General features: G+C 34.7%; 1 protein-coding gene, 1 non-coding gene and 1 pseudogene across 8 annotated transcripts; 2 read left to right on the top strand and 1 right to left on the bottom strand.

Annotated features, from left to right (window-relative positions):
- The first annotated feature begins 7631 nt into the window (after positions 1-7631).
- LOC132430533 (developmentally-regulated GTP-binding protein 1 pseudogene) lies at positions 7632-10320 on the top strand (annotated as a pseudogene).
- Positions 10321-47886: 37566 nt separating this feature from the next.
- POT1 (protection of telomeres 1) lies at positions 47887-132304 on the top strand. Of its 7 annotated transcripts, none has more exons than XM_060020822.2 (21): positions 47887-47960; positions 48646-48933; positions 50794-50866; positions 53957-54048; positions 66093-66206; positions 66987-67034; positions 68996-69110; positions 90747-90877; positions 93394-93684; positions 98571-98726; positions 103449-103618; positions 104950-105038; positions 109426-109482; positions 111319-111475; positions 113233-113438; positions 116561-116696; positions 120251-120339; positions 122144-122235; positions 123788-123893; positions 125653-125788; positions 129366-132304. In XM_060020822.2, the coding sequence occupies exons 2-20, from the start codon at positions 48811-48813 to the stop codon at positions 125763-125765; spliced, it is 2358 nt and encodes a 785-aa protein (XP_059876805.1). In that variant the 5' UTR covers positions 47887-47960; positions 48646-48810; the 3' UTR covers positions 125766-125788; positions 129366-132304. The 7 variants fall into 7 exon arrangements, with proteins under 7 accessions (XP_059876805.1, XP_059876806.1, XP_069397121.1 ...); XM_060020823.2 differs by lacking the exon at positions 129366-132304 and adding an exon at positions 127665-129355; XM_069541020.1 differs by lacking the exon at positions 129366-132304 and adding an exon at positions 126295-126818.
- Positions 93797-93903, bottom strand: LOC132431416 (U6 spliceosomal RNA). The gene has a single exon (XR_009520723.1). It is a non-coding gene; the product is annotated as a U6 spliceosomal RNA (small nuclear RNA).
- Positions 132305-144179: the final 11875 nt, after the last annotated feature.

The following is a 144179-nucleotide window of genomic DNA, read 5'->3' as shown; positions in this document are numbered from 1 at the left end:
AGCTTTAGTCCTCTTCTGGTGTACTCATTCCCTCCTGCCTAGGTGCAAGATCTCCACTAGTCCACACTGCAACCAGACCCCCACCCCCTCCTACATCAAGTGAACTCCCAGTGGACCAAGATTTTACATAAGTCTTTATTTTAAAAAGCTTCCCAGAGTATCTTGATGAGCTGCCAGGTTTGGGAACCACTGATGTTATCAACAAGTTTATAGCTGAACCTAGATTGTCACTTAATCTTGCTCAAATGATATCTGTGTTTTCTTGGAACTAAAGAAATCATAACTTAGAAAACTTAGAAAATCACTATTTTCTAAGAAGAGACAAAATATTATTTCAATTTCTTTGAAATAATTTACTAGAAAATTTTGCATCACTAAATAAAGAAATCTTTCTTAAGGGCACTATATCTCAAATTGCAGACACCTGGTTCCTGTAAATTAGAACGCTTTCTTAGGGATATGGCTGGCAGATGCTACTTTTATGAGTGAATTTTCAAGACTGGTACATTATTCTCCTGAAAAAATTTCTGAAATGCATAAAAATGAACAACAGCAACTACAGAGCACATAGAAAATTCTGCTCAATCACACCTAAACTAATGGAGAGCAAAGAGCAAGGTTTGTTATTTCTTCCCTTTGTGTACACCAAACATTGTTAAAGTAATAATAGTAATAATGGCTATAATCATTGAGTCCTACACTACAGCCTCCACAATGCTTTTCACTAAGCACTGTACTTGCATTAGTCTATTTAATCTTCACAAAATCATGAGGTAGGAGTATTATCACTCTTTTAAAGATAAAGAATCTAGAACGTAAGAATGTTAAGTAACTTGTCCAAGTCACACAGCTGGTGATAGAGCTGGGATGGAACCAAGGTCATCATATTCCAAAGCCCAAAAATTCAGCCGTTACTACAACCTGCCATAGAGTAAGACAAAGGGGTAGAGCAAAGGCAGAGACGGTAATAAGAAAGCTGAAAACATGGTCATGATTTCTCAATATGTGCTGAGCAATAACTACAAATTTGACTTCCAAACTTGAGATTCTCCCAATCCACAATTTAGGTAAATATATAACTACTCCCAGGGGAAAATGAACAGAGCATTATGTTCTATTACTATGTTCATCTTCTAGTCCTTTGCTCTTAAGAGAACATTACTAAACTAAAATGTGGGTTTTTTTTCTTTTTTAGGGGGAGTACTGTTTGTTTTTGTTTCTATATCACATTCATAATTGTCAGTGAGATGAAAGTTTATTTTGTGCTTAATCAATAAAAAATAATAGCATTCAAGGGCTGCCCGCCAAGAGAACAAAAGCCACTGGTGGAAATTAAGTGGTAAGTCCAACTGAATGGGTCCCATACAAAGGGGCAAATAGGAAGCAACGCAAGTCCTCTCCCATATACCATTATACGTATCTTCCTACAAGAAAAAGGACATTTCGGGCTTCCCTAGTGGCGCAGTGGTTGGGAGTCTGCCTGCTAATGCAGGGGACACGGGTCCGAGCCCTGGTCTGGGAGGATCCCACATGCCGTGGAGCAACTGGGCCCGTGAGCCACAACTGCTGAGCCTGCGTGTCTGGAGCCTGTGCTCTGCAACAAGAGAGGCCGCGATAGTGAAAGGCCCACGCACTGCGATGAAGAGTGGCCCCCGCTTGCCGCAACTAGAGAAAGCCCTCACACAGAAACGAAGAGCCAACATAGCAAAAAAAGTAATTAATTAATTAAAAAAAAAAAAAAAGAAAAAGGGCATTTCACCAATTTGCCAAGTAGGTCAGGAATTTTCACAACTACTAAAGTAAAAGTTACCCATATATGGATTATTCCTAGGAATAATTTTGCTTGAAAGGGATTTATGTCTCAACTAGTAGCAAATAGTCAGTGCAGATCATTTGAACATAGTTTGCACTGTAAATTTTTGCTGAAAAGGCTTTCCAAATGATTAGTGAAGACTTTTAAATATATCATACATTCATATATATCTTTACTTCTTTTTTCTTGTTATTATTTATCTTCTAAGTGAGAATTTGTCTTTCTAAATTTGCACAGCAAATACTTTGTTTTATTAGATATATTCCAAAAAGACACTGTTTCCAGTAAATGGAATATTTAGTATTATATTTATCTATCATGTATCTTTGTTTTCTCCTGAATGTTATACAGTTTCTCTGCTATTATTATTGTGTAATATTTTGATTGAATTACATTATTAAGAACTACCTAAATTCATTTTACAGTTTAACAAATCAAATTTAAATGTTTTGTAGATACCATAAAATTCCCCTATGAGTCAGTGCTGCATGTTGGGTTCAATTATTGAACTGTAGCTAGATGTGTCAAGAGAAGAGAACCATATATTTTCCGAGAGTATGCTCTCAATTTTATAACCCCTCCAATCTCCTTCTATTTTCAGGACCAAAGGAGAGGTGTGAAGGGAGGTGTAAGAGCATTTGACCCAAATATTAGGTGAGAGAGAGAGAGACCTATGCCTATGTCTTAGCAAAGTAAGGAAGGGTGACATTTTACCATAAACAAAGAACTCCTGAAATTCATCAATGCTGCGAAATCTGAGAGTGAGATGGCAGGGCCAGAGGTGATAGGAAAACTACACGGGTCTTAACAAAACTTATAAGAGGACATTATCTTTCTTTCCAAATGCTCAGTTTAAATTAGTTCCCCATAATTGGTGTAGAAAATAAAGAGAAATATATCTTTACCCTTCAAACAGCTTGATAAAATCTTACATCTGTAGCTAACCAGAGTGTGCAGGTATGTCAGGAACCCCACTTAAAAGAAGTAAATAAGAAGCGTATCTACACAGCCCATCTAAACAAAATCCTAAAAATTTGCTTTGTGGAGCTGAATGGCTAAGATGAGCTGTTATAGTAATCAAATTACATAAGAAATGGCCAAATGTCTATTTTGTGCTGTGTGGAGACAGACACTAGCAATCCAAGCTAGGGAGTTTTAATGAGGAGACTTAATTAAGGCACACATCTTCAGAAACATGAGTCTCTGCGAAAAATCACTGCCAAACTCAGTGCTAATTAGCAAAGACTGGGAATTCAGAAAATCCGGCTGTTAGAAAAAAGTATGCTAAAGAGTAACTATAGAGTACTGCCCACAGAGTATATTGTTGGGGTTTTGATCCTGTGACAGAAACTTGTAGATCTGGACAGCAACAGGTCTTTGAATGATGCCCAGCCAGTCTTCCCCACTAAGAGCAGAGTTCTTCCAAAAACATCCTGACACCTGGGAACCTCAAAACCAGAGACCAAGGACTCATTACATTCTTTGGCTATCCTTTCAATTTTTGAATAGCTCAATTTAATTGTAAGTATTGTCTTCAACTGAGCCAAATCTGTCTCTTCGAGGTTTTCATTTATTAATTCTGGCTCTGTGAAATTATCCAGATGAAGTCTAACCCCACTTCTCCATACCTCTATCTGTTATGTTTTCTCTTTTGTAGCACAACAGGATTCCCTGTTGTTTCTACCGTCCCTCATGTAACCCTGCTTCAGACCTTACCACCATCTGGGTCAGTATCTTCTGAAAAAGATCCAGTTGCTGTTTTTCTTAAAGCTGTGGTGCCTCAAAATGTAATCTATTCAGTGTGTCTCCAGTCCTCTGGACTCTAGAATTTTGTAATTGCTACCTAAGTTTGTATTAACATTTTGGCAGTTACAACACACTGTTGGCTGATTTTGAACTTGTAATCAACTAAAACACCTGTCTTTTACCTATGAACAGCTATTGAGCCAGGTTCCTCTACATTTTGTACTCCACCAGTTGATTTTTAAGTCCAAATTTGTTTCATTCTTATTGAACAAATGATCAATGTCCACTTGTAGAAAAATTAGAAAACGCAGCAAGATAACCAAGATAAGCAAGAATATAAATTAAGTATAAATCATCCCTTTATTCCAAACATTTGAAGACAATTGCTATCTACATTTTGATAAACACTTTCCCAACTGCCTTTTCTATGCATATATATGCTGATTGTTGGATATTTATGTGAATTTTTGTCTACACACACAAAATATAATTACATATACTCTTATGATCTACCCTTTTTCTAAGTTGCACTTTGTAAATACCTTTAAAATTTTAAGATACATATTTATTCATCTATATTTTCCTTTCAAATAGCTTCACAATACTCCAGTTTTAGACGTAACATTGTTCCAGGTACTATGGCTGTGTAACAAACCACTTCAAACTGTAGTGACTTAAAACAACATTTATTTTGCTCACAAATCTGCAATTTGGAAGCGCTCAACAACTTGTCTGCTCTAGTTAGAATCAGCTGTAGTGGCTGAAAGGCTGGAGGCTGGAATCATCTGAAATCTCATTCACTTATATGACTAGTAGACGCTGGCTGTCAGCAACAATCTTAACTGGGGCTTTCTGCTAGGACACCTAAAGATGACCTTGCCATGCGGTCTGGGCTTCCTTACAAGCTGGGTTTCAAGGAAGAAAAGCCCCAAAGGAGAGAGAATCAGGTGGAAAGTCGTATTGCCTTTAAAAGTCATCCAATTTCACTTTCATCATATGTTATTCAGTGAGGGAGCCACAAAGTCCTGCCTAGGTTCAGGGGAGGGGAAAATGTAAATGGGGGAGTGACAAAGTTAAGGAAGAGCACGTGGGACTGGAAATACTGTTATGGCTATCTTTGGAAATCACTATCGCCACAGTCATAATTCATTTCACCTACTTAATACTGTTTAAAATGTCCACCATTATAAAAAATGCTTCAACACAATTCTCAAATAGACATTTGTATTTACACAATTATTTCTGTAGGATATTCTGAGAACAGTGATTACAAAGTTTAAGCACATTTTTAAGGCTTTTGATAGATATTGGCAAATTGCCATTCAGGCACATGAATGGCAATTGAGACCCCAATCATCAGTGTACGAATGGAAAAGCCCATTTCTTAACTCTAGCTTAAACACTGCATATTATCAGACTTCTTAGTATTAGCCAGTGCTATAGTATTGTTATTTAAATTTGAGTTTGTTTGATTACTAGTACATCTGAACATTTTATACGTCTACTGATTATTTGTATTTCTTCTTAGAAATTGCTTTTTTCTTGGCCTTTGATCACTTTCCTTTTGATCTCTCTCTGAAGTATTTTTTAGAGAATTTTATGTATTAACATTAAACCTTGTCAAATATATTGGAATGCTTTTCCTGATTTCTTATTTGCCTATTATACTCTATGTAAAGTTCTGATGTTTTCCTGTTTTCAAAAGAATATTCATTTCTTAATAATGGTTTATTTGAGGTCTTCTTCAAGACCCACACTTACACAAAAATTCACCTATATTTTCTCCTAATACATTTTTTAAGACTTAATTTTTATATAAAATCCTTAATAAATCTGAAATTTGGGTGTATGGGAAGAAGTAGAAAACTACATTTTTTTTCTAAATATCTCTTTTCTTGAAAACCATTTAATCATTTCTCCTATTCTTTACTTATTTATTATTTACCATACACCAAATACATAAACATACTAGTTCCTAGTTTTTTTATTTTCTTCATGATTCCATTTATCTGTCTATTACAACTTGTCTATCAAGCTATTCTACCTATTTATCAATGTATTCTTATGACGCTATTCTAGATACTGCTGCTTTATGGGCAATGATATGTAAACTTTTTTATTTCTTAAAGCCATTTGAGAATCTGATGGATTGTTTGGATTCTATACCTAGAAAAATGCACGTATGGGCATACACAAAACTGTTTTCAGGGGCTTCCCTGGTGGCGCAGTGGTTGAGAGTCCGCCTGCCGATGCAGGGGACATGGTTTCGTGCCCCGGACCGGGAGGATCCCACATGTCGCAGAGCGGCTGGGCCCGTGAGCCATGGCCGCTGAGCCTGCGCGTCTGGAGCCTGTGCTCCGCAGCGGGAGAGGCCACAGCAGTGAGAGGCCCGCGTACCGCAAAAAAAAAAAAAAACTGCTTTCATTCAGTTTCCTACGATTATCCATCTCTGAGACCCATATAAGGGGACTTCATCTTTGCATATATCTCATGAATTTAACTCTGAGTATTTTATTCTTTAGACTGTTATTGTGAATGAGTTCTTTTTTCCATTTCATTTTGTTATATTTGTTTGTTGATAGCATATAGGAAAGCTGTGGATTTTGTTAAACAATTCTTTTTGTCCAGCCACCTTTTTGAATTCTTTCAAATCTAACTGTTTTCATTTCAAATCCTTTGTGTGTTCTATATAGACAATCAAACCATCTGCACTGAATATAATTGGGTCTTCTCTTTCCCAGCATTTAAATATGTTAGAATATTTAAAACATATATCTTAGCTAGAATATCTAAAACAAGGCTTAATAATAATGGAGATAAAATACTTCTATTTTTATTCATTTTTTGATGCATGAGTTAATGAGAATGCAACTAAAGTTTCACCTGGTTACATGTGCAAGATAAAAATTTTTCATTGTGTTCAATTTCCTTCTGTTTTTCATAAGTTTTTCTTCTATTCCCAGTTTGTTAAACATAAATGCCTCTTAAAGTTTTTATTTAGATATAATTCACTTACCAAAAAATTCATCCTTTTAAAGTGTACAATTTAGTGGGTTTTAGCACAGCCACAAAATTATGCAACCATTACCATTATCTAATTCCAAAACATCTTGTCACTCCAAAAGGAAATCATTCCTTAGTAGTCACTCCCCATTCCCACTTACCCCAGGCCCTGGTAACCACTAACCTATCTTCCATCTCTGTGAATCTGCCTATTCTGGACATCTCATATAAATACTTTCTTAGTGAATTCAGCCCATTATTTCAAGTCTAATGATATTTCTGAATTCTGATTCTACTCCAGATCATATTAGCTATTAATTCTTTAATGCTAGATGAATGTTGATCAATTTCCTAAGTATGCCTCTGCATCTTAAGTCATTAAAAAATGTCACAGAAATGTTCCAATCATTTGTGCAATTTCTATGTAGGAATCTCCTGTTACATTGGTGTAACAAGCTAAAAATTTACTCATCTTTAGAATCATCTTGTCTGCATGCCTGTATTTTGCCTAAAAAAACTGTTAAGTGATTAGCTAAAAATACAACATATTGTTTCTGCTGTAGCAGCCAAACTCTGCCAAATGCTGAAATTAGAGTTTTGGGGGCAAAGTTTACTCTAAGTCACTACGTATTAGTTCTAATCAATGCACCTTGTTCTGTATGTGAATAAACTATCTCTTTCATAACAAAGGCCAAACTCTTTTCTAGTATTAACTACAAACCTAATGACCCACAGTTTTTAAAACAAAACTTTAAAAAAATATATCAAATTGTTACAGTTTTTCCATACTCTAAATTCTGTAAGTTTTCCCTTTTCCATAATACCTAAAAATCATAGACAATGGGCCAATTGCTGAATATCCACTTTAGTGTCTGCTTTGTAAACACCACAGCCTAGATGGATAAATGGTGAAAGGGAAAACAGTATAATTCACATCAATCTGCCAAGTTGCTAGTGGTTCTTGACCCACAGTTTATGAAACCTTCCATATTGAATTTTATTATATTCAGAATATCATTCCTCCCTCAAACATTTGATCACTATAAATTATTATGAAAGATGAAGAGTCATGGACTCTGACATGCATGGCATGAGCATAGGGAAGGGCCAAGGAATGGTCCCAAGTAGCACTTCGGCTCTTCAGGCCCCCTACCCTCAGATGGGGCCCAATGTCTGCTTCTGGGGCAGGGCTGGACCTGCCACCAGTCCCGGAGCGGGTATGGAGGCTCCTCTGTCCACTCAAGCTCCTCTCACAGCCCAGTCCTTCAGGCCCCCAGTGCTGTCAGCTGCAACCTGGCATTTGGACAGAACTGGCTTCCCACCAGGGTGAGGCCTCAGACTCAGAAGCTATCCATCCTCTGGAATCGGTCTCTTTCTAATTCCTTCTTGTAAAAGAGCTTGACCTCCCAGCTCACCAGGCCTTTGGTCTTGTGTGGATGTGTGTATACATACATGTGTACCATAGAACCAAAACAAAAATGGAATCACTTTTGTTGGGGACAAAATGGAGTTGGCTAATGCAGGCACATTAACGAAAAAAATGAAGCTTAACCTTACCTAACATTAGCTACAGGAATTTACAGCTCTTCTCAGAAATTAGCAGAGGACGCCAGCCAATCCGCAGATGCCAAATCTGTTCACACCATCTTTGGCACTCCTTGTTCCTGACTCAGCTACTCTGAGCCAAACAAGGAAGAAGGCCACCAGGCTTCAGCTGAAAAAGACAAATTCCGCATTTACCCCTTTAGTCCTTACTAGTCCCTTGTGTTATTTCACTTTCTTCTTTTTTTTTTTCATTTTCTTTGTAATATCAATGCCTTTGTTACTGGTTTCTAAGAACTCATTTATGACTAAGGATGTTAACTATTTGTCATGCAATGCAAATGAAATGCTGTGTTTTATTGCCATCAATTTACTACAGTGCGGCTTCCCTGGTGGCACAGTGGTTGAGAGTCCGCCTGCCGATGCAGGGAACACGGGTTCGTGCCCCGGTCCGGGAGGATCCCACATGCCGCGGAGCGGCTGGGCCCCTGAGCCATGGCCGCTGAGCCTGCGCGTCCGGAGCCTGTGCTCCGCAACGGGAGAGGCCGCAACAGTGAGAGGCCCGCGTACCACAAAAAAAAAAAAAAAAAAAAAAAAAGTACTGCGGTGTTCTGTATTTTGGTTATGTATTAAAATATAATCATGTAGTGTTTAAAAACAAACAAACAAAACACCTTTAGTCAATAACTAGCAGGGAACTTATTGCTCCCGCAGCCTTGGGTTTCCCGGTTTTGCAGGTCGTAAGCCTTGCAAACAAACTCATCTTTCTGCTTTGTTTTACTGTGTGTTTTTGACAATACATACCTGTGTGCATATAGGGGCCAGAACAGAGGTCCAAACTCACTGACGCAGTCCAGGACCCAAAAAAGAAATGACAGAAAACCTTCCTCCAAAAACGGCGGAATTGGAAGGGTGTCGGCGAGAGTCCTTTCCGCGCGCGCTGTATCGTCGCGCTGAATAGAAGACACACACCCTGAACTTTCGCGAGAAGTAGGAAGTATCGCGCCGGCGCAATGCAGTAGCTCCTGCTGGCTTTGGCAGGGTCGCTGGCGGGTATGTGACAGAAGCACTCAGTGTGGAGTCCACTGCACCCCCGGGGACTCGCCATTAGGAGCAGCACCTTAGCCAACACCTCGGAGATCGAAGCCGAGATGGCTTAGACTAAAAGAACAAGACCACAGCACACCACTTAGGGCTGCTTAAGGCTCGCTCTGGTAAGCTTCGCGGAGAACTCATTACTCGAACAGGTGGTGGTGCTGGTGAGCCGGAAGGTTTTGTTGTACCCAAGACAGGTGGTGCTCGAATTGGGTTTGTGGGCTTTCTAACTATGAGGAAGTCAGCCCAGCTCAGTAACTTGGCAGGGGTATATTCTGAGGTGGCAGCCTGAATTCACTACTCTAACCACTGTGCCCCGTGTCATCAGATACAGAGGGGCCAAGATCCAGCTCCTGGATCTCCCAGGTATCATTGAGGGTGCCAAGGATGGGAGAGGCAGAGGCCATCAAGTCGTTGCAGTGGCCCGAACATGTAACTTGATCCTGGTTGTTCTGGATGTCCTGAACTGTTGAGACATAAGAAGATAATTGAAAACGAGCTGGAAGGCTTTGGCATTCACTTGAGCAACAAACCCTCTAATATCGGTTTTTAGAAGAAGATAAGGGACGCATTCATCTGAAAGCCTCTTGCCCTCAGGGTGAGCTGGATGCTGAAACTGTGAAGAGCTTTCTGGCTGAGTACAAAATTCGTAATGCCGATGTGACCGTCGCGATACCACAGCTAGTGACTTCATTGAAGTGGTGGAAGGAAACAGAATTTATATCCCCTGATATCTATGTGTTAGTTAAATAAGATTGATCAGATCTACACTGAGAAATTGCATATCGTCTATAAGATGCCTCATTGCACCCATCTCTGCCCATCACTGCTGGAATTTTGATGACTTGTTGGAAAATATCTGGGAGTATCTGAAACTAGTGAGGACTTAGACCAGACGCAAAGGCCAGTTCCCAGATTACACATCCCCAGTGGTGTTCTGCCTTACCCCAGAACCACAGTGGAGGATTTCTGCTGAAAATTCACGAAAATCTTATCAAAGAATTTAAATACGTTCCAGCCTGTGGTTTCTCTGTGAAACACAAAAAAATGGTTAAAGCCATATGTTGGGGGATGAGGATGTCATTCAGACACGGAAAACTTCCCCTTTCTCCATCTGCTAGGCCAACCCCTGCAGCTTTCCAAATGACCAAGCATCCTACCCCAAACCCCTTCTGGCTTTGGATCAAGATTCAGGAGGGAGATGGAGGCACCCAAACTGGCCCTGCACTTATCTTCATGTCACCTTGTACTTCGAACTGCATAAAGGACCAGGTAGGAAAAAAAAATGACCACATCCATTAGGATTTGTTTATTTATTTATTTATTCTTTATCTATTTGGGAATTCATAATTAAGGTGGTCATAGGATCATAAACATTTTTGAAATCTTGTTCAGGGCATGAGTATGCAAAAATGTAAATAAGGACACCTTTACCTGAGGTGAGGCTAATGAATGTTTAATGAATGCTTGAGTGACATAACCTTTCAGTGACAGTGCTCGCTCTGCTTTTCATGCTTGCATATAGGACACATCAGTAATTATTTAAACTTTTACCTTTCATCATTTAATTAATGGAAATAAAGAAAACCTGAATATATTCTATTATTGAAGAAAATGACAAAATATTATAACTACCGAAGAGAAAAAAAATTTGTGAAAGCTCATTTGAGACCAATTTTGTTGTATTTTAAAATATCTGTATTTATAGAAATACATTAAGATAAATATAAGCTTTATAGTAACCCAAATATTTCCTCTTCGTTTATGAGTATGATCAATAGGAGCTGCTACAAAACAGAAGAAAAGGTAAATCCTTAAAATATTCAGTTCTAGAATGTGTCCATGACCTTTTGTGCCTTGTGCCACGTGATGAATTATTCATAGAACATTGATAACAGTGTGACATACAGTCTTATACACAGGGGATCAAATCATTGAGCTGGGAGAGGAAGATTGTAATTCTTCTTTTGGCTCTGCCATTAACCTGTTTGACCCTGGCCAGTTTATTCATTCATTCATTCGTTCATTTATTCAACTCAACAAAATTTTAGGGAACTTCTCCCAAGTGCTTTGCACTCTACCAAGCAATGGGATATAGCAATTACCAAAATGTCCCCAGCTTCATAAAGCTTACAGTACAGTCATTTAACCTCCATTCAAGTCATTTACTTTCTAGTCAAGACACATAATTTTTTTGGTCTCAAGTGTTCTTATTTAGGAAATGAAAGAATTGGGTATTTGTAATACCCTATCAAAGACTCCTGAGTCTTCATCAATAAAACATGCTTTCAGTCATGTTCTCCATAATAATTGTAGGTTGTCCTCAGTTATGCATACCATGTTGCAAAATTCTTATGTGACCACTAGCAACTGTTCCTTGAGCCAATTGACACTTGCTGTATGGTACATCAAATACTACTACGATATTCACTGAACAACCCACGTGTCCATCCCATAATCATGACCTCTTTAAGTTCCACTCCTAACTCAGAGCATTCCAACCAGTGTGAAGGGGCTATGGGAGTGTGAGATGATAGCAATTCCCTCCAGCTATAGAGGAGTATGATAAGGATGTGGTAGGCTAGAGCACCTGGCTTGTGGGCTTCTAAGGCAAACAACCCGATCTACTGCCTTTTATGTATTGTATATGTATATCATTTTCTAGGTATACCATGATGTAAAAGAAATTGGGAATTATTACTCTAACCAATCAAGTTATAAAGTAAAAAATGCAAATATTACAATGTAGGTAAAGAAAAAAGTAAATTATAAGAGCAGAAGAAAATTAGGAAATAGTCACTGTCAAGCTCTAAAAAGTCTTTTAGAGCACCAAAACTAATTTAATATTGTCTGTATAAAATTGGAACCAACAGATTTTAGGCTATTTCAGAGAATATAATACTGTACAGGAATATGACATCGAATCTAAAGTAAAGGAGTAAGCAGCGTCTTTGGTCAAAAGTCTCAAGGTATAAATTAATCATTTCAGTTTATGAGGCTGTGTCCCCTTCCCCTTTATTTAATATGTTTATAAATAATCATTCTCTAAAGGGACTATAAATAACCTCTATGTTTGTAAAGTTAAATAATATATACTACCAAATCTAAATTCCTGTGATTATGTCCCTGGAACCCTAAGGGATAATTATTTTTAAAGCTTTCTTATTCTGACTTAAATATAAGTAAATAAATTAGATCAAAGCCCTGATTTCTACAAGAACTCCTGTTGGTTCTTACAGAAATACCATCCCTCAAGGTTCTCAAATCTGTCAACCTCCCCATTCACACAGCCACTGCCTTAAGTCTAGCTTTCATGTCTATCATCCAGTCCCCCTCCCCATTGTTTCCAGAATGCTTCTCTGTCCTCTGCAAGATGTTTTGAAGAATCCACTTCATCTATAGAATTGGTTTCCACAGAAGGAGGAATACACAACCCACTATAATCTCAAATTGTTTCAGGAGGGATTTGTATGTTTTTCAAGTGGATTTTCTTTAAAGGTAAATAACACTGGTCAGCTGAGTAAAGTCAGAGTTCCCTGATATGGCACCCAAGGTCCTTCTTGATATGCCTTCAGCATTTCTCTTTAGTCTTGTCTCCTACCGTCCGTATTGCAAATAATTCTAAACTGTCTACGGTTTCCCCCAAATATTGGTGCATCAAATACTGGTGTATTTAAACATGCCTTTCTTTTACCTGTGATACCCTCCATCTCCACTTCTCCCATCCTTCAATTACACTTCTCTGATCTTCACAGATAAAGTTTATCACTCCTCACTCCGTCCATGTTTTAACATCTGCTGCTCTTACAACACAGAGATAAAAGTATGCTTATGTCCATCTTATCTGCTAGATAGGATCTTTTTTGAGTATAGACATTGTGGATTGTATCTTATTCAACCAGCATAAGGCCAAGCATATTAAGTACACAATAAATATTTATTAACTTCAAGGAAAACCTTTCCCATAAAGTTTGTCATGATATTCTCTGAAGCTTTAGAAGTCAAATTATAATTGAGGGTCCTTTAAAGATAATGTGATATCAACCGTGAAAAAATATTTTCAACTCCTTACAAAATTTATAACATATAAATTCAGTGTAGTGAAGAAGAGATTTGAGGTTATAATGCCTATATTCAAAATTCCTTATTCATGTCAGCAACGACTATGAAACAGGCAGTGTGCTAGGTACTGAGATTGAAAGATGAATAAGAAAGGGTCACTAGAACCTTCAGTTCAAAAATATATCTGATTATCTATATTCATGAAGCCTACTCAGACTCTTCTCAAATACTCATGAAAATAAAGGGAAAAAATAATGGCTTGACATCATCAATTACTAAGATTAATAACAATCAATACCAGTTTCTGGAAGGAAATGAATGTGAACTGGTAATTTTCAAGGTTTTAGTTAATATTATACCGTGCCTTTGTTTCATAGTATACACTCAACCTGCAGTAACATAGCATATGACTCAAGATTCTGAGAAATATTATTTTAGATCCAAATTCTATACCTAGCCATAACAGGGAAGCCATGTCCAAAGGGAATTCCTGGCAGTGCTAGCTTATATCATCTTTTAAAAAAGAAAACAGTGTAAAGAGAGATTCTTGTTCCCAATATTTTCCAGGAAAAACAAGTGTCAGTATTTCTTCGGAATGCACTAACATGGGTCATATGCCAATTTCAGAATCAGTCACTGTGGCCAAGAGAATAAATGAGGTAATTGGCCAGACTTAGGTTATATCTGTGTGCCTGGAGGGAGAGCAGTAAGGGCCAGAGTTCATCCACACCTAAACCACACAGATTGAGAGTGGGCTCAAGTCAATGGTATAAAAAGAAAGAGACAAAGTTGCTGAAAATCGAAACAACGCAAGCCCCTTCTAGAATAAGAAGAGAGAAAACCTCCACGTCAGTATTAATCTATGTTCTCCTTTCAGCACTATTCCTCCCTAAGAATGTGCAAACTATTGTAGTACCAGGTACAGTAGATAGTTATAATAGTTATAAAAACAGGTTTAACTTCACAGACGCCATGGAAAAGCCTAGGAAACTCCCAGGGATCCATGAACCACATTTTGAGAGCCACTGCTATGGATAATGCTTCTCAAATTTTGATGTCTATATTAATCTCTTGCGAATTCTGATGAACTGTAGATTGTGATTTAGTTGGTCTGGGATGAGGCCTAAGACTCTTCATTTCTAACAAGCTTCCAGGCAATATTAATATGCTGCTGGTCCACGAATCACTCTGAGTAGCAAAACTTAAACAGTAAGGACATAATTCACATGAAATCCAGACAGAGAATTCATGATTGGTTTACCCTGTTGTTGTTTTCTCTATATATATCTTTCTCTTTCTCTACACTACCATCCACAATGTCAGTTTTGTTCTAAGACTGATTTCACCCTTAATCATGGGGTGTCTTGTAAGAAGCATTTGAGCTTTATCCTTCCTCATTTATGTCCACCTGGTGAGAGCACTTCCCACCCTCAATGAATCAAAGACTTGAGCTCATGTTCCTGACCTCTTAAAGCAGTTCCTGCAGCCAGAGGAAATGCCATGTGTGATTGGTTCAGAGCTGGGATACATGAGTCCTTCACTGTTTTGGGAGGAGATGATTTATCCTAATTAAGTGAAAAGTGAAATGCTGAGGTATAACATTGAGCCAACAAATTCTACTTCAATTTAGCATAAAAAATAAAGGAATGAATTGTATGATGTAAACATTAGGGAAAATGAAAAATAAATATGGAAATTACAACACCAAAAAAGAAGGAATAGGAAGGATGAAGAAATGAGTGTTGAAGAAATAGATAATAATTAATTCCTATTAATAAAGTGTTGGAAAATGAAGAAGCAATGATTAATATAATAGAATTGGAACCTTTTTAATATTTAAGAAAAATGGGGTATAAAAATGCTCCAGTCAAAAAATCAGGAAAAGAGGGGAAATCACAGAAAATAAAAAATAAAAAGAGATGAGTGAGATTTATCTATTATAAACACAGACTTTCACATTACATTAAGATATTTTGCATAACAGAAACTTTGTAAATAAAGCAACACAAAGAGGGAACATGAAAAGAATAAAATGAAAATGTATGGCCAGTGTCACTGTCATAAACATATGTATGTAAACATATACCTATAGTCATGAACATGTATATATGTAAGTATATATAGTCATAAAAATGTATATGTGTACAATGTTTCAGAAATGAAACATAAACACAAAGTAATGAGTGGGTTGAAGCTGCAGTGATGCTGGGTATACAAGCTAAAGCAGAAGGTGAGAGTAGGAAACATAATTCCTGTGGGATATGGGAAAATTAAAATTTTCCACAATATATCTAGTAGCTAGAGTTAACAGAAAGGAAGATGAGAGGAAAGACTGCTGGAACTTGAGTCTGGACCTTTAAAAAATGTCCAGAAAAGTTTGTGATTTTTTTACAAAGAGCCAAACAGTAAATATCTTAGGCTTTGTGGGTCTCTGTCACAAATTCTTTCTTCTGTTTTTGAACAACCCTTTAAAAACATAAAAATCATCCTTAGTTCAAAGGCCATGCAAAACAGCCTGAAATTGGCCTGCCATCAGTAGTTTCTGAACCTGCTTTATAAGAAGCTGTCAGCCTAGAAGAGGTGAGAGGATGGAGAAGCAGCCATGTGACCAGATGCTAAGCCAAGTTGCCCCCATCCTGGAGGATGAATCTGCACTAACTCCAGTGTCTCTTGTCACATCACTTCTAGTTTCCCATACAGCATCCCCACTCCCCTTTTTTCTTACTAAGATGTCCCCAGTTTTCCTCAGCTAAAAAATATCCAATTAAAATAACTTGCCTTCTAAAATATAATATTAAACAAAAAATAAAATAAAATTACTTGCCTTCTCAGACTCCCTTGGAGGTAAAATAGTCACATACATATCACCGGCCGAGAAGATATATGCAAAGGGCTTAGTGGAATTTCCAGCAATTTTTAGACAGGTGTAAGTATAGCAGACATGCTCCACTGACCTTCGCTCTTCTCACTTCCCTTTCATCCTCAATATCAAAAATGCATGTAGGTACAAGAGCTCTCTGGAGTCTATGAGGATGAAAATCACATGGTACAATGGGGAAACTGAGGACTGGAGGAAGCTTGGACATATATGATATCAGGGATAGCCTACATCCAGAATTTCTCTTTTGTGAGAAAAAAAAATGATCTTTATTTGACGAAACCATTGCAGTTGGCATGATCCATTGACCTTTTCTCTTTCCACTGATTCTGTTACAAAAGCCAAAAGCAATAATAACTGATGCATCATTGCAATGCAGGTAGGGTGGGTTGAAACATTGTCATGAGACATTAGTAGGCTCTGGTCTGAAGCAAAGATCCAGGCAAAAGTAATAACAGTCTTCTGAATCCTCCAAAAGGAAAAGTGCAATTAAAAGAGGGGGAAGGGGATGAGAGGGACATATAGGTAGGGAAAGGGAGGAAAGGAGAGAAAAGGTTCAAAATGCAATAAAACTAGTCAGCATACAAAACTTAGAATGCTCATGAAGGAAGCCAGCCATCAGAATAAAAATCAGAACATGGATTTACTATATATTTTATTAGAAAAATCAGATAATAACTTTAAAACTAACAGTGTTTAGCTATTCACAGACATAAATGAAGACATAATATCCTTGGAGAAATGTCTATTTAGGTCTTCTGCCCATTTTTGGATTGGGTTGTTTGTTTTTTTGATATTGAGCTGCATGAGCCGCTTGAAAACTTTGGAGATTAATCCTTTGTCAGTTGCTTCCTTTGCAAATATTTTCTCCCATTCTGAGGGTTGTCTTTTCCTCTTGTTTATGGTTTCCTTTGCTGTGCAAAAGCTTTTAAGTTTCATTAGGTCCCATTTGTTTATTTTTGGTTTTATTTCCATTTCTCTAGGAGGTGGGTCAAAAAGGATCTTGCTGTGATTTATGCCATAGAGTGGTGTTCTGCCTATGTTTTCCCCTAAGAGATTTATAGTGTCTGGCCTTACATTTAGGTCTTTAATCCATTTTGAGTTTATTTTTGTGTATGGTGTTAGGGAGTATTCTAATTTCATTCTTTTACATGTAGCTGTTCAGTTTTCCCAGCACAACTTGTTGAAGAGGCAGTCTTTTCTCCATTGTATATTTTTGCCTCCTTTATCAAAAATAGGTGACCATATGATCGTGGGTTTATCTCTGTGCTTTCTATCCTGTTCCACTGATCTATATTACATGAATTATCTTTTTTTTACATGAATTATCTTTTATGAGTAAGTTTCATGCTCTGACCCAGCAATTTCCACTTTGAGAAGCTTTTCCTAAAGAAATAATTAGATGTATATGCCAAGATTTATATGTAATGATTTTCATAGAAATTAATTAGAACAAAGATATTGTTAGTAACCTAAATATTAAACAAATGGGAAATGGTTAAATCAATCATGATTTATGTATAAAATGAAACACCATGCAGTTATTTTAAATGATGTTGAAGAATAATATTGGAAAACAGGGTACTTTATTTTATAATGTATTATTAAATGGTAAAATTTGCACAATGGGATTATTTAGCTATGTTTTAAATATATATATATATATGAATATTTACCTCATCTCACTTATATTTTAAAATTATATACAACTTCCATACACGCATATATAATGAAAAATATATACCTAAAATTAACAACTGTATCTGGGTGGTGATTATTTGTGTCTTTTATTGTTTTATTTTTATTTTTTTCTGTATGTTTGCAATTTTCCTTGTGACTGCTTTATTTTTATAATGTTAATATCCATTGAATAATCAGTCCTAGACACTGATAGAACTAAAAAAGGTATTTAGTGAGTACATTGATTCGATTTGATTTGAAAATTAAGGTTCTAAGATCCCAAGAATCATAAATCAAAGTTATAGCCAATGCTGGAATGAATGCTAGAATGAATGACTCTGGGAATCCATAGGGTCAACTTTAAGTGTTCGTGAAAGCTGCAATCTAAGAATAACCTGGAGTCCTCAAGTAGCTTAAGATACTAGTACCCTAGATCAAGCAGGCGCTTCTTTGACAAGTTCATTATGAGGTGATCACAGTGACTGCTAATGCCTGAAAATCCATAATTAGAGAATGTGGCTCTTCCTTCACATCCTGAATGACTGAGGGAAAAGCTAAGAGGTGAGCTAGTGGATGTGAGAATCCAACCAGCAGATGGCTCTGGTGGTGTTCAGCAGGTGCTCATTTACATATTTTGGCCATAACCTCCCTTGTCTTTCCTCCAGCCCGGCAAGATGCTCTGGCTTGAATGCACATTTAGACCAAAAGCTGTGTGATCTAGTGAAATGTACTAAATATAGAGTCTTAGGTTTGACTTGTGATCCTGGCACTTATGCTAAGTATATGCACAGTCTTAAACATGTCCCTTAAACTTTGGGAGTGACTTTTATCTCAACCAAATTTCCTGCTTTTAATATTCGTACAGAGATTGAAGGGAACTAATGGAAAATTCTGCTTGTGAGGGCTTGAGTTTCACCATAAGTCACTGATATTTTAAAAGCCCAAATTTGGGGAAGAAACAGAATGGTGCAGTGGGCAAAGCAACAAAAATTGGAGGTCAGGAGATTTTGGTCCTCTCCCTGTCAATAGTCATAATATGACCTTCAACACATATAATTTCATCCCTCCTCAGTTTATCAATGTGCAAAATGTGGATAAGAAAAATGCGAAAAAGAAGATAGGAGTTACGCTACACTGTCTTTAAGATCTTATTAAAGTATAAAAGGCTTTGATCATGTTCCATGCAGTGAGTGATCTGATAGCTTTTTTTGAGAAAAGTAAAGTTATTCTGAAATTTTAAATGACTACCATATGTTATTTGGAATATATTACATCATTGAAATAAAGGGTATGGATAAAAGAACATCACTGAAACAAAATGATATATAATGAGACATAGTATTGAAGAAATACTTTGCCAACACATTTTATCTGTGAATAGAAAATAATTGGTATATCCCTTAGGTATATGTTATTTTTCTTTTCTAATACTAGTTAAATATTAGAGTTCCTTCTTACATATAATATTTTTCTAAATTATTAGTATCATATGTACATGAATATCATAATATTATATTAGTATCATACATAATCTATTATTAGTACCATAAACTTTTGTCATTATGATCCTTTCAGATAGCAGAAATATTGTCTAATTCAATTCAGTCTTTAGAGTACCAATAAAACTTTTGAAATAGTAGATTTAAATAAATATTAAAACTTAAAGAAACTGTTTCGACTAGTTTAAAACATGTTTTGTGGAAAGTAACAGCTTTTTTTCTATTCATTCCTATTTATTTAATACCTTCCAAGTGTAGTCATGTCATAAGCTGTGTATTATAAAATCAAATTAATTATGAAAAAATTCTCCTTGGCAAAGTACTAAAATCTTCTAGACATTTGATAATGTAGTAAAATGTGTTAATATCACATTAAATAAACTAAAGTTTAAAAAATTAAATGCAAAGTTCATTCATTTATTGAACAAGGTTTAATCAAGTGATATGTGTGCAGCCCTGCAGTAAGCATTAAAGTCTTTAGATAACATTAAGTAAATATTTGAAAGGAAAATCATTATAATCTCAGTTTCTTTGTATTGTTCTTTAGTCTTTGTGATATGCTGATCTTTGTACTTATAATAGCATCCTCTTATCCCTTGAGAATTTTCAGTTATTTGGAACTTTAGAAAAATGTAGAAAAATTTCATGTGTAAAGACCAGCTTAAATGAACAGTATTAGAGATCACAAAGAATCCCACCAACCTAATTATTTTTATTCTAGGATGGAGAAAAATAAACAGGTTTCAGATACAATACAGGTGAATCATTTTGAGCATGAATTATGACATGTAAAAAGATAATACCTTTCATGTTGAATTTTCTTATATTTTAGAGAGATGACAATGAATCATATTCAAAGGTGACAAACCTTTTGCTATAGATTTTTTATTTGCTGATAGAAATGCATTTCAATCCCAGAAAGAAAATGTGATGAGATTCTGAAATCTGAGCAAGTTATCACGTTTTCAAGTAAGCATAATACAATACAATAAAAATAATTTCAGGAAAAGACGTGCTCAAAAATCTTGTGAACAATTCACCTCTTTTGCAGTAGTTGCTTCAAATACAAAGAAAATCAAGAGCTTCCCTGTTACTGAGCCTGAAATATTTTTTGAAGAACTGAAAAGTGTCTAAACTTTCCTGAAACCCACTCTCCAGACAGAAATTGAATTAGTTTTTGACATTGAGAAAGGCCAAAGCTGTCAGAAGTGGAAGCATTTTTAAATAGTGATGTAAAAGTCTTAACTTTTAAGATAAATAGACTTAACATGTTTATGCATAAGTGCATGAAAGAAATCATTTGATTATTACAGAAATGGAAAATGTTTGCCATTAGCTCTCTTAAAAGACTAGGATGGAACTAATGCATAAATAATTACATCAGAGGTTACAAATTACATTCCAGTGGTCACCCACTATTCAGTTAAGAGGACTAAATGGCCACTTCTGAGCACCTTTTACTCTTGTTGGCATTTTATATTTTCTCACTTATTTTTTTCCTCCTGGTTTTTAAATTAATCCTAACAAGTAGCAAGTTTTAAAACTTACTTCTTTCTCTAATGGAAAAACTTGCAACAGAATTATTTAAAATAATTATAGTAATAATAAAAATTTGCATGACATCATGTAATTGAAAAACAATTTTACACTGATCATTTGAAGTTCAGATATCCCTTTAAAGACCTTATTGATATACTACAAGCCATTTTGTTTCTTAAAGATAGGTTGCTATGCATGTAGAACTTGAAATTGTTTCTGTGGCAGTAAGGTTTAAGTTGTTCAAATTTGTCACTGAATCTTCCACCTTTCATTCCTATTCAGAGAGTAAAATTGAATAGCTAAATAAGTCTATCAAAAAGAAAATTAAGATTTAAAATAAATAAATATATACATCTCAAAATTAGGTAGGGGTACTTCATGAAAGTAAACATTTTTATAATCATTCTCAAGAACAAAAGAGACAGAGTACCAGAGAGAGAGACTGAGAGAGAGAGACAGAGGAATCCTTTTTTTTTTTCGCTTTAGAAATAAATTTCATTTTTGTCCCATGGAAACGGAAGAGTAATATGGAACATTTGGCTTTAACAGACCTAACATCTTAAAAAGAAAGGCTAAATATGACAAGTGTTTTAACAAGAGTGAACAAGAACTCTGTTTAATTTGGAGCTACACAGTGAATCACGATGCAAGAACTTACAACTGGAGAAAAGGACAGATAGGGTCAATGTTTTCTCAATAAATATCTTCTCAAGAGCTTTTAGAAATAATGCTCTCCTCTATAGATTGCATGTTGTACATCAGCATTATCTTCTTAATGTCACATGGCAAATACCACAAGGAAAGTTTAGGAACTAGACAAGAGAAAATAGAATGAAGAAAAATCTTCCAAAGTCATATGACAAATATATGGGGGAAATAAACCCAAGATACAGATGCCAAAACTTTAAACTTTCCCTTTGTTGCTTGATAGATTAGACCATGTTACCTCTCAGGATATGCTGAGTTGAGCAATTCTTATTCACAGCACTAGAAGCCAATGGGGAAACACTGATTCTGTTTCAAGCCTGAATGGGTGTGAACCGACAGGTAGTCTGATGAAGGTAGTCATATGATTTCTTTATAAGAAAATGTTTGACAGGCTGTCAAAACTCTTTTGAAGAAAGAAATAGTGGATAGAGTTGCTCTAAGGAATACTTGTCAATTCAGTTATCTTATTCCTACATCATATTTTGATGCTAGGTGAGTAATCTCTGTGGGTCTCATGCTGAAAATCAAGTTAAAGTAACGTGAGTCAGATTGATTTTGAAGCATTTAGTTAATGTCATCAGAGCAGTGGTGACATTCATGCCAAAATTTTATCACAGAGTAAGCTTGTTTTTAACCAAGGTTTAAAACAAACATTGATAATATACAGATATAATTCTATGGCTTAATCAAATAATCCAATACCAACACTATAGTTCAGTGGCTTGTAGATCTTCAAAAGTTAGAATCTGAAGGGAAAAGCGGTCCAGGAATAGGGAAAAAAAAGTAATTCTCTGAAAGCAGACTAAAACCTGCAATCTGTCATCTGGGTAATGAAATCAAGAAACAGATGTATAGTAGACATGTTGAGTGGAACATGATTTTTTTTAAAACTCAACTGTGTCATCCACTAAAATATTTTTATGACTTGGCATTTCCTTTTTTTTCCCTCCATATAAAGTTTCTGCTTTACTAGTCCACTTTTTTGATGTCTACGTTTACTGCCTACCAGCCTTCACTGCTAGTCTCTTTGCCTGAACTCCTCTCTCTCTTCTGACTGCAGACATCTTACCTACTTTTTAACTCTCAGTTCAAATACTCAAATCCCATATCTTCCAAGAAAACACCCTGATTTCCTAGCAAGAATTATACTTTTTTTGCACATATAGATCTTGGGTTGACTCTCTAGTTGACTCATCACATTTTGCCATAAATTATAGTTAATTTTATATATCCGTCTCTTCCCTACTTATAGTCCTAAAAGTACAGGAGCTATATTTGTCACTTTGTATCCCATTTCTGTTTGAAAGGTTTGTGGAATTTAAATGAATTAATAAGCAGATTAGGAAATCAATGTTACACTTAAATATCTTTTATAAAACAATGAACAAAAACCTCTCAGAAGGTCCTTGCAGACTTGATTTCCCATTTTATGTAAATGGGGAAAAATATCCTCTGGGGTCTTCTGCCACATTTCTACTTTGCCATTTGAGCACCCAACTATTATTCTAGGGCAGTAACATATCTCTGAAAAATTCTGCTTAGACTTACCTGCATATTTGTCTCCTGGTGCTTGACCACAACTTCCTGTGTTCATTTCCAAAAGCACCACACATTTTCTTCTCATCTGGCATTTTAACAGCAGTCTCTTGACAAAACATCACACTGACTGCACTCTGAATGCTGAACATTAAAGTTGGAGGCATGAGATGTTGACAATAACTATTCTATACTTTTATATATGTGTGGAGTTTCAGATGCTAGACTAAAATGAGAAATGTTTCTTTGCTGTGCAATAACTGTAGGGTATTCCACAATAACATTCTGAATTTTCCTATGTGGTGAAAAGGAAAAGGATCTTTATGTTTACTGATTTAAAAGTATTATGTTGGAGTTATAGTCTGACATGAACTCAGATCTCACCAGAGGCTCTCAGCAGTTAACATCTCCTAACTAAGCCTTGTAATGTTAATATTTTATGAAGACACAGGCTTAAATGATCAATATAAGAACTGCCTCTGCCAGAAAATTGTGTCTTTCTGCTCTGGCAATCCCACAGAAGTCAGCTATTTGTTTTTAGATTCTAATACCTATAGGCATTCAGGGAAGAGTTACTCGGGACTGAAACTCATCTGTGTGAGACAAGAATAAAGGAAGTTGGGGTGTGGGGAGCAAACAGCCTCAGCTTCAGAATCATTCCTCTCCTTTCTCATTACTCTGGCTCTGTATCTCTGTTTTCAAGTCATATTGCCCTTGCTCCTTCAATTGGTGAAGATTTCTGATTCATCAATATTTTGACCAACCTATCTCCTACTGCTGCTTCAATTTCTCCAGATCTCTTTGTTGCCAATTACTTACACGAATCTTAGAAGTCCTGCTCTACTTTGTCTCTTTTATCTGCTTACCTGGCATTGGTTACTTCTCTTACCTGGACATACTATATTTGTCTGTGTTTGGCTTCATTCACTGCAGTTCTTTTGGGGCTTCTCTACCCACTGCCTGAAGGAGGCAATCACGAATAATAGTTTTCACCTTCTCAACTTTTCCCAAATACCAGTTGTCACTCAGCTTGTTAAAAGTATTTAATTTAAAATTTTTATTGTGAGAAATGGATGAGGGAGAAGAATGGTATATCAGTTTTCCAGGGCTGCATAACAAATTACCACAAACTGAGAGACCTCATAAAACAAATTTATTATCTCACAGTTCTGGAGGCTAGGTGTTTCCCTGGTGGTCTCACGGTTAGGATTTGGTGCTTTCACTGCCGTCGTCCAGGTTCAGTCCCTGGCCTGAGAATTGAGATCCTGCAAGCCACAAGGTGAGGCCAAAATTTTTTTTTAATTTTTAAAAATAGACTTTCCAAACCAAGGTGTTGACAGGAGGTGTTGGTTCCTACTGGAGACTCTGAGAGTGATACTCTGTTCCACGTTTCTCTCCTAGCTTCTGGTGGTTCCTGGAAATCCTTACTTTTCCTTGTCCTGTAGATGCATCACTCCATCATCACATAGTGTTCTCCCTGTGCTTCTCTGTCTCTATGTCTCCTCTCTTCTTCTGATAAGGACACTATTTATATTGGATTAGGAGGCCACCCTACTCTAGTATGACAGCATCTTAATTAACTAATTATATCTGCAATAACCCTCTATCCAAATAAAGTCACATTATGAGGTATGGGGATTAGGACTTCAATATATCTTTTTGGAGAACAACATTAAATCCGTAACAAATTTGTTAGCAGAAATTTATGACTATTCAAAACTATTAGAATTTATGAGTTGAAATAAATACACCCATGCTCCTGCGGTTATGGTTTCTCTGCTTTTGTTTTTCATCAAAGAAAACTTCTCGGTCTTAATGTCCTGTGAATATTAATGGAATTTAGTTATTTTGTTTATTTTATTGGCTATAACTACAAATAGTTTCACGTTTGTATCATAAACGGGCTTACATCTTATTCAATAAATGTTTACATTTCTATTCATAATAAGATACTGTTTTAGGAGCAACAGGGGTTTATAGAAAACATGTAAGGACAACTCATTCCTTCAGGGAACTTTTAATTTAGAATAAGACTACCTAAATTGTAAGGTACTTATCGTACTAAACTGCTAAAAAAGGTAAAAATGAAACATTATAGATTCCAATAGAGGCAAAAATGATGTCAGCTGAAGGAATGAGGAAAGGCTTCCCCAAAAATATAATTTTAAATTTAGTTCTCAAAGGATAAGTAAAGAGAAGAGTAGTGAACACTGGATTAGGTGGAAAGTTGTATATTTTGTCTCCCGAAATTCTGAAATTCTATGATTCCGTCATCTCACAGATGTGAAAATAGGTCGATGACAGACAACATTCCAGGCAGAAGAAAATCAAATTGTGACTAATTAAAGGAGGACAAGGAGAGTACACCTTGGTGGTGTTGGATTAAGGCTAAGGGAACAAACTGGGGATGAGATTGGTCATACACACCATGTACCACCCGGTATTGTTTCCAAGAGCAACAGCCCAACCTTCTGCTCTTAGGACCAATCTTTGTCAGAAATAGGAGATATATGGACTTTTCCCACCTGCCCAAACAACTAATCACACTTTTTTTTAATCCCCCATAACAATCAGAATGTATTGGAATAAGACATCATTCAAAGCTAAAACTCTGAAATTTATCTTTAAAGGTTATATTTTAGGATGGAATGTTATACTTTTTCTGGCAATAAGATCTAGAGTTTTCCCTATGAATATACTTTTACCATAATGAATACTGAGATATAGGAAATCTTGTCAACATTTGCGAAAGTTGAACAATAATTCTAAAAATAAAAATCTGCAGCAAATTTAATGTTCTCCATTCATGGTCAACATGCCTCCCCATCTTAGGTGCCCTGGGTACTCCTCACTTCCCACCCCCTCCATCCTGTCAATCCCATTATCATGGGCTTTGCCTTTATTCCCAAGGAGACACAAAGGACTATAAGTGTAGACCGGAGATAATATCTTGAAACCGTGCAGACTAGGGCGACTTCTACACTTCCCTTACATTAAGCCAGTCCTGGTGAGCATTTATATCAACCAAGGAGAGCCAAGAATTCTCCAAACACAGAGAAAACTTCTCAGTCTTAATGTCTTGTGAATATTAATAGGATTTAGTTGTTTTGTTTATTTTGTTCTCTATAACTACAAATAGTTTCACATTTGTAACATAAACAGGCTTACATCTTATTCAATAAATTTATATTTCTATCCATTAACAAACCTCATTCCTCTCTGGACCAAAAAATTAGCCATTTTAGGAGCCATGCCTGCTTATCTTCTTGGCAAATGTCTTTATCCAGATGCACTGAGAGAATTAGGACACATTTGGAAACAAATTCATACCAAATAGTGAAAAATTTGATAATATTTTAAAATATTAATCTCTTTTTACATAGACAGATACCTTAATAATTCTGCCAGCATTTGGAACTAAAATTGCATTCACAAAAATAACTTTATTCATCCTTAAAAACATCTTACACATAATTGCTCTGTACAGAATGTTTTTTCCATGCCTGCTTTTTTCACTTTTAAAAGAATACCGACTTTCAGAATTTAATTGGTTACTAAGCTGCTATGTCACAGATAATACATCCACATGTAATTTTTAAATATCATACAAAGAAATATTCAGGGCAAATATTTATAATGTTAAATGCTCAGTGAAAATGTAATAAAAAATAATTCGGGGTTTGTATTGAAAAAAATATCATGTGCCCTATGCTGTCCACCTTCATTTAGAAAGTCAAAACAAAATATCCCTAAAGATACTTAAAAAGGTATGTAATAAAAGCTCATTGTTTATGAAATAGTTCATTAGTAAGGTGAGTGCATTTTTTTTGGCTAGAATTTATCAGCAAACCGGTATTTACATGTCTGTGTACAGAATCTTTTATCTGCCAAGGTAAGGATCACTACCCCTGAATGTAGAGCATTCACCATGACAAATTATCAATGAAAACAAACAAGCCATTGTTCACTTTTATGGAAGGGTGTTGGGTGGAAATGAAATTAATTGAATTAAATATTATCTGATTGTTGGATGATCATGCTGAACTAATTAGTGTAACACTAAATAGAAGGAAAGGAGAATTGGGCATGAAGCCAAGATATCTCATTTTAAACAGACTCTTCTGCTCCCTTTTAAAGCATGTGAAGGAAATGACAATCTCCAAATAAATGTCTTACCCACCCCATAAATGAAACACTAACAGTGAAGAGGGTATAAAAGTATCACAAGCATCAGTGAGGTTGTAGATCATTTAGCACTTCTATTTAAGTAACCATTTTTTCCCTCATTTTAGGGACATTTTTTGTAGCAGTTAAGAGAGTAATACCTTGACACATAATAATTTTGTAATTATTGTTTTAACCTGCTACAGTCTTTCATCAAAGCAACTGTTATCAATGGAATTTGCTCAGTGTAACAAGGTAGAGCCCAAGCAGGGGATAGGAGGAAGACAGTCATTTTCTTCAGGTCTTGGTTCTAAAGCAGACAATTATGGCAGCAGGAATATAAGCCCTCATGTACTGTGCACTCTAACTCCTCATTTTTAGCTGTTGGAACAGATCATAAATGTGTTGGGCAGACTTCACAGAGGGCTGGGCTTAGCAGGAGGAAACACAGATCTACATTGATAGAGCATTCTAGGAGTAAATGTTGCTTAGGCTCATCTTTTCTACAACCCATATAGAGCCAGGAACTGGTACCCAAGTTTGTAACAGTATTGGTTGGTGCCAAAGGGTTGGTGGGTTTCTAAGAACCCTGGACTTATATCTGAGGCTGACCCTCTCCTATATTTGTATCCAATGAGGTAGAACTTTAGTTGTTTCATCTGTTAATGGTGAAATATTTGGACCTTCATTTCTTGCTCTGATCTTTTTTCTTTTTTCCTCTTCTACATCATTTCATCTCTGTCCAGCTCTATTCTTGATTTATTTACCCTGCTCCTATATGTATTATCCTGGAAGTTATATAGAAGATTTGGCTTTCTGGTTTGATATTAATCCCATTACTCTCCAGCTTTCTTTACCTTTGGCCATACCAGGGAATGAATAGGAATCAGAATGAAGGAAAGGTTGCAGGCAGGCAAATGTTATTAAATAAAACATCTGGGGCTTCCCTGGTGGCGCAGTGGTTGAGAGTCCACCTGCCGATGCAGGGGACACGGGTTCGTGTCCCGGTCCGGGAAGATCCCACATGCCGTGGAGCGGCTGGGCCCGTGAGCCATGGCCACTGAGCCTGCGCGTCCAGAGCCTGTGCTCCGCAACGGGAGGGGCCACAACAGTGAGAGGCCCGCGTACCGCAGGAAAAAAACAAAACAAACAAACAAAAAGAAAACATCTGGCAGGGCAATAAACAGGGGAAAAGGATGTGAAGTTAAAAGGGTGAACTATCAGAGACAAATTAAAATGTGGTGAATGTAATATTAGGATTTACTCTTGAAGACAGTTAAAAAGGAAAAAGGGTGTTGGTGACCATTATGTAAAGTGCCAACTGTGTGTTGCAGAGGTCAGACAGCTTAAGAGGACCTGTACTTGGGCTTCCCTGGTGGCGCAGTGGTTGAGAGTCCGCCTGCCGATGCAGGGGACACAGGTTCGTGCCCCGGTCCAGGAAGATCCCACATGCCGCGGAGCGCCTGGGCCCGTGAGCCATGGCCGCTGAGCCTGTGCGTCCGGAGCCTGTGCTCCGCAATGGGAGAGGCCACAACAGTGAGAGGCCTGCGTACCAAAAAAAAAAAAAAAAAACAGAAAAAGAGGACCTGTTCTCTTGGAATGCCCTTGTTCACCCCACCGCCATCTGCCTGAACAACTCCTGCTTGTTACTCAATTCCTTCCACTTGTTATGTTTGATAACATTTGACACCATCTGTAATGAATGTGTTTTATTTATTTGTGAACATGATTACTATCTCTCTTTCCTAATAGAGTATATGCTATGTGATGTTAGGAACTTCTCTTTCTCGTTTACAATTTATAACCAGCACTAAGCACAGTGCCTGACACAAGACTGATACTTAATAATTTTGATAAATACTTGCATGCTAGCATACATGAATGAATGAATGAATTCAAGAACCAATTCAAGCGTCATATCCTTTGTAAAGTTTTTGCTATGCACCTTAGTAACTTCTTATAATGATGGCACCTTCTATATACAGTTGTATTGTGTTCTACTTTAATAAATTCATGTGTTCAGTTTTTGTTTTTGTTTTTGTTTTGCGGTACGCGGGCCTCTCACTGCCGTGGCCTCTCCCGTTGCGTAGCACAGGCTCCGGACGCGCAAGCTCAGTGGCCATGGCTCACGGGCCCAGCCGCTCCGCGGCATGTGGGATCTTCCCGGACCGGGGAACGAACCCGTGTCCCCTGCGTCGGCAGGCGGACTCTCAACCACTGCGCCACCAGGGAAGCCCCATGTGTTCACTTTTGATTCTAACAGAATGAGTCCCTTAAAAGTTGGGTCATGTATTATTTCTCTTTGGAACTCCCACTTAGCCTAGAATTTTGTGAATAGATGAACAGTTTTGAGAAAATATTATTGGGTACCCAGAACCATTTTGACCACATGAGAAAATCTAAATTTCCCAAGTTATCAAATATGGAAAATATACTTCTTTATAATTCACATAGCAGAGAGTTGTATATTATTTGCTTATGAAAATGTCATAATTTAATTGCATATATTCTCTTTACCTATAAATTCCATACTCTATTTTAACCACTTCCTTAGCTAAAATATTAGCTGTCAGTATAGGAAAATAAAAGGCTATGAAACATTTCTGAAGTATTCTTTTTAAAAATTGGTAACTGGCTTCATAACTTCTTCACTTTCTTGAGCTTATCAGCTGCTATGATGCCTGAAAATAACTGTGAGTTTCTCTATAATGCTTAATAAAAACTCCAGGAGTACCAGAGACTTCTTGACAACACATATTAATTTAAAGGAAAAGTCATTTTCCACCATTTTGCAAATTTCCCAGTTAATAAAATGCTCAATACTTAGGCAAATTAGAAGGAGATACGTAGGCTACGAAAGTGTAGACATGATCTTTTTTTTAACAATAGAAATAGAGGACTTTGATTAAGGAAAATTGTTAATACTTTTCTCCATTATGGATATTAATTTTGGTCTTTGCCTAAACGTGTACTTAGATAAAAATTTAAATAAAAAGTATGAGATGTTTGTGCTTTAGATTATTTAAAAGAAGGCAACCAACTATCCCAGTTTTCCTGAGACTGAATTGCTTCCTGGGAAACAGGACTTTCACTGCTAAAATCAGACAAACCAAATGGTTGTTCACCCTAGACTGGTATAGCATTATTTTTCCTTTTCTAACTTAAACTTAAACTCTTAAAAGAGTTTCTAGAATTTTACAAGAATGCATCTCTAAGGCATTGTTAAAGAAAGGAAGGTAACTCATTTTGGTGTGAAAGGTTGACACTTTATGTTTTATTTTTATCCCAGGGTGGTGATTATTATTTATTTATAATAGTTGTAAGGGTACATGGCACTTACAAACACATAAAAGACAAAGCTCCTGTGAGATTTCCCATCTAACTCAATATACAACACACTATGTAAGAGCAAAGGGAGAGGTAGAAAAGCGTTAGAAAAAAATCAATACTGGAAGGCTTAGTGGGAGAAACGTGTTCTAAACTTTCAAGGAGACATGTCAAGGAATAAAAGGAAGTTTGTTCAAGTAGGACTAATCTAGTTTCAAACCTTTTGAGAATTATACATGCATAACTAACAGGAAAATGGATTTCTATATCTTTTTTCTCCTTACATCTTCCTAGTGAGTATCTTTAAAATCATTTTCCAGTGACCCTTTTTAACCTCATTTAATGTTTTCTGCCCTAAACTGTTTTCCCTGTGAGTTGTATGGCCACAGCAGCTTCTTGTAGTTAATAATTGTCAGATATATCCTTTTTTTTCCCCTTACTTTCAAATTTCCACTGTCACTACGTTTTAGATGTGCCTTTTAAATTAACGTATAGCCGGAAATGTGTGATCTAATCATAAAATTTCCATCTTTTAATTGTTAAGTTTTTTTACTTTTTCCTGTACTGTTTCTTAGTATTTTATTTCTGCCGCCTTACTCTGTGATTTTATGTTCTTTCTTCCTTCTTGACTGTTTTAAGTTAGAACGATCAAGTGTATTTATTCCATTTTTCTCCTCTAAATTATTGGAAGTTATACATTATTTTTCTCTTATTTTATGGGTTCCCCTTAAATTTCTAATATGTTGAGCCTAACCTGACAAAGTCTAAAATTAATCACTATCTTTGTACCACTCACTCATAATATAAGTAACTTATAACCCTCTTTCACATAATTCATGTCCAATAGTTTAGTTATGTTTTATTTTTGAACCATACACTATTAGTCATTATCTTTATAGTAATTTTAATTTAGGTTTACCACAAATTTATCAATATCCATTCCTATCATCCATTTATGAGTCCTGCTCCTACCTTGTGGGTGTAATTTTCTTCTTCCCGAAATAAATCATTGAATGGTAATTTAAGTGATGGAGGGTCTCCAGCAATTAAAAAATAAACTAACAAACAAAAATTCTCTCTAACTGAAAATCTCTTCCTCCTCCTGCCCGTGCCCCTGGCAACTCTTGAAAAATTATTTAGCAGGGTATAGAACTCTAGTATGATAGTTATTTTCTCTAAGCAATTTTGAAGATATTATTCTTCTTTATTTTCTGGACTTTGTTGCTGCAGAGTCCAGCAACAAAGTTGCTGTCCCTCTCCAACTGCCCCCACCATTTCTTTCCTAGTAATCTTATTTCACCTGGTTGTCTTTAAGATTTTTTCTTGTTGCCTCTGGTGTCCAGTGGTTTCAACTAGATATGATTAGTATAACTTTACTTTTATTTAGCCTGGTTGGAAATTATTTTGCTTCTGGACTGTAAAGATTCTTATTTTTCCTCAATCTGGAAAAAACTTTCACCATTATCATTTCAAATATTACTCCTTTCCTATTCTACTTCAATAACTCATATAAATATATATGTTGGATTTTCTCTTCAATCTTCTCTGTGTCTTAGTCTCTCTTTCATATGTTTAATCTTCATATCTCTCTGGGCTACATTCTGAGAAATTTCACCAGGTAACCAAGTCAACATTCTTATTTAATCTACTTTTCGACCTGCTCATTGATTGTTTTTATTTCAAGAATCATAAAAAAAATTTAATTTCTAGAAGTTTTAAGTGATGATTTTTCAAATCAGCTTGCTCTCTTTTTCATAGTCTTTAATTCTTTTCTTATGGTTTCTATTGGTATACAGTTTTAACTATATTAAATATACTTTTTATTTTCTGTTTCAAATTATTTCATTATTCTCTTATATATTTTAAATATGTTTCTTATATTTGCTGTATCTCAGGTGGATCATTTCCTTGTGAATTTTTTGATATTTAATTGTTATCTTCCAAAGCAACTATTTATTTCAAAGGTCTTTTGTGCAGCATAGATTATGGAAATATCTCTTCAGAGTAATTTTACACTTACTTTTTCCAGTGTGCCATAAGTAGCCCCAGGAACAATTTTTTAAACATCTTTATTGATACTATAAAATTTACTAAAGTTTATAATTCAATGGCCTTATTATATTCACAGAGTTCTGCAACTACCACCACAATCTAAGATTAGAAAAGTTTATCATCCCAAAAAGAAAGGGTGTATCCATTAGAAATTGCTTCTCAACCCATCCCCTTCCCCAAGAAACCACTAATATACTTTCTATCTCTGTGGATTTGTCTAGTCTAGATTTTAATACAGTATGTAGTCTTTTGGCTTTCTTCATTGAGCATAATGTTTTAAAAGTTCATCTATCTATGTTGTAACATGTATCAATTCTTTATTCCTTTTTATTTCCAAATAATATTCCATAGTATAGATATACTTATATATTCTTTCATCATGTTGTTTATTCTTTCATCAGTTGATGGACATTTGGGTGGTTTTTACTTTTTGACTTTTATGAATAGTGCTGTTATGAATATTCATATACAACTTTTTGTATGGAGGTATGTTTACATTTCTCTTTGAGTATATACCCAGGAGTGGAATTACTACACCATATGGTAGCTCTGTGTTTAGCATTTTAAGGAACTGCCTATTTTCTACATTGTTTGCAGCATTTTACATTCCTACCAGCAGTGTGAGGGTCCTAATTTTTCCACATCCTTATCAACATTTGTTTTTATTGTAGCCATTCTACTGAGTGTGAAGTGGTATCTCATTATAGTTTTGATTTGCATTTCCTTAATAGCTAATGATGTTGAGCTTCTTTTTATGGGCTTATTGGAATTTTGCATATCTTTTCTGGAGATATGTCTATTCAAATCCTTTCCACACTTTTAAATTGTGTTATTTGTATTTTTATTATTGAGTTATGTGTTTGTATTTCTGGTTACTGGTTTCTTATCATATAAGATATTGACAAATGTTTTCTCTCATTCAGTGAGTTATCCTTTCACTTTCTTGATGGTCTCAGGATTAAATGAGGTGGTCTGAGCAACGATATTAGTAATTAGAATAAGTTAGTAGCCACTCATGAAATTACGATGTTAATTTTATTATTATTCAGTTATACATTGGATTATGTGTGTATGATTTACCTTGAGAGTTACTTAAATACTTAATATTTCTTATTCCATAGGAAAAAAATGCATTCTGAGTTCCAAATAACTAATTTACAAGTGGCTTTTGAAATAAAAAGGAAGTGGTGTCTGTCATTGTATATTATACATAAGGCTCTATTTGCTTTAAGGCAAAAGCAGTTAGGCAAATATAAAGGCAGGTTATGTTGTAGTGAAGCATGCAATTTCTAAATGTTTTCCTGCTCTCATTGTGATGACTCATTCATGGAAATGCATGATTTGAATAAATGATTTTTAAAATCTCAGAAGAAAGGTTTCAGAGAAATTCTTTAACTATTTTATTGCAAAAATAATTAGCTATGGGAAACTCTCCAACTCCAATTATTAATGCACAGAAATGATGCAACAAACCACAATAATCTTGAGAACATTTATCTTTAATTCTTGAGACGGACCATTCTGCTTCCATTTCTAATGAAGGGGCAATAAGGTAAACACGTATTTCTAATATTTTTATTTTAAAGCTCTGATTTTATTCACACTGATGATAATGTTATTTTAAATGTTTATGAAATATATTTTTAAACTAAAATTTTAAACATTTAAACTTTTTCTTGTCAAAATATTTTTCTTTCTGGAACGCTTTTCCTGTTTTGTGTGTTGTCAAATACATTTTGAGAAGCAATAAATCAGTATTTTAACACCAAAACTTATTCTTCCAAATAAATATTGCAATAAAACATTTATTACAAATCAGAGGTTTTCTTACAAAACATGAGTGATTTCACATAGTCCCAAAATATCTTCTAGCCATACAGGTTTGATTACCTTCGTCTTACCTGGTGAGAGGGCTAACACGCTGGATATCTGTATTAAATATCTATGGGGTTTATTCAGGAAAGAAGACAAGCAAAAATCAAGGTATACAATGTGCTTAGTTTGTATGAATTTGTAGATATGTCTTACTCCATCAATTAGAACAGGTGCTAAGCCATACATCTCATAACTGTATGTACCACATTGTATAAACATAATTTTTCTTAGCTTCAACACAAACATTTTACAGAACATAAAACTTTGTTTTATATAACATGCTGAAATTATTTTATATATTTTTGAACTTGTGTTTTGGTTGAAAATTGATCCAATTTAAGCATACTTCCAACTTATTAAAATAGATATTTGGTTTTGCATAATTCTGTAGGTTTGATGCTGTAGGATGAAGCTTTAAGCATGCTGTTTCAAGAAGATGAACAGCTGATATAGTCTGCCTTAGCTGTGTGAGCTTATTTCATAAAGACTTGTTTTGCTATGTCGCATTTCCCAATAGATTTTAATCTTTTTATCATCATTTAATCTTTTAAAATTTTTACAAGTGATGTTTTCATTATTATGTTAATTACCTTCTAAATAACATATTTTTCCCCCCTGTAGAAATAATCTACTCATTTTTACATTTAGGTGAAAGTGTAAGATTTTTGTTTTAAGCATACCTGTTTTTGCAGCTCATTCACTTTTATATCATCCATTACTTAAAAGTTTCCTTTGAGTTGTTTTATGTCAAATGACAGTCGTATCACAAAATAAATATCAGGGTTTTTAATTAAAAATATGTAAGATTCAATAGTCTCTCAATTAGTTATTGAAAAATAAAAAATGCCATTCTCCCCAAAATGACAAGAAGAAAAACCTCACTGAATTTATCTCAGAAGTTTTCTGTTAAGGTAAAAGGAAAACGTATCACTGCCTGCATTCCTTCCATTACAGTGAAAATTTAATTTCTGACTCATCCCCATAGGGATTTTGAAAATGTTGACAATTTCCTAAACTCCAATAATTAAAAATTAGTCCTAAAAAAATCTTAAGTGTTTGTGATAAATTAGCAGAACTGCAAGAATAATGTCAAGCACAAATACAATATATAAGTTTTTGTCACTTGCTAAATTTTCTGGGAAGATTCTCATTGGTATTATAGTTTACCTATCAGTTTTTCTGTTATATGTGTTCACAGAAAAATTTTGAAATCAGTGTGAGGTAATGGTTGAACATAAGAATTGAGAGTAAATATGACTCTGTTTTCACTTTAAAATATCTTCATTCTTCAGATGATTTACTTTAAATTTTACACAAGCTCTGTATATGAACAACAGATTGTGAGGGCATACTCTTCTTAGTGTAGATTTTGCTGTGTTTTCACAATCTAAGATTCCAGTTATCAAGTAATAAAATAGCTAGCCTCTCTGGTTGCAGAGATAGCTTTATGCTGTAAATCAGTGCACTAGCTTCTTGTAAACTGCTATGAAGCCAGACAGCCTGGAACAATTCAACACCAAGAGAGCTGTGAATTTTCTCTATTTATCTTAATAAAGTGTTAACTTCAAAATATTTAAGTGCTTGCAGTTTTATTCCAAAATAAAAATGCTCAGATCCAGTTATGGAAACTTAATTAAACCACTTTTCATTTTTCAGTGTCTTTCTTAGGCTCTGCTATTTAACTACTACTGTAAAAAAAGGGTTCTCTAGAACTGATGACAATAACTGGTAAAATAAATTTCTGAGCATAAACACAAAAATGATTTTACTATACTTCCAAAGATTTTATCAATAATAACAACCTTGAATTTTTCTATCGTGTAATAAAACTGCAGTATTACTACAGAGTTAGACATTGGTATAGAACAAGAACTGAACTTGGTTATAAAGCACTGGGACTCGAGTGAGATTTTTCTGGGTTGTAAAGAATTAATAAACAGAAACTTTAATTTTAAAAAGTCAGGAGACCAGAAGAGGGAGCTCTCACACGGAGCCGCAATAGATAGTGAGGCTCAACAAGAACAAGATAGATTCCTCCTCCTTCAGCAAGGACTCAGCCAATGAGAACTGTCGCAAGTCAGCCAGTGAAAAGCCATGGACTCTTTGTTTACCATAGCCCTCCCAACTTCCTTTTCCCCTTCTTCTCTTCTCATTCCAGGAGGTAATTTTGCAACCCTCCCTCAAAAATGGGAAGACTGGATGCTATCTTCCTTGATGATTGCATTTCAAAGAGATGCCTTCCAGTTTCCTTGAGAGAGACATACTTGGGTCATAACGCTGGTAAGAGTCTTATTTAGCTTCTAAAAGATTTACATACTTTTCAAAGTAACAAAGAAAGAACTTACAATTACGGTTTTCCAAAGTAAGTTTTCTAAGAAAAGGGGTGAGGGAAGTCTCTTAAGTCTCTTATTTTTAATTTATTTTTGCACTTACAGTAGAAGTAAGAAATTGGAAATGGAAAGGGGAAAAGCAAAGAGAAAGTCTCTGCCATGTATCATCAGACTTAAGATGCAGAAAATATAAGTGGCTAAAGAGAGAAATCAAGGATATTTGGTTTTAAACTACTTATTAATAAGTAACATCAAGGCAGACAGTTTTCATTACGAAAGAAAATATATATCATAATGTAAAAAGTTTTAAATTTTAAGAAATATTTACCATTTATATCTAATGTAAGTTTAGCCTAATAAAATGATGCTTACATATGTGAAAAAAAAATAGAAGAAAACTTTCTTTACTTGTGTCCAGGCTCCAGTATTCATTGTTCCAAGAAGGTAACTGGAAGGTAAGCTAAAAAGAATTTCACTGGGAAGATCTGTACAAGCTTTACACAAACCCATTTCCTGGAACATACTCTGAGAAAAGAAGAATGCATGGAAGAATAAGAATGAGAAACATTTCATTTGCATCCCTGTGTAGGAGGTTCACAAACTACATTTTCATATTAAAGTCTCTGTGAAGTCCAGCTTTTGAGGAATCCTTTTAATTTTTTTTTTTTTTTGGAAATAACATAGACTATACAAATTAGAACAATCTAATTTTTTTTTCAGAGCTTGCTATAGCAAAAGAGTCATCTACTATCACTTGTCTGCTGCCTTTAGATAAACAAAAATTTAAAACAGTACAAAATATTTGAGTCACACTTCTCCTACTCGAGGACTTCCTAGAATTGCTTTATTTCTTTCTCACATTGAAAAATGCTGTAGCAAAGGTTAAAACCAATCTGACAAGTGGCTTAAAATGAGTTGATCTTTTATTTTATTGGATATTTTGGTTTGGTGGCTTGAATGCCATAGAAATCTTTCTGTTGTTTTAAATCCAGGAAATTTACATGAAAATGTCATAGTATTAACAAGTCAGAGCCAATTTTAATTAGAATACAATGTCCACCTTCAATTTATTGAATCAAAATTTTTTATCTCAGGAATTTTTCTTCATTTATATTTTTAACTCTATTTTCTGTTCAAATCGCTTTATTCTCCTCTACACGGACCCCAGGTATGTGTATAATAGGTCTACGTTGGCAAACTTCTACATCTATCTCTTTCTAATTGTTTAAATGTTTTTTTCTTTTCTATTACATTTAATTCAATATGCTGAAATTTGTCCTTCTTTTAGGTAGATTTGTTTTCAATTGTGTGGATGATTCAACTATTGCATCACTTATTGTGGTTTTATTTTTGTCTCCACTTCTTTTGTTGTATTATTATTTCTCCTCTGATTCCTATATTTCTGTCTTGAAATCTTCACACATGGAGGGCTTTAAACAATTAAAATTCTTTTTTTAATTTAAAAAGCTATTTGATTCTATAGGAAAATACTTAACCAAAGTTTTTATCTACTCCATGTTAAAATATTTTGTAGGCCATCTTAGTTTTCAGCGTTTTATATTCTTTTATGACTTTTTTCCTTACATGTGCCTTTTACATTTCTGCATACCTTTGAATGTGAGAAGTTCTTTCTGGCCCCAGTTGTTTACAGAATTTAATGTGGGAAGAGACCGGAAGATTACTTTAGGCTAACATGATGAAGGGTGTGGTAAACTTCTTTGCTGCAAAAATGGAATATATATATAGGGTTTTTTTCCTTCAACTCCAATTCCCTTGCCAATCCATGAGGGCTAAGACACTCAGGAAGGCTTCTTCAGCCCATGCACTTGGTCTTGATGTCTAACGCAAGAGTTAATTTTCCACTGAGTGGTACCAAGCACTATGGAAACCTGCTACTCTGACAGATTTGCTCATGATCAGAAGTAGTTGCTAATCTTTCCAAAGTTTCTCTCTTAATGTAATCGTTCTCAACATTTCATCTCCAATGTCCAATGCAGTTGGTATCCTTTATTAGTGTGCTTTAAAGTTGGGGGTTTTTAGTGCTAATATAATCTAAAATAAAATTACTATTTCTACTTCTCATTTTCTTTGTTAGAAGTGGGCAGAGATTTTGTTCCTACTCCAGATTAAAAGTGTCTTTGTTGTGCATTTTTTAAGAATAAATCTTTCATTTTTTTAAATTTTATCTATAATTGTTCATTGATTCATAGTCCATCACTCTAGAACCAATGTGAGCAATTTATACTTCCCTAGAAAATTATCGATTTATCTATTTCAATTAGCCTTTGAATTTTATTGGTGTAAATTTTTACAGAGCATTATTTTATACACATCTAATAATCTACATCTATGATAGGTAACGTTATTATTTCTGATATTTTTGTAACATCTTGACTCACTCTGAAGATGTTAACTCTGTGCCTTTTAAAGTCTTCTGTTTGGTGTCTAAAATATTGAGATTAATTTCTTCAAAAATTGGGTTTGGTGACATGTTAATAAAGCATATTTTCCTCAAACTTTTGGTGATGTTTTTGCTAGTTCCTTATAATTTTGTTTGCTAATTTCTGTTTGCCTGGCTGTGGATGTATGTTCTGATACCAGAGCAGGCCTCAGGAGACCGTGGGCATAAAGTGCTGGTAAACTCTGCTTGAAATTTCTGTCTAATTATGTCTGGTTTCCGTGATGCAGGCACTGACCCTCGCCACTTTGCTCTGAGGGCAAATGCAGCTGATGCCCAGAGAAGGAGAGGGCTCCATCCAGCTATTCCGCATGCATTCACTCAAATAATCGCTTCTCTGGGGGGCTCCCCAACTGTTCTAATGTGTTGCTCTGGACTTGAATCATCCTTTGGTAAACATTTCACATCTGCCCCTCAGTCCTCCTCCTAATGTCTTTTGAGCTGTAGTTTGCATGAGCCTCTTTTCTCTGTTTTATACACTTAACTAATTCTTCAAATTACATGGCTAATTAATAAAAGGTATTCTAGTTTTCCATCACCACTTTATATTTATCATTTTGTAAAATATATATGGCCATTTAAGGGTGATTTGGCTTGGAGAGGGTGCTTATATTTAGTCAGCCATCTTCATCCGATGTCCTTGTTCAGCACTTCCTGTGATTACTGATCTGAAGCCTGATTTTTTTCTCTGATCTGGGTTGAAGTTTTCTAAGAAAGTTATATAGTATCTGTGTGGATTTATTTCTTCTAGAAATTTGGCGGTTTGTTTGTTCTGGTGATATTTTTGGTGAGGGAATTTGTCACTTGCAGAATGTTTTTTCCTTATGTGTTTAAGAGATGAGTCAGCTTGGGCTTCCCTGGTGGTGCAGTGGTTGAGAGTCCGCCTGCCGATGCAGGGGACACGGGTTTGTGCCCCAGTCCGGGAAGATCCCACATGCCACATGCCGCGGAGCGGCTGGGCCCATCAGCCATGGCCGCTGAGCCTGCATGTCCGGAGCCTGTGCTCCGCAGCGGGAGAGGCCGCAACGGGAGAGGCCACAACAGTGAGAGGCCCACGTACCGCAAAAAAAAAAAAAAGAAAAAGAGATGAGTCAGCTTACAAAGCCCATAATGGGAGAAGGTTTACATAGTATAGCCAAGCTCAGTTTTTGACTCATGGAGAGTTAAAAACTTGTACTAATTATTTCGTTGCAAATGAAAAACAAAACAAAACAAAATTCATGTCAAGATGTCATAAGCAAAAATGGATTAGCTCTTACTACTGAAAAGTCTAAGAGTAGATGATCAGTTATCAACAGATCTGGAGATCAAACATTGTCATTTGGACTGATAACATATAGTCACCTATTTGCTTTAAAACTAACACAAGATAGTAAAAGACTAGTGAACAAATGGTTAGGAAAGCACTCTCTGGTAAGGTGACTTTTCAGCAGACACCTGAAGGAAGAGAGCGAGTTTCATGGATATTTGGAGAAGAGAATTTCAGTGTGTTTAGGATGTTTCAAACCCAGCAGAGGGTCAGTACATTTTAGCAGAGAGACAGGAGAATATTTGAATGTAAAGGTGGAGGTGGTGAGAGGCCAGATTATATTTTTCTGAGTGTGATGAAAAACCATTGAAAGATATTGCAAGGGGAAGTGACATTTTCTGAATATATTTTTTAAAGAATCACTCTGGATCTTATGTGGGTAATTGGATGTAAGAGGATAAGAATGATAGTTAGAAAGCTGTTGCTTTGTAACAATGAAAGATAATTGGCTTGATGGAGGTGGTGGCAAGTGCCTGGATTCAGGATAGGACATGATCTGAAGACAGAGGCAAAGGACTTACAGATTGGTTGTGGAGTGTTAGAAGAATAATTAAGGGCATCCTCAAGGTGGTTTAGCCTGAGTAATGAATTGCGTGAAGATGGTGTTGTTCACTGAGTTAGGGAATATTAAAAAGGAGCAATTTGGAGTTTCATAACATCCTGAGTTCTCTCTTGGGCCTGTTATGGTTTGAAAGTTGGAGATATCTTCTAGACATCTGAATGGAGATATCTAGCATGCATCTGAAAATATAAGTCTGGAATTCATGGGAAATAAGAATTTTGGAAATATAGCTCTTAGAGGCTGTTTTTTTAAAAATCCTCCCATCTCGTCTCAGATTTTGCTAAGTGAAGATTATTAGTGATGTTAGATGTCTTGTACCTATGAATTCCCTTCTGCTTGCCTGAAAGAAACCTTCTTTCAACTTCCAGTCATGTAAAACTGAAACGAGCTCATATAACTAGAAATTCAGAGGCATGTGAATTTCAGAATTAATTGATTCAAGGGCTTAAGGCTATCAAGTTTGCAGAATTTTTTTTTTTTAATCTGACATTCTGCTCAGTTACCACAGACTGGCTTCATCTTAAATCTGGTTCCTTTCTGGTGATGGAATGGCATCCAGGAGTAATTAGTCTACATGTTTCCTCACTTTGTATCAGGAAGATGGGAGGCTGATTTGTCATATTGTCACTACAGAGAGAGGAAAAATATCTCTCCCAGAAGTACCCATCAAATATCTTTTCATCTCTCCTTGGCTTGCATTGGGTCACATGCTCATTCCTGAATCTGTAATTGTGGCAAAGAGGATAGGATTTTTCTGAGGGAGGAATGAATGGTTTGATATAAAGGCTAATGGGCAGAGATAGAAAGAAAAGAATGTTTAATATAAGGAAAAGTTAAGGAGGAGATTTATCAAGATTAATGTTATTAGTATTTGTAAGTTTAATATGAATAGAATTGATTATCAGATTACTTGGAGTACATAAAAAATTCTTCATGGTCAGATATAAATGACAAGGCAAAAAGAATAAATTTCCCTTTCACCATTTCCTTACATTCTAATAGACTTACAAGACTCTGTTAAACAAACATGCCTCTAGACTTTGGACTCGTTTATACCACCTTAATATGAAAATAATTAGGAATGGTCAAGTGTTTGTTTTTCTCCATCTGTTCTATTCCTTTGACTGTGCCAGACTTTGACACTGCACTCTGGGTTGAATATACCCTAATTAAACTGAAGTTCTTCAAATGTGATTACATGGTAATCATTTGTATTCCACTCTAATCATAGGAAAGATACTTTGGACTAATGTTTTACTATTGAGGACTAGATAAAAGTAGGGCCAGGGCTTCCCTGGTGGCACGGTGGTTGAGAGTCCGCCTGCCGATGCAGCGGACGCGGGTTCGTGCCCTGGTCTGGGAAGATCTCACATGCCGCGGAGCGGCTGGGCCCGTTGAGCCATGGCCGCTGAGCCTGCGCGTCCGGAGCCTGTGCTCCGCAACGGGAGAGGCCACAACAGTGAGAGGCCCGCATATCGCAAAAAAAAAAAAAAAAAAAAAGTAGGGCCAACACAAATGATATTTTATTCTCTAATTAATACGGTAGCTATAATCTATCATTGTAGGGAGAAAAGAAAAACTGTCATTTAGCTATAGAAATTCTCGTTGTTGTACACAAGTGAAAAATGGATAAGATACCCTCAATTTTCATCAAGGGGGCTCTATGATGTTGAATTTTCCATTTCCTGAAAAAAAATGTATGAAGGTAATGAATAAATGCAGATTTTATTTAAACTAATAGAAGAAAGATCTGACAAAGGTACAAAATGTCTTTTTGTGTTAAAAATGCATTTTGAACCTAAAGCACATGGTTCTCAATTATTCCAAATAACCATGATGAATTTAAAAAAACATGCAACCTCCTAATCAATTTTCCATTATTCAAAACTATTCATTATAAAGGTTTTAAAAATGTGCCCATTTTTGATCACTCAAAAAAGATGGGAACAAAAGAGAAAAATATCAGATTACATACTGCTACCTGCTACCACACTCTCCAACTTTCAGAACTGGACCAGAGTCTTTCTAAAACGAGCCATCAACACAATTTTTTAGTCTAAGATTAAATAGATATAAAGTTCTATATGTGAGTAGTATTGCAGGATTTTCCAGGACATATCCACATGGTATAAAGCATAGGGCATTCAGAAAATGGGGACTCTAAACTCAAGGCATACAGTGTTAAGAAGTTACATTCGTCTACAGTGTTAAGAAGTTGAAAGTTCCCCTTTGACTAATCTATTCTTCATGTCTGTTCATTTCCAGCAGGTCTTTCCCTCTTATTTTTCTTTCTCTCTCTTCTGTGTGTGCTGCCTCAATTATACTTGTATCAATCTGAACATAGACCAAGTTCCTTACTTCCTGTGATCTCAATAACTTTACCTTATTAAAGATTTTTTTTTTGAATGGGTGAATGAAGGACAGCACAGGCATCAAAAAATGACATCTCTTCAGGGAATCATGCATACCCTCTGGCTTTTTGCTGGTTCCTTCTCAATTTCTCCCTCTTCCCCACCTCTACAGAGAAACTTGAAGAACCAACCATTTTCTTAGGCAACGTGGTTCTTCCCACACATTGGCACCTGGGGATCTTGGGGGGTTTTTGGTTTGTTTGTTTCTTTGTTTTGCTTTTTCTATAAACGGTTTTGTCAGAGAATCTTATTCTGAATTAACTCATGTTGATGTTGTGAATGCAGGCTTTTTTCATCTCAATATATATCTTTGGTGTAACTTAACTGAAGATTATCTCTGTTGAGACAGCCTGTCTCAATCAACCCTGTGCCTCTTAGACACTATGAGTTACTTACGTGCCTCATGGCATGGTCCAGCAGAGAATATCCCACTCTTCTTCATGATAAAATCATGGCCCTTCTTGCTTAGTGCAGCCTTGCTTCACACACGTGTATCCCTGTAATGTTAACTAGGCTTTTAGGCTGTTATTTTCTGTTTCCAGCCATTCACTTTTTCCTTAGTGTGTGGTTTGTCCCTTAGTATTCCTCTCAGACAGGGCTTTTCACTGAATTTCGTTCGAAGAAAACTGGAAGTCATATGTAAATTTTTAAAAATACTACTAAAATACATGTTATTGGGCAATCTCTTCAATAGACATTGATTTTTTCCCCCAATTTGTGATACTCAATATTATGTCTAAAAAGATCTCTGTTGTTTTCCTAATATGCACTGTGATTACATACCTATTACATATTTAAATTTATACTTGAAATATAAATTTGTTTGAGATATCTTGGTTCAACTGTATAACAATATAAAAATTTGATGCTTTAGAAATAGGATTTTATACATTTATTGAGATGTTCAATAGGATTGGACAGAAATGCTATTGAATTATGAGGAAATGAATGCTAAACAATGTAGCCTAGATATTACTGTTGGGAAATCTCAGGAATAAGTAGAACATGATATTGTCAAGCTGTTGGGATGCAACATGATAACAAATGCTTGCAGGAAGATAGTTGATTGCAATAGGAATGGGTTAATGGCCCCACAATTAATGAAATGCAAAGGAAATAAAATTGAAGTGTTGGGTGTCTAGAAAATTCAGTTCAAAATTTCAACATTAAAAAGTAAATATTAAAAAGCAGTTTAAAAATGCTAATAAGAGATAAAAAGTACCAGAAATTTGTAGATTAATTTCTTTCATTTTGGTCAATTACTGAGAATAACAGCACTGAATCCTTATATTTATGCTTTTCTCAATTAAAAAAATTCTTTTAGTGCTCATTATTTATTAGTGAGAATCTCATTTTAACTTTTCTTAAAAATTGAAAATTTTTACATTGTAGATTTTATACCAAAACTTTCTTCTCCGCATGTTTAAAAATTATAATTTGTAATAGCTATTACATTAATTATTAGTCTTGGAGTAGCTTTTTATGCTGCTTCAATGGATGTAGAAAAACAATAATGGATTGTTTTGGCATTATATGAGTTCAGTAACCTTGTCTAGTTGATTCAGTTTCTTTTTTTTCTCCTTTTATTGTCTTAAATTATGCTGTATTTCATGTTCAATTTTCTTCATTGGTAGGACAAACTAATTGCTAATGTCAGGGAAAGAAGTATAGGATCTGGAGCCAGATGCATCCCCAGCTCTGCCACTAATTGGGAGGTTGTGAAGAAGAAACAAGACTGGAAGTTACTTGGATATGTAGGGAACATCTGGGTTCTAGAGTAATTGAGAACAATCACAACAAAAAAAGCAGTTATGTACACTTCTGTTAGATATCTGCATCACAGTGGGATATGGACATTTACAGGCTAAATAGGAAAGAAAAAAGAAAACTTTGAAAGGTTCAGTTGATGGAGGATAAGAGAAAAACTAAGAACATGTGGTAGTGTTACCAAACTCAAACTTGGCTGCTCATTGCTCAAGAATCCAATACTGAGAGGCAAATATTGGGTAAAAGGAAAGATAGCATTATTGAGGAAGCTAGCAGTCCTGGGGAGAAGGTGGACTTATGGCCAAAGAACCAACTCCCAACTCCCTAGGTTTTGCTTGGAGATTATACAGGGTAAAGAGGAAAAGGGCTACATGCTGAGGAGAGGGTTTGGGGGCACATGATCAGTACATGGACATTCTTCCAATTGGTTGGTGGTGAGGTAACTGGGCATCAACATCATCAACCTTCTGGTTCCAACTGGTTTGGGGGTCTACATGCTTGTGGGCAGCATACAGTTAACATCTTCCACCTGGTGGGCGTTTCACTATCTGCAAGACAGCTCAAAGGATATGGCTCAGAATGTTTTCTATAGCCTTTAAGGAGGAGCCAAAGGTCCTTAACTTTGTTTAATGGCTAAACCATCATTATTTTGTCTTATTTGACTATTTTCCTTTGTTTCTGCATTTTCTCATTTCTCTGATTGAATTTATTGTTTGGCTAAAGGTTTTCTACAGACAAGAAGCAGGTGAAGGACATTGGCGGTGGGGGGTGGGGGGGTGGGTCCTGTCCCTGGAAGGCCTCATAGGGTCCTGCTCAGTTACAGTAGCAAAATGAAAATACTTTTTAAAAAGATGAGTAAGAAAGACTAAAAAGTATCCTTTTGGCTTAGCAACAAAGAGGTCTTCAGTTATCTTGGAAAGGCAATTTCAGTGTTAATAGGGTAGAATTGGGGGTGAAATGGAATGATGGAAGCTAGAGGTGAGGAAAGAGAAAATTTTTTCCTGAACATTCATTTATTCAACAAATATTTAGCACCTACAGAACTGCTCAAGTTTTATGCATACAATAGTAAACAATTCTCCTTGCCCTTAGTAAGCTTAGGCTGTGGAAGAATGTGTTTAAATGCCAACGGCAAATGTAAAAAATTAATAAACAGAAACCTCAATTAAATAGAGTTGGGAAACCAGAAGAGGGAGCTCTCACACCCTGCTGACCTCAACAGGAAGAAGAAAGACTTCTTTCCCGGCAAAGACTCAGCCAATGAAAAGCCATGGACTCTTTGTTTACTAAAACCCTCACAACTCCCTTTCCCCCTCTGTATCAGCTTTCTTCTTCCCTTGCCAGTCTGGGTCTTGCATGTCTCCCCCTGGCTGCAGACCCTGAGTTGCCATGCTCTGCTGATCCCAAATAAACCCATCTTTGCTGGAGAATTATCCGGTAGTTTCTTTGTTTCAGATCAACACAAAGAATAAGAAGGAAAAGTTGAAAATAGGTTGAGAGAAGATATGTAATTTATGACAGGTGAAATGAACATGGCAAGGATCCAGGGCCAAGGTGGAGGGCTTCACTTAGGCAAGAACAGTTTTTATGAGCTGGTAGAGACCAGGGTAGGAACAAGGAGAGGATCTAAGCCTTACTTAGGAAAGTTTTCCTCTAATGGCCAGCTGCTGAGCTCAGACTGTTACCACAACTGGTGATATATGAATCAGGGGAGGGAGAGAAAGGGAAGATGGACTAACACCAAGTGCTTCCTGCTGAAAAAAATACTTTCTTTAAATATAGTTAGCTATTTCTTCCTGCAAATATATATGTACGGCAGATATTTTAGTCCAAATAGGCTTGGAAATATTTATGTAATTCTTCATTTCATTATAGTTTTGGACTGAGGTGGTTTCGCTTAAATCAAATGACTGGAGGCATAAATCAGAAATTAGCAGAGGATTCACATTTAACAATGTCTCATTAATTATAGCACAAAATCATTGCCCTATAAACAAAGTGGTTAATCAAATCTGTCTGAAAAGTAGCATTACTCATTGGTGGAATTATTTCACTGTAAAAGCTGCATTTGAGCGCTGCCTTTTAGGCGGAGAGAAATGGAAGCTAAAATAAGGGCCCTGCCCACAGGAACTTCCAGCCTACCAAACGGAATCTTAAAACCCGCTCTGGTTTTGGAAAGGCTTTTCATTGGCTACAGGATTTAGGAACCACAGAGCATAGCGTTCCCGTCTCCCACCGCCCCGCACACCCCTCCCCCACACGGTTTGCACAAAATAGGCGGGGCGGGGCTAAGGGGAGCGGAGGCAATTCGGGGAGCGGGAGAAGTACAGCCGCCTCACGCTTCCCCAGGTACCGCACCCTCTAGGTGTTCCGTGAAACTTCCAGGGCATTTTAGGCCTGGAAACCGTCTCGCAACTCTTCCTTCCAAGCGCCCAGGAGCAAGGGGCAGATTACCCCCGCCTACCGACTGTGTACGCATGCGTAGGACTGGGTTGCTAGCGTGCGTGTGACGTCACGGGCGCGCCAGTCTGAACTCTTCCGGGTTTCTGTTTAGAGCGCTGGTCAATTTCCAAGTACGTTTGGAGTTCGTTGCTTGGGTACAAGGTGAGTCGGGACCTGAACCAGTATTATGAAGAGGCTGATTTAGTTTAGATAAAAATTTGGAGAAGTTATTGCAGAGAAACTGTTCGTACTTGTCTTTCTTGTGAGCTTGTTGTGTTGACCATCTTGCTTGGCGTTTTGTGAGCAGCTGACTTGAGTTAATGCAGGACCCCCCCCCCCCCCCCCCGCCCTCTAGACGGCCAGCTGGCTTGGAGAAGCTTGGTGGGCACACACTAAAATTAAATATCGACACTAGTTCGTGTCCCAGGCAAGAAGTTTGAGAAAAAAGATTGAATCTGCAATGCACAAGTTAACATCAGTTCAATAGTCGTTTCTTTCGATTGCATAGGGGCTGGAGGGGGGGAGGCAACTGATATATTTTGGAGTAATAAGCTTTTCGTGCACAATTTGCCCACACAATATTAAAACTGCCAAAGGGATTAAAAAACAAACCCAAAACTTTTCAACCTCCCTTCCCTTCCCCATAGTTTGTACATTTTAAAGCACAGTGGTAAAGGCAATTGTTAGTGCAGTGTGTACAGATCCTAAAACTGGCTTTTAGAAGTAGTTCTTTAAATATAAAACTAAATAAAAAAGGGTTAAGTTTCAATGCCTTAGGAGGATGCGTGTATTGATCCCTGTAATAAAATTATAGCATAATCCATCCTTCCTCCCTCTCCCCCAACAGTGATGACTAACTTAAAGGAAAGGAAAAGCAAAACTAAATCAAAGAAGCTTAAAGCAAATTATTGACTACATTTTGGATAAAACACTGGGCTTTGTGTTTTCAGCAGTAAGCTATCAACTTCCCTAACTGAATTTGCTTTCCACGGCACTGTGAAGCAGATCTGATATGCCACTTGAATTAATAAAAGAAGTCAAAGGACTGCCTGAAGTTGATCTGCTAAGTAAATTACACAAAGTAGATTTCAGATACCTACAGCCAGGTTGTGATTATAGCAGGAAATATATCGAGGTAAGAATTTTCATAACTCAGAATAGTTGTCTTTTGTTTTCAGCAGTTGGATTGTCAAGTGCCTAGGTGTGGTTTTTCTTTGAATTTCTCTTGCTTGTGGGTAACTGAGCTTCTTGGATCCACAAGTCAATGTTGTTCATCAAATTAGGGATATTATTGGCTAATGTTTCTTGGATTTTTTTTTTTTTTAGTATATTATTACTCATTTCTCCTTCTGGATGTCGGTTACATGTATGTTTGTATGTTGGACTGTTTGATACTGTACTTCTGGTCTCTGAGGTAGTTTGTTTTTCTTCAGTACTATTTTGTTTTTGTTTTCTTTTTTGGCTGAGGGATTTTCAGATTGTGGAATTTCTATTGTTCTGTCCTTAAGTTTACTGAACTTTTTTTGGGGTTATATCCAATATTGTATGCATATTTAGTGAATTTTTAATTTTAGTTATTGTATATTTAAGTTTTGGACAAAGTTAAGAATGCTGGGAAGGAGGTAAGGGACTTACTGATAAAATGGGTCTGATAGTAAAAGAAGGAGAAATAACGCCACACTTCAGTTTTGCCCTTCTAATCAATATTCTCCATGTAGACATTTATCTTTTATTCCTTTGTTTATTTTCCATTTTCCTTATATTTTGTTTCATATGAAATAGAGTATTACGTATTACAGTTGGTCTTCTCTACTTCATTGAATTTAAATTCCTAATCAAATGCTTGTTAGTATTTGTAAACTCATTTTGCATTTGGTTGATTCAGATGATGTTTCTTGCATACTTGTATTTATTAATAAAGTGCTGTGATTAGATTCCTTTTCTTTGTGACAAGTCATTAATACTAATTATTACTGAGCTGTATCTAACTTTATCATTCTTCTCTTATTTTGTGTGTTTGATATAGAAGCATTTAAATGAAATATTTTTTAAATTCTAGTACTTTTATTAGTGTTACTAAAATAAACCCTTTTATATATAAGTAAAATGTCAGTTTGAATTCTTAAATTCCTTTGTCTAACCTGCACGTGTCTGTAGATATCTCAAGAAACATATTTATGTTTCTTGAATTTTATTAAATACATTTTACTGTGAAATTCATTGTTTTTACTATACAGTTCTGTGAGTTTTGAGAGATATATAAAAACGTATAACTACAACCATAATCAAGCTATAGAACAGATGATCACCCTCCCCCAAAAAATTTTAGAGTCAGCTGCTACCCTAATTTCAATCCCTGGCAACCACTTTTGACCAGTTTTCTGAGAGTATACAGTATTCTTGCCTTTCAAGAATGCCATGTAAATTGAATCATACAGTATGTAGCCTTTTATTTTTTTAATTGAAATATAGTTGATGTACAGTATTATATGTTACAGGTATCAGTAGGTAGCCTTTCGATTCTGGCTTCTTTCACTCAAGACATTTGAGATTCTTCAGGTTGTTGAGTTTATCAATAGTATTACTTTTTTTTTTTTTTTTTGGCGGTATACGGGCCTCTCACTGTTATGGCCTCTCCCGTTGCGAAGCACAGGCTCCAGACGCACAGGCTCAGTGGCCATGGCTCACGGGCCCAGCCGCTCCGTGGCATGTGGGATCTTCCCGGACCGGGGCACGAACCCGTGTCCCCTGCATCGGCAGGTGGACTCTCAACCACTGCGCCACCAGGGAAGCCCAATAGTATTACTTTTTATTGGTTGCTAGAATTCCATCACAGTCTGTTTATCCATTCCCCAGTATAGCAGTACTTGGATTCTTTCCAGTATTTTGTAATGATGAATAAAGCAAATTAAAAAATTTATTCTAATTTTTACTTGTATCTTGGTATTATAATCTCTTTTGGCTTTTCTGTGTAACTGTTTTTCTCTCGTTTCAGGGAAAACTCTCACTTATCTCTTCTTTAACTTATGGTGGAAACAGAAGAGCTGTTTTGAAGATTGGACTACAAGGTATATAAGAAGACCATTTCTGCTTAACTTTTTGCTTGTAATCTGGAAATGGGTAACTTTGTGTATGTATACATACACACATAAGCACAAAAATCATTTCTAGTGTAAAAATCTATGGAATGAAAAGTTATTCTTTTCCTCTCTAAATTTTTTTCTCCGAAGTCTATCCTCTCCCCATTCTCCCATTGCTTCTGTTATACTTCAGATTCCTTTAACGTCCTATCTAGACTATTACAATAACCAACTCATCCCCCTACTTCTAGTTTCACTAATGTGACCCAAACAGCTTAGCAAATTTTAAGAAAATGCTACTTTCAGCATGTTATTTCTTACCCAAGTGTAGTTACATGAGGGAGAATTCTTCTTCCTAGTAACCCTTAAATAATCCTGGTAAGAGTTTAGAATACTTGGGGACCAAAGTAAATCTCATCTGAAGTCTGAAATTAGTTGAATGAATAAAGAATGGTCTACAGCAGTGAATGGGAAACAAACTTTGAACCACATTTCTACAACTATTGAAAACCAGATATATATCAGACACTGTTCTAAGTACAGGGAATATAGCAGTGACCGAAACAACGTTCTTGCATTCATGGAGTTTACATTGTAGGGGAATAAATAAATTCAACAAATAATTATATAAAGTAATAATTGATAGAAATGTGGTTTGTAGACAAATAGAGCAGGATAAGGTGGTATGCCTGATGTATTATCCTTTTATATATTCCTAGGTATGATTTGCTAATATTTTGTTAAATTTATGAAAAATATGATAGGAATCTGTCTTTTCCTGTAGTGATTGGTAATTTATGTTTCTAAGGGAATTTATCAGGTCATCTTGGTTGTCAGATATATTGGCATAAAGTCATTCATAATATACTTTTTATATGCTTTTAATGTTGGTAGGATCTGTAGTGGTGTCCCATTTCACTGATTTGATAATTTGAGACTATTTTCTCTCTCTCTCTCACTTTTTTTTCTGATCATTCTGGCTAGAGATTTATTTTACTGATCTTTAAAATCGGCCTTTCTTTTCATTAATTTTTCTCTATTTTCCAGTTTTCAGTAACATTTCTTGTCTGTTAATCTGCTGTTAACTCCAATCAGTGTACTATTAGCTTCTAATATTATATTTTTCAACTCTGGAAGTTCATCTTGAGTTTTTTCATATCTGCCAGTTCTCCTCATCTATTTTCTTCTACTTCCTTGAACATGTACTTTTAGTAACTGTTCCAAAATCTTCTCTGGCAATCCTGTCATCACTGTCATTTCTGAGTTTTTTTCTATTGATTCCCTGCCCCCCCCCCCAATCCTTACGTGTTTTTCCTTTCTGTATGGTTGGCAGTTTTTTAACTGGATCCTGGACATTTAGAATTTTATATTATCAAATATTGGATTTATTTGTAATCCTTTAAATATTATTTGTCTTTGTTTTGGAATACTGTAAATTCTCTTGGAATCAGTTTGGTTAGCTTTGGTAGGATGGATCTAGAGCAGCCTTTATTTGGGGGCTAATTTGCCCTTATCACTAAGGAAGTGCCCTTCTGACAAGTTTACTATGTGTTTTGTGTATGAGGATTCCACTCTGGCTGGTTGGAACCAGAACAGTTCACAGCCCTGTGTGAGTCTCAGAATTGTTCTGCCTGTTTCTTTCAAGTGGTTCTAATCCCTTTCCTCCCATGCTTTTGTAGATCAGTACTCAACCAAAGACCAGAAGGCACCCATCTCCAGAGCGCTCTTATCTATCTATGCTGCTGTCTTCCTTTCAGCACCATGTCATGCAGATTCTAGCTGCCTTGCTGTCCTCAAATCTGAACTCTTCTGAATTCAGTGAGGCTGTTGGGCTTTCTTTGGATTTTTACCTCCATTTTCTGCTGCCTGGAAACTCTTTCCAGGAAGTAAGCTGGGGCTATTGCTTTGTTTTCCATCTCAAAGAGATCACTTACCTGCACTTACTGTTGTCCAGTGTCTGAAAACTGTTGTTTTATATATATTTTCTTACTTCTCTAGTTGCTTTAAGGCCGGAGAGCAAATCCTGTCCCTGTTACTCTGTCATGGCCAGAAATAGACATTTGATAGGTCATTTAAGATATTAAAGAAGTAAATTATATCTTGATTAGAAGCCATTGTGTTTTTGTTTTTAAGGAACATTAGTGTTTCAGTTTATGTATATACTTGTTTTGAGGAGTTGGATGAAAGAGGTAAGTGAAAGGAGGCAATAGACAGATGTAGTTGTTTCATTGCTGGTGATAAAGTAGCAGATTCAGGAGTTTTAAGTAACACTGCAAATTTTAGAAAGATCTTTCATGTACTTCATAGATACATGAAAGTCTGATATAAAGGCAGTTTCTTCGAGTAGTTGAATGTTTGAAAGCTTATATTAATGCGACCTCCCTCCGATGACATAGTAATTGAATCTTAGTATTTGAACTTGCTTCAGTGGTTCTAGGAGGTGGCCTCTGAAGAATGAAGATTATGGAGATTCTTTATCAAAGCCTAGAATATACAAATGAGATTACTGGAAAATGTTTGTTTCTTCTTTTCCTAGTAATTTTCATTGTCAAAATCACAAATAGCTTGGTTTTTACACACACATGCTCGTTTATTCTTCAATATGCGGGTGCTGGGGGAGAAGAACACACTTCCCTAGATTAAAACTTCATGTTCTAATACTTATAGATTACCAGAAGATCAGTAAAAATGAAGTATTTGGGGAGTGATATGTTATACACTATAAAAATTGAATAATTGTAACTTATTCAGTTCTTTTGATCATAACCATGTGAAAATAAATTGAAAGTGGTCATTATATGATGTTAATGTAGTATTTACAGAAATTTGTAAAACATATTTTAGGTGCAACTAGTTATAATTTTGGTTTTAACACCTAGTAGCATTCTATACATTATTTTTATGATACTTAAGGTGTTAAGAGTAAACTACAAGTGAATTTTAAACGTTTTAATTACTCTTCTTCATAATTATATTTTGAATTATCTATAGTTTTTAGAATTTAGTTGTCATCAATTTTCTTGTCTAGAACACCTTTATATCTAAAGTGTTTTTCTGTGTGTCTGTGTTTCTCCACAGAACAAGAAAATTCAAATTCGGATATCAACACCCTCAGTGTATTATTTTTTGGAAAATTAGCAAAGGACTGTGCTAAAGTTTTCTATGAAGGGGTAAAGTATTTTTATATTACTTTATCTTTTTTGCAGTAGGCTTAGAATTATTGAAGATGCTGTATTTATCCCATAGGCCATATTTTAGTGATTCATTATATATTTGTAGGTATATAAAAAATTATACTTAAAAAAGCAACATCTTTAAAATTGAACACTTGTAAGAGGTTAGTAAAACTTATCATTGACATAAAAAGGGACAATTTTTCCTCTCACTTAAGTTTAATTTTTAGTGTTCAATAGAATAGCTTAAAGATATATACATTTTCTCTTCACTTAATTAAAAAATAATTCTCACTAAAAAATAATGAGCTATAACTCTGTATTTTTATAATATTTTCTATAATTGTTATAAAAAGAAATGCCTGCTAAATCCCCAACAAGATAATACCAAACCAAACACAACAGCATATTAAAAGGAGTAAACACAATGACCAAGGGGGATTTATCCCAGAAATGATGTTTGGTTCAACATAAGAAAATCAGTCATTGTAATATATCACAGTAATAGAGCAAAGGGAAAAAAACACAAACGATCATCTTAATTGATGCAGGAAAGGCATTTGAAAAATTCTACACACTTTCATAATCAAAACACTCAGAAAACTAGGAATAGAAGGGAACTTCTCAACATAGTAAAGATCAGTTATGAAAAACCTACAGCTAACATCATAGTCAGTGGTGAAAGACTGAAAGCATTCCTCCCAAGGTTAGGAACAGGACAAGGATGCTTGCTTTCACCACTGTTATTCAACGTTGTACTGGAACTTCTAGCCAGAGCAACTAAATAAGAAAGAAATAAAAGACATCTAAATTGTAAAAGAAGAAGTAAAACTATCTCTCTTCTCAGATGACATGATCTGATATATAGAAAATCTTAAAGAATCCAAAAGAAAGCTACTAGGGCTAATACATGAATTTAGCAATGTTGCAGGTTACAAGATCAGCACAGTAAAATCAGTAGCACCATCCAGTAGAACTGTTTGCGGTGATGGAAATGTTCTATATCTGTGCTGTCAATATGGTAGCCACTAGTCATATTTGGCCAATGAGCCCTTAAAATATGGCTAGTACAGCTGAGGAACTAAATTTTAAACTTTGTATAATATCATTTTAATTAAATTTAAATAGCCACATATGGCTAGTTGATACTGTATTGGACAGCACATCTCCAGAAATTAACCACTGTTTGGTGTATAATCTTACAGATTTTTTCTGCATGCGTATTAAAATGATTTAAAATTAACTTTCTGTAAGAATCTCATAACATCTTTGATGTTAATTGGAGATCCTCTAGATATTTGCAAAACCAGTTTTGGTAATTAAACAATATTGAAGCATATAGCTGTAAAACATTGTTGAGTCATTGATAAGTCTCCAAATAAGTTGCTCAGAGTTAGACAGTACTTCTATAATGATGTTGCAGGAATATTAGATATATGGTTTCAATCCTTTTTGATCTATGGTTGTTACTAACAAGTAAATGATGTGGGAAAAAACAGTGGTTTCTGCAAAATGGCACAGTCAGATGAGATTGTCTGTACTCTGTCTCTTTTTTCATTTAGGTTCAGTAAACATTTATTAAGTGCTGACATTTTGCTTGACTCTGTGCTAGGCTCTGGAGAAACCAAAATGAATAAGACACAGTGCTTGACCTTATGGAGTCCACTATCTCTAGCCTAATGGAAAATCATTTAATGGTGGTAACTATAATAGAACTGGAATAGCAGCCTCAATAGGCTGAATCTGCCTGGAGGATTTGGGGAGAAGCATCAAAGAGTAGGCACTTAGTTTTTTAGTGGAATATTTTATTTGTTAATCTTTAAACTTTTTATTATGAAAAATTTCTAACATATATATAAGTGGTAAGAATTGTATAACGACTGTACATATTCCAAATATCTAACTTCAGTTATCAGCATTCAGGCTCTTATTTCATCTGTTTCATCTTTTCATTTTACTGCCACAGATTATTTTGAGGCAAATATCAGGAATTATATAATTTAAATCCTAAAAATTTCAGTATGTAAAAGAGAAAGCATCCTAAAATTATATGTGTATGTGTATATGTATATATACAAATGAATACATACCATAGTACAATTATACTACTGAAATATTAACATCAGCTTTTATAAACCATGAAATATCATCAATGTATTCATGTATATATACACACATATCTATGTATATCTATGTGTCTTACTATCTATTTGAATAAACACAATTTCATCATTATGCCTAAATAATTTAACAGTAATTCCTCTATATAATCAAATATCAAGTCAGTGTTCCAATTTCCCTGATTATCTCATAAGTTATTTTTAAATTTATTTTCTTCTACCAGGAGGAGACTTTAGGTAGGGAACTCAGTGAGGAGACCTTAGCAGTAATTCAGAAGCTATTGTGGATGTATAAAGACCAAAACTAAAGCATTTGTTGAATTGACCCAGAATTGATTAGTTGTATATGTGTGTGTGTTTGTAGTTTGGAGAACTGACCTAAGAAAACTGTACAATTTATGTCAGAGAACGTTTTGCCTGTGTTCTCTCCTAGGAGTTTTTTGCTAAGTTTCTGTAAGGAGGTGGTAAATCAGTTAATTTTTTCTTAATTTATAATTTGAACAAAGAAAAGAATTAGTGTAGTGATTTTTTTTCTCAGTGAAAAGCGGTTATTAAGTCAGTGGTATATCTTAAAATCTTACTTCACAATTTGAAGAAATCAAATAGGAGTTGCCATGCAATTCATGAAATCAAATAGTTGCCATGCAATTCATGTCCAGAAATTCCTAGGACAGTTCATTAGACTGTTTCTCTTCAGAATGATAACTAGACTAATTTTCGATGCAATTTTAAAAACTTTGAATGCGATATAGTTTTAATATGGTTGGTATGGCACTGTGAAGTTCTAGAGGCAAGTATACTAAAAAAGTACTATCTGACAGTCTTATCAAGAAAGGGGACTAGGAAATAAAGTATATAAAGCATGTGTACACACACACACACACACACACACACACACACACACACAAAATCATACCTGCTTGAGGCCGTTTAGGTAGGGTAGGATCCAGTATCTCTACATAGCTATTTTGATGAGGCACTTTTGTGGGTGGCTCCAGTAAAGGCCTGTTATTGTTCCTTATTATTATTCTTCTTGCTCTTAAAGGCATGACTTTATTTCAGCTTTGTTAAAATAATTAATGTTTATGATGACAGTTCTGAATTATTAAGAATTCAGTGTTTAATAAGTCCCTAAATCATGCTTTTTTTTTTTTGGTATGTGGGCCTCTCACTGTTGTGGCCTCTCCCGTTGCGGAGCACAGGCTCTGGACGCACAGGCTCAGTGGCCACGGCTCACGGGCCCAGCCGCTCCGCAGCATGTGGGATCTTCCCGGACCAGGGCACGAACCCGTGTCCCCTGCATCGGCAGGCGGACTCTCAACCACTGCGCCACCAGGGAAGCCCCCATGCCATTTTTTAAGGAAGATATTCCTCAGAAATGATGAGAGTGAGAGGGAGGGAGAGAGAGGAATGAAAGTGAGAATGCTAAGTAGATGTTTAACAGGGAAAGATACACTTATTTAGAAAAATAACTTACATATTTTTCCCTTGATCTAGAAAACAATTTCTCTATTATAATACTTTGATGAGATAGGGGAAAATGAAAAAAATCAGTTTAATGACTAATTTGCCTGTGGATACTAAGTTATAACAGATATTTTCTCTGGCTGCCCATCCTTCAAAACAAACCAATAAAACCCCAAATCAGTGTATTAACAGCTTTCTCATTCTTCAGGCTGTTAGGTATGCATAGGCAAGTTTTGCGATAGTACATTGAATTAGTAATATTTAGTTTTCATGGGTTATAGAATATTTGAAATATACATGAAATGTAGTTTCATGTTATTTAAGATGAACTCTTTCCTTTCTGTAAAGAAGTCCACTTTTAACAGTTTTAGAGATTTCAAGGACCTGGGCCAGGAAATAATAGCCTACTTCCTTTCAATTTGCTAAGATCATTAAAGTTACCTTTCTTTTCTTCGCTCCTGATATTTTTTTTAATAAGTACGACGTTACACTCTGTGCTTCAGTTTCCTTCAGGAGAGAAAAGTTGATTTTAATGCATGATCAGGAAGAGGTTTTAGCATCCTGTTTTAAGAGTCAACTGGCAATAAAACTAAAGCCTGCTTCATTTTTATGAAAGGGCCTATAGTTTATAGATGAAGATGAGACCCTAGGGTGCTCGGGTCTCCAGTGAATCCCCAACAGGGTGTAGGTAGCCAAAAAGCGTTCTTCAATCAACTAAAAGTGTATGTAAATGTATTTATGTATTTTTTTTCCCCTCTGAGGAGGCCGTCTGTAACTCTTACCTCATTCTCAAAGAGATCCATGAACATATGATCATCAAGAACTGCTTTTTAAAGGCCCAATTTCATGATTCTATCGCAGTATATAGTTGAGTTAATATGGAACTCCACAGAAATAATAATGATCTGATATTAGAATTTCGTATCTTACAAAAATCTTCCTGTATTATTTTTAGAAAAGTTTTATGTTCATGAGAGTCAAGTGCTAATATGAATGTAATGTTTTAATCTTCTTAAAGAATTTTTTGAAACATTTTACAAAGACAATACAAAAGAATCTTTGGAGGAAATGTTCTAGGTAGAGTTGCTATTAGAGAGGTTTGTGTGTATTACATTTATTATGCATATATTAATTTTTTTTTTACCTTAGTGCATGGATCTCTGTTTATCTTATACTTCCTTCCTCCTCATTAGTCCTGGGTATCTCTGACTGTGTATTTGTGTGTGCATATGAATGTGTGTGTTTGTTTTTGGAGGGGTTCATAATTAAAGAGCTCTTCTGGCTGGCATGTTTGGATGTTTTGAAGTGAAATGATATAAAGAGATCGTAAATTCTAATTTCTAGTGATGTAAGGAGATTAAAGAACTTACTTTTCTGTTCCTTTTTCTGTCCTTTATTTTACATAGTTCAATAGCAAAGGCCATACTTAAGAGGCTGTTAGAGTTTGCTTAAGTTTAGGCAACAAAACACATTTGTTTATTTTTCAAACATCTATTAAAGCTAGCTTCTAATGCTTAATCAGGTTTTTGGAATCTTTTACTAAAATATGGTACTAATCTTTTATATATTATATTACTAATCTTTTATTGAGAATATCGTATTATATTTGTATGGAACTTTACAGATTGCAAAGTGCTTCCATATACGTTTATCGTTTGAGCCATTAGTAACCCTCTGTCCTGATGGTCAGTAGTACAGTTATTCTAAAGCTAACCTTGTAGTAAGTACAGAAGCTGCTCTGTCTCCACGACTGTATTTTTGTCCTGCCTTAAGGAGATATTGTGGACTTGAATTAGGTCTTGGAAATGTTTGCCTTAGAAGATTTTGTTCTTCTTGTGTGGCCATGGTTTTAAAAGCATTTAAGCAGCATGGAAGGGCATAACCAGAAAAGCAAAAGCTGCCCCACTCCCTCTGAACCCACTCTCATTACCTACTCCCATTATTAGATAAAACCACTGCTATGTCTTTTTCTTTTTTTGGTATCCTTCCAGCTTTTATATATGTGTGTATATATGTATACTTACATATGTATGTATGTATCTTTATATACATATAAACATATATGTACATTTTCTACCAAATGACATCATACAATTCATGTTTTGTAAATTGCTTTATTTCACAACGTATCTTGGACGTCTTAGAGAAGTGTTTTAAAAATAAATACATGGTATTGAATATTAGGAATCTGTTTGCTTATATTTTAAATATGTTTTTATCTTTATCCTTCCTTAACATTCTTGTATTTATTAAATTCTTACCTGAAAAATAATATAAAAGGTTTATAATATAATGAGTTAGCAAAACATGTACATTTATCTATAAAACATGTATGGTATATTAGATATTATTATTTTTCCTAACTGATATGAAAGGTGTCTTCTGCTTTTGAAATATATTTTAAATAGGTATTCATTAAAATAGAATAGAACCATACAACTAATTAGTACTTGTCAGATAATAGGATGTTGGTAATGGTAAGTCAAGGTTTCTCCTTTTAAAATATAATGGTGTGAAGACTGAGGTCACAATTTAGTTTAAATTCTTTCTGCATTTAAAATCACGAATGTTGATCATTTGGGAGGTCTAATTAGTCTATTTATTTTAGAGTTTATAGTATTAAGGTTAAAGATTGTTGCAAATCAAAGGTAAAACTTTTTGCATAAAAGAATGAATTTTTATTGTGAGGTGGATGGACCTAGAGACTGTCATACAAAGTGAAGTAAGTCAGAAAGAGAAAAACAAATACCGTATGCTAACACATATATATGGAATCTAAATTAAAAAAAAATTAAAATAAATAAATAAATAAAAGTAAAAAAAGAAAGAGAAAAAAGGTCCGAAGAACCTAGGGGCAAGACGGGAATAAACATGCAGACCGACTAGAGAATGGACTTGAGGATACGGGGAGTGGGAAGGGTAAGCTGGGACAAAGTGAGAGAGTGGCATGGACATATATACACTACCAAATGGAAAACAGCTAGTGGGAAGCAACCGCATAGCACAGGGAGATCAGCTGGGTGCTTTGTGACCACGTAGAGGGGTGGGATAGGGAGGGTGGGAGGGAGGGAGATGCAAGAGGGAAGAGATATGGGAACATATGTATATGTATAACTGATTCACTTTGTTATAAAACAGAAACTAACACACTATTGTAAAGCAATTATACTCTAATAAAGATGTTAAAAAAATTTTTTTAAATAAAAAATAAATGTGGACATACACAGGGTAAAAAAAAAAGAATGAATTTTTATAGCTCGATTCTTACACCTTTCTTCTTTGTCGCTTATTTCCTTAAGATTAGCTCTGTATTTGAATACAGCAATCCTAAAACATCTTTGCTTTGCTAGATTAATGGTACATTTTGTGGGAATACAAATGGTCTAATTGAAATTCCCTCCATCTAAGGCATTTTTTTCAGTTTTAACTTTCATTTAAAGAAAGTTTTAACATTAATATGTAGATACAAAATAGGAAAGACTTTTCCAAAGTATTTTAAAAGTTTAAAAAAAGGTCTTATTACAAAACTGTCAAAGTTACAGACATTTGTTAATACGTTTTTTCCCATTCCTATAAGATTTAGTTCTGAAAGAGGAGATAGAGTAGTACCTACCATAGAAGTCAGGAGATCTGGGTTCTTGTCTTAGTCTACAACTAATTAGCTGTGTGTGACCTTAAACTGCTCATTTATTCTCTCTGGCCCTTATTTTCTTATCTGAAAGATGAAGGTGTTTGATTATGCGATCTCTAAGGTCCTTCACAATTCTAAAATGCTAAGATTCTATGAAGTAAGTTTTGTAGTAGTTGTATAGTTTATGTTAAGATTTAATGAAGGTATATTTTATGTAATGTCTGTGTGTTTGTGTGTGTATATTCATATATTTAGGTATTCATTGAGTTGTCTAAACACTTCTTGAATGTTTTTTGTCTGCTCCATGTCAGAGACATTTTAACTGAATAAGACAGTTATGGACCTTGCTTTCATGGAATAGTTTTCAATGGAGAAGAGTGGAATTAAACAACTATTATGTAATTAATTATTTTATCCAGATATGATATGTACTAAGAAGATTGAGTAGCAGAATGAGAAAAATAGCCGAAAGAATGAACATAGGGGTACGGGGAGAGTAGATAAGTAAGAGAGAACAGCATATACAGAGGCCCTGAGTGAGGATCCTGGAATGCTAAGGAATTATAGTAAGGCAGAGTTCCAGAGTGAGTCACACGAAATGCGGCTGGTGAGCTGGGTGGGCATCAGATCATAAAATGATTTGTAGACCATTTAAAGATTTTGGTTTTTATGCCAATTATGTCCTTGGTGTTACATGATCCAATAAGTGCTAATACACATGAAATACATTTATTATGCTAAAGAAACATTTTCTGTCAGTCACTGCACTATCAATGACATCAGGTCCCTGGTTTTTCCCTGTACCCTTTCACTCTTTAACAGTGTTTTAAGATGTGATAACCTAACAGTATTTGCAAGGTCAGTATAGTAAAAATTACTTAATGCCTGTTAAAGTCAGATAAGTTTTTCTTTTTGGGTTATCAACTGTTTCATATTTTCTTTGCCCTTTTCCTGCTCAGTGATGACTTGAGAATTTTTAGTATGTTATCCATTAAAAATAAGCAAATTAATACACTGGTTTTGTGTATTTTTGTTACCTATTGGTTTGCTTCCTATTTCACCACTGATTGTGTTCCTCATTGGGAGATATTAGCATGTAAAAACCATGGTTGTTTATATGCAAGTAAGTTGTCTGATTTTTTTTCCTTCAATTGTTCATTTTTAAAGAACGCTTACGTTAAAAAGACCCGTATTGATTTCACTCATTTTCTCTGCAACTCGTTTGCGGTAGAAATATTCCTGTTGGCTACACTGAAAATTGTCTAATGATGAGGGCTTAATCTATCTAAGGCACTGTGACAAAAGGGAAATGACTGCTTTGCTGATATCTGAGTATGCCGAGTTATTTCAAAGATTTCATTTCAAATGTGTTTTCACTTTTATAACTTTGATGCAAAGATAGCAATTAAAACCTTATCATTTTTAGCAGCAGGGTTATGCTTCTCAAGCTGGTTTTCTAATACTGTTTTCAGCAGACTGAGATAGGCACCTACTCTGACATATCAGAATACTTTAGTCTCACCACTGAACTGTGTAATTCCCATTCTTGTTTGAATGGCTTCAGTATGCTGTGCTCTTCTCAGAAACTTAGAACAGTGTGTGTTAAATCTCATTTTCAACTCAATCTAATGAGTGTTTATACAAGCTAAAACAGCCTATTATATATTTATGTTTCTAATCCTCTGTGTATTTGAATTAATTTGAAAGTCATTATGATTAATAAATTGATGGGACATGAATCCTAAGCCATTTATTTTTTTCTCTTTTGTTTAGATCTGTATTTCAGTTTCTACCAGTGTTGATTAATTTATTCAACAAATATTTGTTGACCACTGATTATGAACAGAAGCCTCCACTAGTCACTTGTGTGGGATATTCAGATGGATAAGACATTCTTAGTCCCAAGGATCTTACAGAGTTTTCAGGGCAGTAAAAACATTAAGAAAGTTTATAAATAACACACATGAAAAATATTAAAATGCGGCATAGGAGAGTTCAGAGGAAGGAAGAATTATTTTTCCTTCTTCCTTCTTTGGGGTACAAGCTAAGATAAACCTCCCAGGGAAGAAGCATTTACAGCCCAGATTTTAAAAGATAGGTACTCAGAAAATGCAAAAAATATATGTGGAAAAACATTGGGTATATAAGAGAATCTGATTTATTTTGTATTGAATGGAAGTATATGGAGATAAAGCAGGCAAAGTAACTTGGGATGAGATCACTGAGGGCCTTCAGTGCAATTTATATGTGTAAATTAAATATAAATTCATGTTTATAAATATAAATTTGGGAGGGATAAATTGGGAGTTTGGGATGGAAATATACACACTACTATATATAAAATAGATAACTAATAAGGACCTACTATATAGCACAGGGAACTCTACTCAGTACTCTGTAATGGCATATATGGGGAAAGAATCTAAAAAAGAGTGGATACATGTATATGTATAACTGATTCACTTTGCTGTACACCTGAAACTAACGCTGTAACTAACATTGTAAATCAACTATACTCCAATAAAAATTAAAAGTAAAATTAAATTAAAAAAATAAAACAAACGTAATAAATTGAACATTTATTTTTTATAGGTTTAATTTGTAGCTTAAAATTTTATTAATAACTTTTTTTTGAATTTTATTTTTTTTTTATACAGCAGGTTCTTATTAGTTATCTATTTTATACATATTAGTGTCTATATGTCAATCCCAATCTCCGAATTCATCACACCACCACTGCCCCCCGCTGCCACTTTCCCCCCTTGGTGTCCATACGTTTGTTCTCTACATCTGTGTCTCTATTTCTGCCCTACAAACTGGTTCATCTGTACCATTTTTCTAGGTTCCACATATATGTGTTAATATACGATATTTGTTTTTCTCTTTCTGACTTACTTCACTCCGTAGGACAGTCTCTAGATCCATCCACATCTCTACAAATGACCCAATTTCCTTTTTATGGCTAATATTCCATTGTATATATGTACCACATCTTCTTTATCCATTCGTCTGTCAACGGGCATGTAGGTTCTTTAAAAGTATTTTTGGTTCTTATTTCCATTTTGTCGATTGTATGCTAGAGGAAAAGTTGTAACCTTTTACTGAGTTTTGTTGCTAATGTTAGAATAGACTTTTGAAAAATTTTTGTTATGAATACTGATATCTTGCTTTTAATGATTTATTCTCTTTATTTAAAAATGTTTTCTCCATCATAAAAGAAATACTTTTATTCTTTAAGTTTGGTTTATACAGAAAAATTGAAAAATATGCATTTCTTCCCCTAACACTTTCATTTAGTGTGTATCTTTCCATATATTTATGTTTAAGACATTTTAAAGTAAAATAAAAAATAAAATGAGATATGTTATTTTTTGTATTTTGAAGAGAATTTAGAACTGACCAATGATTTCCCTACTTCTGTTTATTCTCCTGTGTTAGCTTGATTAAACAACTTTACATCTTTGACTGAAATCTTAAGTTTTCATTTAAATCAGAATATACTGTTCAAAGGTAAATTGGAAAAACTGCATATTTTTCAGTTATAATAGTAATTTATTCCAGAAGCACTCTTGCTCTTTATTTTATTCCCCTTTAAAACTGCCTAAACCATGGTACAAACATAGAAAATCTTCAGTGGGAAGGAAAATTTTCTCCCACTTAACTGTGAAGCATTGTTTTTAATTAGCATTAACAGCACAGACACAATTATGTTTGCAGTCTCACCTGAAGAAAATAAAATGCAGAAATTTGCAGAGCTAAAATATCTGGATAGGGCCAGAGATTTTAGAAAGGCCATTTATGATCCTTCCTTTGATTCACAGATAGTTTATGGAGGGCCTACTTTGTGCCAAGCCCTGTAAATACAAAGCAGAATAAGACATGACCCTTGTCTTCAAGGTGCTTACAGCCTAATTAACGGACCTAAATAGAGACTCCTGGGGGTTGACACCACACTCATATGTGCAAAATAAAAATCAGTAATGCAGAAGAGTTCCATTTGGTAGAAATTAAGATTATTGAAGGAAGCTGCCTAAGGCCCAGGAATTTCTGTTTATCTTAAGGTTTTGGTGTTAAAATTAGAGGAGTAAGATAATAATGTGTGTGTGTGTGTGTGTGTGTGTGTGTGTGTGTGTGTGTGTGTGTATATAAAATACAGCAAGACAAGACTCACTAAGTGTGGATGTTCCAGTATTTGGAAAATAAGAAAAGAGATTTAACTAAAGAATGAGAGAGGCAGGAATAAATGGAGATTGGCTTCTTCTTACTATTATAAACCTACGTGGAAAGAAAGTATCTTTGTTCTTATTAGTATGTAAATGGAAATGTCCTATTTATGTCTCATACCCTGGATCTTTATGCTCATGTTAGTTTTATAACAATATGGAGTTTTTGCAATAATGACATGTCTTTCTCAATGTAGTCTCTCAGAGATTTAGTTTCATTTAATTTCCATTCTTAATACTGTTGGCTCATTACTGTCTCTTCGTTGTGTTTATTCATGCACACTTATTCACATAAATTGAGATGAACATTGATGTTTGAAGCCCTAATAGATAAATAAAAATTTCTAAGTGATTTAGGTAGTGTTTTCCTGGTCCATTAAGAGGAGCACTGTACTTATCTATGGCTACATTGCTGATACCCTTTTGTAGGAGGTGGTAGTCTCAATCTTATATTCAGAAAGCATTAAACAAGTTTAGGCTAACCAGCTTTTCATTTTATAGAAATGATTCCTGTTTTTACATAGTAATAAAAATAAGAATCTATATGGCATTCAGAATTATGGTATTTTGATGATTTTTAAATTATTTTTTTCTATATAGGACACCATTGCAGTGGCCGGATTTGTTATTTTGTCAGCATCTTCATCTACAAGCAGAGATGGTAAACTTCGCTTATTTTTGAAAGCATCTGAGGACTTCAAATCAACTGTTTATGTAAGTATGCAACTTTTTAGTCTCTAATTGTAGTTTTAATGAGCTAAAGTAATGGAATAGAAGTAGTATTTTTGTGTATCTGCAGATAAACTATTTAGTCTGACTGAATTATTGTAATTAAATATTTTAAGTTTAAAAATAAAAATCCTTTTCTTGGCTTTATATTTAGAATGATTCCAGGTAACAGAGAAGGATCCCTTAAAGATAGTTATTTGTTACTGAAATTCTTAAAGCTTCGCAGACAGTCTAAACCTGATCAATATATTCTTTGCAGTTATACTGTCATCCTCTTTTGATGGTCTGCTTGATTTTATCTTAAATTGATCAGGTGCCCCTTTTTAGGTAAAACTGATTTCCTCCTATTTCATTCTTTATGAAGGTCTTCATCCTCTCCGTCTCACTTCACCACCCCCCGCCCCCTCCCCACACAAACACACATACACTTTTGGAGACTGCCTGTTTGGTCAAGGCTGTCAGGTGGAGAAGTAGAGTTGGGTCAAGCTATGTGCCTGCAGACCAACATCTGCCTGTTTTGTTTTATTTTTTTGTCTGAACAGGGCATTTTATGGGCCAGGTGTGGTTCTGTGATATTAAAATTGGTGAATTAAACTGAAGCTTAGCTTAGACAACTTTGTACCTGCGACTCTTAATTTGTAAGCTATAACTTTATGCCATTCTGTGAACTGGAATATTATAAAATGTGTAGTTTTACTACAATTAAAGGTCTGTAATCACATTGGACATGTTTGTATACAAATAAGTCCTCTCTTTTTTTTTCAGGTTTATGTTAAATCCGTAAGAGATTTTTCTACAGAATCAATGTCTTTGGTAAGATGGTATTAATTTTAATTTAGAAATGTACACCCCACACACACATACATATATGTATTTGACCCACTTTATAGACTGATTTTGAAATAGTATCAATACAGTGGGAAAACATAATCTCTACTTTTTTGATATACAATGATATTACATTTGAGTTATATATTTCCCTGGTAATTAATACCTGGTTCATCTGTTGTCTGGAATATTTGCTGATATTTTGCAGAAGTTACGTACACAAGAAAATTAAAATGGAAAAGAAGTTTTATTGTGTGAAGACACTGGGATTTTTACTCCTTTTAAATCTTAGGCAAATTCATTTCTTTTGCTTTTCATCAGCTTATATTTAAACAGATTGTTATGTGCTGAATTGTGATTTGACAAATTATGTAATTTTAAGTAAAGAATTTTATTATACTTCTGATATATTTTGCTTTTTCTTTTAAATCATATTTTAAATATTTTATAAAATTTTGTCATCTCATAGCAATGGGAAGGTTCCCATTTTTAAAGGTGAGCTAATTGTAGCTGAGTGAAACTGGAAAGAAGGTAATATGTTGATAAAGTTTAGTTATGGCAAATGGGCTCCTTAGTTGCACAGGCGGGTTCCTTAGTTGTGGCACATGGGCTCCTTAGTTGCGACCCATGGGCTCCTTAAAATAAATTTTATGTTCTACCTTTAGTTTCTATTGGACAGAGTTCAAGGACTTTGCTTCTAGTTGACAGTGACTACTGGATACAGGTTTTAAATTCTGAATAATACCATAATTGTATAACTTAAATTTGTTATTTAGGGTAACTGTAACCAATAAAAGTATTGATGTACTTTTTAAAAAATATGAATTAACTCTGATATTAGTGTTTTTCAAAATTGTTATAGATAGGTCAGCTTCAAATATTTGATACATCCATGCACTTGTGGTAAGGCAGAAGTAAATGAGAGAGCCTCTGAACTTGGCAAAAACGGTTTTTCAGGAAGCTCAGGTATTCTGAACTATTAGAATATAACGTAGCTGCTCTGCACACACATACTGGCTTATTTACATTGAGAGCCAAATTACAATCAAGATGTTGATTGCTGGTTGTGAATTAACAAGTACATTACTTGGAAAACCATAATGGTTAGGGTCATTGAGCTGTGCTGGCCTTCCCATTCATCTCCACATTAGGGAGATATTTGTTAAGATAATATATTGGATCCAGTTAGTTTGTCAGCTGAGTACCTATTGTCTCTATTCTGTCCCATATGCTGACCATTGTTTTTCTTTCATTACTTTTTTTTAATATCATGGTTTGGTGAGATTTCTAAGCAAGCCCTGCCCTTGTGTTTGACCTGAGGGATCAGCTTCCTTGAAAAAAACAATTCATTTTGATTTGATTTTTAAAATTTTAACTCTTAGTGTGATAGGTAACCTTATTTCCAGCTGGAAGTGAAGTGGGTGGGTGATGGGGCCAGATGTCTGAACCCTTTTCAGGATTGTTTGACTAACATCAGACGTTCTTGTGAAATCACTTCCCCTTTTCTTTCCAAACTTCTGTATAGTTATTTCAGAAAAATTTTTTTCTTTTATTACCATGTTTAATGTCTTTATATCATTTATAATCAAAATCTGGCTTTATTTAGGCCTTATTAAAATCTTCATAGCAGTATAGGAAAAAAAATAAATATATGCCACAAGTTTTGAAGTGATATTAGTTAAGGTTAAAAACCAGAACAAAAGTCTCTTAAACTGCATTTTTTAGAGCTGTGTACAAATTACACCATTTATAATCAAAGTTATTTATATGAAAAACTAGATGGTTTATATAGCAACCTTTATAAGCTGTGCATTTCTCCTTTTTTCAGGCTACAGTCTCTTTTTAGACACTTAGAAGGAAAAAATGCAGATCAGTTTGCTAACTTACAAATTTGATCATAACATGATTCTAAAATCTTAATACTTATATTCACTGTCTTTCTTTAGGTTCCAGCCACACATTATGTATATACACCCCTGAATCAACTTAAGAGTGGCATGATTGTCAATGTCTATGGTGTTGTGAAGTTCTTTAAGCCTCCATATCTGAGCAAAGGAACGGGTAGGTATTATTAAAATTGGTCAAGGTTTTAATGGACTGGAACTGTTTTATTGGTTCAGGAACACAGCTCCTTCAGTACTCTAAGTCTTAGAAACTTAATTGTGATTTATAATTGTCAAACAATACTGATGCAAATTTTTTGGCCATTTTTACTTATAAAATAAGTATAGTCTATAAGTTGTAGAGAATAAATGAAGAAAAGAATGCTAAGCAGCAACATGACAGCATATGAAAGTATAAAATAGCCTATGAAAGTATAGAATAAGCTAGAAAAGGTAAATATATAGACACGTACAGAATATGTAATGCTGTTATGTAAATCATTTTAATTCTTGCATAGAAGTTAAAAGACAAATGTATAAAAAAGAGCTACCTGTAAACATGTGTTAGTGGTTACAACATAAAAAGATGTAAATGGTGACTAGGTAACATAAAGTATGTGTTGGGGGAGGGGACTAAAAGTGTAGAGCTTTTGTATATGATAGAAATTTATTTTTTATCAGTTTAAGATAGTTATAACTGTAAGGTGTTTTATGTAAATTTTGTGGTAACCAAAAAGAAAATACTTATGGAAGATACGCAAAAGAAAATGAGAAAGGAATCAGAGTAGGTCACGACAAAAAAAATCAGTGAAGCACAAAGGAAGACCATAAGAGAGAAAACAAGGGACAAAAGAGCTACAAGACAGACAGAAAAGAACAAAATGGCAAGAGTAAGTTCTTCCCTATCAGTAGTTACTTTAAATGTAAAAGGATTAAACATCCCAGTCAAAAGGCATAGTACTTGGGTTGTTTTTAAAGATAATTAAGGAGATATAACCTATTCTATATAAAAATGTAAGCTTTTAAACAGACTAACATGTAAAAGAATGAATCAAAAAAACGTGGATTTCAGCTTTCTGAGAGTTAATGTAGTTAACAGACAGGCACTTTCACCTTGGTTTAATTTAGTTCAACGAAATTTAACATTTATTGCTCTGTTTAGTCTAATTTGAAACAGCAACATTTGTAAGAGGCATCATTATTTTATGTATCATTAAGAAAAGCTATGCTTCACTGTCAATTGTAAGATATAACCATATTGTAAAGATGTTAAAAATGTGAAACAGTGGTGGTGTTGATGAAATATTGTCTTTATCGACTGTATGCCTGCCAGCTGCTGTGGCTCATGCTGGGAACACAAAGATGTTCTCAGTGAGTTAATATTTTTAAAAGATTTAATTTATTAAATTATACGTATGCAAATTTTATTGTGGCATGAGCTCTAAGTTTACTCTTTGGTGGGGTGGATGGGGGGGAAAAGTTTCATTTTCATGTGGTCAGCATTTTTTTTTAGTGTGTTTTAAAATTTTATTTTGAGCATTATTTGATTTTTTTTACATTATGAAATATATCAAACATACAGAAAATAATTAAATGACCCCTATATTATATTTACTGGGCAGATTTTACCATATTTGCTTCAGTTTTTTAATTTATTTATTTTTAACTTTTGTTGGAGTATAGTTGACAGAATATTTTGATAATGTGTAAAGACTTAGTTTATGTGCAAGTGGCTATGTGAAGACTATTGAATCTAGAGATGAGAAGTTTGAAATAGGTGGTAGCTAAGTCTGAAGACCGCAAAAGGATGTTTTATTGAAAACCCTGATTTCTGTTGTTTCAGTAGGAGGGGAAGAATTAAACGTTAAGGTTGAAGCAGAGAAATTTTGTTTGAATTTCTCAAATATTTTCATTCAACTTTACTCTTTTGCAGTCTACTTTCCACACCCCATCATGCCATTCAACGTACATATGCATACTTTCACCTTAGTAGTTTCTTCTCATCATCGAATTTTTTTCCCCTGAATTTTACATTGCCCATTCTGTGAATACCCTGTAGAGTGTAATCACTGCAGTCTTCTTCCAGTTGCCAGTGTTATCTGGCTAGCTTTAATAGGCCTGCCAAATTTAGGAATAAGCTACAATACTGGTAATAATGTTCATCTAACTTGGTAGAAGATATAATTTTAAAACTTTTTGCACTTGGTATGGTTCAAATGCTTATCATTGAAAGTTTTTAGTAAATTAATCAGCAAATACATTATTTTCAAAAATATCATGAAATGAAAGTATTACAGAATAAAATTATAGCTGTTTTTAAAACAGCTATGATGACTCAATTTTAGTTTGTTATTAGATAGCATAATCATTTTCTTCTGACAATGTTATTAAATCGTGTATATAATGAAAGCATTGGGAAACTGTAGTATTTATTATATATTCTATGTATCCTGTATCTCTTAGGTATATTTATAGTTAGATCCAGTCCTTTAATAAAAACATTCATGAGTAGTAATAAGCCAACTTTTATTTTAAAGATAATGTGTTTCTCTGTTTCTTCTGAGATACTAAATTAAAATGAATGTCATCAATTTTTTCTGAATATATTCATTAAAACTCTAAAATTTGTCTGAAGATACAGCGAGATGTCTTTACTACTACCAAGATGGTAACATTTTAAAACTATCTGTCTTATAATTTTAGTTACACTTACATTTTTTTCTGTTGATAGAATTTATCCTTCAACATGCTGCAGGAGAGTCAGACAAATAGCACTGATTTTCGTGTTCAGGAAAGAATCAACTTCATTAGTATTACCACTGAGAAGTACTAAAATAAATGTACAGGAGTAATCCACAGCTGAGCCTTTTTTGTACTATATAAAGCAACATTATTTCACAAATACAGGGCCACAACCTAAATATTACATCTTGATGTACATAATAGTTATGTGTAGGAAAATTACCTTTATGCAACTCAAATTTAGATAGATGGAAAAAAGTTGATTCTCTTATATATCATTAGCTAGAATTTTTCATTAAAATTCATTTTATAAATGTTAAATTCAATGCAGTAGAAGCAATTTGGCGCAATTTAGCATCCTTCTTGACTAAAATTTTTCTTGACTTTCCTCTCATCCTCTGTAATAATGATTATACATGGCCTGTAGCATACTGCTATCTTATTTCTGTAGCAAATGCTTTATTTCCCAAGCTTTATCTTCAGTCTTCGAGGAGTTGTAGCTTTTATTCTTACAGAAGTCTGTCAGTCCTGTTTTTAAAAGGACTATCGATGCTCACATTCTTATTCATCTGTGATAAGATTCATCATGAAAACTGAGAATTTCTCAAGGATTATGGAAACAGCATATATTAAAAGATCATCGTATCATCAAAATTGATTTTGATCATGACTCAGCAGCGGTACATAATGTGGCCTCTTTCATATAGGAAGACAAGGTTATTGCCACATTCTTGGGATTTTGAGATTTTATAGCAGTTATCTTCTCTGAAAACAGTTACTTCTCTGAAAGCAGTTACTTCTGCTTCTCTCGCACCGTTACTTTTGCTTTGAAGAGCTGGGTAGGTAGAGCTACGTGTGCAGTGTTTTGCCCTGCACAGATAACATTGGGCATTTTTCTTAGATAACATGTATAAAGGAGTTTAATTTTAGCTTTGTCTCAGATTTTAAGGAGTATCTTAATTTTTTTTTTTAAACTTGAGACACCTTTACTCTGTTCTTATTGTCTGTTCTTGCTAAATAAGGTAAGTAGAGGCAGGCCATAAAACATATCCATCCAGACTTGTTAATAGTATGTGGTCCTGCTTGCTTGGTTAATATCATAATGCCTGCTCACTCTGAGCAAATGTGAAGAGTAGAGAGAACACTGTTTGTGCTTATTCTTCCTAATATTTGAGTCCAGAGGAAGGGAGAGAATAGTCAGAGTATTCATAGCATCAGTTTTTACTGTTCACTTCTTTTTTTATTTTCTTCTCTGTCCAACTTTGAGACCCTAGAGGTCTCAGCCTTTTCATGCCACGTAATGTGGCACATCACCTGTGGCTCCCTAGCTTTCCTCAGGAATGCTCTATGTTGCTAAACTATTTTCACACCTCCTCCCATCAAAAATTCTCAATATTAGAAAAGCAGCTTGGTTAAACTGAACAGTTTTGGATGTTACAGTGTTTCTACAAGCAGACTTATGCTATTCAGTTTCTTAGAAAAAGGACACCTGTTTTAGCTACTTACTGAGCATTATAATCAAATTACTAAAATTGTATCCAAAACATTGGATTTCTAAGAGCTCCTATCTGTTTCACTTACTTTTAGTTCTTAGGATAGAGTGATACGATATAGAGCCCTAGGATTTTTTCTTTTCCTGTTCTGTTAAACATTCCAGCTAACTCTGGATTGCTAATTTTGGCTCTGTAAAAATACTATTTTCACTTATGAGAATGACTTGCCATTTATGCATTAATGTTATGTAGCATAATCGTTTGAATATTTTTGTTTTGCCTGAGTAATATTGGTTGCCTATTAATGATTATGTAGTTAGTGTCTTTTAATTTCTTAAAGTATAATAATTAACTCCCACATATTCCACAGTAACATGGTTGAAAAAGAATTTATTAATTACTGAATGATTAATGACTCATTGGTATTCCATAAGATCCAGGAGCCTTTCTGATTCATCAAAGGGAGATTAAAACTTCTAGTACAACATAAAATTGTATGTAATGTTTACTTATATTTTTTATTTTTTAAAATTGATAACGCATCTTTAGAATTTTTAACCCTTTTGTAGTCCTACACCTTTATGAAAATGTGATGACAGTTATAGAGCCTGTCCTAGAAAAATTCACATGCATGCTTAAACACTTAAATATACAATACCAAAGTTCATTCCCTGCTGCCTCTGAGCCTCAGATTGCAAAATCCTGATCTGTGGTATGTTCATACTCACTTATTTGACTATTCAGTTAATGTCAAAACTACAACATACATTTTGGCTTAATGTATGGCATTTAAAACAAAATAAATGAATGCACAGTTTTGCTTTTCAGTTTGCTCATTTGTTCATTTATTCAACAAACATTTATTGAGAACTTTCTATGTGCCAGGTGTTATATTTTATAGACATGAGACATTCAGAGATTTATGTGATTGTTTCCACCCTCAAGAAATTAAAGTCTGTAGTTAAGCAGATAACCATTATAAATCAATGATTATAATTATTCATGATTTCACTTTGGTTTTAGTCTTTCCCCAATTTGTAAAACTCTACTTGTCCGTTTTATTGTTGACTATGTAAAGCAGAATCTTCGTTGTAAAATGTACCATGCTTTTTGAATGTGTGTTTTAAAGTTGAATGATGGATTTACCTTTTATATAAGATGCAGGTTGTGGGCAGGCACAGAGTTTTCCATTTCCCAAGGTCTAAAAAATGATAATATCTAGTTGAGTGAGGTAAGAATCTTCAAGTGCTTGGCTATCTTGCTTTCAGGAATGGAGGGCATCCAGGCACAGCTAGTCGTCACTTATCTCTTTAAGGATTTGGAAAGGTGAGCTAAGCCTCTCTTCAGCACTGTTTTCCAGCTATTCTGTCCGTGCCAGTAGGAAGTAGGTTTCCACTTGGAGAAAGAAGGTGAAGAAAGATCTTTCTTCCCCTGTCACTGAACCTTTGTGTGGCTTGCTTTCTTATATTCAAGAATGACTTCTTTGATGAAGCTTGAGTCTTCTATTTGGCTTCCTGTCCATATCCTAAGAATCTGTCTCTCATGACCTTTTCCTCTAAAAATTATTAGCCTGTTTATTTAGGATGTTACCCTTATTTTTCATGAGTTTTTTAATTTGAATTATTTTCATGAATCATAAAATCAGTACTGTTTTCCCATTTTTTCTTGAAACTCGTGTTATATTCTTTTATTCATTAAATTAAAAAATGTGTTTGCTAGCCTTGTGTAGCACTGTACTGTACTTAGTTGTTTTCTATAGACTCATAGGTTGTTGTCCATAGATAAAATAACTCTCAGAGAGTTTACAAGTGAGGGAGACCCAAATGTAATCAGCTAGCTAATAGAAGGCACAGTCTTATGCTGTGACTAAAGGAATAAGCAAAGTGCTTTCCGAGTGGGAATGGAGAGATTAATGCTAACAGGGGAAAAGCTTCTAAGAGATGTAGCATTTTAGCTGAACTTTAAAGGGTAAATTGGATTTTGATAGATGAGGAAGAAGAGGCCAACATTCCAGAGTTTGAAAATAGCAGCAAAAGTTGTCAGATTTATAATGAAAATGTGAACTAGTGCTGAAGCAGTTGACTTAAATATAATTTTAAGCAATAGAATGTCAGCAATATATTGATGCATAATTTTATGCTCTTGTAGCAGTCTTTTTTTAGGGATCGTTATTAAGGACCTATGATACTTCTGTGGTGTACATTTTGTTTATATTCTTGAAGAATTTTTTTTTTAATTCTATGTTTTATGATTTCCATATGTGGTAAAACTGGCTTGTTCAGATTGTATTGGTTATATATGCAATCAGCTTTATTTATATGCTATACTGTCATGTAGTTGGCAATTTGTCTTTGAAAGATTATGTGTTCAGAATTATTACAAATATATCTCAAGTGGCTATCAGTGGAATGCTTTGTTACATTACTTCTCAGGTCAAATGGATTCTGGTAATATTCAGGTTCACAAAAATTACTTTCGAGTTACAAGTTACTTTGATTTCCATCTGCATTGTTAGGATTTTCTTCTACTTCAGTGTATTAATTTCCCTCCCAACTTTATATATCATCAATTAAGAAAATCCAAGTATATTCTCTTCCTTATTTTTCAGTTTGTTTGTTCGTCCTTTTGCAGTGGTTTCTGGCAGCTTCTTATATATAAATGATAATCTCTTTTTTGTCATTATGTTACAGATGCTTTTCGCAGCATTTTAGTTTTGTGCTGGCAGTTTTTGAAATTTAAATATTTAAAATGCTTGTGGAGTCATAATTTGTTTGTTTGGAAAGGCTTACCTATTAGAAGATCTGAAAACTATTACCCTATATTTCCTTAAAATTATTATTATATATTTTTTAAAACTGCATGTATTGCCTGGAATTTTGTTTTTTATGTAGTGTGCAGTGATCTCACTTTTTGTTGGTAACTGCCTTGTTTCAAAATCATTTATTAAATAATGTCATGTTTAAATCATGTATAATTTCTGTACCGCTATATAAGGATCCGTGGAGCAACACCTAACAGAGAGCCTGAGGTGAATTTTCTTCTCCCAATATGTGACCTGCAATAGGTCTCCTCAAAAACAAGGAGGGCTATTTAGATGTTGCCCAATTTTTAATCATTAGGCAGAGTATTTGCTACAATCTCTACATGAATATTTGAGGATGTTTGGGTTGGTAGGATTCTGTATCCTCAATTCTGATTTACTGTGTAATAATATAGTTTGCTTGTTAATCTCAGTCTTTTTGTTTCTTCATTCATAATTTTAATATACTTTTAAGCCTTACAGAAATATATTGGGTGCATTTGCCATATACATACTGGTATCAGGATTTAAAAATATTTGAAATCAGATTAGGATTTATATGAAACTCTACCATAAGTTGTGATTTTTTTTTTCCTACAGGTAGAATAAATGGTGTCAGGTTCTTAAAGGGTGTGTGTGTGTGTGTGTGTGTGTGTGTAATATATCCCTAGTGCATTTTGTAAGATAAATGTTAAACGTACGTATTATTAATAATTTATCAGTACTTAATAGAATGAATATAAAATTCATAAAATAACATTTAATTCACTAGAGGAACTAGTCACTTGTCCTAGTGCTTGGATTTTAATGAAGAAGTATAATGAGTTTTAGCTTATAAAGGAATATGTTAGAAGTTAAAGTAGTTTGCCTCTCATTTGAACTTTTATTATTATCACTTTAAATTATTCTCCTTATTTATACATTAATCATAGTATTTTTATTTCTACAAGTGTCAGTTTTCTTTTGGAAGTATAATATGCTGTATATTTGAGATACTTATATAGCTTTTAAATTTTCCTTTAAATGAAGCTGAAGTGTAGTAGACTTAAATAAAATTATGTTATACTAAGTTCATGTTTATATATTTATTGTGAAATTGTTTGAAAGCTCGAATGCATATAAATGCTAAGCATTGCTATATCTAGTCCAGTATATTGAAGTTCTGCTGAATATGTTATTAATTGTCCTATTTCCACAATAGATTTGATCTTTGAATAATTGAACCTGTTGCTACTTTTAAACCACATAAGGCTCTAAAGTCATGAAGAAGACTCTCTCTTTCCACTGAGAGACTAATTTCACTCCCATCTCCAGCTAGTGAAATTTTTTAATACAAAATTAAGAATAAAAAGAGTTTAGAGGTATTATAATACCTCTGTTTGTGAACCACAGAGGTTGACCCTTTTGTTCTGTAAAATTTGTATTGCCTGCATACTTCAGGGGCATGGCCATCTAAATAATAACATTGCAGCTCTTATTTACTGAATTCTATGATGTCTTTCATATGATTATCGTTTCTGCTTTACAAAATACCCTAAGTGTGGTGTTGCATCGCCTCTATTTTATAGATGTGGAAACTTGGAAGTGGCACTGGTCATGCTTTCTCCTGTTCCAAAAGGCTTTTAAACAAATCACATATTTTGCCAGTTACCAGCTCGCAGTATCATACACTGTTCAGGAATGCCACTTCTTTGTGGGCATTCCTGGCTGTTGCTCATCAATGTGAAGCTTGAAGCCCAATTTTATGAGTCTTAGAATCAGCAAAACAAATATCAGGTGGCTTAGTTGGGGAGTATTCCTAGGATAATAATCTAATTGGTAGCTGTACTAGTAACTTCCTCTTTGAAATTTGAGGAGAGTTTGGTTGTGATTAAGAATAGGTTAGAGTAGTTTTAGTAGTACCTAAGAGCTGAAAGAAAAATATGAACAAGCAAGATAAAAAATATCTATAAATTACATGGCACTTAAACATGTATTTAGTGCCTTAAAGCAGCTGTTTAACCAGATACTGATAGTCCCTTTTTTTAAAAACAGCTTTACTGAGATTTAATTCACATCTAATTTACTCATTTAAAGGATACAGTTCAGTAGCTTTAGTATATTCATGGGGTTGTGCATCTACCACCACAGTCAACTGTAGAACATTTTCATGTCCTCCGGAAGAAACTCTGCATCTCTTAGCTCCCAAATTCCCCGTATTCCTCCCAGCCCTAGGCAACGATTAATCTACTTTCTGTCTATAGATTGCTTATTCTAGACTATTCATATTAATGGAATCATAATATCTGATAGTTTGTGACTCGTTTCTTTCACTTAGCACGCTCTCAAGGTTCATCCATGTTGTGGTATGTATCAGTACTTCATTTCTCTTTGTTACTGAAAAGTATCCCATTGCATGGATGGACCACATTTTATTTATCCATCTGTCACTTGATGGACATTTAGGTTCTTTCTGTTTTTTGGTGTTACAAATAATGCTGCTATGTACATTCATATATATGTTTTTGTGTGGATATCATGTTTTCATTTCTCTTAGGTATATACCTAAGAGTGGAATTGACAGTCTTTTTGAGTATTTTTTTTCTTGTAGGCCATTTTTCTTATCAGAAATAATTGTTGAGTTGCTTTGAATATCATGATCTTTTATCTTCTATACTAAGTTCATCTTGAAATTTCTTAAATTGGTCGTGTAAATATTACTGCATTTGATGCTGGACTGTTTACATAGTAGTACCATTACTTTGAAAAATTGAGTTCTTGAAAGATTAAGTATTAAATAAAGACATTGTAGTGTACTTTAGTTTCTTTTCCTATTTCAGAGTATTATGCTATTAGTCCTTTATTTCCAGTATCCTTTTTGTATGTCCACCATTAATCTAGTTTAAGAGTTGGATTTTTCCTTAAGGCACTGTCTAGTGTAAAATTTAGGCTTTGCATGACAGGTAGTCTCTGTCACAACTACTCAGTTGTGCCTTATAGCATGAAAACAGCCATAGACAATGTGGAAATGAATGTGTAGCAATAAAACTTGATTTTACAGAAGTCAGCTGGCCCACAGGCCGTAGTTTGCTGACCTCTGATCTCATTCATGGTTATGGTTTTTGTCAAATTTTAAGAAGGATTCAGACGGTACAGCACATGTGTTTATATTTGCTCCCAAGTTACAATTAAAATGATGATTTAAAAAGATATAATTTTTAATGTCAAACCAAATGGATGAGGAGATCATAGTTAACAGAAGATACCAGCAAGACTTCATATGCTGACATTTGTATGATTGATGGTAACTGATTCAACCACGAAGAGTGAATTTCATTTTTATGGCCATGAGCAAACACCACCATACAAAAAGATCTCCATTCTGTTTGCAGTCAGTCATTGCCATCCCCAGTCCTAGGCAACCGTTAACTTGCTTTCTATCTCTGTACCTTTCTGGACACTTCATATAGATAGGCTCACTTTGCTTCTGGTTTCTTTCACTTAGCATAATGATTTTGAGGTTCCATGTTATAGCATGTATCAATAGTTTATTCCTTTTTATTGATGAATATCAATATACTTTTATAGTTATTTTAAAAATTAATCTTACTGTTTTGTCTCCCTTATTTTAAACACAAACTCTGTGAAGATAAAGACCATTGCTAGTCTTAGTTGAAATTCTTACACCTAGGTGTACCATCTACGACCTATGGTTGCTCAATGCATAGAGTAAAACATAAGAGGAAAACTCCCCCAGGTGTAATTTCAGAATAACATTTATGAACTCATAAATATATCTGTCTACCTATCGCATCTGTGTGTGCATGTATATTTATCTATATATTAGAACTTATATCTATCGTAATATTTACGCTTCTCTTTCCTGCCTCCCGTGATCTTTTTCAACATTATAAAAACATGAGTGGAAATTATGTTAACCTCACACCAGGATAATAAAGAGAGTGCTGTTATGTGTGTATTGTATAGCAAGTATCCTTGTAAACAAGTAAGATTGTAGCATATAGTATTGCCTTAGTTCAGTGATTTGCCTTCATGGCTTTTACTTTAGTATTTCAATAATAAAATTTTATACAAGTGGAAAACTGTTGATGAAGTACTGATTGGTTTAAAAACAACAACACTCTACAACATAAGCTTAAGAGAAATTTTTAGTTGTTTTACCATAGACAACTTACTCTGCTTCTCTTGCTTAATTTGTTTATCTGAAAATGGAGATGATGATGGTCATGGTCTCTCATGGAATTTGCTGTAACAATTGAAGTAACATATGCAACTGTACCTGTAATATGGTAACAGCCAGTTGCAGTAGCTATTAATAGATATGTGAGTTCTTTGTAAGGTAAATATTATTTTAATTTTCAAATCTTGAATTGCATATGTAGAAAACATAGTTAGAAAATCAATGATAGATTGCCTCAGTGAAGAACAGCACTTGTTGTAATAATATACAATAGAATAGATTTCAACTTACTTTCAATAAATAAATGCCTAGTTACCTCAAAAAAATAAATAAATACAAACAACAGCACCCTAGTAGATAAAAAGGTGGTGAAGCAACTTTCATGGAGGAATTTTTTTGTGGATTATATAATTTTTTTGTGGATTATATAAATATATAAGCATGCATGCATGCATGCTTCTTTGATTAAAGACCTTACTTAGATGAACTACCAGCTTTCCCTTATAATAAGACTCCAAGGCAATTTACACTTAATCATACTGAGGAAATTAGGTGAATTGCTGAAGATCGCAGAATGTAGGGCTTAATTTATCATTTGTTACCTTTTCTAGATTTACATCAAGTTAAATGAAGTATTACCTAAGTGTTAAAGTAGTTAAAATACTTCGTCAACAGTTTAAACATGAAGTCTTACTGAAGCTTTAAAGTCAATTCTTTTTTTTTTTTTTTTTTTTTTTGCGGTACGCGGGCCTCTCACCGTTGTGGTCTCTCCCGTTGCGGAGCACAGGCTCCGGACGCGCAGGCTCCGGACGCGCAGGCTCAGCGGCCATGGCTCACTGGCCCAGCCGCTCCGCGGCATGTGGGATCCTCCCGAACCGGGACACGAACCCGTGTCCCCTGCATCCGCAGGCGGACTCTCAACCACTGCGCCACCAGGGAAGCCCTAAAGTCAATTCTTTATCAGAGTTTAAATATGTATTTTTAGAGGTTGTTATTTAGATAAACTAAGAAAGAATACTGATTTATTAAATGTCTCTCTACTCTCCCTACCTTCCCTGCTGATACAGGCTATCAAGAAAGTAGACTTAAATTACCTCTTAGCTCTGTAACTTTATTATTAAAATATTAATTTGTAAGTTGACTCTAACTTCACAAGATGATTTTTCTTTCATTTGGGAATGAGTAAAAAATGAGGCATGGGGAAAATAAATATTTTTATCATTTTATGTAGTCATTATTGAAGGATTATTTACTTACTTGGTGAAACACTTTACGTCTTTGGAGAAGTTAAATAAAACTTACTCTAGCAGTTTGCCTTGTTAGTATTTGTTAAAATGAGTAGCTTGGTTTCCAGTTATGTCATGAATCTAATGGTAATTTGTGAAAGAACCTGAAAGCTATTTAATATTTCATTTATATTACTTCTTTATTGTCCTTGAGAGCAAATTATTGGACAGATTTTTCAAAATGCCACTTGTTTCTTGAATCTGAATTTTTGTTTCCTTCTTTTATAACTATATACATATCTAAACCCAAAAATATGTATATAAAATATGTATATAAAATTTTATTTTGAAACTCCTCATTATTTTATAGATAACCTTAGGAGACTCTGAGAATTTCCTCACGTTTAGTTATGCTATTCTGGAGAGCTTGCCTTGTAGCAGGTAGATGCTATTTTGAAGAATATTGCTACAGTAAGTCTGTCTGGGCCTGCAGCTCAGTAATTGAATTGATTGTGTGTGTGGGCATGCCTGTAAAGAAAATACTTAAGGTTAGATTTAATATACTAAGAAGTAAACTTAGGTGAGGTCATTTTAAATTCTGTTTTTTCAATCCTTGATGTTAAGAAAGTAGTTTTTTACTTGATAGTTCTCTATATACACATCTGTGTATCTGTACATATATTTACATATAAGCATTTTTTAACAACTCAGAAATATCCATAGATAATGTGGTAGCACTAAAAGTCTTTGCTAAGAGTAGTGAAATATTTTAAGAATGCTGTTTTAATTGTTTGTAATTTGGTATGGGGAGAACAAAATATGAGCAGGAAAAATAATTCCACATTATAACAGTAGTCCAAAATTAAGCTGTGGAAATAGAGCAATAAAACAAATCTGAGAAATAATGTACATAAAGGGGGATTTTATAATTTTTCAGTTTATCTTTCCAGTGTGCAGTATTTGTGAGTGCAGTTTATGTACCCTTTCCCTTAGTCACTGCACCAGATGTTTATAAAATACACTGCTGTAATTACTTGAATAAGGCAAAACATTTTAATTTATTGATGTGGAGTCCTAAGCTTTGTTGTGAATACTTTTGAAATGCTTTTTGGAAGAGTTAACATAACACAGAATTACAATGGGTAGGGATATATTAATGTTACCCCACCTTCCCATCTCCCCTTCCCTGAATGAAAACACACAAAAAATTCTCTTTGGTTAAAAAATGAAAAGAATTAAGAAAAAAAGTAGGAGTTTGAAATAGGGAAACCAGTGAAAAGTAGCTTATGCATTGGAGTATTTCTTATAATTATTTTATACTTTTAATTCTTTAGTTTTAGGGATATGAAATATTTTGCTTTATTTGGAAAACAGTATCAGGACTTCATAGGATTTGTGTATATGCTTGGATGTTATTACTAGTTGAAAAACAGTGAGTTTGATTTTTAGAGTGGAATGATAAACTGAATACATATTCTTTGCTTTGCAGAAATGTCATGATAAGAAAGCTCGTATTTTATGCTAAATATTTGAAAGATTTATTGTCATTTATATGTATTATATAAGTTAGATTTAAGCAAAATATTAATGGGAACATGTAACAGCCATAGAATAAGAACTTAGAAATACAAATGAATTTCTATCAACACTAGAAATAGTTTTGATCATTTAATCATAAACAGAATGTATACACCCCAATCTCTACCACCACTGTAGCAGCTATCCATCAGTTTTTAGCTGAATCATCAGGCTTCTGATTTCCAGTATACGTGATACTTTTGAAAAACTGGTATCATCACACACAATTACCTTATATAACTGAAAAGAAGATTCATGTAGAGTTATAGATAGGAGAACACTCCAAGCTGAGAAAAGAACAAAGATCAAAACTAGGGTTTATTGATTTATTTATTATCCTTCATAGTACTGTCAATTGGTTTGGTATCAGGAAGCATCAAAATGGGATTTTACTCTTATGATTATTTTTTTCTCTCTCTCTTGTAAGTAATAACAAAGAGGGAGATAAGAAGGCAAGAAAGAGAAAGTCTAGAACAGTGGATTGCCAGGAGATAGGGTAGATAATGGGGAGACAGGAACTGCTGAAGAGAATGTCCCAAGACAACAGTGAACTGTAGTCCTGAAGAGCTGTCTGCCTCTTCATCAAGTGAGGCTGTAAGTTCTCTAGTTTTCTCAGTAATACTTCATTTAAAATAACTTGGGGATCTAATCTACATAAGCTTTTAGCAAAGCATTTTCAGTGGGAGAACTACCAATTCTGTGAAACATTCCATGAAAAAGTGGGAAATTTTGCATACTGTATCTGGCTCTTGAGATTCACGGTGCATTATTAACACGTTATCACCTCTGAAAAGATTTAATAAAGGAATCTGTTTAACTTTACTTTTAACATAATTTTACTTGGAATTACTTGAACATGGAACCCTTTTTAATGTACTCTGATTCTTGTTTGCTGAAACTATTGTCTATAGAATCAAGCTTAGAGATTACCGACCTAGATTAAAGTTGATAGAGCTTCACTTTCAAGCAATTCATTATCCATATTTTTTTTAACCTTTATTTATTGTGAACAGGGAAGGGGTAGGACCAATTCTTACTTCTTTGCAATTTTGATTATCATAGAATTGCAAGGGACTGTCTCTGTAGTGATCTATATAAAATGTAGTACTTTATGAATTTTCACTTTCAGAAAGTATAATATTGTTGATGTCCTAAATCAGTGCTTCTTAAGCTTTTTATATTCCTAAAAATTATCAGGATCTCAAGGAGCGTATATTTTTATGGATCACAGTTATAGATATTTAAACATACTGGAAATTGAAAGTGAAAAACTAACATTTAATGACATTTAATAATTCATTTAAACCAAAAATAGTCTATTGTAAAACATAAGTAACTAATGAAAAATATATTTTCCAAAACTATGAAGTGTGGTATTGTTTCACATTTTTGATGATATTTTTATCTTTAAAAAAAATGAAAGTAGCAGGATTCTCTTATCCCTTCAGTCTGTTACAACATGTTATTTCAGTTGAGATACATAAAACTTTCTGGCTTCACACAGCTATGTAGTTGGAAAAGGGAAGAGGACTTTTATAAAAGTCTTCAGGTGATTTTGGATATTCTTTGATAACCTTCTTAAAGGTTGGTTACAATGAGGAATCTGAAACCATAGCAGTGAACTTTCATATTCTATTGAATTAAAATCCATTGATCCATCTTGCAGTTTGAATGGATCTTTAAATCATCCATGATTTGTAGTGCATAGGTCATTTGAAAAACAACATTTCCTGAGGTATGCAGATCTTCTGTATGTTGATCCATTTCATTGTACAGTATCATACAATACCAAAATATAACAGTTATTTCTGTCACCAGTCAATTTTATCAGAAAAGTCTTTGACGCAAGAGGGAGGAGATCTGGGGATGTATGTATATGTATAGCTGATTCACTTTGTTATACAGCAGAAACTAACACACCATTGTAAAGCAACTATACTCCAATAAAGATGTTAAAAATAAAATTAAATTAAATTTTAAAAAGTCTTTGAATATTGAGAAATCATCAATATCATGGTAGAAGGTGGAACTTTTCCAATATTGTAATTTTAGCCTAAAAACTTTGGTTTTATCATTGGCAAAAAAATGCCAGTTTTCTTTGAACTGAAAGATTAATTCCATTCATTTTTGTAAAAACATCTGACAAATACCAGAACTTGAATAACTAAAATTTTTCTGTCAGTCATCCTTTTAAATAAAAATGCTGTACCATGAAAAGAATGTGGCTAGTTAACTCATAAACAATCACACAAGTGTTTTTCCTTAAGATGACCATCATACTTTGGTAAGCAGTTGAAATATTTTGCTTCCCATTTCACCACGTAAAATATTAAAAAGACATGTACTCAAGGATCAAATATAAGAAATTTTTAATGCTTCATCAAGAATGGCCTTATTCTTTAGTAAAACTGTTGTGGTTTTTGTTCTAATGTTAGTGTGTGTTGGTGAAGGATACAGTGACCACTACTACAGTTTGAGGCTACTGCCTTGATTCTTGCCAAGACACCAGCAGTTTTACTCACCATTGCTTCTATACCATCAGTCCGAAGGTCAACACAATTGAAAAGGCAAATAACATCTTAATATTACTATGAAAATAGGTTTGAATTTATGGACCCCATAAACATATCTTGGAGCCCCCCAGTGGTTTGCAGAGCAAACTTTGAGAACTGTTACCCTACAGGAACTTGAACATTTCTTCAAGCTGACACAGTGAGCTTCTTTATCCTAATTGTTTTTTTTTTTTTTTTTTTTTGCGGTACACGGGCCTCTCACTGTTGTGGCCTCTCCCATTGCGGAGCACAGGCTCCGGATGCGCAGGCTCAGCGGCCATGGCTCACAGGCCCAGCCGCTCCGTGGCATGTGGGATCTTCCCGGACCGGGGCACGAACCCGTGTCCCCTGCATCGGCAGGCGGACTCTCAACCACTGCGCCAACAGGGAAGCCCTATCCTAGTTTTTAAGTGAGGTATTAGATCTTCTTGGCCCTTGATTACCATTTTGATCCATTAAAATTGTTCTTTATTATCTTGTAATTTTTGAATAAGTGGTTAGTGCCATATTCCACCTTATAGCTTTTTCAGAAACTCTTTGTGTTCCAAATGAAATTTCTCTTGAGGACCAGATGCTCTTGTTAACTACAAGATATTTCTCTGTGGAAGGTTGATAGCACCATATCTAAAAACAACTCATTGAGATTCCAGTGGAAATTAAAATTGGAATTCCTTTGCAATCCCTTACATCTATACTTTTGATTTTATGTTCTGACTGTGATCCGTTTGGCACTGTATCTTGGCAAAGTATCTTCATGTACTTCGTTAAGACAGATTCTAAAATCATGTCTGTGTTCATTAGAAAAAAAGGTTATGATTAATTATCAGTAATAGAAATGCTGCTGTTGCTACTGCTGCTGCTACCACCACCACTGGCCACCTCTTATACATAGCATTTAACCATGTTCTAGGTGCTATTTTAAATACTTTACATGTAATTACTTATTTAATTTTTACAATCATATGAGGTGAATAGTATTATTTTCCCCATTTTTTAGGTAAGGAATTTGAGGCATAAAGAGGCTAAATGATTTTCAGTGTCTGCAGTAGACTTCAGAGAGGGAGAATTTTTGCAAGTACTGTATATTTGCTGTAGGTAATGACATGCATTAATTTAGTAAAGATGGTTGATCAGCTACTATGTGTTATAGATGCTGTGAACTGTGAAGACGTAATACTAAATCTGGAAGCCTATTTCTGTGTTTTCTGATTAAAGAGTGTCTACTTTCCTTCTGGCATTCTTCAGAAATCTTCTATATACAATCACTGTTCTGAAAATTATTTACTATGTACACATATATCTTTGTTACACAATAAATATATGTAATTTATTTCATGACACATTGGGTGTTTTCCTACAGCTAAGTTATTATTTAAATTAGAAACTTTCTTAAGCAACTTCTTATCTAATTTGACAATGAACAAATGTTCTACACTCCATCTGTAAAACGCTGTTACTGATGCTTTTGTCATCCTAAGCTTTCACAACTAGGAATTGGTGACTGGGAGTTGCCTAGCCCTGATGCTCTGGCTCATTTCTGCTCCCACTAGTGGAACTGTATTCTCAAAAGAATTGCATTCTTACAATTTGGTTCCCAAATCTCTTTCTACTCCTTTTACTTTTTATTCTAATTAAGTAATTTCATTAAATCTGATATAACCAACTGAATGTGAATGTGAAAAGATTTTTTTTTGGAAAACTTAAGTTGAATGCTTTGTAAAGATAATAAACCAGTGGTGGGATGGATTTGGCTATGGGCCATAGTTTGCCAACTCCTCATTTATAGTACTGTGCTCTCTCCTTTGTCCTCTTACACTCACAATTCAGTTAACTCCTCTTTAAGTAGCCTTAAACATACATCTTCTTTTACTGCTTTTGTCTTTCCACTAGGATTTAAGTCTTGTTCAGCTACCTCAGGAGATACTCTTTTTTGTCTCCTTTTCTTCTTTTATTCTTTCAGTTTATGAGTCAAAAAATAATTATTACAAAGAATGTACAAATGCATATAAACCTCATAAGAATGAATTATTGTAGAATCTTTCTGTGATGTTCGTGGGGTTTCTGTGATGCCTCTGGAGTAAATTATAGGTGAAGTTTCATTATAATGATATGTTATTCTTCAGTAATGAACTCTCCTTTAGTATGTTTCAAGATAAATGCATGAAATAGTAAATAATATAGAGTTAAGATTCAGTATAATTTTACCTACTTAGGAAAACTCTCAACCCTCCATCACAGTTTTAAGCGTAATATTTTACTTTCTTTGGGATTGTTGTTGATGTTTAAAAAAGCGTGCAACATGCAGACAGTGTGGTGTTCTGGTTAAATGAAGAAACAGAAGTCAGATATGCTGAGTTATATGTGACCTATAAGACATTCGCACTTGGATACCTTGCCTGGACTTTTTAAGAAACTAAGTTCTCTCGTTTGTAAACTGTTACATACAACTATCTAAGAATTCAGGGAGATAATGCATATAAATTGCTTAGCACACTACCTGTCATATAGTAAGCCCTCAGTAATTGCTGACTGCTAAATAATGTAGTTTCCCCCTAGTTATAGGCCTGGGAATAAGATATCTTGCTAACATAAGTACTGTATTTTTGTTTTGTTTTCTGTCTGAGAAGTAAAGTGGATTATTCCATTTCTGTAAATTAATTTAGAATATTGACATTTTGTACATTATTAATTATTATTTGATGACCCCAAACTGTATTTAGGACTGTAAATACCTTTTACCAAAATATATTCTCTAACATTAAACATAATTTCAGACTCTGATTAAACTTCAGTCATGGTATGAAATTTAATTTAAGGTCTCATGTGTTTCATTAGATTAGTGATCTCTTTGCCCTTGTGTTTAGTCTGTCATGATATTATATGAAACTTAAAACCTTCAGAGCATTTGTATTTTATTCAAAGTACATTCATCATTATCCATTGTATCTAACGTGCTGCTATACCTGTCTTTGCGTTCAGCTTCTGATCCATCTGATTTTCTTCTCTGTGACTATTGGCAAAAAAATTTCAGTTCTGAATTCTTAAGGCTGAAGAAGAAACTTCAAAGATAGTTTTCAAACCTGGTTTATATCTTCTTGAAAGGTGTTCTAACACATTGAGCAGTGCAGTGCAATAGGGATGATTAATTTCACTCTTGCATCATTCCTCTAGGCAAGTTTCTCATTTTCCCATTTTAAAAATTAATTTAGTCTTTTTAAAGCATAGGTAGGAATAATGATGAAATAATTTATAGGATAATGAAATAGCAAAATATTTTGAGATAATGGAAAATAGATGACTAAGATTCCATGATGTATCTTAGATTTATAAAAGGGTGCAGTAGAGCCGTATGATCATTACAAGAAGAATGTGTCTTATTCTATTAAAAAATAAGTAAAATTTATCTTTAATCTTTGGAAGACTTCTAAGAAAGAAAAATGTCCTGAAATAACACTCCTTACAAATAGTTAAAACTACTGAAAATGGAAACTCCAAAACTAAAATTGGGTCCAGTAGATCCTGTATATCAAGAGACGAGGATGTAATATCTTTTTACTCTTTTTGAAGATGCTTATTAAGGTTTTGTTCTTAAAGTTTTTTTATGTTCTCTGAATTATTGTCCCCTCCTCACAGAATCAGGTTTCTCTTTCTCCTCTTGCCCTCCATTCCTCTCCCCTCTCCTTTCCTCTCTCCCCACTTCCCCCATTCCTTCCCCCTTTCTCTCCATTCATCTCTTCTCCTCCACTCCCTCCCCTCCCCAGTGTCCTTCCTTCTTTCTTTCCTTCCTTCCTTCCTTCCCTCCCTCCCTCCTTCCTTCCTTCCTTCCTTCCTTCCTTCCTTCTGTCCGTTATTGTTCTGTGTCTGGTAATGGCTTACTGTTTACAAATTTACAAATGTAGCTATGGTTTATTTTATGTTGTAGACATTTGTTTGCTTTGTGTATAATGAGTTTTTTCAACTTGATCTCTTTTTTTGAATTGGAAATCTGACAGAGACAAATAGTACTTACATAGGGCACATTGATTGAAAGTGTCAGTCTAAGGTGGGTGGGAAGAGAGCCTTCTGACTGTAGACCCCCTAATGTGATAATGCAGATGGATTTATTCTGGGTGCTAACACCCTCATTAGAAGCCTTACCACTTCCTGGTCTATCAGTGAAACTTCCTTGGAAAGCAGCCTGTGTTGCAGGAAGGGGTTGGTGTTAAACACTGGAGTTATTTTCAAGGGGAGTGAGGGTTAGGATGGGTGCTCATTGAAACAGTTGTCCTATGTGTAAACTTTTCATGAGCCCTGATTTTGGCTCTATTTTTCACTGTCACCCTTAATCCCAATGGCTGCCCTCTTTGCTGTAGCTACTTTAGAGTATCTTCCGGATGCATCCTCCTCTGTCCATTTGATCCCTTAACCATTTACTTTCCCAAACTTCCTGAAATACGTTGATAACATCTCTCCCTCTCCTTCACTCCCCTCTCCTCTCCCTTCACTGTTCTGGGTTTATCCTTTTCTATGTCTATACTGTCTTGATATATTACTGAGAAGGAAGGAAGTCAAGACATACTCTCAGTGTGCAATTTTCTGAAACTACAGTTTTTGCTGCCACCAGTGATTGAAGTTACTTGTTTTCATAGCAACCCAACTATCATTAAATTTGCTGGGGGTTTTTTGCCAGCTTAAATTATATAAAATTGCTCTCGTTCTAATGTGTAACCTTTTATAGATAACCAGCAAATCATCATTTTCCCTTTTGAGTTGTTCTCATATAGTTTTCTATGAGTTGTTCATTTGACTTTCATATTTACTGTAAAATCTGGGTTTTATAACCAGTTTTCATAGTATCTTTATGCAGTATATTGACTCTTCATCACATTTGCTGCAAATATTTTCTAGTTTTTTGTTTTCACTCTAAATTTAATTATGTTTATTTTAGAAATTATATTATTTGAATATGTTTATCTGCTTCATGGTTTCTAAACTTCGAGGTAATAAAGTTATTACACCTCCAGACAATTTATAAGTACGGTTTTTGTTTCATTAAATTTTCTAAAATGAATTTTTGTGGAACACTTTTGCAAAATAATTTGGCAGTGCATTTTGAGAGACAAGAAAATTTCTTTATGTTTTGATCCTATTCTTAGAAGACTTGATTAAAGGGTAGAATAATGTTTGGTGTTTTGAACTCAGTATTATTTTGTCAAATGCTTTGAAATACGAAAAGTCAGGTAAAATATTTTTGTGTTTTCCAGATTATTGCTCAGTTGTAACAATTGTGGACCAGACACATGTAAAGTTAACCTGCCTGTTCTTTAGTGGAAATTATGAAGCCCTTCCAATGATTTATAAAAATGGAGATATTGTTCGCTTTCACAGGCTGAAGGTATAATTCATACTGTTTAGAACTTATATTTGTTTGAAGAGAACGCTGTATTGCTCACTAAAACTAGTTACACTAATTATGTGGTTGCTTTGTTAGAACATGACGTCAGGCATTTCAAGCGGCAAGAAGAAATGTAAATAGTATCAGACTTCAAATGATTTATATTAGGAAACCTCTTCATTTGAGCAAACTACCTGACATCCTTCCACGGAAATGTGTTAGCTGCCGCAATTCCGACTAGTTGCATTCCATTAGAAAACATTTAATAAAAAGGTAGAGCTATTAAATAGTATGTGATTTTTAAAAAATCAGCTTTTTAACACTTTAATATTTTCAGTCTTTTAGGTTTTAAACATTTCAGTCCCTTCATAGTTTGCTTTTGTTACATGGGTTTTCACGCAACCCCTTCACTATCTTGGTTGTCTTTTCTTCTATTGCTTCAGTTTATCTGTGGTCCTCATGGTCACTGATGCTCATAAATGAGTGCAATAGTCCAGATGTCTTCTAGTCTTAAGATATGGTGGGAAACAACTCTCTTGCTCTATTAATGCCTTTTCCCTGAGAATAGAAGAATATTGGAGAACATTTGCTTAAAGATAAAGAGAACTAGAAATATTACTATTGTAGCACTATATTACAGGCTTATCCAAACTTCAAAAAAATAGCTTATTTCTCACACACTGCTGTTTCCTGTAGTACAGTTGACCCTGAACAGCACAGTTCTGAACTGCTTGGGTCCACTGATGTGCAGATTCTTTTCAGTAGTAAACAGTGCAGTACTACAGGATCCCACGGTTAGTTGAATCCATAGATGCTGAACTGAGGATAGAGGGCCGACTGTTAAGTTATAAGGGGATTTTCAACTGCACAAATGGTCGGTGCCCCTAACGCCCGTGTTCAGGGGCCAACTGTATTTGTAATTCTTGCTATTGTTTAACTGAAGTAAAATATACATCTCTCTTTTCGCAGTATTAGCATGCTCATGTTACTAACACTCTAGAAACGTCCTTTGTACCCCTACCTGGGGTTGTCATTCACACTCCCCCCTGCCAAGAGTAAATAATCTCACAACTTGTAACAACATATATAGTTTCTTATGTATTTGTTCTTTATATAAAGGAAATACACTATAGTTTTTTGGGGGGGTTTTGTTTTTGTTTTTTTTTTAGTTTCTGGCTTATGCTTGTATGAGTCAACTGTACTATTACATATAGTTTTACTTTGTTCATTTTCACTGCTAAATGGTATTCTGTCCAGCCAGTGTTTGAATACACCAGAATTTATATATTTATTCTGTTGGTCGTTTAGGTAGTTTTCAGTTTGAGGTTATTATGCTGCTATAAACAGGCTAGTACATACCTTTTCCTGAATATATATAATTATATGTAATATAATGTATACATTTATATGTAATTATAATATATATTACATATTATATATTGTATAATGCATAGATATATATGCATTTCAGTTGATTGTATACCAAGGAGTGTGGTTCGTGAGTTCAGGGTTGTGCATATATTAGCCTTTAGTTTTCCAAAGTGTTTTTTACCAACTTACACTCCCATTAGAGATATAAGAGAATTCCAAATCTCTTCAGAAAACCAGTTTTTAGCTTTGATTTTCTCTATTGTATGTTTCTATTTCTCTTACCTTGATTATGTTTTCTTTCCACTTTCCTTGGATTTGAAATAATATTCTTTGTGCAGCTTCTTGAGATAGAAGCCTAAATTTCTGATTTTTAACCTTTCTTCTTTTGTAAAATATTCACTTATTTCTGTAAATTTTTCTCTATGTATTGAATACTACTTTAGTTATATCCAACAAGTTTTAGCACATCACAGCTTAAGTATCCTTCAGTTCAATATATTTTCTAATTTCCAGTAAATATATAAATACATTTATTAATATCAGACAGTATTACAGGAGACTAAAGGAGGTATTTCATAAGTTCAAAAGGGTTGCTTTATGAAGAAGATATAACAGTCATAAATGCATGTGCATCTAATAACTGAGCCTTGAAATTCAGAAAGCCAATGTTTTTAAGACATATCCCAGCTGTCTCAGTCAGACTGATGAGCCCTTAGCCTCAGCTGCATTTTACTCACTTCAAACTCTTATATTTTAAGTGTTCTAGTTTTCCCTATAATATTCATAAATAACTGTTACTTATTATCCTTTTATGAATTATACCTTAATAAAAAAACTAATAAATGTTTTGTTAGTAAAACTGCAAGCCTGATAGTATTAGGGAGGCTGCCACCTAGCTCTTTAAAAAATAAAAATAATCTTGTATAGTGTTTTACGGTTTACATGGTGCTTGTGGATTTTGATATAGCCCAGTAGATTTTATAATTTCATATGCTAATTAAATGAAATATTTAAAGAATTATGTCCTCTATTAACTATGCTGGCAGGATTTTATAATCTCACAAGTGTTTCCAGTTCCTAGGTTCTGGATCAGTAAACCTGTTTTGTTTGTTTCTGTTTTGTTTTCTACTTTGCCACTTTCTTAGATCCAAGTATATAAAAAGGAGACTCAGGGTATCACCAGCTCTGGCTTTGCGTCTTTAACATTTGAGGGAACTTTGGGAGCTCCTATCATACCTCGTACTTCAAGCAAGTGTTTTAACTTCACCGCTGAGGACCACAAAATGGTAGAAGCGTTACGTGTTTGGGCATCTACTCATATTTCACCTTCTTCAACATTAGTGAAATTGTGTGATGTCCAGCCAATGCAGTATTTTGACCTGACTTGTCAACTCTTGGGCAAAGCAGAAGTGGATGGAGCATCATTTCTTCTAAAGGTAGATTTTTTTTAAATTTATTTATGTATTTATTTTATCATTTTAATCATTTTTTTACATCTTTATTGGAGTATAATTGCTTTACAATGGTGTGTTAGTTTCTGGTTTATAAAAAAATAGGGAACGCTTCACGCATTTGCGTGTCATCCTTGCGCAGGGGCCATGCTAGTCTTCTCTGTATCGTTCCAATTTTAGTATGTGTGCTGCCAAAGCGAGCACAGGTAGATATTTTTAAATACTGGAAATTGTTTGTAAGTTACCATGACCTATAAGCCTGTAAAGAGCTTATATTTTCAGCATTCTGGTGGAATAAATATGCATACTGTGTACTAAGAACTTAAAATCTAACCATTTTTAATGAGCCTGTAATTTCTATGCAACTTTACTCTTCAACTTCTCTTCTTTATCCTATATTTCTAGAGAAAAATAGTATTACCAGATCTACATTTTAAATATAGTACTGTTTATATTGTGTTTATATATTTATTAGTACTAGCAAAATGAGTTGTTTTCTATTGCTATTTTTAAGTTGCAGCTCTAAAAATGCATATTTCTGTTTCCCTATCAAGATGTAGCCTTCCTTCTCACTCATTTGCCTTCTTCTTGGCGCATTGATGTTGGGTTCTCTTCCCATGTTATTTCACTGTCTGCTTCATAGGTAGATGATGGATGGTTTTGATGTGTTTATTTTTCTTGTTATATTTTATTTTGTTCTTAAATCTGTAGGAAAAAAAGTGACATAAGACCCATCTAATCTTTGTTTACACCTATCCCAATTTATTCATGAATAGCTTCTGGAGAGGACAGTTGTCTGATACCATCCTCACCTACCTAGCCTAGGCAGGATGCATTTAAACAAACACTGCTTCAGCCCTGCTTCTCTGGTTCTTTAGCTTCTGACTCTTTGGAACGATGCAACAGGAAATGGAGTACAGTGGCCCTTGGACAAATATTGGGGTTTAGCATTATTATCAGTTATACCTTGCCCATATTAAAGAATAGTGAAGATAGAAATTATTGAATAAAATACAAAGTTTTTGAAGTTGAAAATAGCACATATTTATATACACATGAAATACTCCGAAAAAGTAAATGCATGCTATAAAAAAACATAAATAAGTTAAGTATGACAAAATTGAAGCTAAAGCAACATAAAATCATCCAAACAAAATGAGGAGGTCAGCCAGTCATACTTTATGCCCAATGTGACATATTTAACAAATGAGTGTTTGCTAATCACCAAACACTTCCAGTGACAACAAATCAGCTGTGCAGAGAAGTATTCTCCACCTTTCGGCTGCTGTATTGAGCGTAAATTCTTAAATTCTGAGATAAAACCTGCCACTTTTTAGCTGACGTAGCTGAATCTACATTTTCCTTCTAAAGCAAGAAAACATGCCTGCATCCCATTTTTATAGATAGCCTTTTCGGATAAATAAAAACAGCTTTCATGTAGATATTATTTTAAAATACAGCATTCAGAAGTGAATGTAAGAAATTACATTAGTAAGACTTTCTTGAGGACAGTTTAAAAGAAATCTCAAAAGTCTCTCTATGCTCTTCGTCTCAAACTCTATTTTCATAAATTTATTTTATAGTAATAATTTAAAATGTGGAAAAATGCCTTTAAAGGAATATTTATCCTTATATTTCTTGCAGTAACAAAAATCAGAAAAAACTCGCATACTAGCGATAGAGAATTTTGTGAATTATTTATGTGTTGTGGAATACTGTGTGACTATAAAATGACATTGTAGACATACTTATTGATATAGAAATTCACAATATTCTCTTTAGTGATTAATGTGCTTTCATTTAGATACTAAAAATGTATTATATGCATAGCAAAAAATATTGAGAGGACTATATAGCAATATTTTGCTCATTTTATCTATGGGAAGTCAAATTTTAAGTGATTTTTTTTTCTGAAATTGGTTTTCCTATCCCAAACTATGAATAATTTTTTAAAATTTTGTTTTGAAAACAGAAGGAGCCAGACCTTACTCCAAATGAGTTCTGGTCAGCATGGAATATAGCGTAATTATTTCCTGTCTCAACTGAGATATGATGCTAATATTGGTCTCTTTATTAGTAACTACAATACATTCATTTTAATTATTCTAGCAGATATGATTCCCCCACATACTGTTGTTTCTAAAAGAAGTTAATTTTAATTATAGGTTATTAAGACTATAATGTTGATAAGAAGAGATTAAAGGCTATGGTTGGGGGTATACTCAAAGATAAAATTTAGAGCCTTAAATGTCTTCATGAACAAAGAAAGAAAAAAAGTATAGCATATCAGAATAATCTTTCAAGTCAAGAAATTGAAAAATTAACAAACAATTATAGAAAGTTTGAGGTAGTATTTTAATAAGGTATTTAATTTGGGGATAGGTAATTTTAACATTGCCCAGAAATTTAAAAGGTATTTTAAAGTGATATATAGTAAAAAAATTTCTCTCCTTGACTTCCTCTCTTGTCCCCGTGCTGCTATAATAATAAAAATAACATTAACATTTCAAATTGGCAAAGGATTGTTAAATGGTGATTGTTATCTATTTGGAAAAAAGAATTAGATCTGTATAAAATATGCAGATACCTAACAGATTGAGTTTTGATACAAGATTACAAAAGTTCCAGAATTTCAACACAAGGTCTGACTTATACTCTACTCTCTCAACCCCTCCTTCAGAAGACTCACGGATTGGTCTGTAAAGCCATTTTAAAGTCTCAAAAACATGTACACAAAATGAAAGAACAAATTCCAAGTGAAGAAAAATGCGACATAATGTTACTACTCCCAAAGTGATTGTCCTGGTTCTTTGAATAATTTAGGAAACAGAGTGAGTGACACAAACTCATGATTGTTTATTTACAACTTAGCACTGTCACCAACATTATTCAGTACTTTCTCTGTAATCTGACCCTGGCAGATACCTGTACAGATATGCGGTGTTTTCCATAAAATAGGCAGAAGACCTAAATAGACATTTCTCCAAAGAAGACTTACAGATAGCCAATAGGCACATGAAAAGATGCTCAACATCACTAATTATTAAAGAAATGCAAATTAAAACTACAGTGAGGTACTGCCTCAGACTGGTCAGAATGGCCATCATTAAAAAGTCTACAAATAACAAGTGCTAGAGAGGGTGTGGAGAAAGGGGAACCTCCTACATTGTTGTTAAGAATGTAAATTGGTGCAGCCCCTATGGAGAACAGTATGGAGGTTCCTTAAAAAACTGAAAAAAGAGTTCACATGATCCAGCAATCCTATTCCTGGGCATATATCTGGAAAAGACAAAAACTCTAATTTGAAAAGATACATCCAATTTTCATTGCAGCACTATTTACAATAGCCAAGACATGGAAGCAACCTAAATGTCTATTAATGGATAAAGAATATGTGGTGTATATATACAGTGGAATATTACTCAGCCATAAAAAAGAATGAAATAATGCCATTTGCAGCAACATGGATGGCCCTTGAAATTATAGTAATAAGTGAAGTAAGTCAGAGAAAGGCAAAAATCATATGATATCACTTATATGTGGAATCTAAGCAAATGATACAAATGAACTTATTTACAAAACAGAAATAGATTCACAGACATGGAAAACAAATTTACGGTTACCAAAAGGGAAAGGATGGGGGTAAGGATAAATTACGAGTTTGGGATTAACAGATACACACGACTGTATATAAAATAGATAAGCAACAAGGACCTATGTATAGCACAGGGAACTATATTCAATATCTTGTAATAACCTATAAAGGAAAATAACCTGAAAAAGATATATGTATGTGTGTCTATGTGTGTGTATAACTGAATCACTTTGCTGTACACCTGAAACTAACACAACATTGTAAATCAACTATACTTCAATTAAAAAAAAATAACAGTTAAAAAGAAAAGGAAATGTGGTGTTTTCTATTTAAGTAGACTGTTCACTCTTACCCAGCCAAACTTCTGACATGCAGAGGCATTCTCACCTCTCTCCAAATGTCTTTTGTCCAGCCCTTCTATAGCATAGCATAGCCTCAAGCTCATCTCTTCCAACCCTAGCACAGCACAGGCTAACTCAGGTCTTAAGGATGGGATAGTGCATACTCGTCCTGGGCCCCTGTTCCCATCCTTACCTCAAGGTGACTTAAATAGCAATCCAACCTACCTTTCCCTTTCCATCACCCATGATTGTAATTCACTTGTGTTCATAACATCTAACATAAACAAAATATTCATATCTGTGCTTTCAAAGGCCTTTTCCAAATCAGAACAAAGTGGAAAAATGGGCAGAGGTCAGATTAGTTCCCTAAAAGCTAGGAATTTATACTTAAGAAAATTAGCAGAGATACTTGTAAAGGTTTATATACAAGATGGTAATTACTAAATTATTTAAAATAGCAAAAATTTTGAAACAAATGGCCAAAAAAGGGATTGGTTTAATAAATTTGCATCTATAATGTTATGTGAAGCCATTGAAAATCCTATTTTAGAAGAATATTTAAATTGCCTGAAAAACTGCCCAGCAATGAATTAAGAAATGAAAAGCAGAATAGAATGCCAGTTTGGTAAAAAGAAAAATAGACATATATATTATAACTACATAGAAGAAAAAAAAGATAAGTAAATTCAACAATATGTTAATAGTTTTTCCAAGCTCATAGCTGTTTGAAATTTTTTCCTTACATTTTATTCATTACCTATACATATGTAGTCCTTTTACAATCAGGAAAGAATATACATCATATTCAAAGTTTAACAGATATTTGGAGGAACATATTTAATTACTTTTAAGCTATGTTACCAGCAAATAAAACTCTTCTAGCCTCCACAATTTTACAAAAAGATCATTAAACTTTTGTTCTACTTCTTATGCAGGTATGGGATGGCACCAGGACCCCATTCCCATCTTGGAGAGTCTTAATACAAGACCTTGTTCTTGAAGGTGATTTAAGTCACATCCACCGGGTGCAGAATCTGACAATAGACATTTTAGTCTATGACAACCATGTTCAAGTGGCCAAATCTTTAAAGGTGATGTTGTGTAGCAAGCATGTTTTGCTCTTTTGTATTTTTATAAATTTTAGGGTAAATCACATGTTAGATGATATTTGAGGTCTAGAAATTAACTCCAGATTAATTTTTTTCTTTAATTTGTAAAATGTGTATTTAAATTATTAGACGATATATTAAATTATAATGGGTTGAACAGCTTTTTTAAAGTTAAAGAATGTTTCCTGAACATCTTAAAGCTGTGCCCAATTTTACTATGGAAAGAAAAATTTTTTTCTGCCATAAAATTTGCTTTAAAATAACAAAGGATGTATAAAATATTTGTAAACTTAAATGATAAGCTCTTTTACTTGGTTTGATAAAATCCAGTCTTCAACTTTTTAATCCACCTCTAAAATATATTGATAAATTGTCTGTGTGTACCATACAGTTTATTAGAATTTGCTCACTGTTTTTGAGATGCAGTTTTCTAGGTAAAATAACGCTGCTTAATTTTCGCACTTCTTGCTTATTAGTAACATTTTAAGGAATATTTTTCTTCATTTTACCATGCCATTTATTTGCAAGTAATCTTTCTTGCAAAGAATGCTGTCATTGATAATAATGATAATAATAGTAACATTTGTTAAAGCACTTCATATGTATTTAGCACTGTCTTGTGCTGTAGGTACTATCATCATTTCTGTTCTACAAATGAGAAAACTGAGGCACTCAGAGGCCCAAGATTTCGCACTTACTTGCGTGAAGCCTGTATTTGAATGTATGTCTGTTTCCAGAGCTAATCTTCCTAAGCAGTATAAAGAAATGAATTTCTTTATTGCAAATAGCTTCCATCCTACATTTAGGGAGGTATATAACCTACTTATGGGAAGAAAATAGGGAAAGTGAATTGTAATTTTTTTAAATCTGAATTTTAGTGCCCGGTTTCTTTTTTGCAAATAAATGTTCTTGGAGAAGGAAATATTTCCACTTTTACACTGTGTTACAAAGAAGCCCACCCAACTCAATAAATTAGGTTAAAGTCCAGGTCAAGGAAGGTGATAACTGTACTCTTTTGTCCTTTATGAGTGTGTTCATACCTTTCATATCAGAAAATTGACTGTTGAAAATATATTTTTGATGCTTTTCCTTGATTTTATCTGCATTGATTAGCTTATTTCAAAAATAAATGTAATGATAAAGCCAATTCTAAAGTCTTTTTAAAATACAGATATAGTTCTTTTACGAATGAAAAAGATTTACATTTTAGATTCGACTTTCACTGTTTTAATTCCCTTCTCTTTCCCTATGCTGTTTCTATAGGTCTTTTGTTCCTCTCTCTTGTCCTGATTTCCTTGTCCCAAGTCCTGGACAGCACCTGCCACAGTGCTTTCCATGTAGTAAGGGTTAAGTAAATAATACCTGCTGGTGAATGCATGAATCAATGAGCGCTGTGAATTTTTTTCAGATTTTTTTCATCTCCTTTGTCTGCTTTATCTCACCCACTAGAGGGTGCTATGAGCATACATAATTAAGAAAATGTAGGGCAATTAATTTTTCTCTAAAGATATCATGACATTTATCTACAATGTAATAGAAAAATGAAAAGGATTTTCTCTATGTGTAAGTAGTATAACTGTAGGCTTTTATTTAATGTACCTTGACATCACATTTTATTTGTTCTGAGGCAACCTCTATACTAACCATTTCGTATTTATTTAAGAAGTGCCCCGAGTCAAATGATGTTGATATCAATTAATTCTTGTCAACACTCGACGATAACTGCTTAAAATTGCATATTTATATTGAAATGCATGGATTACGTGTATTTTTGTTGAATAGGAACAGGAAAAAAATGTGATTTTTATTTTATGTAATAAAGAGGACAGTTAAGGCAATTGTAAAGCACAATATAATTGAACTCTATATACGATACATTTTACAGCTAAAGTTGCCCGTAACATTTTTCCTAAACCTTGCTTTTTAAGTAAGTTATCTCCTTCCCTAAACATTTTGCACACACACACACACACACACACACAAAACACACACACACTTCAAACCTTTTGTCTACAAACAAAAGCAGTGTATTTTCAATCCCCAGACTTATTCTGACACAATTTAAAAATAATTGTAAAACACACGTAGTTCTAATTATGTTTGGCATTCAGTGACCCAAGAACTATATTTTGGTTATTTTCAGACACATACAGGTCATTAAAAATATTAAACCTAAAGGGAAATTTTTGAAAGTTTATAAGGAATATTTAAATTATTTCTAAAGGAATAAACATTTCTTAATAGCCAGTTTGCTTTGCTTTATTTTTACTGTTTCTGTATTAAAAAGGGCTTTTACAACAATTTTTAGAGGTATGTTTTATAATTTTTTTGTTATTACCAATAAGACGATTTGTTTGTTACGTATTTGTCTATTATAACAGAGCATCTGGCACATTTTATAATATATTTAGCAAGCTTAAAAAAATATACAATGCTGCCTCCAGAAGGAATTTCTGGAAATAACAGTTTGTCATTTTCATAGCCTATATATATAAAATTCTCTCTTGGTCTTTAAAGTATAATTTTGTTTTATTATGAAATACAATAGTAAAGAAGATAGTATAACAAACATCTACATGCCTATCATCCAAACTTAACATTTCTAAATGTTTTGCACACTTATTTCAGGTACTTTTAATTTTAAGAAATGAAATTTCTACATGTGGAACCTTCTTTGTACCTCTGCTTGTTCTAATTTTTTGCTCCCAAATATCCTTTTTATTTATCCTAACATGTACGTGTGCACACCCATGTTTATTATGCTTTTATTTTATATACTTTTGTCTGAAAAATGCATATGGTTATGTATCATTCTATAATTTGCTTTTTTCCTTTGACATTATATTTGTAAGATTTATCCGTGTTCATATATGTGTCTGCATTAATACCAGCCTGTCTTAATAATCATACCTTTATTTTTAAATGATATTTCATAGGTTAAGCCCTCACTCCCAGGTCAGTCTTCAAAAGTAACTTGACTGTTCACTTTCAGATCAGTTTTTACAATTCCTTGAAAGGCACTGGAGATTTAGATAGAAACTGCATTGATTTTAAAGAATAATTAATTAGGAAATTATCTTTATAATGTTGAAACTTTTCATTTATGATTATGGTATCTTTCACCTTGTGTCTGGCCTTCTTTAAGTCCTTTGTAGATTATATACATTTACTGCACTAATATATTATGTATATTAAAAAGAATTACAGAGTAATAAATGTTCAAAAAGAATGACATAAAAGTAGAATAGAAATAGAATATAGACATATATTCTATTTGTCATATTTCTATGACAAATAGAAATAGACATATTTCCTTCCATCATCTTACTTTGGAGAACATGAGGAAAATCAGTTTTGTCATCTTGTGTGTGTGTGTGTGTGTGTGTGTGTGTGTGTGTGTGTTTTCCTTCTCTGACTCTATTTACCCTGCTCCCCTGCTGTTCTGTCAGTGGAAGAAGTCAGAGAAGAAAAGACTAAGTGCCTTACCTCCTTATAAAACCCATGATTGGATGGGAAAAAGATCCTTGAGGATGAAGGAGTAGCTCTGGGAGTGTGGATTTTTTCCCCTTATTTTTTCCCCCCATTTCTCTCCTCCATCACATCCAGAGGGTGATGAGGAGAAATACAATGAACTGAAACAGCAGTAAGCAGAGGTGGGAGGTTGGTTTACTACCTTCTCTTTCTTTATTTTCCCCCATGTATAGCTTTTCTGTTACACAGAATCTCACCACGGTTAATCTTGACCTTGTAGGAAAAAAAGAATGGTAGTCCCACAGTCATCAGCAGTCAGGAGTGCTGCTTTATACAAATGAATTAAATTTCCTAGTTGGTAACTAACTCCTTTTGTTTATAACTCTTTCTTCATAAAAATGTGATTTAGGTAATACAGCTTCTTCCTTTTAGTATGTGTCAGTTTCTTTAATAAACATTCTGCATCTGTCTCTTTTTAAGTCTTCTGCATTAAAAGAATATCAAATACTCCGTAATTAAAGATATTTTTAAGACTAAGTTTAGCAAAACATCTAAAATTATAGGACATTTCGTTCAAAACTATAATTGGTTTAAATCTATATTTGAACTCATAGAAGGTGTTTCACATTATGGTGTACAGACAAAAATATTTACAGAAATTTTCTTTCCATAGAACTTGTGGAATAGAGGGGGTTTATTATTTTGGTAGAATAGCACATTTAAACATACTTTCTAGTATTCTTATAATGAGAGTGTTTTAGTGATCATATTTAATTAAATCTTACCTTAAATTAGTTAAAGTAGGTTATTTTCAGAAACCTTAACCAAATAGGTTCTTAATCAAATAGAGGGCTTGGATTTGATGTAGGTAATAGGTTTCTTAGCTACCATATCTTACCAATGCTAAGACTCAAACTTATTTAACATTTTAATATCTCTAAAATGGAAATATGCCTTTACATTTGAAAAATACATACATATCTATACATTCATATGTATGTATACAAACACATACACACACACACACACACACACACACACACGGACGTTTTGGTTTTGATGCAGTGTCCTTGGGGCTGATATTGAGTACACATTAGTAGAACATACCACTTTCCTTTCTGATGAGTCAACATCCCGGGTTATTGGTCTGTGCCCCATGTTAGTTGTTAAATATTGTATCAAAAATTGTGTGATTTTTCTCCATTTTCTAAATAATAAATCATCTGCTTTTAGGTTGGAAGCTTTCTTAGAATTTATAGCCTACATACCAAACTTCAGTCAGTCAATTCAGAGAACCTGGCAACATTTTTAGCCCTAGAGTTTCATCTCCATGGAGGCACCAGTTACGGTCGGGGAATCAGAGTCTTGCCAGAAAGTAACTCTGATGTGGATCAACTGAAAAAGTAAGCATATTATAAACCTATTTAGAAATTGTAAATAAGGTATTAATTAAGCTGGTTTCTAGGATAATATTGTTCTGAGGTGGGAAGGGGGGCTCTAAGAGGTCTCTTGTAATTGATCCTCAGAGCCTTCCTTGCCATTCATTATTCATTTTTTTAAATAGATGAACCAAATGAAACAAATCAAGTGATTGTAGGTTCAAATAGCTACATAGTAGCAGAGCTGGGTTTATAGTCTAGGTTTTCCAATAGTTACTTATGCTCTTACCTCTACTCTTTGCACTCATGTTCTTCTACCATTTGCCACCTTCTCCAGGTACAGAAACAAACAGTGGAAACTGGAGCTTAGCTAAAGTCTGGAAAACTTGATATATATGTCTAGGGTGCCAAACATACTTGATCAATCATGGACAAAATACTGCCTTTTTTTTTTTTTTTTGCGGTACGCGGGCCTCTCACTGCCGTGGCCCCTCCCGTCGTGGAGCACAGGCTCCGGACACGCAGGCCCAACGGCCACAGGCCCACGGGCCCAGCCGCTCTGCGGCATGCGGGATCCTCCCGGACCGGGGCACAAACCCGCGTCCGCATCGGCAGGCGGACTCCCAACCACTGCATCAGCAGGGAAGCCCCAATACTGCCTTTTTAAAGTGCGTATAACCGAGAAAATAGGTAATGGAAATATTTCAGGGTATCATATTTTTAAAACTTTTAGGTGTGCCCAGAAAGTGAATAGTACCTTAAATCCTGCTACACTTGCAGTTCCCTTTTCCTTGAAGTACTCCTGTTAATGATGTGTGCAGAAACTCTTCGACCCGTATTCTAGGGAAATAAAAATTCTTCTACATATTTTCAAAGAGTTACAGAAAATATCCTTTTCAGTAAATTGAAATGACATAGCTATTTTCCAGGTTTTAATATATTGAAATCAATATGATTTTATCATCAATGAAATTAGCTATTTTAATAACATTCTATCAGTTTCCCTACTTTATTTCTCATATTGCAATATATAGCCACATAGTATTTCACTACTTGAGTCTAGAATGAGATTTTTCTGACTTAGAATGTCATCCATTAAATACCCAGCTTATTTGCAGTATTTCATCATCCCACTGTTGTACTTGTGTCTTTCTAGACTTAGGTTTTTAAAATTTGAGGGTCTCTTGGAATCCCCTGATAATCTGTTAAAAAACTATAGTCCTCCTGAAAAATGCATACACACACAGAATTTTTTATACAATTTCATTGAGCTCTTGGTTTCTTTGGGTAGAGCTAAACTGATCATTGTTTGACTTTGTTTTATGCAATTAAAAATTCTATTCTTTCAATTACAGGGTTTTAGAATCTGTAGATTTGCCAGCCAATCAGCGTTTAGAGGGTATATGTCAATCAGAACATGAGGACAGCTTTTCAAATATTTCAAGTAAGGACAGTTTTTTAATTTATTAAACTACAGTTAATTTACAATATTGTGTTAGTTTCAGGTGTACAGTGTCAGATTCTTTTCTGTTACAGGTTATTAACAAGATATTGAATATAGTTCCATGTGCTTTATAGTAAATCCTTGTTGTTTACCTATTTTATATATAGTGGTGTTTATTTATTAATCCCATGCTCCTAATGAGTAAGGATAATTTTTAATGTTGCCAGTTTAGTTTCTGCTAAGTAAAATGACTTTATCAACATAAATTCTCTTTTTTAATATCTTCCTATCTCTATTTTTTGGTTGTTGTTAAATCCATATTCATTGTAAAGAAACATGCTAAATCTTTATCAGTGTCCTGTGCAAAGGTAAACGTTACTCCTCCCTTACCTGTATAGTTACATTTTCAAATTGCGGTGGTAGGGATTACTTGATTTGTGATATATGTAGTGTTAATGTGTTTATATGTGAATTTATTATAAATCTGTATTTATTTCCTAGTAAACTGTTTTGCTCATCAGTTTCTAAAAGGAACAAAGGTTGTTTTTGCTGCTTTATTTCAAATAGCCCAAGTATTTTTTGATCATACATATCTTAGAGTTCCCAGTTTTATTGAGTTAAGTACCTAATTACAAAATGTTAACAAACAATTGGTTGTGTATTTATATTATTGCCTACCTGAACAGGTGACTATTCAAATCTAAATTTTAAAACACTCAATCTGTAAGATTTTTTTCTTTACCATTTTGTGTCAGTATTTGCTTATACATTCTGACACCTAGAATCTATGTCATGTTTCTATCCCCTATTTTTTTTTTTACAACCTAACTCCTTCCCTACTTTCTGTATCAGTAATGATAAGCATTAAAATTAACATGTGTGGCTTGATAGGCACTTAGTCAGTGCCTACAGCCATTATTATTTAATCCTAACAGCACTCCTATGAGGTTGATATTATTCTTCCCTTTTATAGAAAGGAAACTGAGGCTTTGAGTGATGGGAGTCATATAATTTGTCCAGGGTCACTTAGCTATTAACTGATGGCAAAGTCAGTCAGATTCAAATGCAGGCTATTTGATTTTTTTGTACATATTTATTTCTTCATTTTCTCTGCCTTAGAATTATTCATATTTCCTAGCACGCTGGTGATAGCATTTTGGCCTAATCTGTGATTATTTAAGATGCCATTAGGAGGCCAGTTTACTTCAATTGACAATCATTTGGAGACAGTATTAATTTGTAATTATACTTTTTGAAATCCCTTTTCTCCTTTTAAAAGGTTTTTCTAATCGTTTTTAAATTACAAAAGTAGTACATGTGACAGTATCAAGGTACGTAGCCTTCCCATGCCTTTATGCCCACTCGCTGAGGTAAAGTTAACAGTTTAGTGTGATTTCTTCAACATCAACATGTTTATATGAATATATATACTTCTACATAAACAGATACGAGTTTTCCCTCTGTTTAAAAGTTTTACAAAAATGGGACGATACTAGACTAGCTGCTTTATTTAACAGTGTATCACAGACCTCTTTCTGGCGTAATTCATATAGCTCAAACTCATTTTTTAATAGTTACATTATATTTTATATGAATCTAACATTATTAATTAAGCCATTTTCCATTTGATAGACATTCAGGTTGTTTCCAGTTTCTTACTCTTACAAATACTTCTTTAATAAACACCCTTGAACAATTGTACTTTCATGCTTATTGTTTCTCTAAAATAAACTTCTAAAGGTGGGGTTGAAGGATCAAAGAGTAAGCACATCTGTTATTTTCATAAATGATGCCAGATTATATGCCAAAATGTCATAGGATTCATGTGCAAATAACAGTGTGGGAGAATGTCCTTTCCTCACACTCTCAGTGGTATTGGCCGTTGACACTATAAGTAATTTTTTGACAATTTGGTAGGTATAAGGTGATATCTTATTTATTTTTTCTGAGTACATGGAAACTTAAAAATCTTATTACGTATATATTGGCCCTTTTTACTCCTCCTTTGAATTGTCTGCTCTTACCCTATACCTGATTTGCTGTCGGATTCTTTATTTTTTGTCTTATCAGTTTTGTGGGAGATTGTTGTATATACTTTGCAATATTTTCTCTATTTTCTTATTATTTAACTTCATGCAGAATGGCAGATATTAAGTAATCAGATTCTTTGAAATTATACTTCGCTCGCTTAAGGTTCTCTTGCCATGGATTCTTATACCATTTATTAGTGATGTTGAGGAAGATGGACAAGTAATACATATGTTTGTATATGATGCCACATACAATAAATTATAAAAATATAACATACTATTATATATAATAGAATGTAGTAAGCTAAAGTAGTTGCAAAATATGGATACTTTTTAAAGTGTTAAATTCTTCATTTTGGAAAGCATTATTAAAACTTATTGCTATGGAAATTGAGTTATTTGTAGTGAGGTGGATGGACCTAGAGTCTATCATACAGAGTGAAGTAAGTCAGAAAGAGAAAAACAAATACCGTATGCTAACACATATATATGGAATCTAAATTAAAAAAAAAAATGGTTCTGAAGAACCTAGGGGCAGGACAGGAAGAAAGACACAGACGTAGAGAATGGACTTGAGGACACGGGGAGGGGGAAGGGTAAGCTGGGACAAAGTGAGAGTGTGGCATGGACTTATATATACTACCAAATGTAAAATAGACAGCTAGTGGGAAGCAGCTGCATAGCACAGGGAGATCAGCTAGGTGCTTTGTGACCACCTAGAGGGGTGGGATAGGGAGGGTGGGAGGGAGATGCAAGAGGGAGGAGATATGGGGATATATGTATATGTATAGCTGATTCACTTTGTTATAAAGCAGAAAGTAACACACCATTGTAAAGCAACTATACTCCAATAAAGATGTTAAAAAAAAAAAGACTTATTGCTATGATCACTACTTTTGCTTTTTTTGTTAAAGTAAAATCATATTTTATGGTATTCATCAAGTCATCCTATTAAGTTTGATAAATATATTATTTTATCCACCTATCCCTTTATTCCCTTCAATGTATTTTTTCAACATAAGAAAAATTTTCGAACACACAGAAAAGTTGAAACAATTGTATAGTCAGCACTCATATACCCACCATCCGATTCTCTAGTTAACATGTTATTCTCTTTGCTGTGTCATTTATCTCTTTTTTAATGCATCAATCCAGTTTATTTTTTGATGCATTTCAAAGTAATTTGCAGACATAAGTACATCTCCTAAACACTTCAATGAATGAACATCATTATCTAGAGTTAAATATTTGTTTAGAATTCTCTTTTATTTTTGAGGTAAATTATATTCAATGAAATGGGCAACCTAGGTGTATCATTTCATGAGTTTTGGCTAACACATAAAATGCAAAACCTAAGTCCCTCTTAAAATCAAGACCATTACCTTTTTGCAGAAATCTCCCTCGTGCTCTTTCCCAGTCAATCCTCACCCCCATCCCTACCCCAGAAGTCCTGATTTTTTCCACCATAGATTAATTGTGCCTGTTCTAGAACTTCAGATAAATGCAATAACATGTTATGTACTCTTGTACATACTGTTTGTTTTTGAGATTCATCCATGTTGCATATATCAGTGGTTTATTCCTTTTTAATGCTTAGTATTATGGTATGACATAGACATTTTTGAAAATATGAATTTCCAGTTGCAGCACCATTTTTTTTTTAAAGATGGCTTTGGTGTCTTTGTCAAAAATCAAATGAGTATAAATGTGGATTTACTTCTGAGCTTTGTGTTCAGTACTTAGTAGTGTGGTGTGAAGTAAGCATTTTTTTTCCCTCATACTAATTTCCAGTTAGTAAAAAGGGCCAATATATAATTTCCAGTTGTTGCAGAACCATTTTTTGAAAAGCGTTTTGCTTTCCATTTGGATTGCTTTGCTGCCTTTATCAAAAATCAAATGACCATGTAAATGTGGGTATATTTCTGGACTTTCTATTTAATTCTGATAATATTATTTGTCATTCTTTATGTCAGTACCATATTCTTTTGTTTACTATAGCTTTATAGTAAATCTTGAAGTCATACAGTATAAGTGCTCCAATTTTGTTCTTTTTCAAGATTAGATTCTAGATTCTTTGCCATTTCCACTTAAGTGATAGAATCTGCTTTTCTATAATAAAGCCTATGCAATTTTGATTAGGATTTTATTGAATCTACAGATCTATTGGGAAGAATGTCAGTTCCTAACAATATTGAACCTTCCAATCCATGAACAAATGACATGAATCCATAAACAAATTTCACCATTTGTTTAGATTTTCTTCAGTTTCTCTCAGTAATGTTTTATAGTTTTCAATGCCACATTGAGCTTTTAATGGATTTTAAAACTGTAATTCCTCTTTCTTTTTTTCCTGATAGGCTCTGGATCAGTATCACTATATGAGTTAGAAAGATGTCAACAACTGTCAGCTACAAGTAAGACCATTTTCATTTTTGTATTATGGGCACAAGAGTGAGTATTATGAAGTCTGTCCTTATACTTATCTATCCACGAGGGCAAAAACATATCCGTGTTAATTTTAATCAATTCACACTATGTATTTAGTGGTGTGTCCATAAAGGAGTTCCTTAAAATATGCCCCAAAACTTTAATGTAAGCAATGATAGTTAATCTATCAGATACCCACCTTCTGATACTTCAGCTAAGATTTAAAAAAAAATTAACTATTTCTAAGCACAAGTCTATTAAATAAAATTCTGTAATATACTATTATAAAGATATGAGTTTCTCATTATTGGAGAAAGGACGTATAATTATGAAATGGGCTAGAAGAAAGAAGCTGTGGTATTGTATTAGAATTGGAGGTGTCAGTATGTACTCATGGTTTTAGAGACAGATACAGAAATAGATATATGGGTGTTTGTATATATGTATTCACTCACATATACATTCATACACATGCAGGTGCACGTGTATAAGTATAGGTATGAACATGTGTGCATATGTGCCCGAGCTCTGTTGATGAAAGGGCATAAAAACAAGGACACCCAGTAGCAATGAGTACACCTAGTGCACAGATCTTAGTTTATAAGTAATATCCCCAATCAGGGCTTCTTGGAGAAATAGCAGATTCCAGGGTTGGGACAAGAGAATTATAAGGTGATTCTGGAACATCTTGTTGTGCCAGAAAGTAGAGAATTTCTCAGGTTAATGGTGGCAGATGTCAAATCTCATACAATTTGAGTATCAAAATAAAAATTACTAGTGATGGCATAGAACTGATTGAATAAAGTAGGAATCTATTAGTCCATATGGATAGTAAATAAATGAACAAAACAAATAAATAAATGAGGTTGAATGGAAAACTGTTATTTAAAATAGAATGGCAGCAGATAAATGTAAAGAATAAAGAAGTTAGAGAAAAATAACCATTTTTCAATCATGATAGTAATTATTTAGTTGCTAATCGTCAATGGATCTTAAACTAGCAGGATCCTAAATGTTTAATGAAATTGGGATATTTATATTTTATCAAATACTTTCTTATTAGTTATAAAGGGAGAAATAATAAGTTTATAGTGGAGAAACCTGCTGAACACCACCTTAATCAGCTGAGCAAAGTTAACATACCCAGGAATGAAAACGCTGATATCATGTGCCTTTTGATGTCATGCAATGAGAAGGCCACAATATCACTTACACAGTAGTATTCCTACCAAAAATGTGTAATTGGTATCTGATCATGGGAAAAACCAGACACACCCAAATAAATGGCCTCTACTCCTCAAATATATTAGCGTCCTGAAAGACAAAGAAGAGCTGAGGAACCATTCTCTACATTGAAGGACTCCAAAGAGACAGGAAAAATAAATGCTACACATGGTTCAGGATTGGGTCCTAGATCTGAAGATAAAATGCTAAATAAGAGCATTATGGGGATAGTTGGAGAAATTTGAATAATGTCTGTTGATTCGTGATAATCAGTGTTAAGTGTTCTGATGTTGAAAATTACCTTGTAATATGTTAATGAAATTGCTTGTTCTTGTGAAATACATACTGAAGTACTTAGGGAAAAAGGGACAAAATGTATGGAAGTTACTATCACGTATCTGCAAGGTTTATGTATATATGGAGAGATGGAGATAATGACAGTTGGAGATGATGATAAATATGGCAAAATGTTACCAAAATGGACAATTAATACAACTTAATTGGATTTGATTGTGTATGTTTGTTTCACGGGGATTCATGCCATGAATATACTTATATCCTTGCAGATTTCTCTAACTTAATTCAAAAATTCTTTATAGTACTTACGGATCATCAGTATTTGGAGAAAACCCCACTGTGTGCTATTTTGAAACAAAAAGCTCCTCAACAGTATCGTATCCGAGCAAAATTGAGGTCATATAAGCCCAGAAGACTCTTTCAGTCTGTTAAACTTTATTGTCCTAAGTGTCATTCACTGTAAGTATTTTCCATAACAAAACCAAAGTTTTCATTTCATGAAATTTGTGTATATATATATGTTTTCTTATGTGTCAGTTTAAGTCCTGACAATGAGTAAATTGTGGTTTTAATGTATTGTATTTTGAAAGAATGGTAATCTTTTTAAGAGAAAACACTAATTCTTAGAAAATAAATCCTTTTGATGTTTCTTAGTAATAGTAAATAAAAGTAGTTGCTGTTTTCAGATCTGAAATTCAATTTAGTAGCTCTGATAAATGCAAACAAATAATAACTGTGAAAAGCTGTATAGCACAGGGAACTCAGCTGGGTTCTCTGTGATGGCCTAGTTGGGTGGGATGGGGCCGAGGGGAGGTCAAAGAGGGAGGGGATGTGTGTATGCGTATGGCTGATTCACTTTGCTGTGCAGCAGAAACTAACACAACTTTGTAAAGCAATTATACTCCAATAAAAAAATAAATAAATAAATATAATAATTTAAAAAAAGAAAATATTTGGGGGGGGGCTTTCTCATTTGTCACAAAAAAATCTTGGAAGTAAACCATTGTTAGCTAAAATCCTTAAATAGAAAAGATTTCTGGTTAGTTGAAATTCCTAATTAAGTGTTAAGAGAAAGCCTTGTTGGAAATATTCCTGTCCTGCTTAATAACTACCACACAGTGGACATAATTTGAACTTTTGTTGGTGATTAAGGATTTCTCAGTTCCTCAAAAGCTTTATTCTAAACATCAATTATTTTATAAGTAAGTAAATAAATTTATAAGACATTAGAATGAATATGTACTTACTAACTCAAGACATATTCTGAAAATTATTTTTAATCCCTCTTTTATGCAATTTGACTGTCTTCCCTCTATATATGTAACATGAACATGTATATACATCTCCATTATATTTATGTGTGTGTACATTGTGTGTGTGCTGTGTACACTAATGTACATATATTTTCCCCTTCACAATCTAAGTATAATACTGTTTGTGGAGATTTTTGATCATCAGATCTCCTTATACAAAACAGGGGACCATCTTCTACCCATTTTGGCTTGAAATGGTAGTTGGAATTAAAATATAAGTACAGATTTTAGATAGTCTTGAAGTATTATCAAATTATAGTTCGTAAGATCCTGTAAAAATCACATAGCTTTGCCAAACAAAACCACCCTCTATGATAATATTTTTAACAAATAGGGAAATCATCTTAGAAATGTTAAGAGGTTTTACCTAAATTTACACAGCTGATTGGTGACAGAACCAAGACAAGGAAATAGACCTTTTGATTCTAGATTATGCGATTTCTACTGTATCATATTTTACCATATGACTTTTGAAAATTATATTCTAGATTAAAAGGAATCAAATGGAATATTGGTTTGCAAAGTAGGTACCCTATGAAAGTGATATTACTTAAGTGGTAAGTGCATATTTAGCTGGAGTGAAGACGGGGCTCCTGCTGGGAAGTTTAGCATTCCTTACAGAGGAGAACAGTTTGGTGCTAGAAATAATGGTGTCACAAAACCAGGCAAGGAAATTGCTGGTGGTTAATGTAATTATGATATGGATCTAATTAGCCATAAAATGTCATCAAATATCTTTCTATTGAATGAGCCATGTAATCTGCAGAGTGTTATCTCCATGTTTTAAAATAAGTAGCTGGTTCATAAGCATATAAACAATTTTTTTATTGGATAGTTTGTTAAATTTGAATTTCCAAGCTTATACCAATTGTCTTTGTATTATTTCATTGTCAATGATTTTAGGCAAGAAGTTCCACATGAGGGTGATTTGGATATAATTTTGCAAGAGGGTGCAACCAAAACCCCAGATAGCAAACTACAAAATACATCATTATATGATTCAAATATCTGGACCACTAAAGATCAAGGAGAACGAAAAGTAGCTGTTCATTTTGTGAAAAATAATGGTATTCTCCCACTTTCAAATGACTGTCTAATTTTGATAGAAGGTATGATATTTAAGTTGCTGTTCTATTAGAATATAGCTTTTGCTTATGTGTTTCTCTGATTGATTATTGTTAAATATATTTTAGGGGCAACCTGGGACATGTAAAGTCAAAATACTGTTAATTTAAATTTCAAATAATGTAATATATATAGCAACTAGATTCAAATACATACATATACACATATATATGTAAATTTATCTGAATGACATTTTGAAATTAAACTCAAGTGTTTGCATTTGTCCATCTTGTTGGATTCCTACATGTCATCTTAATGAGACCCAAGGTGACTGCTGAGCTGAATAATAATCAAGAAGCTGCTTGTTATGTATAGTTGCTGTTATCTTGGCCTCTGGATGTCACTCTTGTGTCATAAAAATAGAGTGAAAGTCATCTATTGATAGTTAAATCAAGTAACGATAACCTGACATATTTTAAGAGAATGAAACTTTGAGTCAAATTTAATTCTGCATTTCTTTTATACTTTTGTCTTATTTTTATCTAATATTTATCTAATAATCCATAATAAAAGGGGACCATCATCTTTAATTTGCATTAGAGAAATCTTTCATTTTGTGAATGAACTGATCTTTCTTACAATGGATTATGATCATTTTTATTCCTGGCATTTTTCTGTTTATAAAAGTAACACATAATCATTTTAGAAAATAATGTATATATGTGAATACACATGTATATAAACATTGATATTATTTTTATGAACATCACTTGTTTTAATACTTTTATAGCATACCAGAAACTAATTAATTTAATCATCACAACAGTCCTGTGAAGTTGGTACTATTATAAGCTGTTTTTTATACATGAGAAAACTGAACCACAGAGGAGATAAATGTCTTCCCTAGTAGTGGGTGGTGAAACTGAATTGCTTCCAGTTTTTTACATAGCAACTCTGTGATGAACTTTATCTCCCGCCTGAAGTGTATTTGGGCACAAGGAATTAAGTGAATGTTGCCCAATTACTTTCTAGTAAAGTTATCATAATGTGCACATGCTTTAGCAGCATGTGAGATTATCTGTTCACCTACCCTCCTCCTAATATACTAGCTTTAAAAAATTTGGCCATTTTGATGAGTGAGATGTGACATTTTATTCCATTAGCAGTATTTTAATCTGTACCAGGAGATAGATGTAAAAACAGAAGGACAAAGACACAGACACACATACATATGGAGTAAATCTATTTATATGGCCTAAAAATAAAATAAAGCTGTGATCCCATCAAGCTTTATTAGAACTGTCCTTGTAGGGCCAACTCAGAGGATGTCAAGTATGCCTTCGGCTCCTTCTGTGCTTTGCTGCCTCCCACAGAATTCTGTGCTGAAGCCATGTTGGCCTTGACGGTCCAAAGGAAGCTTGAATAAAGAAGTCCCCTTAGTTCCTGATCCTATCTTTAAAATTACCAGTCAACCCTCAAGCTTTCAGTCTCACCTCCTATCGCAGGTCCCATCCCACCCTCTAGCCATATTGAACTGGTGATAATTCCTAAACCTAGTATATTCCTCTGGGCCTCTTTGCCATTCTGTCACTGTTCTGAGAAATTCTGCTCTAATACGTCTTCAGAAGTAAACTCAATAATTCCCTTTATTCAGCAATTCATATAAAATATTTAACAAACACCTACATGCATCAAGCACTTTTCTGATTTATCAGGCAGATTTGAGTGGTTCTTACTGCATGCTGTATGAACTTCTAGTAGAGCACTTCTTATATTATATTTGTCTTTTATCTGTTTGTAGATTTGTTTATTTATTAGAATGTAAATTCCCCAAGGTCAGAATACATGTTCTTTTAATCTATGTATCTTTAGCACCTAGAGTAGTAAACCTGGCATGTAACTGGCTCTCAGTAAATATTTATTGAATATATAAGTACATCCAAAGTAGTAACAGTTTACCTTACATAGCCTTTTAAAAAAGTCAAATGAAAGTGTTTGTGAAAGCACTTTAAAAGGGTTTCATCAAAATCTAAGCTATTTTTATTTTATCATATTTCTGAGTATTGTAACTCTAAGCATAGGCTAAGATCTAACTGTAGGATGACACAGCAAACCTGTGGTTTCCAGCTATCACAGAGCTGAGGGAAGAGGTATGGGAGCTGGGCAAGTTAAAATGCCATGAAACTTGCTGTTCTTATAAGATTTATCCACTTTTTTTGAATTAACACTCCTTGGATTGTTGCAAGCCTTTGGTTAATTTCTAGAGTTCTGAAAAAGTTGAATTTGACAATTTTTGCCAGTTGTTTTTGCTATTATGGAGAAGTGTATTTTTGGACGTCCTTACTCTGCTATGCCAGAAATGCCTCCTCCTCACAATTGAATTTTAACATTACAAATTTTACACAAATTTTAGGAAATACTCAGAAGTATTTTTATAAATCATATTCTCTTTCCCTGGAGAGGAGGAATTATCAATCTAAGTGAAAAATACACCAGAAAAGGTACCGGGGGGTTTGAGTAATCAGAGATAATGCTGCCTTTTAATAATTGTGCACCGTTGAGCATACTCTTTCTTCTCAGCCAACATGATGGTTTTAATACCCACCCTGTTGTAGCATTAGGGTAAGTAAGTGTGATGGTTTCCATAGGAAAAATGAATAAACACTCTACAGGAATTCCTATTACATAAACTGTTTGCATCTATATTTAAATTCAGTGTTAAACTGAAAAGATTTATTTCAAACTCAAGACCAAAGTTGTCTAGACATTAGTAGTATATAGCAAATTTAATAATGGGAATCCTGTCATATTTTGACTCTCAACTTCATTCTTTTTAGATCATTTGAACCAAAGTATTCCTGGCATAAAGAACAATTTGTATAAATTTTAAAAGTTCATATTTCACAAACCTTATATTTTGCTCAAATCTCAGCATTTTTGCTCAGTGTTTGCTTTAATCAATGAATAGGATCCTAAGCTTACAAATTATTATTTTTAACAATAAATGTATAAGTGCATTAAATCTCTTAAATTCATGGTATGTGTTGTCTTTTTCTGTCAATCCCTTTAGTCCTTTACTGTTGATCATGTGTTACTTAATAAGTACCCCAGTTTGCTTACTTTATATTTGTACTACTTGAAGGGTTTATTTGTTCTCTTTTAATAGGAGGTACACTTAATGAAATCTGCAAACTCTCAAACAAGTTTCATAGTGTAATTCCTGTGAGATCTGGCCATGAAGACCTGGAAGTCCTTGACCTTTCAGCACCATTCCTTATACAAGGAAAAATACATCACTATGGGTACGTCTTCAATAATGGGAATTTTTAATTTTATTTATTACTTTATTCCACTTGTTACTATATATTCAGTGGATACTTATTTAGTACCAATTTATAGGTACTAGAGTTTTTGGCATATATCTATTCTTTGGATACCATATATATTGAGTGCCTACAGTATGCTAAGTTTAATGCTGTCCCAAAGGCTAATATTCATTTGCTTTCTTTCATAACAATTTAGAGATTAGTTACAGAGAAAGTTCAAAGCTGTATCCTAGTAAAAGTTAAGTGATTGAATTCCAGAATTTTTGTGCCACAAAGTTATAAATGAGTTGCCACTGAGAAACTGGAAGATATCAGAACACATTAGGAGCTACAAACAGATGTCTAGGTTTGGAAGGAGGCAATATAGATAGAATCTCTGTTTCCACTTGATGAAACAAGCACCCTGGAAGTGCTCTGCTTTGAGAAACCTTGGATTATAGAATATTTTCTGCTTTATTGGAAAATACCAAATTGTTTTTCTAATGATTGTAACATTTTATGGTCCAATCAGCAGTGTGTAAAAATTTGTTTACCCCGGGTTAGCTCTTGGTGTTAGTCTAACTTGTAATTTTGTTAGACTGCTGAGCATCAAATAGTATCTATGTTGTTTTTGTTTGCATTTCCTAGATGACTGGGGAGTTTAAACAAGTCTCATGTTTATTGGCTATTTAGGTTTTCTCTTCTGTGAATTCCATATTCACATTTTTCTATTCAACTACTGGTCTCTGTTTTGGTTCTTGTGTGTGTGTTTAGATGATTGTAAAAATTCTTTCTATATAAGAGATACTAAACATTTGTCAGTTATGTGCATTTCATCAAACTTCTGGTCCTGTACTTTTTAACTCTATGCTTCCTTATGTTTTACAGATTTTTAAAATATTAATATAGTCATATTTGCCAAAATGTTTGACAAGACAAAGTTTTTGCAAAACTTTACTTAGATTTCTGTATCTGATGCTTTTTTAATGGAACAGAAACTAATGCTTCAGTTTCTTACTAGTTACACATCTTTTAAGGATTTCTGTTTCTTCTTGCATCTATTTTATTAATGATTAAGTTTTCTAGAGAAGTATTTCATTTATCTTTTAAATTTAAATTTATTGAGATAAAATAATTCATAGCACTTTCTGATGATTTTTAAATCTCCTCTTCATCTGTTCTTGAATCCACTTCATATTATTTGCTCCTTTTTTTCCCTTGGACTTTTTTGCCAAAGCAACTAGCTTTTGTTTTTGTTGATGCTCTCTATTGTTTTTATTATTGTTCTTAACTTTATTTTCTTCCTTTACTTTCTATAGGTTTCCTTGGTATTTCTTTTTTGTAATGTTTTTAATTGAATGTTTACCTCACTTAATTCATTATTTTTAATATGTTTTTAAATATTTGTATTTAAGTCTGTAATATACCTCCTGAGAAAATAGCCATAGCTTTAACCGAAGATTTGATATGTAGTGTTTTTCTTGTCACTTCTCAATGTTTCGCAATTCCTATTATGATTTCTTTGGCCCATGAATTATTTCACTGTGTATTTTAAATTTTTCCACACACTCATTTTAGGTGCTATGTTTTTGTTTGTATTTTAGTTAGATTACTTTTTAACCAAGTAGCGTGTTGCATTTCATAATGATTCTTTGAGATTTGTTTAGTTTTGCTTTATCCTAGAATGTGTTTCTTCATAATGTGTACATATTACATAGATTTTAAAAAGAATGTGTATTCTTTAACAGTTGTGTTTAGTGTTTAATAGTGTTTGGTTATGTCCATTAGACAAGCTTGTTAATCGTATCCAAAACTTATCTTTCCTTTGTAACTTTATCTGTCTAATCACTTCTTAGAGACTGTGCTTAACGTCCTCTGTGATTGTAGGTTTGTGACCTATTATTCTGTCAATGTGTGCTTTATATGTTTTGAGTCCTTTCTGCTTGCTCACTCAGGTTCGGTATTTCATCTTCTGGTGAATTCATTGTACTGTATATCCTTATGTAATGACTTCATCTTTAATCGTGATTTTTTGCTGTAAGGTTTATTTTTTTCTCGTTTTCTTATTACTATATCAGAGTTTTTTTGGTTGGTAATTGCATGGTGTATCTTATTCTCATCCCATTGCTTTTATGTTTCTTTGTTGTTATATTTTAGTAGGTCTCATAAATAAATACTTATCAGTAGGTTTTAGTTGTTTTTTAATAGATGAGTTTAAAATACTCATCTGAACTACTGAAACATTGCGGTTTTATTTCTATACTGTATTTCTTGTTGTTTTCCACTTATCATACTATTATTGTTTCTCTTCCCACCCCTTTTTTTGTTATTACTTTATTTTTTTTTCCAGTCTTCTATTGGATTAATTTATAAAAATGTTCTCATTTTTCTCCTTTTTCCTCTTTTATTACTTCGGAAGTAATGAATTCTCTAATTTATGCTTATTACTCTTAATTTTTAATTTGTATACTTGCTTTATCAATGTCTAACGTTTAATATCACAGCCTTTTTTTTTTAAGAAACTAATACTCGTCATTCAATTACCTTTTTCTGTTAAAGAAAAAACTTCTATGTATTTAAAGAATGGAAGGGGATAACATTTAATATAGTTACCCTCTGTTTTCCCCCAGATTGCAAATGAAAAGGAATCTGCATGAACTTTTTTTTTTTTTTTTTTTTTGCGGTACGCGGGCCTCTCACTGTTGTGGCCTCTCCCGTTGCGGAGCACAGGCTCCGGACGCGCAGGCTCAGCGGCCATGGCTCACGGGCCCAGCCGCTCCGCGGCATGTGGGATCTTCCCGGACCGGGGCACGAACCCATGTCCCCTGCATCGGCAGGCGGACTCTCAACCACTGCGCCACCAGGGAAGCCCTGCATGAACTTTTTGAATGTTGATTTTTATATTTTTATCCAGGCATATTTTCTCATCAACATCTCCTAAACATTATTACATATAGTAAAAACTAAATTGCTTATACTTAAAATGTTTGTAAGTAAAGCAAAATACCTATACTAGATAATATGCAATTTCAGTGTATTATGTAATTTTAGATTGATTTGTATACAAAGGATAACTATAGTACTAGGCATCATAAACTGTGATCCTCTAAATATGTGCTAGTACTGACTTCCTTAGAATAATTTTCTCCTGTTGCTATATTTATAAAATTAAGACCTTGGCTATTCCATATTGTGCACAGAGCCATAAAATGAAAGAGTCCTTAGAGTTTGTCTCTTTAGACTTTTTGTTTTACCAGATAAGGAAATTAGCCAAATTAATTAACAATCTGCACCTGGAACCTCTCTCATTGTCAACTTAGAGTTGTTTATTCTGAACTGTACTATCTTTTTAGATTGCTTCTATTGTAAGAAGCTTATTTTTTTTAGTAATTCTGTTTGTAATATGCACATTACAATACAGGAAGTGCAGTGCTCTTTTGTTTAATAATATACTTTTTAAACTGCATGCTTGAATGACAGAAATGTTATAATAATTAAATGAGTTGTAATAATTACTTATAATAAATCATTTTTTTCTTTTATTAATTTAGATGTAAACAGTGTTCTAGTTTGAGACCAATACAGAATCTGAATTCCCTGGTTGATAAAACATCGTGGATTCCTTCTTCTGTGGCAGAAGGTAAGCTAAGTTTCTGTGTCCTGTCATTGTAACTGTCTTTGTATAACGTGATCTCACTGAGAATATTTCAGTATTTGTGGATATTGTAAAACCAGAGCAAAGGCTGAACTAAAGTTTAATTGTCCTTAAGTATAACCATTCACAGTGGTCATAATAAAAGTATAAATGTTTAAAATAATTGAAAACTTACTTTCAAGCATCTGCCAATGTTTTTCAATTATTACATTTTAATAATTTAGTAATCATAAATACAACTTGTGAATAATCTCTCCAGTTTATAGTATCTTGGGATTGAAAAGAGTTGTAGAGATAGCTATTACAACTTTTTACCCAATACAAGTCTTTAGCTGGAGCAACAAGAATCTTTTTATATCACGTTATTAACTGTGGTCATCCAGCCTTGGCTTAAAACTCTTCAGTGACTGGGGACTCATTACATTGCAAGGTAACATATCTTACTTTTTAGGTGCAGTACTTAACAGTGAGGCAAAATCTGCTTACCTGTAATTTTAACATGGGCCACATTCTGTGTACTAGAATTAAAGTACATCTGTTCCCTCTTCTATAAAGTCAACAAACTGTACATTTGAAGATAATCTGTCAAGTTTTCATTGAGTCTTTATTTCTCCAAGCAGGTACCCTCACTTCCTTTGGTACTTTCCCACATTCCTTACTATTTTATTTCTCCTCTTCAGTAAACATTCCATTTTACTAATGCTCTTCTCAAAGTTTGGTCCTCAAAGCTAGAAATAGAGCTGCAGGTGTTGGCCAATTCAGAATATGAAGAAAACCTTTATTTACCTAAGACTGGATACTGCTCCTACTTGCCTGAAAATTTTATTCTGTAGATATTTATTTGTATACTTGGTTTTGTTTCCTTTCTCTTTTAATCCAGCTGTATAATACTGCTAACTCATATTTTGTTTGTGGTCCAGTGAAATTCCAGGTTACTTTTGCATGAGCTTCTTACTATGTGCTTCAGGCTTGGTCTCCTCATCCTGTACTAAATGTAGTTTTTTGTTTGCTTATATGGTCCCTCGGGGTAGGTTTTATGTTCATCCTTCTTGGTTTTAGCTCACAGTTTATGCCTATCGAGAACTTCTGAATCTTAAAAATCAATTCCTCTGTATTAGCAATTTCTCTCATGTCTGTATGCCCTAATTTATTTGTTTTAGTTGCTCCCTTTATTACTGAATATGGATTCCACAAATGGAAGACAATATTCCATTATATAAGCATATTGAATGTCTTCCATTTCCAGACACAAAGATGTTCATTTTAACCTGTAAATTTTCCTGATTTAGCATCTCTTTAATTTCTTCCTTTTTCCTCATCTTACCAAATTATGAAATCTCAGATTCTCACATCATTCAACCAGATGATATCTCTTAAAAAATAATCAATCCCTATGCTTAAAATACAAAGGAGAGAGACATGTTAAAAAAAATCCTAACTATCGAACTATATGCTTTTCTGAATTGCCTTTCATGAATTGGTTTTTATGTTTTTTTATCAAGATCAACTCATTTTAAAGCTAATGCTGTATTGATATTTAATTTAAAAAAGATACTATTGCTCATGAGTCATTATCCCTATACAGGTGTAGTGTAATGTTCCAAAATTACCCTTCTAAAATTAGCTTAATATATTGGTATTAGAGAACAGAAAGGGATAAGTTTTTTTAATCTCTTGAGTTATTTTAGTAAACAAGACTAACAGGTATCTAATATCATAAAACAATTTTTTCTTTACTTTGATTAAGGCATAGGAGATTCATATGGTTTCAACTTTTTTCCTTCATTAGTACTGGGTATTGTACCTCTCCAACATGTGTTTGTGATGACATTTACTCTTGACGATGGAACAGGAGTACTGGAAGCTTACCTCATGGATTCTGTAAGTAATAGAGGTAGTGAAGATATTTCTAATTAAAAAATAGTACTTTTTAAAATTTTAATATATTTATTCATGCATACTTTGTTACTGAGGAGATTTAAGGCAACTCTGAAAAATAAATAAAAGACAAGCACATAAATCTTAAATTGTCTATGTATTTATCTCTCTTTTGATTTGACACTGTAAATCTTAATATGTGAATAATGAAAAATTGAGGAAGTTCTATCCAGGAGCCAAAGGCAGAGGTATGGCCACCCCCTCAGGCATTATCTGTTAGCATTTCACTGGGCTTTTTAAGCCTCCACATTTCGTATTAGAGAGAATGAAATTACTCTGTTAGGGAGATAGTTATGTGTGAAGCTAGGTAGCTGTCCACAAGACCACCTTCATTTCTGACAGTACCATGTTTGGAGGTTCCCAAGACCACCCTTACTTCTGGCACCAGTTGAAAGTTCAGAGGTCCCCAAGAGCACCCTTAGTTTTGATAATTCGCTAGAAGGACTCACAGAACTTATTGAAAGCTATTATGCTCACTGTTAACAATTTATTACAGCTAAAGGATATAGGTTAAAATCCTCAAGGGAAGAGGTGCATAGGGCAGAGTCCAGGAAAGTTTCTAACATGGAGCTTCCGTTTGTTCTCTTCCCATGGAGTAGTGGACAGTGTTACTTTCCTGGAAATGATATGTAACAGTACACATGAGGTATTGCCAACCAGGGAAGTGCAACTGAGCCTTAGTGTCCAGAGTTTTTTTTGGAGCTTCATCACGTAGTCATGGTTGACTGCCCATGTGACTGATCTCAATCTTCAGCCCCTCCAGTGGTCAAGTTAAAACCACATGCTCCAAACTCCCCACCCTAAATCACAATGTTAGAGTGACCCAGGGTCTCCAGGCAAAAAAGAATACTCCTATGAGGCATGACATTCCAAGGGCTTAGATTACCTCTCAGAAACCGAGGGCAAAGGCCAATGAGGTTAAATTTTTTACTACACACGTTGGGAAAAATCTGGGTTAAGGTTGAGGACAGTTTTTCTCCTGCCTAAATAAATTATTTATCCATTTATTAAATAAGTATTTAATGAGCACTTACTGTATGCCAAGTGCTACTCTTTGTGATGGGGATATAGCAATGAGTGAAACAAGCAAACTCCTTTCCCTCCTGGAACTTATAAATAGGAGAGGAGAAAAAAAAATTAAATAAATATATACTATATATTAAACTCTTTTAAACTTAACACTTAGACATTGTAGGTGCTCAATACATATGCTATCAAGAGAATAGTAAGCCTCACTGTATTCTAATCATTCTTATCATTAAGTCAGAGTGGTTTAACTTGATTTTATATATATGTATCATAGCTGTTTTTAGATTAAAGTAGTAAATCAGATTTTAGAGTTTAGACTAGCACTCTAGTTTATGAATTCTATGATATTGATATGGTGAAATAGTCGAGATTATTTTAATTAGATAATATTCAAATAATTTTGTATTGATTATAGCTTCTGAAGAAGATAAAGATCATTTCCTTGTTTCTTCATATTTTTCTTAAGGAAAAATTTTTCCAGATTCCAGCATCAGAAGTCCTAATCAAAGATGGCCTTCAGCAAATTATGGATATGATCATGGATATGTTTTGTCCTCCAGGATTAAAAATTGGTAGGCAGTAATATTTAACAATCCATTCATTCTTTTCCTTGAAATAATACCTAGCATATGGCTAAGCTGTGGACTTTTAGAGGTATTAAAAACTTTGAAATCTGAATCCAAATAAATTACTAAGCGATTGTTTATACTGTATGATCTACCTACTGATGAAGATAGTGGCGGGATAAAATAGGTATGAATCATAATTCCTGAAATGAAAAAAGTTTTTTAAAATAGTTTGAAATATTGATATAACAAGGGGGAGGCAATTTTGATCACAAGCACATTTGATATGATGCTTATGCATACAAACAGTTGAAATTAAACCAACAGGGATGAAATTTTGACAGGAAACATTTCCTATAACAAACTCATTTAGCCTGTTTAATTCATTGATAAATTGTCTATTCAATATTAACTAGTTTCAGATTTTACAAGTTTTTATTTTACTAAATATTTTTGTCAGCTTTAGTTGTTTTCTGTGTAACATTTGATTCATCAACCAGTCTTCAGGTCAAATTGTATTGATTACACCTACTGCCACTGATTTTTCCTTTTGTGGCCATTATTTCTCTTTGCATTGAAACTTGCAGATCTAAGTCATTTAAAGATAACTTGACTTCTAACAATTTTTCATCAGTAACAAATTTTACCACCTGCAGATCTAGCTGTTGTCAGTTTAACGTTTATAGGTTATTTTAAGTCAGGTTTTATTTTCCCCTGGTCAGTCTTTGCATTTGATAACAATTCCAAAAAGATAGTTTTTGTACATCCATAACTAAGTCTAACTTACATACTTTTATATGATGTCAGCTTTTATTTTTGTTGGCTGCTTGGATTCTTTTGGATAAATTTCTGCAAATAAAACTGCCATATCGGGGCTTCCCTGGTGGCGCAGTGGTTGAGAGTCCGCCTGCCGATGCAGGGAACACGAGTTCGTGCCCTGGTCCGGGAGGATCCCACATGCCGCGGAGCGGCTGGGCCCGTGAGCCATGGCCGCTGAGCCTGTGTGTCCGGAGCCTGTGCTCCGCAGCGGGAGAGGCCACAACAGTGAGAGGCCCGCGTACCGCAAAAAAAAAAAAAAACTGCCATATGAAAAAGCATAGGCCTGATAGGCTTTTGCTACATACGGCCAGATTGCTTTTCAAGAGCATTTTACCTGTTTATGGTTCTACCAGCAGTGTAGGAGAGTGCCTGTCTTGCTTGACCCTTGCCAATAGTGAGGACTATATTAAATGTCTTCCAAATTCAAACTTCAAGAAATGTTAACAGACTGTTCGAGAAGTTATAAACAGATTTACTGTGGTCATGACCAAAGCTTGGCTGCCAACATTGCCTGGACAGAACACCTGGTACCTGACGGGAATTTCAACTAGACAGATATAAGGGCGACCTGGTTTCTTTGCAGTCAACCAAGAAAAACAAAACGGGCAGATCAGTAAGTGATAAGCAGAAAAAAAAGAATAAAAGTTGGGAATGACGTAGATTACTACCTTTGCTATCAAATATTTTGAAAAACCCCACTTTTAATGACTTTTTCCTGTTGTTGGGGAAAAATTCAAATTAGTCAGAATTGCTACAAAACAATAACATGAATCCAGTGTGTATTTGGAAGAGCAGATAATGGTAAATGTGGTGAGTGTATTTATTTACTTTTCAAGCTAAATTAAATATGTTGATTTTACTAGCTAAGCATTATGCTTAGATACATATTTCAGAGTTATCTGTTTAGTTTTGATGGTTAAATAGCATTTCTTTTTTTGATTTGTAGATGCATATCCATGGTTGGAATGCTTCATCAAGTCGTATAATGTCACAAGTGGAGCGGAGCAGCAAATTTGCTATCAGATTTTTGACACCACAGTTGCAGAAGATCTTATCTAATTTTGACATTCAACTTACCATAGGTAAAATGCTATAATTTTGGAAGACATTACTATTTTCTATGTGGTTGCTATAAAAGACATAAGAGATTTTAGCTCTGTAGTTTTCCATTTTAACCAGCATTTAAAAATTTTTTGACAGATAGGCATTGTGTTATCTTAATGCCCTCTTATAAGTTAAAAATGTTCCTGTTGCTCAAAATATTCAGTATGATGGCTGTGAGGGATATAAAAGAGAGACATCAAATAAATAAGGACTGTGTTTTCATTTACTCTTTACTCTCCTCCTTTCGGAGAAGCTATTTTGTTACCCTACCCTAGAAGTCACTCTCCCTATTGGTTTTTCCATGTATCAGCCACTGATTTCTCTGCCATCCATCATGCCTGGTTGAGCTGCTTTTTCTGCCCTGATTTTTATATCAGCAATTTGGATGATTTTAGCATGTATATGGGATTAGGAAATGTCCTTACCTTAAATCTTCCACTCTTACTGAGCACAAGGATTTGATCTGTTTTGTTTTCATGCAAAGGGATCTGCTTGAACAAGTACTCTTGAAGAAGTGCTTGTCTGAGTGAGCTACAGTGTGCCTGAAAAGAGTGATTTGCTTTAAGTGGAAGTAGCAGAATTGCTTTCTTTGGGTGCTGACTTTGACCAATTGAGGATAAATCCATTTTTTCAGACCTGAATTATGTGCTTTGATTGCTTGTTTCTCTACATGATATTAGAAGTTATTCTATTCCTCCTCAACCTAATCAAGTGGTCAGATCTGCAATGTTAGTGACTTAGGTGTGTTACCCTTTTTGTTAGGGTCTTATGTAAAATATACTTAAATTTCAGGTTGAACATTGAATGAGAAATTAACTCAGTATGATAGTCTGCTTTTTACCTGATGATATTTGTCAAATTTAAAATCATGAATATTCAGTTTTATACAAATGCTTCTGTATATTTATATTTATGTAAAGATTTATGTATGTTATTTCCTGAAGACTGAGAGATACAGATCTGCCTAGTTCAATATTAGTGAAGAATAAATAAATGTACACATTTCAACTGTTTCGTTTATTTGCCCTATGTTGAGCTGAGGCATGATTTGAGGTGAAGAATCAAAGCAAGTGTGTCAATATAGCAGATATTTAGGACTGTCTACACACCAGGTACAATACTAAGTAAGCCCTTAACATGTATTTTAGTTTCAAAACAACCCATCATCCTGATAAGAAAACTAAGGTTTCACTGATAAGCTGACTTGACCAAATGCATACAATTATTAAATGCCAGTCAGCACTTGAATTCAGGTAGTCTCTGTTCAGGGGCTGCACTGTTAGCCACTTCAGGCCTCTGGAGCAAAAGCTGGTACGGGGTTTTCTGCAAGTGAATTCTCCCTTAAATATCTGAAGTAATATCACAGATAGAACCAAAAGGCTTTTCACACCTTACTGGCCAAAAGGATTGAATATCTGATGTTCTCTGCTCACAATAATTCTAAATTCGAATTCCTGAGTATATTAGCACATCTCCAGACCTAACTACCCATCTGCCCCATCGCTGAATTACCAGCTTGTTCAAGACAATGAAAGAGACTGATGCTGCTGTTTTGGAGATGTACACTCTTGGTTCAAAACATATTCAAGGAAAAACTTTTAAGAAATGTTTTAAGAAAATTTTGGTATTGGTGGTATGCTAGGGACACAAAAGTGAGAGAGGCATTTTCACTTCCTTCGGGAAGCACCCAGTCTAGGAGAGTAAGGGTCAGAGGTGCAGGGAGTGCCACACGTGTCAGCCTGTGCTGTCTGCCAGTTAATAAAGTAAAACTATGAATTTTCACGATTTCTCTTTACCTTTTGTTTTGTTTAGTAAACCCCTACATTGTCATCATTTTTGTTTTTAACTTTTCAGTTTTGAACAAGAAGCGTTTGTCAGCCCCTAGTGTTTATCCAGTGGTGATGTGTGTGCCTTACCCTAATGGGGAACCCAAGCGTAAGGGGAGTTCCATTTCTGGAGCAACAACTAGATGGTAGTTCATCGTGCCCAATTTTGAGCCCTGTCCCCTTTGTAGTCTGTGAATATTGGTAGAATCTTCCTGTCAGACTTTAAATTACACAAATTTAAGAATGTAGTATGCGTACAGCTTCTTCCTCAGTCTCCAGTCTCCGCAGCATCCGTTGTTTCAGACACTACTGGATTCTCTTGAGGCCCCCATGCTGTTCTGTGTGAGGAAGAGAGCGCATGTCTTAGAAAATCTGAGGCAGCCGATTCCTCTATATCTAGATGTGATAATGAAAAGTGCTCACAGGCTCTTTCTGTGGCCACCTCATACTGCTTTATTTGAGGGAACTACACCTGCCGAGAAGGAGTGCATCATTCCCCATTTCGTTTTACCCTGGTCATGTTGCACATTGGGTGTTGTTTCTAAATAAATAGAGAAAGGCCAGTGTTGATGGAACAGAAGGAGCTGAATACATCTTTGACTACCTGGGAAAGCAGTCTCCACACAATACTGGCTGCCCGGTTTTCAAATCTGTAGATCCTGTACCCAAGCTACTTGCACACACAGGAATGGGCCAAAATCTTTCTCCTGCCTGTTCCCCAGCTGACTGTTCTTTTGTTTCTGACGTCAAAGCATGCATTTGTCACTAATTGTGACTCTCAATCCAGCCAATCTCTTCTATACTCTGTGGAAGCTTTCACTGGTATCTGGGGAAAATGCTACATTCTTCTGATTATTTTCAGTATTTTGAATTTTGACCATGCATTTCATCAAGTTTTGTTTTCATCTAGAATTTTTTTTTAATGAAAGTGATATGTACTTGTAAGAATTTGAAACAGCATAAAGTATATAAGGTTGAACTAATTCGTGCTTTAACTAGTACCCCAGAGGAAACCACTTTTAACAATTTGGTGTATAATTTTCCAGACTGTTTTCCCGGAGAACATGTAAGTATGTGTATATATACATTTTTTTAAATAGCATTATACTATGAATATATTTTGCAACTTGCCTCTGTCACTTCGTAGAGTGGATTTTGGTTTTTTATGTCAGTACACATAGAGAAACTTGTTTGTAATCATTCAGCATAAGTCACTTTTTAGTGGGGAATTCTCCTATCATTTCATTTTCTATTTTTGTAGTGGTTTGGGGTCTAAGTGTTCTTCTTATGCCAATTTTGGAATTTTATATTTTTATAGAATGTATTCTGTTGTTGACTTTATTACCTTATAGTTATTCATAATATTATTTTTATTACCCAGTTTGTATTTTATCTGGTGTATTTTCCCTTTAAATAAATCTGGAGCCCCTGGGACCTGGTTTCACTATATCTCCTGGAGTTTTTCAAGTGATCGGAATTTTGAAAGTCTGTCCAGACTTCCTAATACAGGTTAGGACGCTGCCGTGACATAGCTGTCTTGAAATATTCTTTTATGCTTTAAAGAACTCATTGTGAAAACAATTATGTTAATATAAAAAAGGAAAATGCCTCCTGTAGTGCTTTTCATTAGGAAATTCAGGTTCTATGAACGATACGATGAGTCACACTCAAGTTCTAGAACATCATTTTAGGTGAAATAAAAAATCTTCTTCCTCTGCTGGTCCCTCAGTGTCTCCGGATAGTGGCAAAGCCTCCCACCCACTCTAGAAAGAGGGGAACTAGACAGCTTGTAAAATCTGGGCAGAGTGATCTTTCTTCTCTTCCCTCGGGTACTTGGAAATAGTATCGGAACTCACCAGCGTGCTCAGGTATGTGAGATCATATCTTTTGGCAGCCAGGAAATGAATCAGTAGCCCTGTGTATTATTTTTCCCTGCAGCGTTGTGATTTAAGCTGTTAGAAAGTTTGAGATCACTTAGGCTTTCAGAGCGATGATCATCTTACATGGAGATTAATGGCCCTTCCATTCAGGGCTGCATTTGACGGATAGAGAACTATTAGGCATCAATTATAATGATAAGGATAATGCATCAGTGTCCTGATGCTCCCTCAGATGTGCTGATTGGTGCAACGTGGATAGTTCAGAGACGCCTCTGCTATTTTTAGACCATAACAACATCCTGATGAATGTCTGTTTTTTTCCCCTTGAAATCTAGGCCACAAAGTCACATTTGTATTTATGTGCATGTGTGTGTGTGCGCGTTTGTTCTCTGCTTTGAGTTCACTTTGCAGGGCACTATGTTGGAATTTACCTGACAACCTCGTCCACAACCGCCAAAGAAAGACATTTGCAACTTGTGTGAAAGTTTCTTTTATTTCATCTATTCACAATACTTTGAAGATGTGGAGCATGTGTTTATTGAAGCCTTATCTCTATTAATAAAATATTCCATCAAATATTGTTGCAGTTTCTAAACAGGTACCTTTTCATATACAACCCTGAAGCCCTGGTATATACCTTTTTTATTTTTTTTCCTGTACCTTCAGAATGATTTTTCCCTTCTGTGAAATATGAACTCCCAGATAAAAGCCGATTTGTCTTTACATATAACTGTATTCCTCAGCAGATTTTTGTCCTCCCTTAGAGGGCAAAGTCCTTCTAGATTTTCTCTTGCCAAGTTTAGCTACCTCATAAATGATTTTCTGTCCCAAGCTGCCGTTAGAGTTCATAGGAAAGGTAACATTTAAAAATCACAATTGTTGGAGTCAGATGAAAATATTGCTTGTGATAGATAGGCATGGTTGTGGTTTTATGGGGTTGGATAGGAAGTCCTATGTGCTTATTCCCCATTAGATGGGGTTCTCGAATGATAAACTTGCCCTTAAATTTTGGAATCATTAACAAATATTTCTGCACAATGATCAAAGCTTAAATGGAGGTTAAGATAAAGAATACAGAGTACAGAATAGGCACTTAAAAGTCAGCTCATACATTCATTTATAATTCATACTGTGTCTATCCAGAAAGAGTTGGATGTGGTTTATAATAAAAGACGGACATGGGACACAACCTTTAGAATTAGGGCAAGAAGACAGGAGCTAAATAAAGAGAAGAGCAATTCCTAACCTATGGGCTACTACAGGTTTTGAACAATACTTCTACATGAAGATGCAACAGGTTACATAGTTCTTATTAAATAACAAGAATGATGTTATTAGATACAAACCTTTTATTAGTCTCAATTTTAAGACAAGGTGGATTTTTAAAAATGTGAAACAACAAGTTTTGAATTAATAGTACTTGAAACTTGATCCAAAATGGTGAGAGAGGTAAGCTCTGCAAATGGAAGAAATAAAGCAGGGAATTTCCCATTGGCTATCCACCTTTTGGCTTTTATATGAGACACTTTTTTTGGTTTGTTTTGTTATTAGTGATTAAAGTGTTTCAAATACCTATGCATATTCAAGAATTATTAGAAGCATTAATGAATTACCACAGGAGAAAAAAAATCAATTCCCTTCAGATGCAAATATCACTGAGAAAATGAGCTCTTTTTACCTTTTCCTTTTCTAGTTGCAGGTAATGAAATAAAAGAGATGTCTTGTATTCAGTGTTTCATGTCAGGAAGAATATGGGTTTTAATGAATCTCAGTCCTTAGGAAGATAATATGCTCCAGTATTTCACCTTCAGTGGTCCAGGGAAGGTATTGCTTTAGTCATAAGTAAAACAAGCTTAACACTGGTGCCCAACTGGGAATTTGCTGGGAGAGTATTTTATCTACACCAGATTTGCTAAACACTAACTGCCCAAACATGAGATCTACTCATCTTGATTCCTCTCTTTCATTAACAGCCCACAGCCAATCCACTTGAAAAATCATCATAGATCGCTCTTTAAAGTTCATCCAGAATCTGACTACTACTTAGCACCTCCTCTGCTACCATGCTGGCCATGCAACCATCTTCTGCCTTGACTACAGCCATATCTCCCCAACTGGCCTTTCTGCTTCCACAATTTCCGCACATGGAATATTCTGCATACAGCAGCCGGACTGATTGATTGAAACGTAAGGCCAATACCATCATTTCCCAGTGCTCTCTAATGTCACCCAGTGAGCTTACCATGGCCTTCACCGCCCAACGTGAGCCATTTCCTTACTACCTCTCTGACATCTTTTACTATTACATTTTTCTTCCCACTCCTCTCCACTGGTCCCCTTGTTTGCATACCAGGCAGTCTCTCCCTTCATGGACTTTGTAACTTGATGTTGTTACTTTTGTCTGGACATTGTTGAACTCTTCCAGGTTCCTTGTTTCCCACCTCCCCCCACCCCGCCCCCCCGATCCTCTGTAACATATAAGGTTAGGCCTTCCTAACCTTATGGGAAGGCCTCCCCTGATCATGTAAAGACCACTCTACCCCATCATGCTTCATTCCCCACCCCTGACTTAATTTTCTCTATTGCACTTATCCATCTGACATCATTTTACTATTTCATACTGTTTCGCTTTCCTAAAGAAAAATGAGCTCCTTAGAAACAGGGAGTTTTATTTGTTCACTGCTATTTACCCAGTGCCTAGAAGTTCCTGGCATATAATAGTTGATTAGTAATATTCCTAGAACCAACAAAATATTTGAGACTCAAAATCTGACAATACTAGAATTTATTAGCACCTAAAGTGATACTAGCATTTAAAGGGATTTCTGGCACGCAGAAATTTGCATTTAAAAATAAAACCTAGGGACCTTCAAGATGGCAGAGGAGTAAGATGTGGAGATCAACTTCCTCCCCATAAATACATCAAAAATACATCTACATGTGGAACAGCTCCTACAGAACACCTACTGAACGCTGGCAGAAGACCTCAGACCTCCCAAAAGGTAAGAAACTCCCCACGTACCTGGGTAGGGCAAAAGAAAAAACAGAGACAAAAGAATAGGGACGGGACCTGTACCAGTGGGAGGGAGCTGTGAAGGAGGAAAGGTTTCCACACACTAGGAAGCCCCTTCGTGGGCGGAGACTGCGGGGGGCGGAGCGGGGAAGCTTCAGAGCCACGGAGGAGAGCGCAGCAGCAGGGGTGCGGGGGGGGCAAAGTGAAGAGATTCCCGCACAGAGGATCGGTGCCGACTGGCGCTCACCAGCCCGAGAGGCTTGTCTGCTCCCCCGCCGGGGCGGGCGGGAATGGGAGCTGAGGCTCTGGCTTCGGTCGGATCACAGGGAGAGGACTGGTGTTGGCAGCGTGAACACAGCCTGCAGGGGGTTAGTGCGCCACGGCTAGCCAGGAGGGAGTCCGGGAAAAGTCTGGACTTGCCCAAGAGGCAAGAGACCATTGTTTTGGGTGCACAAGGAGAGTGAATTCCTTCCCTGTGTGGCCACAGCAGGCAGAGCACCAACTAAATGAGCTCCAGAGACGGCGTGAGCCACGGCTACCAGTGCGGACCCCAGAGACGGGCATGAGACGCTAAGGCTGCTGCTGCTGCCACCAAGAAGCCTGTGTGCGAGCACAGGTCACTATCCACCTCCCCTCCCGGGGACCCTGTGCGGCCCGCCACTGCCAGGGTCCCGGGATCCAGGGACAACTTCCCCAGGAGAACGCACGGCGCACCTCAGGCTGGTGCAACGTCACGCCAGCCTCTGCCGCCTCAGACTTGCCCCGCATCCGTACCGCTCCCTCTTTTACGGCCTGAGTGAGCCAGAGCCCCCGAATCAGCTGCTCCTTTAACCCCGTCCTGTCTAAGAGAAGAACAGACGCCCTCCAGTGACCTACATGCAGAGACAGATCCAAATCCAAAGCTGAGCCCCGGGAGCTGTGAGACCAAAGAAGAGAAAGGGAAATCTCTCCCAGCAGCCTCAGGAGCAGCGGATTAAAGCTCCACAATCAACTTGATGTATCCTGCATCTGTGGAATACCTGAATAGACAACGAATCATCCCAAATTGAGGAGGGGGACTTTGGGAGCAACTGCAGACTTGGGGTTTGCTTTCTGCATCTAATTTGTTTCTGGTTTTATGTGTATCTTAGTTTAATATTTAGTGCTTATTATCATTGGTGGATTTGTTTATTGGTTTGGTTGCTCTCTTCCTTTTTTTTTTTAATGTATATGTAAATATATATTTTCTCCTTTTTCTCTTTTTGTGAGTGTGTATGTGTTTGCTTCTTTGTGTGATTTTGTCTGTATAGGTTTGCTTTTACCATTTGTCCTAGGGTTCTGTCTGTTTTTTTTGTTTTTGTTTTTCTTTCTTCCTTTTCTTCTGAGCTGTGTGGCTGGCAGGGTCTGGGTGCTCCAGCCGTCTGTCAGGCCTGAGCATCCAAGCTGGGAGGGCCGAGTCCAGGACACTGGACCACCAGAGACCTCCCCGCCCCACGTAACATCAATTGGCGACAGCTCTCCCAGAGATCTCCATCTCAACACTAAGACCCAGCTCCACCCAACAGCCAGCAAGCTCCAGTGCTGGCTGCCACATGCCAAACAACTAGCAAGACAGGAACACAACCTCACCCATTCGCAGAGACACTACCTAAAATCATACTAAGTTCACAGACACCCCAAAACACCACCGGATGCGGCCCTGCCCACGGAAAGGACAAGATCCAGCCCCACCCACCAGAACACAAGCACTAGTCCCCCCAACCAGGAAGCCTACACAACCCTCTGAACCAACCTTACCCACTGGGGGCAGACACCAAAAATAATGGGAACTATGAACCTGCAGCCTTCAAAAAAGAGACCCCAAACACAGTAAGTTAAACAAAATGAGAAAACAGAGAAATATGCAGCAGATAAAGGAGCAAGGTGACAACCCACCAGACCAAACAAATGAAGAGGAAATAGGCAGTCTACCTGAAAAAGAATTCAGAATAATGATAGTAAAGATGATCCAAAATCTTGGAAATAGAATGGAGAAAATACAAGAAACATTTAACAGGGACCTAGAAGAACTAAAGAGTAAACAAACAATGATGAACAACACAATAAATGAAATTGAGAATTCTCTAGAAGGAATCAATAGCAGAATAACGGAGGCAGAAGAACGGACAAGTGACCTGGAAGATAAAATAGTGGAAATGACTGCCACAGAGCAGAATAAAGTAAGAAGAATGAAAAGAATTGAGGACAGTCTCAAAGACCTCTGGGACAACCTTAAATGCACCAACATTCGAATAATAGGGGTCCCAGAAGGAGAAGAGAAAAAGAAAGGTACTGAGAAAATATTTGAAGAGATGTTAAAATAAATTAATTAATTAAAACCTAGGTAACTTTGATGCAGATTGAACAAAGATTCTATGGGTCTGAAGCTCAGTAATTTGCATTTTTAGCAGTCTCCCCAGGTGATACGTTTCAGGTAAAAGATTCAGAACCATTATTTTAGAAATTATTTAGAGTATGAAGTCTGTATCTGCTTGCTTCATTTAATTTAACTGCCTGGTCTTGAAAGCATTTGATTTGAAGCACCTTGAACTAGAATCTGAGCCAGTCTGTGGTTCTTGGCCTTGGCTTCGTATTATAATCACCTGGGAGGGAGCTTTAGCAGCATTGGATCCTTGGGCTCTTGCTCTGGACTGCATGGATTCAACCCCTGTCTACACCCCCAAGCTAGTTGTTTGACCTTAGGCAAATTGGTTAGCCTCACATGAAAACTGGGAATAGTAATAGTGCCCACTTCAGGAAACCATGGGGAAGTGGAAGGGTGGGGCAGAGTGGATTAAATGAAATAATATATGCAAAACATTTAGAATTTGGCACATAGGAAATCCTCATAAAGGATTAGATATGATTACTAAGCTTTGGTGACAAAAACCAGTCTTTATTGCTATTCTCTTAGAAACAAGATTTGAAATTTATTTATCCTTCTATTTTGGATTCCTTAACATCCAAGCAAGCTCTGCTGCTGTGGTGCCAAGGGAAACAGCTACACACTTGGGGTCACTCCAGACCCAGTCTAGTGAAGCTGTTACAAAAACGGGAATGGAATGGAGTGAATATCATTGGACCAATTGACCAAAGAATCCTCTCCTAAGAGGATTATCTTGGATAGATTTATTATTTCATCTCATTTTCTCAATATCTCATTTTTATTGTGAAAAATATGAGAAACAAAGAAACGTAAGATAAACAACAGTCATTATGGGTCTGTAGGGCTGACTTTTATTTTTAAGTAGAGGGATAGCTTGACTAAGTGACAAGAGGAGGAATCTGAACATCCAAGTGTGCAATCACTGAGAAAGTTGAAAATATTTTTTCTGATTAACATCCACAACTCTGAAACAATGGTGGAAAAGGAAGAAACAATTGTATGTAAACTTTATGGAGAATTTTTTTGCATTGTAGTCAGTTTATAGAAGTCTCTTCAGTTTCTGCATTTGAGTCACTTAAAACTAAAATACAAATAAAGCTACGGATTTCCCAATGCTTATATCATTCAGAAGTAGTTATATTTAATAAGTTATTCACTAGCCATTAGTTGTTCAGAGAGTCATCAAGGAAATTTTTTCTTAATATTGGATAGGATCTAATTTTGGAATGGGCTTATATGACTCCACATACCTGTCTCTTCGTGTAACAGCAATTTGAACAAAGAATAATGATGTAATACACTACTAATGTTGTGTCCCTATGGTTTTATTAAATCTAAATCAAAATGCATGTTTTATACCAGTGTATTTGGTGAGATATTTTAAATGCTTACTTTATGGTTCCACAGACTAAAACTGACACCTATTTGAAAGCACTGAATTTTCAGTATTGAATGTGCAAAGTACTTCCTACTCTAAGGTCACAAAACAAGTATGTGATACACATCATAATTTGTCTACCTCAGAAAATAAGCTTTGGTTCTTATAGAGAGGACACACATTAGGTACTTAAAATTTACTGAAACCTGGCTTCCATGTATCCCTCAGTCTTTCTGACACAACACTTGCTTATTGTAAGACAGTGATAAAACCAGTCTTTCAGAACCAGACCATACCTGCAGTATCACGGCAGAGGGGGTTAAACCCCATGGCACAATTCAGTTACTTCCCTTATAAGGGAAGCCAACACTGCAAATATTCATAACACGATTTCCCTAGATCCACTCTAAATAGATCAATGTTCTTTTGGAAAGTTAAAATCCACTTCATACTTGCCGTAATCATTGGCTCTTTACCAGAAATTCCTCTCTGCCAAAAGAATACCTAGTGAGAGGTTGAACCTCTCTTGGAAGAGCTTCAGTTCTTTGGTTCAAGGCCTTAGACCTTCATAAAATGCAAATAAGTGTAGAAAGAAGGTAACATTTTGTTGTTATAAATATTTAAAATCAGTGTAAAATCTGGGACTTCCCTGGCAGTCCAGTGGTTAAGACTCCATGCTTCCACTGCAGGGGCACAGGTTCGATCCCCGGTTGGGGAACTAAGATCCTACGTGTCGCACGACGCGGCCAAAAAAAAAAAAAATTAGTATAAAATCTTCAGTGATGTTTTATTGGAAATAGAGGACTGTGCAGGGTTCCCAGGTACAGAAGTAAGAAGCCCACATCTGGGGAGGGCCCCTCACAGACTGCAGTGGGGTGGCACCAGCCTCTAAGAAGTTTGGAAGAAGAGACAGAACTAGAAGATGAAGTTGCTAACCCTGCATCTCACCTACTGGAAGTCAGCAAACTGGATATCCAGTCCCGGCCTTCACACTAATTCACTTAATCTTGAGTCAGGCTCTTAACTTCTCTGGACTCTCATCTACAGACCATCTGTTGCCAAGTTTTCACCACTGATTAGTTTGAAAAGGTTATACCGGGCTTCCCTGGTGGCGCAGTGGTTGAGAGTCCGCCTGCCGATGCAGGGGACGCAGGTTCGTGCCCCGGTCCGGGGGGGATCCCACATGCCGCGGAGCAGCTGGGCCCATGAGCCATGGCCGCTGAGCCTGTGCGTCCGGAGCCTGTGCTCCACAACGGGAGAGGCCACAACAGTGAGAGGTCCGCGTACTGCAAAAAAAAAAAAAAAAGAAAAGATTATACCTGTGAAATTTCACCTATTAAATAAGAATTTGTTTCTCATTTTTATTTATTGAAAACAACAGTTAATAAGTGTTTTTGGTCTGATTAATATAATTAGTGCTGTCTAACTAAATTCATATAATCCTAAGCAAAAGCAAGGAATCAGTGCAGATTTCTCATGAGTAATTGTCCAACGTTTTAAGCTTTTTGAAAAGTTGAAAATGGTTTAAGAACCCCACTTTCTACTCATTGCTCCTTTAAAGTCCTCTAATAGTTCAGAAGTCCAGATGGTAAAGCAGTGAACCGGGATGATCTTTAAAATCCCTCCCATTTTAAATCCACGTTTCTTGGATTTAATGAATCTTGGTTTCAGTTTTGCCAGAGACACTTCTGTTGTATTCAGCTATTGTTAGCTGCCCTGAAATAGGGCTTCGCTCTACCCAGTAACAAATGTCTTACACTATCTAACTAAAAGGCTTAACTTAATGAGCATTTGCAATGGAAAGAGGGAAGGAAACAATAGAGGGCTGCCTGTCAGGCATCATTTAAGAACCAACAAACCCTAAAGCAGCCTAACGAAAAAGTAAATAGAACCCCAAAATACTATCACCAGTTCAGATTCATCACTGACCTTTATTCGTTTCACAATTCCTTTCCTGTTGGGTTTCTTTCCTCTTCCAAGATAAGAAGTCCTCTTTGGCATCTGAAAGATCTTTCTTGGAGAACTGTAGATTATCTGTGTTCATTTCAGTGTTTTCAGAAAAAGGAAAATTAATTACTGAGATCCTTCTTCATCTGAATGGAGTTTTTGTACTATTAATTTCAATCTGTAACAAGTTGAGCACTAGTGTTCTGGCAAACCAAAATGGAATCATTAATATTCTTTAATTCTTGGCAGTTCATTTAGGAAATAGGTGATATTTTAAATGGAAATTTACAGACTTAAAGAAATAATAATGTACATTCAAATAACCCTTCACAAATTATAATGCATGTCCATGGAGTATAGATGGAAATATTGATTTGTCCTGGATTCTCTTATGTCCCCGCTCCAACCTTGCAGTAATAATTGATTTGATCTTCTCTATTTGTAGAGAGAACTCACAAATACGTTTCCATGTGTGTGGTATGAATTAAATAGATAAAGGGATAAATATGATTTTACAACGTTTATTTAGTGTCTACCTCTCTCCAGGTTATTCTACTTTTATGAACTATGAAAAATTGAGAATGACAATAGCGTCCCAAAAATACTATTTAGGAAAAGTGGGAACAACCATAATGCCCCAGAATACTAATTAGATAAATTATAAGTCATACCCCCAAATTGTAATATAATGCAGCCCTCAAATAACATTTTCAGAAGAATATTTAAGAACCTTCTTATATTTACTGTTACAGGTAAAAAGAAAGGCGTATGCTAACAATCTGACCCCATTTCAGTATGTGTGTCTGTGCATTTATTCAGTGAGCACATTTCATGAGCCTTTACTTTGTTCAGAGCACTGTGATGAAAACTGGCAATACAGCTCTCAAAAAAACAGCCCCTTCCCTCAAAATCATACACATGCCAACAATTACAGGTAGAACAAACCAGAATGCTAACAGTTTGGGATTTTTTTTGAACCTGTCTACACTTTTCAGAATCCCATGAAGATCATGTATTGACTCATATTTGGACTAAAGCATAAACTCATTTTTGTAACTTTAATCATTTTATGCTTAGATGAGGAGAAATTCCAGCAGAAAGAAAGCAGTCTCATTACATCGTAGCAGTTATAATAGTCTTCACATGTTGCTACTCTCTAGAATAAGAAGGAAAACTAATAAAAAGAGCATACTGGACTTCCCTGGTGACGCAGTTGTTAAGAATCCGCCTGCAAATGCAGGGGACACGGGTTCGAGCCCTGGTCTGGGAAGATCCCACATGCCGTGGAGCAACTAAGCCCGTGTGCCACAACTACTGAGCCTGCGCTCTAGAGCCTGCGAGCCACCACTGCTGAGCCCACGTGCCACAACTACTGAAGCCTGTGCTCTAGAGCCTGTGTGCCACAGCTACTGAGACCACGTGCCACAACTACTAAAGCCCACGCACCTAGAGCCCATGCTCTGCAACAAGAGAAGCCAATGCAATGAGAAGTCCGCACACTGCAACAAAAAGTAGCCCCCACTCGTCGCAACTAGAGAAAGCCCGAGTACAGCAACGAAGACCCAACGCAGCCAAAAAAAAGAAGAAAGATCATACAATTTTCTGGTATTTTCATTTTGCAACTAAGAGAGGCTTTCTTTAAAAATTGTCATATGTCTCCAGGGAGAATTGATACAAAAAAGGAAGAACAATACTATATTATTAATGCTTTGGCTATTCAAAATTTGTATAAAATCACTTAATTTAACATCTCAATAAAGTAGAACACCACATATGGTCTGTCATTTTTAATTATGATAAAAAATCTCATTTAATGGTCTCACTAGTTTATCAATTTATAATTATTATTAGAAAAACTTTTTTGATTCCACTAGGTTTCTAGATGTAATGCATAATTCAAAAAAAGCCTTGCTGATTTTAAGTTAACATCATGTAAAATAAGTCTTCTACATTTTGCATAAGCTTCACATTAAGCCATGTTCATTATTTCTTTTGTCCTTGATGAGAAGATTAATTTTTGTTAGGACTTTGTAGATGAATATACGTTCAAATTAATATTAAAAGATTTGACAGGAGCTTTTTAAGTTGTGAATTAGGCCATGATTTCAATGATTAAATTTTGCTACATCATTAAATAGATACCAAAATCATGCAACAGAGAAAATAACAGTAAACTTTAAATAACCAAGGAAATTCACACTTCTGCTGGCAGTAGACCATTTAAGCCTTATTCATAAAATTAAGGTAATTAATACATTTCATTGTCTTCACTTGAGTGATTTTGAATTTGATAGGCAGAAAATAATCCATTTGATAGATCTTTTCTGCAGTACTCAAAATTTTCTATTTCACCCACTTTGAGCAAATATGGTTTGTGTCCTTTGGATTTGATTATTCCTCCATCAGAAATTCATTTGCAACTGCTTTCCAAAAGGAGAAGGGGATGAATTTGGGGATTGTGAATGCTAAAGAAACTTATTGCACATATTACAAATACGTGCTTTCAACTTCAACAGCTTAAAATGTTGACTTTGTATCAGAAACATAACATTCAAGTCTTGAATATGAGGCAGAATGTCAGAATACTGACTGGTTTTTCTTTGTAGCCACTATCCACATCTCTTTAAAGATCTTTTGGTCTCAAATATGAGTAAAAATATCAGAAGTTCTATGAGATCAATCTTGCATTAAATCCAAACCAAACTGTCCTTGTTCTTGTCCTGTCTTATCCTGATAGAACAAATAAGCTAAAAAAATTGTGTCTATGGGAAAGCCAATATCTGTCTAAAAGTTAAAAATCATGAATGAATTTAGATGGGTTTAGAAACGTTTGATCTCACACTTCTTGGTTCTTTTTTTGCAGTACGCGGGCCTCTCACTGTTGTGGCCTCTCCCGTTGCGGAGTACAGGCTCTGGACGCGCAGGCTCAGCGGCCATGGCTCACGGGCCTAGCCGCTCCGCGGCATGTGGGATCTTCCCGGACCAGGGCACGAACCCGTGTCCCCTGCATCGGCAGGCGGACTCTCAACCACTGCGCCACCAGGGAAGCCCTAGGTGAGTCTTTTGTCCATTCATTTAACATATATGCATGAATCTGCCATGTAACAATAATAATACATAATCCACTGTGATTATCAAGAACAAATTGAATAACTGTATACGTGAGATTCTGAACAAGAATGGAAATATCCAGTGAGCCAGGAATGTTCTTGTAACTGAGAAAAGTCAGCTAGACTCAAATGTCTTAGTGGTTTGGGGATTAATTTAGCATGTGATCTACCACGAACAACTGCGTCCTTGGACTACATTTTTTTTTCAAGTTCAGGTATAAATATATTTGCCATCTTCTGAAGTACTACCTGTCTTCTGTAGTGAACTTTTATAAGAACTAAAGAAGAAGCTTTTGTGAAGTTTACCAGTGTATTTGCCTTTTATAAAATTATTGCAAAGCATTTTCATTAAAGTCAGCAGAAAACTCAAGATCTTAGAAATCTTCATTTTCTGATCTCAAATGCAAATACATTTGGCTTTTAAATTTTCTCCATAATTTAAATCAAAATAACAAAGATTATTCACAATTTTGTCCTAAATACCAGTACAAAACAGCAAAATAAATATTTCATAGATGTGTACCATTATATAAGGAAAAAATTTTGTTGAGAAAATTGGTTTGTTTGAAATAGATTTTATTTCAAATAAGCAGAGACAGAGATAGCCTAATACAGTTTGATAGTTGCCCATAGGCTCTTCAATCATTCTTTTTTAAATCTAGTTTTATTAAGATGTAATTGACATATAACATTGTGTAAGTTTAAGGCATACCATGTGTTGATTTGATACACTTATATATTGCAAAATGATTACCACTATAGTGTTAGCCAAAACCTCTGCCACATCAAATAATTACTCTTTATATATTTCTCACCATACTTAACAATTGGTGAGACTTCTCTTCACTCCCTTAATATATTTATTTTGGAGCTCTGATTATTTCCATTATACATTCTCTTCTTTGATTACCTTTTCTTAGAAATGAGAGATTATGTGATTAAAATGAATCAGGTTAAAATTCTGTGTAAGAAACTGCATTGTATCATCTTTTCCAATACTTATTCATTGTTTAGGTGTGAAAGTTCTCAGGTCTTTGTACTTGAAGTGGGTATCTGTAACAGAGGGAAACATTAATAAAGAAATCAGCTGAAACATGTGCAATTTTTTGTCTTGTTTTCTCATATTTATTACAAAAGAGAGAAAGATGCATGCATGTGATACAAGGGAGTGGTCTCAACTCTTATTACCTCACAAATACAAAAAATGTCACTAATACTCTACAGGCAATAGAGACTGAAATTTATGGATGTTTTCAGGTACCAAAATGATTTTGAAATGTCAGATACTAGTAATCCTATATCTTCCTCGTCCTTTTTCTTCTTTAGGGATATGTGTTGGGGTAGAGAGTTAGAGAGCAGTGGAGAGAGAAATGTAAGTATCAGAATTCTTTTATTTTTTTAATAATTAGTTTTATTGTTACAAAGCAATGAAGACTTTCAATAGGAGTGTAAAGGTTAAAGCCACTGCTAAATGTCTTTGTTAATGTTTTTTGTGGTTTTTTTTCCATCAATACTGTTTATGGCAAACACTACTGGCTGGCTGAACCAATACCCATCCATTTCAGCTAGTGATGACCATGTAATACATTTGTGGGTCAGAGCTATATAAGTAGAAGTTTGTTATGTGAGGGGTTTGCTTTCCTGATAAAAAGAGGTACATTGATCTGGCGCCGCATTCTCACCTTTATGCCTTTTGTTCTTTCTTCTCCTGTCTGGAATGCAGACCCAGATACACAGCATCACTTTACAATCAGGTGGCAGTAAGTATGAGTACATAAGCCTTGCCACTGAAGACGGTGGGGTATGACGTTAAAAAAGAGCCAAAGTCCCCGCATAGCATCTTTGAGAAGCTGAACTAACTTCCCATCTCAAGACTTAACTGTTCTGTGTGAAAGACGAATCCCTGTTTGCTTAAACTTCTCTTTCTGTTTTCTGTTATTTGAAGCTGCATCCACCCATTCCTAATCAGTTTACACTTTTAGACTTTTCAGTTATCTGCCATTAATTGAATGCTTATACTGTGCCAGGCGCAGTGCTAAGTATTTACATATGTTAATTTAATTCACAGGACAGCCATAAGGAAAGTAACACTTTATTACAGATGACATAGTGGCATACAGGATGAACGGATCCCTGTGTAACTGGAATGGTTTCATCAGATAGAGAAACTGAAGCAGAGAAATGTTTAACAACTTTGCATAGCTAGTAAGTGGCCATACTAGAATTCAAACAATGTCAGTCATATTACAAAATTTTACAACTTTATAATTTTCAAGACCTAAAAGTTCATTTTAACTTGTATTTGATTTATGGTGAGGCTGAAATTCTTTTCAAATGCATTTATCATATATTGTGCCCACTTTTCTATAAGGACATTTCTATTTTTAAAAATAGCGCTGAACTTCATGTTTCCTATTTGTCATTTGTCACTTTGCTTAGGGGTTTTATTTTATTTATTTTGTCATGCAAAATAATGTATTATGAAGTTAAATTTATTAAAAATCACTCATTCTTTCTGGTTTTTATATAATACGTAGAAAATTGTTAGGCCTCTAAGAACAACATATTTATTCCATAATTTTATTCAAGTAATTTTATAGTCTAATTATTTCTTTTTAATTCTACCTAGGATTTATTTTGGTGTAAGACATGAGGTAAACTACAAATTCCTCAGCTTATTAGAATGTTACCTCTAGCATGTGAAAAAAACAGAAACAAAAAACAAGACCCTGTGTATTTTGTCTATAAGTGAACTTTCCATTCTTTTCTGTTGGTCTCTTATGACAATGAATATCTTTTTCATAAACATAG

The sequence above is a fragment of the Delphinus delphis genome, chromosome 9 (assembly GCF_949987515.2).
Source record: "Delphinus delphis chromosome 9, mDelDel1.2, whole genome shotgun sequence".
NCBI classification, from domain to species: Eukaryota; Metazoa; Chordata; class Mammalia; order Artiodactyla; family Delphinidae; genus Delphinus; species Delphinus delphis.
The sequence above is the reverse complement of the archived record's forward strand: the minus strand, read 5'-3'. Positions and strand labels throughout refer to the sequence as shown.

Excerpts from the sequence above, each read along its gene's own strand:
- POT1 (XM_060020822.2), top strand. The coding sequence starts at position 48,811 with ATGCCACTTGAATTAATAAAAGAAGTCAAAGGACTGCCTGAAGTTGAT. Across the intron at positions 93,685-98,570 it reads GAGCATCATTTCTTCTAAAG|GTATGGGATGGCACCAGGAC; the intron begins GTAGATTTTTTT and ends CTTCTTATGCAG. Across the intron at positions 109,483-111,318 it reads TCAACAACTGTCAGCTACAA|TACTTACGGATCATCAGTAT; the intron begins GTAAGACCATTT and ends AATTCTTTATAG.